At 36.2% G+C, this 144,179-nt stretch overlaps 5 protein-coding genes and 1 non-coding gene across 7 annotated transcripts in view; 3 read left to right on the top strand and 3 right to left on the bottom strand.

The window, feature by feature from the left end:
- The window catches only part of LOC121413466, a 16,996-nt gene extending 8,402 nt beyond the window's left edge, over positions 1-8,594 (bottom strand). Inside the window, exons 1-5 of the mRNA XM_041606285.1 lie at positions 8,465-8,594; positions 2,631-2,681; positions 1,362-1,454; positions 658-783; positions 1-100 (exon numbers count right to left, since the gene is read on the bottom strand). The exon at positions 1-100 is cut by the window's left edge and continues 91 nt beyond it. Of these exons, the coding sequence (XP_041462219.1) occupies positions 1-100; positions 658-783; positions 1,362-1,454; positions 2,631-2,681; positions 8,465-8,492 (398 nt within the window). The 5' untranslated portion in view covers positions 8,493-8,594. The remainder of the gene's footprint in view (positions 101-657; positions 784-1,361; positions 1,455-2,630; positions 2,682-8,464) is intronic.
- A 7,646-nt stretch (positions 8,595-16,240) lies between these two features.
- TRNAS-UGA lies at positions 16,241-16,322 on the bottom strand. The gene has a single exon. It is a non-coding gene; the product is annotated as a tRNA-Ser (tRNA).
- A 124-nt stretch (positions 16,323-16,446) lies between these two features.
- On the top strand, positions 16,447-53,039 carry LOC121413465 (DNA topoisomerase 2-alpha-like). 2 transcript variants are annotated; one of them, XM_041606284.1, is made up of 33 exons: positions 16,447-16,571; positions 21,562-21,744; positions 22,303-22,390; positions 23,260-23,323; positions 24,947-25,092; positions 25,514-25,611; positions 26,050-26,262; positions 27,478-27,651; positions 28,162-28,263; positions 29,055-29,192; positions 29,547-29,603; positions 30,359-30,598; positions 30,953-31,189; positions 31,782-31,887; positions 32,454-32,563; positions 33,116-33,208; positions 33,660-33,774; positions 34,428-34,549; positions 35,108-35,256; positions 36,863-37,094; positions 37,824-38,023; positions 38,625-38,763; positions 39,510-39,705; positions 41,637-41,875; positions 42,106-42,189; positions 42,795-42,998; positions 43,947-44,079; positions 46,805-46,957; positions 47,310-47,549; positions 48,622-48,711; positions 49,086-49,211; positions 50,115-50,197; positions 51,167-53,039. In XM_041606284.1, the coding sequence occupies exons 1-33, from the start codon at positions 16,548-16,550 to the stop codon at positions 51,347-51,349; spliced, it is 4,761 nt and encodes a 1,586-aa protein (XP_041462218.1). In that variant the 5' UTR covers positions 16,447-16,547; the 3' UTR covers positions 51,350-53,039. The 2 variants fall into 2 exon arrangements, with proteins under 2 accessions (XP_041462218.1, XP_041462217.1); XM_041606283.1 differs by having other exon boundaries at positions 50,112-50,197.
- An 8,311-nt stretch (positions 53,040-61,350) lies between these two features.
- LOC121413464 (SH3 domain-binding glutamic acid-rich-like protein 3) lies at positions 61,351-78,608 on the bottom strand. The gene is made up of 3 exons (XM_041606282.1): positions 78,466-78,608; positions 66,180-66,347; positions 61,351-61,761 (listed from the first exon to the last, which is right to left on the bottom strand). The coding sequence occupies exons 1-3, from the start codon at positions 78,511-78,513 to the stop codon at positions 61,696-61,698; spliced, it is 282 nt and encodes a 93-aa protein (XP_041462216.1). The 5' UTR covers positions 78,514-78,608; the 3' UTR covers positions 61,351-61,695.
- Positions 78,609-84,022: 5,414 nt separating this feature from the next.
- On the top strand, positions 84,023-91,659 carry LOC121412821 (DNA ligase 1-like). The gene is made up of 4 exons (XM_041605583.1): positions 84,023-84,137; positions 87,795-87,974; positions 89,711-89,879; positions 89,913-91,659. Exons 1-4 carry the CDS (start codon positions 84,087-84,089, stop codon positions 91,487-91,489), a joined length of 1,977 nt encoding a protein of 658 aa, XP_041461517.1. The 5' UTR covers positions 84,023-84,086; the 3' UTR covers positions 91,490-91,659.
- A 7,247-nt stretch (positions 91,660-98,906) lies between these two features.
- Positions 98,907-134,841, top strand: LOC121413463 (mitogen-activated protein kinase kinase kinase 4-like). Its single transcript, XM_041606281.1, has 24 exons — positions 98,907-98,971; positions 103,468-105,769; positions 106,428-106,570; positions 107,351-107,462; positions 107,977-108,135; positions 108,500-108,657; positions 109,379-109,486; positions 109,941-110,040; positions 110,567-110,650; positions 111,132-111,395; positions 112,447-112,596; positions 113,060-113,221; positions 115,741-115,862; positions 122,306-122,387; positions 122,899-122,965; positions 124,405-124,596; positions 125,424-125,753; positions 126,681-126,754; positions 127,722-127,838; positions 130,210-130,369; positions 130,820-130,939; positions 131,909-132,021; positions 133,034-133,213; positions 134,347-134,841. Exons 1-24 carry the CDS (start codon positions 98,928-98,930, stop codon positions 134,383-134,385), a joined length of 5,382 nt encoding a protein of 1,793 aa, XP_041462215.1. The 5' UTR covers positions 98,907-98,927; the 3' UTR covers positions 134,386-134,841.
- Positions 134,842-144,179: the final 9,338 nt, after the last annotated feature.

Here is a 144,179-nt window from a genome sequence, read left to right as displayed (position 1 = left end):
CTGACAACCCTCTTCTTGGAGACGACAGCATGGTTCAGGATATCTTGTTTCCATGTGCTAGCGAGTTCCACACTTTCCTGATCTGCGATATTAGCTACAACTGTGGGTTAAGACAATTGTGAGTTTGGTGAATCAAATTTGTCAAAAAATATTAGGCCTATCCTTTTCTTCTGCTCTACTTTCTTTCAATCAAAAGATCAAGTATAATATAAGGAACATCAGTCTTGTATCTATATTACCCATGAAATATGCTTCTGTATAACCTTACAATTCTGAGCAGAGGACAAATAGTCACTTTACCTCTAGAAAAAAAGGACTGGGGAAAGGTGAACCCAATGATGGATGAGTCAGACAATACAGCATTTGATTCGGGAACAAGGGAATTGCCATAGTTCAGTCGCAGTTTTGCCAGTTGCAGGCCTTTAATTTTGATATTTTTAGGGCAATCTTCATTTTCTGTAGAGCACAATCCTCATGCATACAGCCCAAAATAATATAGAATTTGACAGGGCACAAGAAACCTTTAACAAATGAGACAGGCATTGAACCTTGAGGCCTATCACATGAAATCTACAACCATGGCATTACTAGTAGTTTATTGCCTTGGATTCATTCAAGCCTTGTAGCTTATATCAAAATGCTGATGATCAGTCTTACCAATAGCAGCATCAACATCTTTGTAATAGCTTGTACGAAGGTCCATCTCTTCCCTGCCTGGTAGATCCCACATCGCCATGGAAACCACAGTATGCTCTGGAACATTCAACTTCTTCACTACATTCTCTGTCAAGAAAAGAAGGTGAGAGATCACATTAAAAAGGACAGGGTAATTTTGAGATACATTTTAAAGAATAACAAAATTATAATCCAGTGTATATCATGCACATGTTGTTCACTGAATAAGACAGCCTCAATCTGCCTAAACCTCAAATAGCTACATGCATATTTCCATACACTAGTACAGGTCAAACTTACATGTTTCACTTTGCTACGCAGGATATTAATATCTGTAATCTGCAAATACACTGTACTACTCTAAATGTATATCCGTCCTGACATACATGTAAAAGAATCAGCTTTGCCTGTTGCTATTTTTCTTTCCCTTTTTCCTTTAGGGCAATTCCATAAAATAATCAACCTTTTTGTACGTCCCACCCCCATTTTTCTCAAATTTTACTTCACTTCATAAATTGACCAAGTCAATGGCCCCTTGAGAACATTACAGACTGTCAAAAGTAAAAGAAATCAGAGACAGAAAATTTCATGAAGGCCCCACATATAGGGGGTTGGACGTACATATTTTATGGAATTGCTCTTTAATAATATGAAGGCAGGCATGCATGTTTGGGATATTTACTCACCTATATTGACTGTAGTTGTAGGCCGGTAGCTATAATCAAACTGATTTTTGAAGTAGCGCATGAAAACACTTGTCTTTCCACTTTCAGCATCACCTGTAAAATGATAAAATTTTCATTACAAAGGAGCAGCGAAAAATACAAGTATCCTGCCAAACAAACAAAATTAATCAGCTTTTTTTTATTCACATCATATAGGCCAATTCAATTTTCTGAAGATTTTTTAAATTTATTTGTTTATAGGGATAGGTATTCATTCCAATTTTGATCCACAATATTCACTGACAATAGCATTGTACATGTAAAATAAAAACATAATCAAAAGTAAATAGCTGCAACTGCATGTTGAATTTCCTGCCTCCTCATGAAGAAAGAAATAATAAATTAAAGAATAATGAAACGTATCTTTAAATGTCAATTACCAGCTGACTATCCAATTTCTTGGAAGAATAAATTTTTTTTCAACCTACATTGTATTTATTGCCTACACTGTTATCCATAATAGATACATGCAGTTTTGTTTATTTCTGTGAGCAAACAGAATCTCAAGGAAGGTAGACCTAAAAGTTAGAATGTGCCTCTAAATCTCTTAACATTTGGAGATGAAAAAAATATAGCTACATGTAACACTAAAGATCTACCAGTCCTCCATAAAAAATGTGGGTAATCATTATACGCATTACTTCTAGCAAATAGATTTCTGATAATTATAGGCCTTGACATTGAAGATCTTGCTTTGTTCCAACTTTTCATCATGAATTTTATACAACATAACAATTAAATTATTTGCATGTCTGCATTGACACTGTTTTCCCTACTTGGCAGGTCAATGCAATTATTTGTTTTTATCAATTTCATATATTTCAGGTCAATTCAATTTCAATGATACATTATAAAGTAAAAATAATTTCATGTTTCAAGCCATGTTATGTAGAATCATATTTATATTTACACATGTACACTGTGCACATACATGTTATAATTAAAAAAAATATATAAAAAGTATTGCAAAAAGGAACACATAAAGGAAATATCTGGGGAGCGTTTCATGAAAGGACTTGTCAGACAATTCATCCAACAAGTCCTGTTTGATCTGACAGTTGCCATAGTAACAATGCTTCTCAGCCAATCAAAAACCAAGAAAGTCGTCAGATCTGACAACTTGTCAGACAAAAATATTGATGAAACGCTCCCCAGACCACGCAATGTTTCCTCTTCTCCCCTTCCCTTGGGTGACAATGGCTTTTCTTGTTGCAAATCAGTAAAACTTACCAACTAGTACTATCTTGAAGCTTGGGATACTCCCAATGCCTGGATCCAGGGCTGGACAAATGAGAAAGGCAGAAAAAATTAAAATGACAAAAACTAAGTACTATTCATCATAGGTAATAAACACAAATGTAGATTTTTACTGTGTCTCAATGCTGCCATACCTAGATCTAGAGTCTAGACTCTAAAGGCCATGGCTGGGATCAACACCTGGTATTCAGAAAGAAATCACCGTTTTAAGGGGGAGGGGGCATTCCATTAAATGAATAGTCAGTAATTTTCACTTTTAAGTAAGGGGTCTTTGCCAGGCCAGGTCCAAAGACCAAACATAAAGGCCCGTATTCTGAAGTCGGGTTAAACTTAATTAAACTCAGGTTTAAAGTTGTGGTTCAAGTATGGGAAGCCAAAAGTATCCAAATTTTTATTAAGTTGTATGTTTCCTATGTTTACTGTGCTCTTTACTGATTCATCAATGGTGAAGACAATCATCTATTTATACTTCCTACACAATTATGAATGATTTGAGAGCCAAATGAGCTGAAGTATGATATCTCTACTGTTGGTGATTATGTAACAATTGGCTGTCCATACTTAAACCACAACATTAAACCTGAGTTTAAGTTAAACCCGACTTTAGAATACGGGCCAAAGGGTTACAATCAAATTAACAATTTGTACAAATTATCACACAAAATGAATGCCAAACAAATCTTTTCTATGGCTTTCAAGGGGGGGGGTGGCATGGGCCTGATGTGCTTCCCATCCTGGATAAATAAAAAGAAACTCAAATAAAAAAATTGGAACATATGTTCTGTTTTATCACTTGAGTTCTTTGCCCCTTTTCATTCTTTTATTTCACCCTTCACCCATATTAATCCACGGCAGTACAAAATAGGGGCTTACAAAAGTAATATGATGATGAAAATGAACATTCAACAACATTACAAAAAATAAATGAAAAACTAAACTCATACTAAATAGGCCTTACAATTGTTATGTATAAGAGGAATTGTAAGAGCAATTAAATTCATTTAGTTATTTTTTCTTTAAGAGTGTTCCATAATGTCCTGAATGGCTGACTTTGACTGTTAATCATCATCAACATCGTCTTCACAGACATTTCAACTCATTACAGTGACTCTGGTTATTCATCGTGCTTTAACATCAGTTTCATCATCACCATCTTTGTGAACTTTGATTTACGGAATCTTCGCCCGCCAACTTGGATCTTATCTGGATTATATATTGGACTATCCTAACTGTGAACTATAAACAGCACTTCAAGAGATTGATGTAAGACCGTTATCATTTATTTATTTTTGTTAATGTATGCTTAATAATTTCCTGAAATAAAAGAAAAGGAAATCAAAATAAAAATAGATATTTATTGTTATTTGTTGCAGTACAATGATAATACTCAACAAAAAGAGAGGGATTGAGAGAAGAAGCACCTTCCCCCCCCAAAAAAAAACATATTTCCTTTCACCATACAAGATACAGTTCATTATAGAATAAACTACGCTGATGGTGCCACAACAATTGTTATTATGTATAAAATATAGAAAAAAAATATTGAGTGTCAGGGGAGAAAGAGACTATCGCTGGAAATGACCGCAAATCATGCTGGCGCAAATATTCACTACTGAATGATAATGCATCGTATAAGCTAAAACAAAAACGGAGCTTCGAAATAGAAGCATCACCGGAAACAGGTATCTGTGGTGAGAAGCATTTTTATCCAGCTCTGTGGAGGTCAGTGGTGTGGTCGCTTCCGTTAGCTCTCTTTAATTGAGCACAAGAGGGCGGTATTTTGGGAGTGATTCTGGTGTCCAAGTCGCAAATAAACATCGGTAAAGTACCATTTTCATACCTTTTGATATATTTCTTTGACATTTATTCATTGATTATAAATTGATATTTTGTAGTTGAGAGTGTAAATTCGAAAAAAAAGCACATCAAAGTCTGGACAGTTAATCGACAAAAGGAAGGATGTGATAACACATGCAAGCTCACAGTCACACTAACACACTACCGTCGAATGGGGATGATAGTAAAATGTCAGAAATTGTTGAAATAAATCCCCCAAAACGACGGGTATTCCTGTCTAGTTACAAATAAGCTCGCACCCGGCCGAGGCCGCATTGTCACGGCTGCATCACCGTGTACCGTATGCCAATTGCCATTTTTGTAATATGAATCATACAAAATGGCCGATCGAGACTGGGATAGGAGAGAACTTTTCGTTTTTTTAAGGTTCCACTTCCAGTCTGTGCCTTGATGTCAGGACACTACCACTCGTTAGACCATCATCCATATAATCGTGGTATCAACGTTCTCGCTACCACGCGTCACGGTTGTCGGGCGCCGACAACCCTGAAAATTTTCAGGGGAAATCCGACAACCGTGAACTTCCCCGACAACCGTGGCCGACAACTGTAAAACAGGCCTAGATCTAAAAAAAAAAAACCTGAATATATTTAATAACACAATCTGCTTTTCAGATCCTTAAATAATCTTGACAATTATTTCGTCCAAGATTTCTTCCCGGGATTTCTTTGACTCACTCACTACGCTATACGATACGACCTCGACTCGAGGCCCAATCTCTTTTGTGGGAATTGAAGCGCGAAGATGTTTACCTCGCATTTGCGTATCGCATTGCTCACATTATTTACCGGTACGTCTTTAAAATGGTAGTAAATACGCTCAAAAATAAAGTGAGTTGAGAGGGGTACCGTAGGTTACTGGGTTGGGCAATGTAATTATTAGATTATTACGAATTTCATTTGATATTATCCCCGGATATTATCACTTATTTTGTCAAAAATAAAGTGTCAAAATAATATCAAAATTCGATCGGATTTTAATTTCATCTCGTCCCAGCCTTTGCTACATCGACTACATGAATTCATTGAATGCTTTTCTGATGACACTCCCGTAGATCGAGCGAATTGAGAAAATTATTCAAAGATCACGTTGATAATGACAAAGCCAAAGGAATGGATTGACATAATGTCCAACTCATTTACTTACAGCATAATGATTTATTCACATTCATATTCCGATTTTACTCCATAATTTCCAAAGCCTTGATCTCTACATCGATCTTTTCAAAGTGTTGATTAATTTCGCGACGGTGTGTCTACCAAGTTCTGTATCACTGCACTAGCGCTCGCAATGACCACATTCAGGAAAAAAAATCGCACATGGCATCAAAATCCTTGATCTGGGGATCCGAGTCTTCCAGAATTAGATGGGACCCAAAACTAATTCAGTTTGAATGTTTTTTTTTTCAGATATTCATTGAATCTGTTACAATTTTCATAAGTAATGTTCTTTATTAATATCATTCACATCATTACAACTCATCTTTTTAATGTGACTTATACGTACATACAGTGTATTTTTATTTGTATTCTTTATTGCTCATGGCCTGCCAATTGAATAATGAGCGCACCTGTCACGGTCCTGAGAAATTTTTTAATCATCACAGTGAATGCTTTATGAATTCGTTGTACAATTGATAACAACTACGTTTTAAAATAAAATATTATTAGAAATTGATTTGTGTGAAGGAGAAAGAAAGAATAAAGGAGGGGGTGGTCGTGGGCTAATGATGGGATGTTTGTGACTTTATGGAGGAGGGGATTGGCGAAAAGAAGTCAATGTTCGGAGAGAATGAAATTAGTATTCATTTATGGATGTACTGTGATTGATCATTGTGGCTGCATAATCTTTATGGCGATTGAAAAATCCACCTTGGGTCGGGAGGGGTACGTGATTCAATAGATTTCGATAGAAGTACACATTCAACAAAGTGGATTGACAATTCATTCACGAATTGTGTGAACGTTTTAGAGGATATGTATTTCGTTGTTTACGCCCACAATGAGTTGCTAGTATAATTTGAATATCGTTGGATGAATTTTTCATTTCCACTGATGTTATATTTTCTATCGGAATTGTGCTTTTATACAGTTAGCTTTACAATGTCGTTAGCCTGATTACTGCGGGTGGATGATATTCATGAAATGAGTTGGAATGTAAACGAGACGCCCCAAAGCCGATGGCACGTGATCTCATTAGTATTCATTATCTTGGGCTTGAGCCAATCATTGTGCTTGAACGGACTTTCCTGATTTCCCACCCTGGAATGTGTGCCACGTGTGTGACCTTTTAACCTGTTTGAGTGCGAATCAGCTGATTTCGTGACCTCAAATATTCTTCAAATACGCTGGATGAATGCTATACTACAATAAAGAAAATCTTTTTACTTTTAATAAACTGTTAAAACGTGAATTTCTGTAAATTTAAAACTACTCACCTAGAGTGATATTGTGATGCAATTTATTGAATCACGTACCTCAATCTTCCCACTCATGATGCAAGAAATTTTTTTAGAATTTAAAATCACCAAAATATACATGTAAAGATAGATTATTCAGCCATCATCATCAGTAGAATTCTAAAAAAATATATTCGCTTCGAATATAGACTTCTTCACCAATCCCACACACACGATCTCCATATCCCCTTGTCATTGTCCACGCCACGACCCCTCCCGTATCGCTCTTTCCCGTCTACCCCCCCCCCTTCCTCTCTTTTTTATTTGTACGCTGTATTTGTAGGCCTACTAGTGTGTTACCTAAAAATATTTTTCCTATCAATTAACCTATACTTTCAAAACATTATAAATCGCAATTAATTACAAAATCGTAATAAAGTTTTATGAATGACTAAAAATAATTCTCACGCTCGTGATGAGCGCATTCATTATTTTATAGGTGAGTAACGAACAAACACAGCAATAATTGACAGTGATAAAAGAGTATGAGTGTAAACATCATCAACAGAAGTCTTATGAGAGTTAGTTTCAGTGAGTATCTGAATAAACAAAAATTCATGCAAATTATATAAGTTAATTGGGGACCCCGTCTCATGAATACCGATGTTCATTACTTAGAAGCCTCGGAAGAAATCTTCCGAGGCTTCCAACAAAGTCGGAACAATCCTTGGATTTCGTAAGGGCGTGACACGGCGCAAGCTCAAAGGGCTACGCATGCGGTCCGTAGATGTAGTCGGTCATTGACATAAGCAACACGCATTTACAAAATTAATCGCACTTTTACAAGGATGTAGCGGTCTAAACATTGAAAAAATGGACTTATTTATCGATGTCATCAATGTGAATAAATCAATGAACTATAAGTATAAAATGAGATTGACATTTCCTTTCACCTTTTTAAGTTATAGATCTAAGTAATTTTCTGCTTCAATCGCAATTCGCGCAACTGTTATGGCTGTGTGGCTGGAGAAGCATTGAACAGACATAAAATGTGGTGCATTTAGCAGCAATCTAAGGTCGTCGATATTGATATTTTCGATAGCTACCGCGCTTCGCGCAGGAGGGGGGACACCCCCCTCTCGACCCCTCCCCCCGTGCGTGCTTTGCACGCACCAAGGCCGCTGTGCGGCTTGCGTCGCTTCGCGCCGACAACCATCAGAGACTCAGTCAGAGTGAACCTGGCGAGAACGTTGCGTGGTATAAAGTGCATAATTTCTGTTTTCACAATTTATCTTGCTAGATATTGTGACCATAATCTACCCTTTTTGTCCGGTGAGTATGGGAAAATACACGGTGAGCTCCTGGGAGCCGGCCAGTGAAGCGGGCCGGGGCCCGGCTCCCGACCCTGCCCTGGCCCTGGGCCGGGTTAGCAATCAGCTTGCACTCAGCTGCACTGCAGCAGCAGAGCCAGAGGGGCAGAGCCAGTCTAGGGCTAGGCATTGGGTGTTTCCTCTAAATTTTCCAAGAAACAGTATCGAAACAGACCACTTACCATATCCACTGCTACATCCAGTACCCATATTGCTTCAAACAAAAGAAAATTAATAAATAAAATAAGTAAACATTTTTTTTTAATCGACGACCGACAAACTTTATAACTTCCGGTTTAAAAGGTAATTGTGTATTAGTACTAATCTAATTTAATCATTACATGTATAAAAACGTTGATCATAATTAATTTTTAAAAAATATTTTAATACTTAATTTAATTTATTTTGTTTCAGAAATTGATCTAAATTATTAGAAAATTATCAAATATTTGACCAAATTATAGAAAGCCCTGACCGTTGCTTGGCGATAGTAAAAAAGTTTACACTGTGACGTCATGCTTGTCGTATCAATCAAGCCGCCGCCCACTGAATTATTTTGAATAAACTACAATCTCATTACATGTATTTAATATAAGGGGAATGGGGTCGATTTTGAAGAGGTGGTCCACTTTGGACCATTCCGAGAAAAAAAAATCGTTTTTATTTCTCACTTATTGCAATATTCTTATGAGAAACTAAATTGTCATGGTGTACCCTTGCATGTGAACATGAAATTGGGTTTTTAAAAAAATCTATCTGTCTTCAATTTTTTTTTTAAAAAAAAAAAATCGTTGTGGACCTAACCCCTTTTGCAAGCAATCTGAAATGATTCAAATCTCTTTTGATTTAAAAAAGGTGATTTTTCTTTGACACTTTTATTCACGTTTTCATTTAAATTTAAGATTTTCTTTGGTATATCATCAGAGCGACTAAAAATTTAGAGGATTTGAGACAGAAAACAATAAAATTTATGAAAAATTGATCTAACCACTTTTGACAAATGAGCTCTTCAGAATAGTTTGGTTGCAAAAGGGGTTAGGTCCACTCCAAGAAAATAATTTTAAAATTCTCCATATTGCAATATTCTTATGCAAAACTAAATTTTCACGATATCCTGCCATAACCCCTTTTGCAACCAAACTCTTCATATCTTCAAGATAAAAACTTTGCTATAAAAGACGGTATTTTACAGATCAAAACACATTCAAATGAAAATAAGCACACATGATAAGCCTAATTTATTTAATTCTGCTTTTCCGACATAATATTCGACCAGTATATAGCGTAATGAGTAAAAAATTAAATAATGAGGGGGCAAAATATGATTTGTGTGACGAATTCCTACAAGTACGGTCCCGAGGAGCGAAGTAAGCGTGCAAAAACATTGACCTTTTAAAGCATGGAAATCTATTTTTGTGATAGAAAGTTTTGCATTATATCATTTCGATTTTTTTAATTTTCTTTCTCTTTTCTGTTTTTTTTAATGTAACTTTTTTGAGGGGCGGGGCCATGATCCTTACCCCCATCTATATGCCAGTGCATTAGACTGAGATCATTTAATTACCCCAGGGGAGCGTTACATTAATATTTTCATCCGACAAGTTGTCAGATCTGACATCTTTCCTTGATTCTGATTGGCTGAGAGGCACTGTTCATATGGTACTTGTCGGATAAAATGTCCGACAAGTCCTTTCATGAAACGCCTCCTAGATTTAGCTCAAACTTTCGCTTCGTCAGCAGCACTTGGCGCATAGAGATGAATATCGGGGAGCGTTTCATGAAAGGTCTTGCGGTCGGACGTTATATCTGACAAGTCCTGTTTTATCCGACAGTTGTCATAGTAACAGTGCTTCAGCCAATCAAAATCAAGGAAAGTTGTCTGATCATTTTCGGATGAACAAAATGTTGATGAAACGCTCCCCGGGTCGCCCATTTACCTCACATTGACTGAGTGCAGCACAATCTGGACCCGGAATCTGGATAATTTTTCTTATTGAAGGAATAGGCTGGGAATGACCAAGGAGATCTCATTGGAATGACTGGAGTAATACCTTGGTCACATTTGCTCTACGGCGGCCGTACGGCGAGTCGAAAACAGCCTTTGTAACATTTTTTTTTGGTCAAACTACACATAGGTGGTTTAAAGTAAAATTAACAAAACGGTTGTTTCGACTGGCCGTACGGCCGCCATAGAGCAAATGTGACCAAGGTATTAGATGTTCATAGTTAGGTACTCAAAATACAAGTTTCACTTTGAATTAAATCATTTTTTAAAAAATTATTCTCCCTCGTACATAACAAATAAACTTTTAAATGATTAACAATTTTTTTTTTTTGGGGGGCGGTGACTTTGACGTTAAAATCGAAATTCCTTGTATACAATTATACCTATATTATTATTCATTTTATTTCATTAAAACATTTATTCAAAATAAAAAAAGGATGATGCTCAATGCATGTACTAGAAATCACAATGCTACACTCGCTCGCATATAGACCAATTTCACAACGTGAGAGGGCAGCAGACTGGCCGCCATGCTGCGGTGGGCGAATCAACTTTTATAGTACACAAGTCAATAGGGTATTTGGTACATTCGTTCGATTTTTTTTTATTTTGGACCAATTGAGCAGATTTCTTGTAAGATTCACAATGAGCATTAATCGGAGAAGTTCAGGCCGCAGCTGTGCTGTGTTCAATTGCCACAACAATTGGAAACAGCTTCAGGATTGGAAGCAAAGTGAATGTGAAATTCAATCGCCTTGGACTCATGAAGCCTGTTTGTGTGTGAAGCCGTACTCCCTGCATAGGTTTCCAGGCCGCGCGTAGAAACAGGGCCCTGACCCTCTCTTCCCCTTCCTCCTTCCTCTGTTTTATTCTCTTGCCTTGCCCCCTCCTTTTGGATACTTATAGGCCTGCATAAAATGTTGTGGTGGTGGTTTTTTGTGGGGGGAGGGGGATTTATTTGATCATGCTTAGATGGAAATATCAGTCCCTCTCTCTCTCCCTCTCTATCTCACACTATCCGTCTCTCTCTCCCCCTCTCTCTCACTATCCCCTTCTCTGTATTACACTATCCCTCTCTCTATCGCTAGCCCCCCTCTCTCTCTCTCACTACCCCCCCCCCCTTTCTCACTATTCCCCTCTCCCCTCTCACTACCCCCCTCCTCTCACATATATACTCTCTCCCCCCTCTCCCTCATCCTCTCTCTCCCTCTCCCTCTCACTCTCTCTCTCGTTCACTCTCCCGCTACTCTAACACAATTTACTAGCAACAAGAAGTGAGCTCCCTGATGAAAACCAACAGCGATTCTTGGTCATCATCAACTCACTTTTACTGACAAAACTAAGGGGAAAAAGTAGCCAAAGTGCAAAAATTCATCATACCTTCATCGGTCAGATATGGCCATTGTCTTACATCGTCTACCCAGGTGTCCATGCTTTATTTTATTGATTTATGATGAAGTTAATAACACAATATCAGAGCTTATCTGTAATCTTTCATTAAATTTGTACACATGCCAATCGCGGTCAGCGCACTTGCCCACCGCAGCAATGGCGTCGCCGATAGAGGGCCAAATACATAAACCGGCCGTGAAATTGGTCTATAAGGGTTCATGACAATTTAAGTCAACTATCATGGTAACACGCGGGCTAATAGCAGCAGATCAGAATCAACATTTCCATACGATAATTATATGAATGGGGATGTTTTTTGTTTGTTTAATTTATGTGAATAATGGTAACCATAGATCTATATGAAATGGACTTGAGAATAGGATAACAACTAATTAAACTCATACCTATTGCCATTAAACTTGCCCCTTACCTCGGTCATTTAGATTTTTTCACGCTGACGAAATTTGTTACATTATAGATTTTTTTGTTTTACGAGTGCCAGGTCTGATTATTATGGGATAATATTCACAATAAACAGACAAAGTCCCATTAAAAAAATAACGATTTGTGATGTGCGTGTTGATAACGTTGATTGGTGTATATACATAATTATGCAGGACAATATTACATCAAACAGCATTACCTTTACATGTTCAGTCTCGAGGACATTGAATGCGCAGCCTCTAATAATTGCTTGTACCCGGGGCTTGTACTGAAGACCCCCCCCCCCCCCTCCCCTCTCGCCCTGAATAGACCATTTCGTGGTTAGTTTATGGGTAATTTTCGACCTAATCTCCTTTCATTTCTTTCATTATGATATGCAGATTCCAAAGCCAGATATTATGTAAGCATTCGCCTTATATAGCACAGGAGAACAGGTGACTAGAATACGGCTAGAATATAGCACACAATGAACACTCAACACTCGAAGTCGTTTGTTGTATTTCTACTTTGAATGATGCATTAGCATGGTGTTATAACAAGTACTTGACTAACTGTGAAATACCAGATGCTATAACGTATATATTGTTGTTTTTTGTGGATCTATTGTAAATCACAATTCAAAAGAATAGGCCTATCAGTACCAATGACCTTCTTCTGATCATGCGCAGAAAAATATACAAGTTGTTTTGCGCGAACTTGTTGCGAAGACCCACTTTTTGATCAAGGATTCAGTCAGATGGTCTGCGCCTGCAGACTATAGGTACACGTCACTGCGATGAATGGGAAAGAAAATAGCGCTGAGATCTTGGGAGCGTTTCATCAATATTTTCATCTGGCAAGTTGTCAGATATACATCTTTCCTTGATTCTGATTGGCTGGGAGCATTGGCGGCGGAAGCCAAAAAAAATAGGGCTGGGGTCTACCTGAAATTTTGTGATGGACACATGTTAAAAAAAATTGACAAGCAAAAAAAAAAAAAAAAAGTTACCAACTAAAAATTCTTCATATGTGCGGTTTCATAGGGGGGGGGGGACCGTCCCCCACCTCAAATTTCCACCCCCGCTTCCGCCGCCTATGGCTGAGAGGCACTGTTCCTATGGTAACTGTCGGATAAACTGGTACTTGTCGGATAAAATGTCCGACAAGTCCTTTCATGAAACGCCCCGAGGAGACTGGAGACTACTATTAATCCCCAATCCCCTTGGCCATCCTGGTACAGAATTTTTCCAGGCAACTCCCTGGTTTTTCAAAATAAACACATCCATTTACAATGTGACTGAATATCTGGAATCTGGAGCGTTATGGCGTATTTGGGATAGTCTGCATGCAGGCACATGCAGACCCAGATTGAGACTTTGATCAGCAAGTGTGTCTCCACGCAAAGACTAGCACATACAAAATTTGCTGTTTCAATTTTCTCACGCTCCAAATCTAGCCACACCTCCTTCTTTCAGAGTCACTTTCCATCTCCCTCTCACTAGTCTACAACTGTAGACCCACATCTGCAGTGTGTGTATCACAGCTGATTCAAGGAGTCTGCATAGCAGACTAGGTCTACTGGAGCTGCAGATGGCTCGCTTCGCTCGCCCTTTCAGGCTGGTTTGCTTCGCAAACCAGCTGCAGATCCCACTTCACGAGCCATTCAGAGTCTGCATAGCAGACTATCCTCTCACGTCCCTTCTTTCCATTGGCTAGTAAACATTGTCTATCAGCCTCCCACTGGAACTGCTACCAGTGGCCAGTGAGAAGATAAATAATTATTGATATTAAACTCAGATAAGATTTAGCAAAAGATCCTTGGATTCAGCCAGTAGATAATCCAACATTAACAATGCCCCATGCCCAGAAAACCCCACAGGGATCTTGGTCTATACACAAGCAAAAATTGTCATTGCATGGTCATTGCATGGAGCTATTAATAGCTCCATGGTCATACGTCAAGTTTGTTCCAATACTTTATCATGTTTATTACCTTTAGGCTTATATATTTCTGTTGTGCATTTTTTTCCATGTAGGAATCTCCTTCTGCCTCAGGTAATCCGCTACTCCGGAGTAGCTCCATGATTACATCAGTCCTTAATAGATTATAGATATTATTCAGGCAAGGACAGGTTTAATCTCAACAAAAAGTTGATTTGAATTATTATAAGACAAAAATCCAACAAGAATGACAAGGAAAGTTTTAAATAAAATAGTTTTAAAGTTTCCGAATCTCACCATGGACCTATTACATTAATAGGTCCATGATTTCACATCATAACTGCAGTTTATGCACATCCTGGTCGGTTTGCAAATGAGGAGACTGATGACATCATCCATTTGCAAAAAAATGTTATATGTTAATTTTCTCCGCATTGTCAAATAAAACAACGATCGATTCCTCCCTGAACATGTGGAATTAACAATGTTTCATTTGTTTGATACAATTCAGTTCAGTCAACATGGTCCTATAGAGAGTAAATTCTGTAAAAAAACAACAATTATTGCATAATTTAAACAATAAGACACAAAGGAAATAATGAGAGAGGGAAATCATCAACTGTATCTTTTGCATGACACCGAGTAACGGTGTGCATGCATATCACTGTTTTGTGAAAAATAAGCGACACTTTAAAATGCAATAACTTTTACGTCCAATTTGATGAAATTTTCAGCATTATGCTAGTTTGATTTTGATTTATTCAAATCAACATTTTTCTGAGGTGGACTTTACTTTGATAATTTGCACAAAGTCCTTTTCTCTATGTCTTTATGGCGCTTATTTGTCTAATTTTCTTCCCTATTCTCCACATTTCTTGGCGTTTAAGGTAAGAATGTTATGACATTAATTTTCACAAATCACCGAGTTCATGTTCATGCATTTGTACATATACTTTTATTTGTAAACAATATGTTTCTCATTTTACATTATAGTAATGTTTGATCATTAATGTAAAATAAGAAACATATTGTTTACATTATAATAATGTTCAAACATTATTATAATGTAAAATGATAATGTTTGATCATGTTATCATTCATTATGTTGCAAATACAATGCAATTCAGAAATGGCTGCGATATGTGGACATTTTGATGTCCACATACAATTCAGAAATGAATCCACATACAATTCAGAAATGGCTGCGATATGTGGACATTTTAATGTCCACCTTTAACCTAAACCTACTTCCTGATCATTATGCAAATGAGGGCATTACTCATGCTCACACACTATTTTAAATCTTATTTGATATGAAATGTTTCAATTCCTTCTGCTTGTATATGAAAAGTGATAATTTTGACTAAAATATGTAGAACCATATAAGGCATATTTTAGATAAAATAATGTAATTAAATTAAATGCTCGAGAGTATATCTTTCAAAGTACAAACAAATCACTTAAGTAAAATAAAAACAATGTTTAGTGTTAATTGATAATATTTTTTGCTGTTTTGCAATCAAAAGGGAATAGAACACATCCATATAGGCCTATATATACAAACTAAAATTTGATAAGTTTATATCAACAAAATTGATAATGCAGTTATGGCGAATATTTCCTTGCCTTCTAATAATATGTACAATAAAAATGTTAGCTTGGGTTGACAAAGTTTTGGGAGGTTCGACTAAAAATCTTTGCTGCCTTTGATTATAAATAAGTAATCTACCTATGTTATAAAAAAAATTGAGTGATACAATAGAAAATAAGATGCCAACATGGAAAAAAACCCTCTATCAAGCCAATATTGAAAAAGAAAGAAGGCAACATTTATTTTATCAGGATTCCCAGGAACCAAATTGAGGGAGATGTATGCGCACTACACTATTGCGTATATAGACTGGAATTTCAATCAGGAGTAGTAGAAGTGCAATGCAGCATGTCATTAAACAAACACTAGTTGATCTCCCTCTCAGCGGGTGACCGCCCAAATGACCATATAGGGGAGGTGTGTTCAGAGAGGGAATGACAAACTCACAATGATTGACACATTTCGTGCCCAACTTCGAAAGATGAAGCAGACTCTGAGCGAGAGGGCCTTCAGGTACACAAGGCATAAGTAGGTTGCAATTCAGACCCTTTTCTCGAGTGAAACTGAAAGGTTTGCAGGGATGTCATTAGCAAAAAAAAAAAATCTCGCTGCGAGCAGGGTTCGAACCTGCGCGGGAAGATCCCATTGGATTTCAAGTCCAACGCCTTAACCACTCGGCCATCACAGCTTGGTGCCGTGAGAGGACGCTCTTACATTTATATTGACAGTACCGTTTCAACATACAATCTACGTGCAAGAATTGTGACGTTTTCGAATAACAGTCTCTGATTGGTGGAATCAACCATGCGGCACAATTTTTAAATTGGGAAACGACAGACAGGAGGATCCGGACCCCTCATCATCGTCGACACATTTTATTCGCAGCTGTTCATGGAAACAATTTTTGTCAAAAATGGCATCTGACGGACCATTAAAGGTATGCTAATTCTTCAGTAATGTGTGATGAATCATGAATTGTGGAATTAAATAATGTAATTTGTAAGATAATGCGTGAAATTGAAAGTCTAAATGAACGGGGTTTTTTGCGTTGCCGTTGAGTGACCGAGAGCTGCCTTCAGCTTCACCTCGCCCTCGGTCCTCGCACTGCCGCCGCGCTGGTGCTGGCTAGCTGAGTAGTAAGTAGCTGCTACAAGTATGATGGTGGGCCCCAAGTCTGCGCACCTAACAATTTGAGTTCAGATTTAACATGATTTTTTTTCTTATTACACAAAATCTTTGAGTTTATAATGTTCCTTATATTATTAAGAGTAAGTGTACCAAATTTCTCATTAAAAAATAAAAGAAAATATAGGATTTTCTTGAAAAAACTGCGGGCAGTCATTTTCAGATTGAAAAAAACAATGGTACCCCATGTCTGCGCACTCATTCACTTTGCACACGTTTCGGGGATTTTGATGACAAAGGCTGCATTTATGAGGCTGTCACATGAAATGCCCTGAAATTCATTATTTTCCACCATTTTGAGTCGGATTTTTTAATGAATACCTGCCTATGTATTGCATTTGTAAAGTTCGTGCTCGTTGCGTATCTTCTTTAATTAGAATCGCGCAGATACGCGGGTGCGCAGACTTGGGAGACCGCGCAGACTTGGGGGAACTGACCATACGACTAGCTACCGGCTGCAGCGAGTACGTACGACAGCATGTCGCTACTGTAAATTTTTTTATGACAACAAATATCCTTAAGTTATAAAAAGTCAAAACAAAAGTAGATTTAGAGACGGTGAAATTCCGACAAGTCCACCCCAGCCCAACAAAAAGAAAAAGTTGATTTGAAAATGAAATGAATAAAAAAAGGATAAAATCCAACATTAACAGTAGTCAGAGTCTCAGTAGAGGCGCTGGTCAGAAAATTGGGATCGTCCCAGTTTACAGGGACTGTCTCAGTTTATAAGGATTTCTTCACACAAGAAATCTAGGAAAGTTCTTTCACCTGTCAAGTGCCGACAACAATCAAGTGTGCTAGTCAATGTACTTTTCATAACAAGATTATTGGAAGACGGTAAGTCATGAAAAATAGACTGTGAACTGGGGGGAATTGAGGTCACTGAATCTATTTTTAGCACTCTCAATTTTCGTAATTGCTGTCTTTGTCCCGGCGTAGTAGGGGGAAGTGAAAAAAAAACGTCCCCATAAACAAGGACAGTCTCAATTTATCAAGACATGATGAGGATATCCTTGTTTTCTGGGACAATCCCAATTTTTGGACCAGCGCCTCTACTGATTAACAACAAATTTATTACTGACTTACTGTTAGTGTTAGCATTGAAAATTTCATCAATATTGGATTTAAAATAAAGTTATGACATTTTAAAGTTTCTCTTGACTTAATTTCACAGTTGTCATGGTTGTCAGGTTGTAACTAACTTACTAAGTATGGTCAATTCCCCCATCATGTCTGCGCGGTCTCCCAAGTCTGCGCACCCGCGTATCTCACTTTCTGCACGATTCTGAGTATTAGTAAAAGAAGATACACAACGAGCACAAACTTTACACATGCAATACATAGACGGTATTCTTTGAAAAATCTGACTCAAAATGGTGGAAAAATAATGAATTCAGTGCATTTCATGTGACAGCCTCAAAATGCAGCCTTTGTCATCAAAATCCCTGAATTGTGTGCAACAGTGCAAAGTGAATGAGTGCGCAGACATGGGGTACCATTTTTTTTTCAATCTGAAAATGAATGCACTTTTTTCCAAGAAAATCATATATTATTATTTCTTTCAAATTTTTATGAGATATTTGGCACACTAACTCATATTGATGTAAGGAACATTATCAACTGAAAGATTTTGTGAAATACATGTAAGAATAAATTCATGTTAAATCTTAACTGAATTGGTTAGGTGCGCAGACTTGGGGCCCACCATTATGACTTATGAGGAAGACCGCAAGATTTTTCTATCTCATCAACCACTTCATTTAAACCGTCTGATTTTTTTCAGATCTTGATAAAAATAGCACAAAAATAGAAATCTACCAAATTTCATACTAATCCATGAGTCTGTTTTTGAGTAATAGTCAAATGAACTTTGAATGCTCCAGAAATTATGCACTCACGATTATAGTAGAGGTGCACACTGCACAGACAATATGGGAGACTCTAATACTAGGGGAGACAATCTCCCACATTGGAGACTTGCTTTGCAAAACTTTAAAAGGACAAAAGAAACAACACCAACCAAAGCATGATTTTTTCCTCACAAAGTTTTGTCTCACCGAGGTCAGAAGCCCATTTGTTTTGTGTGTGATTGACAACAAAAATCCTTATCAAAACAAAAGTAGATGGTGAATTTTTAAAGTAGACGGTGAAAAGGGGTGATTTTTCATAAGGAATCTGCTCATCACATTTTTATTTGCCGCCAAGGTAATCCTTTTGCAGCAAATATAAACAAAGGAATTTGGACTCCAAAACTGGAGACTGTCTCTGGAATTGGTACCCAAATTCTTTACAAAAGTCTCTGATAGGGTCGCATTTCATAAGTTGGGTATGCAAAAAGGGTGGCGTATGAACAATTTTCCACACGGTGCCATGGATGAATTGTTGCTACATCACAGCATCTTGACCAAATTTATTAAGTAATATCTCATTTTGAAGCTAGAACTATACACTAAATATATTACTATGAATTAGATCAATACAATATCAGGAACAAAAACTATAGCACATTAAGTTAGAAGTAACAGGGGTGGTGGAGCCGGTGGATGCGGAGCCGGTGGATGCGGTAAATGATAAAATATTAATTAAACCTAATTAACAACTTACTATAATATGTAATATGACTGATATCCTCATATTTCTGGGCATTTTAAAGCAGGGAACAACTAAATGTCATAAAAATTTGACAATTTTGAAAATATGCAGCAATGGAATACATGTGTATGTCAGCTCTGATCTGCAACCTTATCAATTAGTAAACCGGACAGATTTGGTTAATTATCTAATTTGTAATCTTAATTTTTAGTACAAATGTTGTGTATCATTGCAACAAACATTTCTACCCATGATGTTGTCATTTTGCCAAGCATACAAATACAGTGACAGGTATTTTGGGGGCAAAAATGTGAAATTAAATACTGTTAATTAGTATAATTAATATGCATAAAATAATAGATGATTATTCAATTTTTGGTACAGATTTAATCATTGATGTTTCAAGATTATAACTGCAAAATACTAGGGTGATCCAATGTTGCATTAACTTTTGACACCATTTTATGTGCAGCAGGTCCAATTTGAGAAAAACACATTTCAAAATTCACATTTACATTGACATCTGTGTAATAATTAGCTGTTAATTAGTCATTTGAAGGAAAAGTAACGGTATTCGAGACTTAAAACTTTTTCATTATTTAGAGAATGATAATAGCTATAACATATCAAAAAATAAGATTTTTGACCATTTTTACCCTGTTCGCGAAATTGGACCACCTTATGACATGTGACCATATGGGAGATAATCTCCCACAATTGGAGACATTCTCCACTCTCCAATATTGGCCATGCTCCTGTACTGATTATATGGATGAAGGTCTATTGTGTGGCAGTATCCTGACATCGAGGCACAGACTGGAACCCAAAAAAACGTAAAGTTCTGTCACGATACCTCTCCTAATTCTTTCTAAATTCATAACAAAATGGCCGATTGAGACTTGGATAGAAGGAGAGAACTTTGTTTTTTTTGAGGTTCCAGTCTGTGCCTCGATGTCAGGATACTGCCACACGATAGACCTTCATCAATATAATCATGGTAAAGTGCATAATTTGTCTTCACAATTTATTTTGCTAGATATTTTGACCATAATCTACCCTAGTCCTGTGAGTATCATGGGTAAATACACGGTGCTCCTGGGCTCCTGCCCACAAAGCGGGCGGGAGCTCCCTGGGTTAGGGGGACCTAAAAACTATGCACTTTGCTTTCAAAGTCAAACGATAAAAACTATGCCAATTTTAATATTTGAACAAATTGATCTTTCACTAACTTGTGGCAAACATTTTGATGATCATTAACCAAGAAGAAAATATCACAAAATTTGCGTAATACGAAAATCCTGCCATGTTTTCCGAACACCTCTTGATACATGACAGAAGGGGTCCTAAACTATGTACTCGATTTATCATGCAAAGAAATAGCATTTCATGTGCCTCAATTTCTAAAATATGTTCACATTATTATAGATAAAATGAAATTGAAGCAAATATAACTCAAAAATTCCAAAAACAGTTGTTGGGTTTTCTCTGCATTTAGAGATTTACTGCAGCCTCTGTAGAAAAAATATGAATAGGAAGTGTTCATCACTGCAGTCACAGAGTGCGAATTTGCTATAAAAACTTCATGCATGCGCGATGAGTGGTGCGTAGCTTTAGGACCCCCTACCATATGCACATCCTGATTGGTATGCAAATGACGGGACTGATCACTGATGGCAACATGACGTCACCCACTCACTATTTCTTTTGTATTTCATTGTATGAAATATGAAACATCTTAATTCTTTCCTCATTGTCATCATGTGAAACAAAGATTTGTTCCTCCCTTATTACCTTGTTTTGACATTTCATGGTTCAGTCAAGTCCATCATTGTCAAAACTGTAAAAATTGTACTATTGTATAATTCAGACAATAAAAAACAACAAAAGAAATACAAGTAGTGAGTGATAGACATCAACTCTCTAGTTTGCATCACTGAATTGTGCATATTGTTTTGTGAAAAATAAGCCCAACTTTAAAATGTCATTTATTTTACATCCGATTTTGATGAAATTTTCAGTGTGGTTCACGGACCACCACGTATTAGGATATACACAATCCTGTAGACAGTAGAGTTATAGTTAGGTATTTACCAAAATAGAATTTCAGTTTTGACTTTAATATTTGTATTTAATTTGGCTTCTTTCACCAGACCCTCTTTGACAATGCTCAGAAAAATGAAATTGCTGACCTCCCATCTCCCGGCCAACCTGGCAAGGGAGCAAAGAATAAAAAGCGTCTTTCTGTGGAGAGGATTTACCAAAAGAAGACTCAGCTGGAGCACATCTTGCTACGTCCAGACACTTACATTGGATCTACCGAGCCAGTCACACAGGTACTTGTACATCAGGAAATTCCTAATTAAAGGGATTATTTGTGAATCAGCAGGACTTAGATTAATGCGTCATATGCATGGCCTTGGAGTGGGATGCCCAGCTAATCGGCCTCAAAGTACATTTCACTCACCTTTGATAGTTTCTGTGCCCTTAATATAATTTTTGATATTTGTGCTCAATGTGCTATAATATCAGTAGAAACACTGTTTTGAAAAGTAGCTTTGTCCTGAAAATATTGAAATTTAAAGCCTGAATCAGTTATCTCAGTGTCAGAGAAATTGTCACAAATTTACATTATTATTCATTGCATGATTTGACCCACTCTTTTGAAGGGGTAACATAACCACATTATTGATAAGTAATTTCAGACACCAAGGTCCCAGACTAATCATCATGGGCACTTGCAAATGGCAAGACTCGAAACTTTGTATTCTCAGTCTGACTTGTAGTTGCAATCGAGTGCTGACTGTTATGCTCTTATTCTTAAAGATTCTTGCATTCTTAAATAAATCTGCATTATTTCCAATAATTTTTGTTTGCAAATGTTTCCTTCATAGGCCATGTGGGTGGTGGATGGTGAAACACTTGTGAACAGAGAGATCACATTTGTTCCAGGTCTCTACAAGATCTTTGATGAAATTCTTGGTAAGTACATGTATTTCTGTGTCTCTATAAAAAAAAGAGTTCAAGATTCCAAGAATTCACCATATGAGTGCAATCCCCCACCAACTTTCCTGTCTTTGATAATTGCATGCACAGTCGTTCAAAGTCAATGTTTTATGGAAATGGAAATTTGATAAGGAGTAGACCTAGGGCCCGTTGCAGAAAGAGTTGCAATCAATCGCAACTCCAAAAATCATGCGCAACTTGATTTTCAACCAATCAACAGCACGCGTTTTTGAACTTGCGTTTAAACGCAACTCTTTCTGCAACGGGCCCCTGGTGTGGTATTCTGAACACTATCTTTTCTCCATATTTTATCTTTTCTCAGAGATATGACCAAATCTTTGTCACATAAATTGTCATAAATTTTGTCCCAAAAATTATCATAAATTTTGTCTCTTCTCTTTTTATTCTCTTGTCTCCTCTGCAAAGGTCATTAACTTACATGATGGTAGTCAAAATTTTGTACATTTCAATTTGTGACATAGCAAATCACACCAACAATTTTCATTTTCACACCAAGTATTTTCATTGTGGAGCATTGTGGCCCAGATAAGCCTTCTGACTTTGAAACAGAGGGTTGTGGGTTCGAATCCCAGCCGTGGCATGATTTCCTTCAGCAAGAAATTTATCCACATTGTGTTGCACTCGACCCAGGTGAGGTGAATGGGTAACCTGGCAGGATTAATTCCTTGAATGCATGAGCGCTGAAAGGCAGCTCGAGCTAAGGCCGGGGTAATAATGATAAAAACGCTCTTCGGAATAGAGTATTTCTAGATAAATGGTGCTATATAATACCTATTATTATTATTTTAAGTTTGACTAACAATCTCTTCTATCTTTATTTTCAGTGAATGCGGCTGACAATAAGCAGAGAGATCCTAAAATGGACTGCATCAAGATTACCATTGATGCGTGAGTATCACCCAATGCCTGCAACTGCTATTCAAATTTAGGGCCCTGTAATACATCATGGTTAATAACCTGGTTATGCAATCAATTGCAATTTGAACAGTAGGCTAGTTTATACCCTCTCTTGTATAGCTACAAGATAACAGGCCCCAAGGATTATTAATTAAGGAAAATCATAATGTGCAAATCTCTTTTCTCTTGAGAAAAACCAACAGCTTACACAGATTTTTTTGTTTTGTTTTAATATCCTTTGAATATTTTTTTTCAATACTGGAGAATGGAGCAAGTATAACTTGTGATCAAAGGTCACTTGCGTAAATAGAAATATGCACTATTCCCCTTGATGAGCTTTATATTATAATTTATAAATAGGGTTTTTACTCTCATAAGAGCCAAAGAGCATATGATGTAAGATTCATTGAAGCACTGTAGGAGTATAGGCTGAGAAAACGTCGACCAATTGTGAAGACTTCTCAAACTCAGGAAGACAAAACAGTTTTCATTGGCTGATGGTATTATGAATGCATTCCATTACACACACAGAATAAAGTATGATTGTACTGATGTATGAGGCAGGTTAGTACTTAAAGTTTTTCAAAACTATTGAGAATTTGAAGAGTCCAGACTGATGCTGAAAGTCGGTGCAATCAATTAATTGCCACTTGGTTGACGCCAGTTTTTGTTCTGTATCATCCTACATGGTTAAATTCTAGTTCGTCTACATCCACTCAGTCTAATCTCCTTTTGGACTAATTATCATTTCGACCATTTTGTCTAATATCCTCTTCATCCAACACCAATTAGTCTAAATGGTTAAATGAACTGTGTGTGACCAATTTGACAAAATGTAAAATATAAGTACCGGTAGACAAAATCGAAATTTTACCAGCTGTGCATTTGGATTAATGGCAGTTAGACCAAGTGAGGTTTAATCCAAGTGATGGTTGGAACAAATGTTGATTAGACCAAACGAATTGGTAGTAGATCAAGCAGATTTGGCCATAAAGGTGTACATTTTATAGAAGATCTGATAAAGTGGCAGTTACCATGATGGTAAGGATGACTAAGAATTAGACCATATGCTAGTAGACCAAGTGGGTTTAGCCATGATGGTGTTAAGGACACGCACACCTTACGACTGTTCAGGATCCGATTTTTGAACGAATCGCATTTTGCTTATTTTCTGAAAATGTGAATGGAACATATCGTTTTATTTGAGGTTGAAATTAATTGGAAGAATACTGATATAACCATTTTGAAAGATTGCAAGCCTTTATTTTGGAGTAAAAGCCAAATTAGTTTCAAATCGCAGCCAATCGTACGACTGCCATGGTGTCATTACAACTAGATATTAAATTCGCTTTTATTCTAAGAAGGATGATAGCACAGTCACAGATTTGAGCATAGGTATTCGTACGATGATTTCGAACATTACACAGTAAGATATTCCAAGTCTCATTATTAGCATCAACTTCTACTACATTTTTTTCTTGAAATCGGGTCGCAGACCAATCGTAAGGTGTGCGGTCGCCTTTAGGGACTTGAGAATTACACTATCTGATTGTAGACCAATTTACACACCATGCTTTCATCTTTTCTGAACGCTTTCTAAACTTTCTTGTACAGTGAGAATAACACCATCGTTGTGTGGAACAATGGGAAAGGAATCCCTGTGGTTGAACACAAAGGAGAGAAAATGTACATACCAGAGATGATTTTCGGCCATCTGTTGACATCCAGTAACTATGACGACACTCAAAAGAAAGTCACAGGTTAGTATAGGTGTTATCTATCTCTGTTGTGCTTCCTCAACGATCACCATCATTTTTTTTTTGTGGTACAGGTTTACACGTACATACATGTATAAGAGAGCAAGTTATCATTTCTGAGTTCGGTCACAGTGAGGTTGAACAATACTTTTCAGTTAGGTTACATTCCTGGCAATGATATCAGAGTTTTACCATCAAATTTTCATGTTTTGAAATATATTAAACAGAGCAATGATCTAAAAATCTGATGTATCTGATTGAAAATTATATTTTGGGCCTAAGAACGCTGTTATTATCTTTTGTAATACAAGTTTTCATTGCAGATTTGAATTACCCTTGGAATGAAATCAATTTACATGATGTACAATGTGCATGATAGAAGGTTTTGCTTTATGTCTACTGCTTTGGTTTTGTTGGTATACAGGTGGCCGTAATGGTTATGGTGCAAAACTATGTAACATCTTCAGCAAGAAGTTCACTGTTTCCACTGCTAGCAAGGAAGACGGCAAGAAATTCAAGCAGGTTAGTTTTTAAAGGGAAAATTCACCCTGACATCAAGTTGGTTACCCTATCCAGGCCGGGGGGGGGGGGGCAAATATAACATGATCATTGGTAAAAGCCACAGCTAAACGTGGCTCAGACTATTGTGAAGGTACCTTACAACAAGGGACCTGTCAATAATGAACAATAAGAAAATATACTACCCTGAACCCCTCCCACCTTGCTCACACTATCTGCCCTATTAGTGGTTTATTTATATGTTTAGCAACAATCACAGACAAACTCATTGCAGGTTTATGCCATTCAGAATGTAATTTATGAGTCTGAAAAGGGACCATTCTGGAATAGTCTGTTGTGTACACCATGTATTACCCTGATCATCATGCAATGAAAATGCAAAGTAAATGTCTGACCTCATATTCTCTCTATTTTTCGTCCAATTCTATCACTCTTCGACAGAGTTGGTCAGACAACATGAACAAAAAGGGTACAAACAAGCTTTCTTCGTTTGATGGCTCTGACTACACCGAGATCTCCTTCAGTCCCGACCTTGAGAAATTCAAGATGAGCTGTCTGGATCGTGACACCATCGCCCTTCTAACCCGCCGTGCCTATGATATTGCAGGTTGTCTCAAGGGCGTCAAGGTCTTCCTCAATGGCAAGAAGTTGCCTGTAAGTTTTGGGAGTCTTATTATCCATTTAATGTCCCTCGGATAGGATGTTAATATGAAGGGAAAGTCATCCCCTTTTCATGTTAAAGAAGATATTGCTCTCTTTGCATAAGTGTAGGGGGAAACCTGGTGTAGTTGTCCATCTGTCTGTAGATTTTAGGCCTTTATAATCAATTTAATGTCCCTTGGATAGGATGTTAAATAGAGGAGGGTCACCACCTTTGCATGTTAAGAACACACTGCACTCTTTGTATTGTAGGGGGAGGGGGTATATAGTGGTCCACCTGCATACCCCCAACCAGCTTTGTTAGGAGGAAAGACCTGCAGGTTATATTGATTTCAGGTCACTTTGTCTCCCAGTCAGAGAGGAAGCCAAATGAATAATGATTAAGATAGATACCACCTGTTGAGTTATGCAATATCATCACTGCCTTTTGCCCCCAGAAATTGATTAAGTGGAAATTACTGGTGTTGGAGATGACTTTGCTGGAGTGACCATGATCAAATCCATATATTTACCCCTCCTAACTTTTAATATGTGTCCAGATACAGAGAGAAAAAGGTGAAATGGAGAATTGTGATGAGGAATTGCTCTCTGTAGAAATGTTTTAAGATATCTTTCATCCATATCATGATTTGTCTGTTGTGTCTTGGTGGGTCTTTCATAAAACTGTTCGTAAGTTAAGCACAACTGGAGATCCTTTATTGCGGTTAATGTTATCCACCAAAGTGTTCATTGGCGATGGTGAAGCGCATAATAAAGGTTCAACAGTCATTCTTAAAATCACTGTTAACTTACGAACAGTTTAATGTAACAGCCCCCGATCTATTCACATTCACCTTCCTGGGTTCCCCTCTGAAATCAGTTCATATCTCATCCTAAATGAAAGGAAATTATCCTAATCCTACTTTTCTATTGATCCATGTCCAAGACAATGTTATAAAGTATGTTTATCCAATCTCTCTAATGGGTCCTCCCTGAAGTGATTTGTCTGTTTTATGCTATCAAATTATCATGGCTAGAGCAGTTCATGAAGTGGTGTAAGAATAGAAAAGGGGATGATTACTTTTTGCAATTGCCATTCATACTCCACATGTATGTGCACTAAAAGCAATATTAAGCAAGTCTCCTATGAAATACTCACATAATATTAGACAAATAAAATCATCTTGTATCTGAATAACATCTTTTTATCTATATCCATTCATACTACAGGTGAATGGCTTCAAGTCATATGTGGATAGGTTTCTGAAGAGCTTTCAGAAGGAAGATAGCGAACCGTTGAAAGTTATTCACGAGGAGGTGAACTCACGATGGGAGGTGTGTCTGTGTATGAGTGAGAAAGGATTCCAGCAGGTCAGCTTCGTCAATAGCATTGCTACTACCAAGGTATGCAGACTTAGGAAATCACTTTATTTCAAATAATGAATTACAAATTAACGCAGATGCTTTGATGATTAAAAAAACACAAAACAACATCTTAAAACATCTCCAAGCAGTGTGCAATCAAAGGATTGTTATAGAATTCCTTCTATTTTGTTCAAAGACTTTGACGCACTGTGACATAAGCAGAAATATGGTATTTGCTGAGATATTTTCATTCCATGTAGAGTGGCTATTTGAATCCCGGGAATGTATCACCCATAGCCCCACCTATTTTTCCACTAACTGCCAGCTTCACACTTATATTACAAACCACGGACACCTGTCACCACTATGATGTGGTTCATTCCAGCACATTTATTTTGTGTTGTTAAAAAATGCACTGTTGGTGTAGATACTAAAATATACTCAACAGCAATCTTTGCATATTTTTAAGCCAGTCTTTGAAAATTAGCGCTATGTCGGTTCATGGAATTGATTACATCACAGAAATGAATCATGTAATTTCTTGTGTAGGGTGGTCGTCATGTGGACTATGTTGCTGATCAGGTGATTACTAAACTGATTGAAACAGTCAAGAGGAAGAACAAGGGAGGAGTCAATATCAAACCATTCCAGGTAATAAATCTCTTATATTATTGTTTTTTAAAAAAGAAAAATAATAGTAAAATTCTGCTTCTTATAACGCTTAATACATCAGGGGAGCGTTTCATGAAAGGACTTGTCGGACGTTTTAAACGTCAAGTCCCATTTTATCCGACAGTTACCATAGTAGTGGTGCTTCTCAGCCAATCAGATTCAAGGAAAGATGTCAGACCTGACAAATTGTCGGACAAAAATTTTGATGAAACGCTCCCCAGAATGACATCTGTAAGCACTTTACAGATATATATGATTACCTCATTCATCTGATATTGGCTTGCCAGTATACAATGTGTGTACTTTCCCTCTTCCTGAGGAACATTCCATTCCATCATGAACATGAAAGTTAGATTGACAAAATATTTGAGTCAGAAAGTTGACCAATATGGAAGATCATTGCTTTTCTCTGAAATTCTGTCTGCCTTTAAAGCAGCTTGCGGATGTGTTAAAGATTGCTAAAATACTAGCAAGAAGTGAATATTATGTTGGTATCACCCCAGGCAGGGTTTGATTTAAAAAAAAATGTTTGGCTTAGGCCTAACATTTCATTATTTTTGGCAAGGCAGCTTTTCCTATGTGGCCTTTCTATATTACAGCCAAATGGAAACATAACAGTCTCAACAATACTGCCAAGGCAAATGAGAGTGAGATTGAGGCCAAGATTGCAATGGCCTCAAATTAATTCAAACCCTCACTGCTGATGAAATTTTTAGTGAAACAGAACTTTATTGTTCCAACCACCATACATTTATGTATTCTTCCTACAGATCAAGAACCACCTTTGGGTATTTGTGAACTGCCTGATTGAAAACCCCACCTTTGACTCGCAGACCAAGGAGAACATGACCTTACAAGCCAAGAAGTTTGGCTCAGAATGTAAACTGAGTGAAAAGTTTATCAAAGGGGTAAGTGTGCTATGTTAGAATAAAAAATAAAGGAAGGTTGGTTAATAATAATGATAAATAGTTTGATAACTTGAAAGCTCGTAACCCCACTCCCTACTCCCCAAAAAGTTGCATTAGATCATTAATGTGATTTTGATTAATAACAAAGCGATTTCATCATAATGAATTCTGTTATTAGTATTTGCAATATTTTTAGCAATATTAGGAATCATAATATTAGACATGTATTGATTTTTTAATTGAAAGAGCATGAATAAAGTTGAATTATTGACAACTCTCAATGAGACTAAATGTTTAGCATTCATGTTTCAGATTTCTCTCCCGTAAATTACCTTTGTATCCATTCTCTTGCAGGCTCTGACTTGTGGTGTGGTAGAGAGTATCATGTCATGGATGAAGTTCAAGGCTCAGGTGGGTGAAATCAACAAAAAAATAATAATCTGCTTATATAAACATTTTAACGATCACAAGCAATTTGAATTATAGACAAAAAATTACGACAAATTGAAACAAGATAGAGGAAATGAAATAAGAAATTGATTTCTAATACAGTTACAGAAAGTTTTTTAAAAGTTTCATAGATTGGGATAGAGGATTAATTCTCAACAGAATTTGAATTTTGATATTACTTAAATTCAATTTACTGCTATAACTCTAAAAGTTATAGCAGCATATCCTGAGGTATTCAATTCATGGCAAGTTTTACAACATAGCTGGCAACAACCAGGGTCCTGTAATACAATGGTTTGCGATTGATTGTACGCTTGATTTTTTTAAACGATTGATGGTATGTTGTAGCCAATGCAATCAATCGTAAAGATATTTCTCCATGATGGATGCAAAGCTTTGTGTTATGGGCTCCAGATTATAATGAAGAAAATTCATTAAAACAGACCTTTCACCTGGCTTAAATTGCCATGATTATTTCTCTTATTTTCCATCAATTTTCCACCAAAAGGTGAAAAACATGTATCAGTAAGATCCTTCAAATTTTGCTTAGTCCAACAGATTTCTGTGGTGCCAAGAAATATGACTGAGACAGAGGTACCTGTACTTCTGATTTATTCCTTATACAAACACTTGGGTAGTCGTTTTAGCAGATAATGTTTGCAATTATTTATAACTCGTTACCACAAATGGCTTTTATGATTAATTCCCTAACACAGAGTCAGTTGGACAAGAAGTGCCACTCTTCCAAGCACTCCAAGTTGAAGGGCATCCCAAAGCTGGATGATGCCAATGATGCAGGAGGAAAGAACTCTTCTAAGTGTACCTTGATCCTCACCGAGGGAGATTCAGCCAAGACTCTGGCTGTTAGTGGTCTTGGTGTGGTTGGTAGAGATCACTACGGTGTGTTCCCTCTCAGGGGTAAGCTGCTCAATGTGAGGGAAGCCTCTCACAAGCAGGTGAGTGATTATCATTTTTCTGAACCTCTGGCCTTGATTGAATTTCTCAATTTGTTAGCAGGGAATGAGTTTACTCTCAAAAGTTTTTAGCGGTGGAAACATACTTTTTACTGTATAGTCCTTCGCAACCCCCCCCCCCACTGCCATATATAACTTCTTTTTTTTTTAAACTATCATATCAATAATGCAAAGCAAATTGTAATGTGTTACCAACAAAAAATTATGTTTTGTGTCCACAAAATATACTGCTTTTTATTCATTAGTGGTTAAGCCTTGCTGAAATGAACAGTCACAAATGGAACTTGTAAGAAAAGGTATGACTAAAATCATTCTAATATTGCTTGTTCTGTACAGATCATGGAGAATGCTGAGATCAACAACATCATCAAGATCCTGGGTCTCCAGTACAAGAACAAGTACGAGACACCAGAATCCTTGAAGACACTCCGATACGGCAAGCTGATGATCATGACTGATCAGGATCAGGACGGTTCCCACATCAAGGGTCTCCTTATCAACTTCATCCAGCATAACTGGCCCAAACTCCTCCATCACAACTTCCTGGAAGAGTTCATCACACCTATTGTCAAGGTAAGGCGTCAATAATCTGCTGGGGAGTAAGAAAGTCCGATCAGTATAAATTGAATTAGAAATGGATAGAATCTAGTAAAAATACCCTCTGTTGAGTATTGACCTGGGGGTTGTTTCACAAAGATTTAAGTATAACTTAAGTCGCACTTAAATACTGACGCGTACATTAAATGCAACGCATGATCTTATTTATAGATATGCAGTAGTGCACGTCCTCATGGCACGATCTGACTAATGCGGTCAAGCCTTTTATACCATACGCAACTCGGCTTTTAAGTGCGACTCTAAGTCATACTTAAATCTTTGTGAAACACCCCCTTGTACTTTACATGTAATGAAAGTTGTATGCCACTCCTCAACTAAAACTTGTAACAATCGTTATGTTGCAAATTTCCTTTCCAGTCAGGCTGAATATAATTTGTTATCGAACTATGCATTCACATGAATGTAATTCAAAATTTATAATGGGTGAATTTTACTTGAAAATCATCAATCAGAACTGATAGACAGGGGCATACTTTGGAATACATGTGATATATATGCAGCACTAAGGCTTGTATATCTAATGATAATATATGCATTTGTTATATAGGTTAGCAAGGGGAAAGAAACCCACCCTTTCTACTCTCTACCCGAGTTTGAGGAGTGGAAGGAAGAAACTCAAGGATCTAAATCATGGAAGGTCAAGTACTACAAAGGTATTTTTTTTACATTTCTTTTTTTCTTTTTATTGTTATTAAACCATTAGGGACCGAGCCCACGTTTGTTAGCTGGAGTCTATGGAAAACGTGTTATAGCAAATCATCCAGTCTCCAATGGGTTAAAAGATTTCAACCTTACAAAGAAATATTTAGATACATCATTTTTATTTGGTTGTGTCTCATATCTCTGTCACCCTAATACCTTGGTCACATTTGCTCTACGCCGGCCGTACGGCGAGTCGAAAACGGCCGTTTTAACATTTTTGGTCCAACTACATATAGGTGGTTTGAATTAAAATGAATAAAACGGCTGTTTTCGACTCGCCGTACGGCCGCCGTAGAACAAATGTGACCAAGGTATTACTCTCAATCTTGTGACCTTTGACTTTGTATAAATAGTACAAACATGAGTTACATTGACTTGACGTTTTGCTATGTGGTCAAAACACATTCCATACTAACTGCAAGAAAACAATATCATGATGCATTTTACAGTTACAATAGAGTGAACATTTATTGTATTAAGAGTTAATCATTTTGACCTTTGAACTATGACCTTGTAGGTTTGGGTACGAGTACCATGAAAGAAGCCAAGGAATACTTTAGTGACATGGTCCGTCATCGCATCCCATTCAAGTACAAGGGCCCTGAGGATGATGAAGCTATCGTCTTGGTAAAAAATGTTATTTCTAAAATTCAAATCCCAAACTGTTTATCTCAGTTCATGTTCTTGTCTCTTAAAGTTTAGTTCAGCAATTGATTGTAAGACATGTATCAATTGCAATGACCATCGTGTAATTAACTGACTTTACAATCAATTGTTAATGTTTGTGTTATGAGGCCCATTTTCTTTTTTTAGTACTAGATGAGAAAGTTTCATTCATTATTCATCTGATGGTTTCATGTCTATATATTTGAATATGCCTTAAAGTTATCGCAAGACCTGGCTTGTGAAAAGTACCGCGAAAGTTCACTCGTATATCATCTTGATAATTTTAGATTTGGAAATCATGCATTATTGGGAGAAAACGGCAGAATTTGCATTTGATCAATACCTTTATCGGGGCTCTGTGTATTACAGATCACAGGCTTAGAAATGAATGATTGATAAATTACATTTTTGTAAAATGTATGTTGACTTGTTGATTAAAATCTTGTCTAATGTAATATTTGTCACCAAGTGGTGAGATACTATTATAGATATGTTATTTTCCAATTTTTGTAGGCTTTCAGCAAGAAAAGGTGTGAGGATCGTAAGACCTGGCTGACTGAATTCCTGAAGGAAAGGAAAGAGAGGAAAGAGGCTGGTCTTGGAGAGGTAACAATCCACCTGAAAATGTTATCTTTTGCAAAAAATATCACCCTAGCTCTCTTTTATTTCAGTTTCACTTTGAAATAATTTCTTTCTTCCAGTTGGTGAAAATATACTTGCTGATACATTATTCAAGTAATTTGATGGAAGGTTTGTATTTTTTTTCTTCAAATTTATAAGGAAGTGAATAATGGTGACCAGTGCCGTCTGCAGTGGCGTACCTAGGATTTTCCACAGGGGACATTACTGATGAACTTTGGCAAGAAATTGAAGAGATATAGACAGCTTCTTATAGAGCAGGCAACTCGGGCCTAGAAAGAATAGAAATGCCTAAAATGTTCACTTGAAATGAAATACATGTATTTGTGTACAACAGATGTCTTCAATTGAAGATAGATCTATTCTGATAGTTTTGAGCTCATTTTACCCTTTTCTTTTTGTCTTTTCAAACTATCAGATGTACCTTTACAACAAGGATACCCGGCGCATCACATACGAAGATTTCATCAACAAGGAACTTGTTCTCTTCTCTAACATGGACAATGAGAGATCTATCCCATCCATGCTCGATGGTAAGTAGTACTACCTCACAGACAATCACTGAATCTACAGGATTCCCACAGTCATGGAAAATCCTGGAAAAATATGTGGTCATGGAAAGTCAGGGAATTTTGAAAATTTGTGAAAAGTCATGGAATTGCATTCACCTCTTGGCTATGGTAGCTTTACAGTTTGTTGTTTCTCTCATACTCTGTGATCATACTCTGCTATTATAATTAGTGTTCATTATTTCCATTTTCCCCAGTTTTGGGACATCTCAAATTCATGGAAAGTAGCAATTTAGTCATGGAAAAGTCATCGAATTCTGTTTTCAAATTTCTATGGGAGCCCTGATCTAGACAATGGATGATTTCAAGTTCAATGCTGGCTTTTCAGTGTTGATCCAACATTTTATCAATACAATGACAAAATTAATATGGAGTTAGTTTAGGGATGAAGCTCACCAGGTTTCGAGCTTTCAATATTATGATTTTTATCATGTCGGTTAAACTCATTGTAGGGTTCGTTTGTATGTTAGCTTGTTTGTCTTTAGGAGAAGGGGTTATTAGGTATTTGAACTGTGGCTGTAAACGCACAATGTTAAGCTCTTCTAGTGGTTGTGGGGGGGGGGTTATTCAATGTTCTTATTTATGGATATCTCGTTTTCATGGTTTCATCCTGCTAGGTCTGAAGCCTGGACAGCGTAAGGTTGTTTTTACTTGCTTCAAGAAGTACGAGAAGAAAGAGATCAAGGTTGCCCAGATGGCTGGTGCTGTGGCTGAGCTTTCTGCTTACCATCACGGTGAAGTGAGTTATCATATAAAGTCACATGTAGTCATGACTTATTCAGCAGTTTGTGAACCGACCCTCATCCATTAAATAGTTCAGTGAAGCAGACATTATACACAAATAATGCAGTCTCAGTTGCTATTTCAGCCGATTTTGGCAATGGTACTGTTCCACAATTAACCTTTAGTACAAGCTTACCCTTATCTTTGGTCATCACTCACAAGAGAAGCCTCTTGCAAAAATTGCTTCTTACTGTCTACCCAATGTTTCCTATTATTTTAGTTCAAATTTTCAATTTTTAGAGAGGTATTTGTTGTAGATTTGAATGATGAAGGGATGGCATGAAAGTTTGATATCAAATGCAAATCCGTTTGTCACTTACAGCCACTTTTCACCATTTTGAATTGTGTTTAATTGCAAAGATGTATACATCTCTAGCAGTTCTTTCATTATTTAGATGAATCACTTTCCATCATCACAAAAATTATATTATTTCCTTCATCCTTTTTTTCCCAGGAAAATAGTTTATGACTTGTCATGGTACTGATTAACAAATGATTTTTTTTTCTTTTTCAGACATCCTTGATGAGCACCATCATCAACTTGGCACAGAACTTTGTTGGTAGCAACAACGTGAATCTCCTGCAGCCCATTGGTCAGTTTGGTACCCGTCTTCATGGAGGAAAGGACGCTGCTAGCCCCCGTTACATCTTCACTCAGCTCAGGTAACCATTCACTTCCACCGCACTTGACCTTCCGTGTCCACACCTATTCATAAACTAGCAATGTCATATTTCTTGCAAAGAATATTGTCGAGACACACATGTACATCGAGTCGCTCAAGACTGAAACTGTTCCAATATGTGTCTAATCTTTATTTTGAATATTGTATTTCCTGTTTCGGTCTTTTCATGAAAACTAGATGGAGATTGCATTGAATGATATTGAGCAATATGGATAGGATCTGAAATCAAAATAAGGGTATGGATCTAAAATCAACATTCCTACCATTTTGAAATCTTTAGTAAATGAGAAGGACATAGTCTGTATATTGTGCTTTGATTGGCATCATACCATACCCAAACTCTTTGGAGGCTTGGTCAATCTCAGCTTGAAAATTGTGAACCATGATCCATTATAGCAGATACCAAAGTCGAGCCACATACAACAGTCATCAGAGAAAGGGTATCTTTAAAAAAAAAGCCTAAAAATGTTTTTTTTTTCTTAGGTGAACAGTACCCATATATTATGGAACTTGGATGGAGATATCTGCAATTACGTGTCATGTACAGTCCGATAAATACTTGCCGATATTTTCTTTTCCAGTCTAGCATGTGGGGATATGAGAATGAAATTTCAATCTAAAATCGTAATTCCTAAGCAAACTCACTTTGATGACATACATTTTCCAATTCAGTCTACCTACAACCACATTTGTAGGTAGCTCCCGATTAGACAACGTATTGTTTTTAAGTTACTACTCCTTGTATACAAATCACTCTATAACCAAGCTCCAAAATACTTGTCTGATTGTTTAGAAATTTATGTCCCAGGTAGAAGAACTAGATCCTCTGAAGACCCACTTAAATTAACATATCCAACAAAAAGAAAACATTCACTGTTGCATCCTCTATGGAATGGAACAAGCTCCCTCTTGCAATAAGACAATCCCCAACAATCAAGTCTTTTAAGAAGTCACTTAAAACTCTTGTTCTAGGCAATTGCCTTCATTTAATATGTCATTCTGATTTTTGTTTGTATCTTTTATATGTTAATTGAAATTGTGAGCGCTTTGGGCCATTTGGGAAAAGCGCGTTATAAATATTGAGTATTATTATTATTATTATTTCTGATAAACATATCTTACTCAAATCACCAAAACAGGGCCATCTATCATGTTTGAGCCTACAGTCAGGATAACGATGGCTGACTTTGCGAAGCTGCGATGCCCGCAACGATGATCCAATTTCAAATTAAGTGTCATCGAATCATTCTCTTTCAATCAAAGTATGCTTGATGTATTCCTCAATCATTTGTACAGGTAAATTATCCAAGAGCTTTTGCCACCAATCCTTTTCAGTTCCGTAAAAAAAACGCCTATAATATCAACACTTCAGTGAATACTGTCTGTGTAAGCCCACAACAATATATTATGTGTAGCTACCTTTTGGGAGGCAGCTGCGTGTATTTGATATTGGAACTCCCAGATCCGGATAAATCCCTTATCCGGATTGGTGTTGGTCCAATGTGTCCGGATAAGAGAGGTCAGACTGTATTGCTGTGTCCTTCTTCTATGATAAACATTTCCTGTTGTCACCCCCTCTACCATAGCCCCCTGACCCGTCTCCTCTTCCCCGCTCACGATGACAACCTCCTCACCTACGAGTATGACGACAACCAGCGTATCGAGCCTGAGACCTACGTACCCATCATTCCAATGGTTCTAGTCAACGGTAGTGAGGGTATCGGTACCGGTTGGAGCACCAAGATCAGTAACTACGATGTCCGGGAGGTGACGGCTAACGTCCGCAGACTGGTCGCAGGAGAGGAACCTGTTCCTATGGTACAACCCTTTGTTATGCAGTCATACCTGCTTTAGCACCCTTTTATTTAGTTAGACCACCTGTCTGTAATGACCACACTTTTGTGTTTTGTGATATTTTTCTCCATTAAAAAGATGTATTACAGGAACATCAGGGAAGAATCTTGCTTTACAAATTTGAATAGAATTTTCAGTCATAAGAGAAAAAGTGCTCAACTAAGTAATGTACACTCCTATGTAAAATATGCTAAAAAAGACTTCATGCATAGCAGTCTTTCAAAAATGTGGAGCGAATTGCGAAGTGAGACCAGGAAAATCAATCCCTGAACATGTCCATAAAGACCAAGTGCTGATGCTAATCATCTATTGCATCAGCTAATGGGGAGGGTTGCATGACATTTGCTTTGACGACAATTGAAACTCTACATGTTAAGCCAAACATAAAACCTTACCTCCAAAACCAACCCTATTCCTAATCTTTACATTATTCTGAACCAAAAACTCTGTTACGATCCTATGCCCTCAGAGATATATGTCACTGGAGCATATGATGTGTCACCGAAGAGGAGACCCTAAGCTTCACATTAATAGGACATTTGTTTTATCATATCAATTTGTGATTTTGCTATGATAAAGCATCATGAATTTTTGTTTTCATTTGATCAGAGATACACTTTATACGAATCATGTTCAAATCAATTATTTATATGTCTACATGAACATGAGCTTTAATATCTTGTTTCATTTCAGATTCCATCATACAAGGGATTCAAAGGAACCATTGAAGAGCTCGAGGCCAACCGCTTTGTGGTCAGCGGAGAGGTATCGGTCATCGACAACAACACCATTGAGATTACCGAGCTTCCTGTAAGAACCTGGACCCAGGTCTACAAAGAACAGGTCCTAGAACCCATGCTGCATGGATCCGAGAAAGTCCAACCCATGATCACGTAAATCATTTTGTATTTCTTTCCTTTTCTCTTAAAAAAACTGGGACAGAATGTATCATCAATTGATTTAGGACTGCCTTTACATTGTTTGACCCTCCAAAATTTTGATCTTGATCAGGAACTGTGCATAGCACATTACAGATATGCAATCATGATATGCATGTGAATGATTGGGAATCAAGCATTGCGATTTCAGAGCTGCCAAGTAGTACTGATTTTCCGTATTTAGTACTGAAAATAGAGAAGAATACTGATGGTTTCATGCAAAATACTGATTTCTTAAGTTTCAGTTTATGTCTTGTCCTATGGTATTCCTGTGAAAATACGGATTTCCTCACCAAAATACTGATTTCCAGCCTTTGAAATACTGAATTGTTCTTGTTCAGGTTGGCAGCTCTGCGATTCCATGAATGTGCATGTCCGACTCCTTGTTTGTGGAATCTACCTGTACGAGTTGTCTCTACTTACTAGGTTTTGTTCAATGCTATTATCATGACATGAGCAGTTCTTGAGTGAAATAAGAAATAAGGAAAATGGGGATTTGCCCTTTAGAGTAAGGGTAACCACTTTTCTACTAACAGTACATAATTTCATACTTCAGGGACTACAAGGAGTATCATACCGATACCACTGTAAAGTTTGTGATCAAGATGAGCGAGGATAAGCTTCTGAAGGCTGAGGAACAAGGACTGCATAAGACCTTCAAACTCCAATCCACCATCTCTCAAGCAAATGTCATGGTAAGGATTTTTCTGAACACACTATTTTGAGGTGTTGGATGGTGTTTTTTTTTTGTTAATTGAAATTCCATGTAGTACATACTTCTCACCCGCTAAGAGAAGTACCTGCCTAAAATTATGTGCCTTTTATGAAAAGGTGTATTGCTTTATGAATTATCATGGCTTGACTAGTAAATTAGAAGAATTAATAATGGACAATAGTGAGTGTTCTACATACAAGAAAATGTTGATTGTCTTATGTTATTTCCCCATAAGAAAGTATGATAATTTTTTAAAGATCCTGAATGAGACCTACATTGCAATAATAATAATAATAGTCAGTTCTTGTATAGTGCATAACACATTATGAATAACGTCTCTATGTGCTTCCAAAGGACTTGGATATTATTACCCCGGCTGAAGCTCAAGCAGCTTTCCAGCTCTCGGCATTTCACTTTACCTTTAGTTGAGTGCAGCACAATGTGGATGAATTCCTTGCCAAAGGAAATTACGCTATGGCAGGAATTGGAACCCACTACCCTCTGTTTCAAAGTCCAGAGACTAATCCACTGGGCCACATCGCTCCACGTCATGATAGCAATGCAATGATTGATATGTAGATAAAGGCTTGGATTAATAGATGAAAGATATAATACTAGTACATTGATTATCTGGAGCTGTTAGTCTACATGTACGACAAACTGCATAAAATATGTCACACAAGTAATTGTAAACATCAATCGTATCTCTTTATGCTGCACCCCCAGGTCTTGTTTGACAGCCATGGTTGCATCCGTCGCTATGACAACGTAGTTGAAATCCTGCGAGAGTTCTTTGCGGTGCGTATGGAGCTGTACCACCGACGCAAGGCTTACCTACAAGGAATCCTTGAGGCCGAATCCGCCCGGCTCAACAACCAGGCAAGGTTCATCTTGGAGAAGATTGAAGGAAAGATCAAGATCGGTAAGCTCTATCCATTCACCCTCCACCTCATCCTCTCTACTGAAATTGGTGGTCATCGGCGGTCTGCTGTTTTGCCACCAAAGTAATGACATATTGATAATTATAATATTGATAATAATAATTATATAATATTGACTGGCCGTGAGGGAACATCATATATATTGCCCACAAAAGAATTATGTTGGCCCAGAGTCTTTAGACGAGGGCAATATGGTACTTTTAACCCTAAAAAGACTGGGGAGGGGGCTGATTCAGCCCCCCCCCCCCCTCGACATTTTTCGCGATAAATCCGCCGCTTGAAATTTTTCTACCGCGTCGCTCGCTGAATTTTACTTTCAAGTCTCGCGCAACTTTTGAGACCAAAATTGTGACCCCCTGGTTCGCTGTTTCAAAATTACGCAACATTTCGTAAGTGCATGCAGAACCAAAATTACTCAAAAACGTGAATTTGTGTACAAATCCAATGCAAATAATGTTTTTAGCCAAAATTCATAAATGTATCATTATTTTTCCTTTTACTGCATCAAATCGATTTATTTTATCTTTTTTTATGGTCAAAATAAAGTCCCCAATAATTTCCTTTGAAAAAACAATAAAAAACAAAAAGTCGAAAAACAAAGAAATACGTAAGAAATTTAGAAAACAATAGAATACATAAGAAAATAAATGTGATGTTGACATTTTTTAAAATGAATTTGATCAGATGCCTATCTAGAGTATGTGAAACAAAAATTTGCATTTTAGGGGCATTATTTCATTAATTAGAGCAAAGTTATGATTTTATGCATAAATTAGCATAGTTAATGAGCAATGAGATTTTTTGCAGAATTTGATATTATAGTTTTGTAGATAATGCTATGGGAACACACGTGCCAATTTTCGTCGCGGTCGCGCGATCGATGGCCGAGATCATAAGGGGGGAGGGGGGGCTGAATCAGCCCCCCCCCCAGTCTTCTTAGGCGTCGAAACAGCCCAGTCTATTTAGGGTTAAGGGCAATATATTTGATGTTCTCGTAAAGAAGAGCCAGTCATTATTTTTATTATTATCCAAATCAGACATCTAGAGCAAAATCATGAAAATGAAGATATTTCTTTCAAGAATATGGCTCTTGTCATGTTTACATGTCTATCAGGGGTCTAGGCTCTGCACTTTCCTATTATGACGTTCTTGTAATTATAAGATCGCGTCCCTAGGGACACATATCCAGTGCCCCGATCCAGTCTTTATTATGACTTAAAATTGTTGCTGCGCGGATCATTATGAAGCGTATCTCTTTCTACTTATCCTTAAACACCCGGATGAGATACCAGGATAAATACGAAGGTATCTGCATAGAAAGTAAGTATGCACATAGAGACAGAGAAAAATATAAACAATGTACCAATCCCTTCCGAATATTCAGAAAATCTAAATTTTGTTAATTACCAGCTCAGATGTCTGATACGGTTGATAATACCAAGAGTAGCCACTTCAGCTCATTTTGCTGGTCTTCCTGCAGGCCATTTCATAACTTGATATATTATTACCCCTTTCCATTAAAACACACCAAGCGCCTGATTAAATGGCAGAAGGTCCAATTTAAAAAAAATTGGTATGACTTGGCCTGGGATTGAACCCATGACCTCGCTTTCATGAGGTGGAGGAGCAACCACTGAGCCTAACTGAATCCCTGGTAGATAGACCGAGTTCATTTCAAAATTATATTAGAACAAACATCCAGTCCAGATAATCTTATCAGTTTCCCCTTGTCTTGAGGCCTGTAACACAAAGTGGAAGCATAATTGATTTTTGTTAATGATAGAATCGATCTGTATATGAAATCAGTCTTAAAAATCAACCATACGATCGTTAGTTAAGTTTTTTGTTTCAGGGCACAGGAAGAACATCAGTCTCATTGCCTTTACGCTCTGTCGATTTCCTTTGATAACAGAGAACATGCCTAAGAAGGACATGATCCAGGTGCTCATCCAACGTGGCTATGACTCGGACCCAGTCAAGGCATGGAAGGAGAGCCAGGCTAAGCTGCAAGGTGGGGAGGATACAGAGGACGAGGGAGCCGAAGAGGCCACGCCCGCATCGGGACCGGACTACAATTACCTCCTTGGTATGGCCCTGTGGAGTCTGACGAAGGAGAAGAAGGACGAGCTTCTGAAGAACAGGGATGACAAGGTAAGGTATCTTTGTTGGTTCAGTGGAGCTGATCATTCTCATCCATGGTATTCAAGTGTGTAGTCCGAAGCGCAGTGAATTGAAAATTTAACAACGGATGTAATCACCAAGGTCTACATTCCCCTTGCATTACAATTAACATGATACACTGTTTCTTGTTTTGTGAAGTTCGCAGCTGTGCTTTTTTATAACCAGGATGTGTTTTTTTACTTTCTGTTTTTTTTCTGCAGGCACGTGAGCTGGAGATTTTGAAGGGCAAGACAGCTAGTATGCTGTGGACTGAGGATCTAGATTTGTTCTCCGCTGAGCTTGATGTAAGTCCATGTAACTGAGCGAAAATCAGAGCCCAGTTTTGTGATTGGAAAGTTACTGAAACCATTACAATTTTAATTGACTAGTTACAAAGTTGTAAGAATTCTATCATTTGTAATATTGTTAACAAGTTAGAATTTAACACTTCATGATTCAAATAATCACTAATGTCAAAACAAGTTTTAGACTAGATTATGCTATTTGTGTTTTACCTGAGGTTAATTTCTTTCCTCTGTAAAATAGAATTCTGATACCCCAAGAGATTTGACTTAGCAGTTGTGCACATGAAAATTGATGGAACTTCATGGATCGTGTAATATAAGGAAAGCAGTAACAACAGAAAATACTATACGTTGTTGAAAAACTGAACATGTTACTTATCTGCTTTTTCTTTATGTTTTCTTGATGTTCCTTTGATAAACTTGCATTTCTAAGTAAAAGCAATTTTTCAAATCAGATTCTGTAAAACATTTTATATGCATCTTCTGAGTCAAATTTCTCCTAAGCGAATAGATTTCTGTGGTCGCAACAGATTCAACTTCAGCAAAGTTATCTGTATCTTTCCAATCATTCCCATGAAACATGCGATTGTTTTGTTTGTTGACAGCGTGTTGAGGCCCAGGAGAAAGAGGATGAATCGACAGCGGTCATCTCGGCTGGCGCAAAGGGAGCCAAGGGCAAGGCCAAACCACGTAAGCAGAAGCTTCTAGCCAAAGAAGAGACGAAACCATCCCCAATGGGACGTCGTGTTGTTCCACGCATTGATCCAGCCCTCAGGAAGGCTGTTGAGGGAGAGAAGAAGAGAGCAAAGGTACACGCAATTTCATCCCTCTTATTTTGCTTCTGGAGAAAATTCACTTTGTTTGATCCATTTAAAGTCAGTTTGTAATGATAATAATTTGCAACATTTATATAGCACCTAATAGAACGTTTCTATGTGCTGCATAATGTTACACTGGCTTTAGCACGGCTACTATGGGGTTTATGCGATAAGCTTCTGAAAAAGCCTGTAATTATTTTGACTGTGTAGATTGTTATTGATACACAGTAGACACTCCATGTGGTGACTTTCCATTAGCAGGGCTGCCGGGTAGTACTTATTTTCCGTATTTAGTAGGGAAAAATGAGAAGAATACTAATGGACTTTCATGCAAGATACTGATTTCTAAAGTTTCAGTTTTATATCTTGTCCAATGGTATTTCATTTAAAAAATAGTGATTTCCTCACCAAAATGAATTTTCAGCTTCTGAAATGTTCAGGTTGGCAGCTCTGCTTTAGTTGCGTTAATAGTCTGATTCAGAGCTTTATTCTAGACCAGAATCTGTTAAACTCAATTTCTGCGGTAGTCCAACTGGGGCCCGTCTTACAAAGAGTTGCGATTGATCTGATTGATTGCAACTATGGAAAGCCAGCAGAGTCAACATATAAAATGCAAGTTTGTTCAAAAGATTTTCTAGATATGAATGTATATCCATAAATTCATTGATTACTTGACAATTTGGTGTGTTCTCCTTTGTTAATAACAGACGTTTTGCAAGTTTCCTTTTGGAAAAATTATGACACTGATGGAATTCCGTAGAGTTACGATTGATTGGAGCAACCGTAACTCTTTGTAAGACAGGGCCCAGGTTTCTATAGTCCCTTGAAATTTGACCAAGGGAGATTTACATGTGTAATGTTTTTTTAACTCTGATCCTTTGATGTTTCATAACACCATCATTATGAAGTGAATTGATTTTTTGTTTGTGATTGTAACAGAAGGTGAAGGCTGAACCGGGAGAAGGGAAGATCAAGAAAGAGATCAAGAAAGAAATCAAGACGGAACCAGAGATTCCTGAAGAAGATAGAGAACCGCTCTCATTGGCGGAGAGACTTGCCAAAGCTAAATCAGGTTAGTTTTTTTCAAATCCTGAATGTGATTTTTTGATGAATTTCAGCCCATATTTCCAAGGGTCATTGTCAGTCTGATTCTACAGTGTTCTGAAGCAAAGAACTAAATACACCATATCCAATTCTATTCTTTCTTTTCAGACATGTTTTTCATAAAACATCATAATAAAAATTAAGCCTGAGTCATATCGATTATTTTGAAAACCGGTGTTCGACAGCTCTAATTCGATCGAACATCGATGCATCGAATATTGAAGGCGGGGAAAATTTAGTCTTGTTTTTGCGTCGATGCGATGCGCTTTGCATATGCACTATGCACTGACGGTATGCGCTGGCGTTGGCCCGGTGAGCGTTGCACAAGCAGATGACAGCAAAGTTCGTTTGTATTTTCCATGATCACAAAGCACACCAAAAAAAGTCCGGGGACCAAAGCAGAATTCTTCCCAAAATATCTTCAACAATGATATTTGCAGATGACAACATATAAGTTTAAAATGAAACAATAATAAAGACATGAATCACGCAGAGTCGATCCGAATGATTTTCGGTCAACTAGCATTCGCAGTCCATTCACCAGCCCGTCCGCAGCTCCGTACACTCACTCTGCCGAAACGACAGGCGTGCTTGACGTCAGCGCCAGCAAACAAGTGCAATCAACGGAGAGCGCTGTAACTTGCCTGAGATTGTGTAGTTGGATCCAAAATGAGCTCCAAATAAATTTATGGGAATAAATACGTAATTTTCTCTGGATGGTCATTTGAATTGCTATTCAATGCTGATATAACGATTGTGAGGAAAGATTGTGGAATATGAGTTATGACGATGTTCGAGAATTAATCCTGATAATGACAATCCATTTTTTTAGACGCAATTGAGCATGCGATCAAAATAAATACGAATGTTTCGAATCGAGCCCTAAATTCGTCTAAATTATTAACAAGATTTCATGGTCATACTAAGAATATTGACGATGTCAGCAAAGTATGTTATGTTCATATGGAAGAATTAATACTGGCCGGATTATTTCTATTGTTATTCCATCTCTGGACGTCTCCTCCAAGCTCCGAGAAAATAAGCACAATGCGCATGCGTGTTCGATGACGTATGACATATTTTCCCATTCATGAAATCAGAGCCACAAACTAGCTTCAAATTGATGGGAAAAAAAATCAAACGCAATTTTCTCTGTTTTGCCATGTAAAATGTTATTATATGGTGATATTACGAACTTGAACAGAGTTTTTGCATGTAGACAATGTTCGAGAATCAATCCTGATGTGATGATTATTTTTTTTAGACAAGTGCACTAGCTCGAAGTCAAGTCGATCGTCATGAGATGTCCGCCATTGAAAATTGAAACGAAATACAAACGTTTCACATCAAGCTCTAAATTCATATTAATGATTATCATATGCAAATTATTGTTAAATATTACGATTAAATAATGTTCTATGGTCATGATATTAATATTGTTCATGAAAGCAAGATTTATTTTACGTTGATCGCGTCAATTTCCGGCCATTTTCTGGTTTGATTAAAGAACAGTACTGCGCATGCACGATCGATGGCCATGACTTCCATTCCATTCATGAATTCATCGTGCATAAATTATCTCGGCACGAGCAGACGAGTAAGACTCGAACTATGATCGAAATAAACTTCAAATTAATGGTGAATAGCATCATAATTACTCAATCGGTTTCATTTTGGGGGCAATAGAAATCAAGTAAGTAGTAGTAAAGTTGGACATTACTGATATTTTGATGATTGATTGTGTAAACCAAACGAATTGGCCGGCCGACATATTTTTTTTTTTCGATGCACCGATTTTGCAAAATCTGCACCGGTGTTCGATGACATTGATCGAACACCGATTTTAAAATCGATTCGACTCAGGCTTAATAAAAATTGTACATGGTTTTTTGTAAGCTTTCGCTTGTGAGGCTACAAGCTTCATCCGACCTTTGTTGTAGATGGGCAATTCCATAAAATGTGAATGTCAGAATCCATACATGAATATGTCAGTCTTCCTGAAATTATTTAATTCTGTAATGCTCTCAAATTATTATTTCTTTCGATAGCTGTGAAGTGAAGGAATGAACAGGGGTAAATTGGGTTGGAGGTACAATGAGGTGGATTAATTTGTGGAATTGCCCAGTTGGCGCAGTTGCTGATGCAATAATAAGAAGGAAACTCACCAAAACGGTGATTGTGAAAAAGAGGATGTATTCTCATGTCCTTGAAGGCCACCAAACACCTTACGACTGTTCGCGATCTGATTTTGGAACAAATCGCATTTTGCTCATTTTCTGAATATGTAAATGGAGCATATAATGAATATGTAAATTGAGGTTAAATTAATTGAAAGAATACTAATATAACCATTTTGAAAGATTGCTTGCCTTTAGTTTGGAGTAAAGGTCAAATTAGTTTCAAATCGTAGCCAATCGTACGACTGCTATAACGTCATTATGACTAGATATTAGATTCGCTTTTATTCTAAGAAGGATGACAGCATAGTCACAGATTTGAACATAGGTATTCGTACGATGATTTAGAACATTACACAGTAAGATATTCCAAGTCTCAATATTAGCATCGAATTCTGCATTTTATTCTGAAATCGGGTCGCAGACCAATCGTAAGGTGTGCGGTCGCCTTAAGTTAGTGGTATTTATAGATGCATGATCTATCCTTTTCCTTCTCACTCTGTTTGTACAACCCAGGTGGTGATGGAGCTACCAAGTCCAAGAAACAATCAACCTTGTCCCTCAAACCCATCAAGAAAATTACCAAGAAATTAGATTCGGAATCCGACGATGATGACTACTTTGGCTCCACCCTAGTCAAGAAAGAGAAGGCTCCAAAGCGATTGGCTTGTAAGGAAATTAAAGTTTATTTCACCAGAATTTATCCACTTACCTGTTGCCTATTAGACAAGAATGTGCAGTGTTTGGTATTCAAGGATGTTTATAAGAATAATTATGAATAGTTAGAAGCACTATAAACAAAAGTCACCATACCACATGCAATATATGAGTTCATTTGCAATTGGTCAAAGATGAAATGCTTCTCGAAGAAAAATTGAGATTACTGAGGATAAAAGTAACATTAATACCAGTATTGTTCATTTATATTCTTCACTCTAGGAAATCAATGATATTTTATGCACTTTGAAGTCATTTTCTTGGCAGAATTTTAAGATATTCCATTTGTTTTTGTGATCTCTAGCTGCCAAGATAGAATTTACTTTTAGCGATGAAGAGGAGGACGACATTGAGATGTCCATGCCACGCGAGATGTCGGACGACTCCATTAAGTTAGAGGACCTCGCTGATGAGGACGACGGTGATGCCGATGGGTCATTCATTGCTCCACCAGCCAAGAAGAAAAGCAAGAAGGCAATCATTGCTTCTGATGATGAGGATGATGATGCTATGGACACCCAAAGCACTGCCAGCTCCAAGAAAGGTGTGTTTCAGCTATGTAATGTTTATAATAATAAGTCTTTCTAATTCGCACTTTCTAATGAATCATTACTCAAGGTGCTACATATTAAATAAAAAAAAAACATTGGAAATTTTCAAAATCATAATCATCAAACATTCATAAAATAAGGACGTCTGTAATATGCTTGTGTAAATAGGTGATGTTTTAAATCAAATTCCTGAAAGTCCTTGGCAGTCTATCCCACATAACTGGAGCTACATGGCTAAAAGCCAGATTTCCATAATGCTTGAGCCGGCTAGACACGGAATCACCAGGGTGGTAGATGTGGAAGATCGTAAAGAAAGGTGGCCCTTATTCAAGGGGGGGTGTCACCTCCTTCAGGGAGGTGGGGAAAGGGCCCCTAAAGGCGTAATCCTTGTGCCTATTTCATAAAATGTTACGTATTTGGTAAATTTGTCTTTATGTTAATTACCATGGTTACAGGGACAAACAGCCAATCAAGATCAAGATTTCAATTGCAGTCACCATAATAACTAGTATAAAACAGACCCCTGTGCCCTGTCTTACAAAGAATTACAATTGATCCAATTAATCGTAACTATGAAAATCCATCAATATCATAATTTTTTCAACAGGAAATTTGCAAAATGTCCTTTGTTAACAAAGGAGAAGACACCAAATTGTCATGAAGTCATGAATTTATGAATATACATCATATCTAGCAAAAAATTTGGAACAAACATGCATTTAATTTGCTGGCTTTCCATAACAGTGATTGATTGGATCAATTGCAACTCTTTGTAAGATGGGGCACAAGCCAGATGGAAGTAATTAGAAAGTGGTGTGATTTTGACATTTTTGTCCTTCACGAATATGGTACTTACCCCTTCTGCTGTATTACCCCTAAGGAGTCTCTAGAATCTTTGTGTGGGGAACAGGGAAAAGAGCAACAGTATCATATGTGCATACATGAAATCTTTCACTATGTTGTAGAAGACTGGGTTTACTGTCTTGGTGCTGATAGCTGCATCAGTTATTTAAGATTTTACGCGCTTCATGTCTCTCTTTTTTTTGTCATTACCTCTTGTAATAGATGAGGACCTTTCCCCCAAACCAGCAGCCAAACCTGCCAAGAAACCCAGGGCCAAGGCGACAAAGAGCAAGGAATCTAAGAAGGAGAAGGGTAGGTTAAAAGAGATCATTGACAAGAGAATGAGAGAAAATAGACAAGAGAACATAGAGGAAGGGAGATATAGAGGCAGAGAGGTAATGGAGAATGGGAGAGAGAAGGGGGAGGTGGTGGGTTTCAGACAGAAAAATAATGAAAAGGGGAAATTAAGGAAGCATTGTATTTTTATTAATTTGTATTTCTGATTGACCAGCAGCACAGGTTGTAAGGGTTAATTTACAAACAGTTCTGGGAAGTATTAAATGCGCAGAGTAATTGCAAAACATAACAATCAACTCAATAAACAACATACTGGATAAAAGAAGTTACTTTTGTTTGTGTAGAGAGAACTGTAATGTTTATCGTTTTTGAATTGGTATATTTCCCAGATGAAAAGCAGCCTTCAATCACAGACATGTTTGGCAAGAAGGCAGCCCCTAAGAGAAAGATGGAATCATCAGAAGATGAATTGGTTCCTGTCAAGAAACCAGCAGCTTCAAAGTCAGCGAAGAAAAGTGAGTTTGTGATGAAGGAGAACAGCTTTTATGTTGGTGTTTACACAGCAGACTGGTGTCAAGAGAATTCGCAGAAAGGGGGGGGGTAGTTTTCAGAATATTTGTGTCATGAAGGAAGTTTAATGGGCAAAAGAGCTGATAAAAATTTTATTGAGTAAATCAAATTGCAATTGTTAAATATTCCTGTTGCATATCTAAAAAAAATTGGAAATGAATTGTAATTGTAACTAACTATTTGTATGGCAGGGCTCAGGAAATATTACCTACACTTGAAGGACAGCCTCATTCTGTTTGGAGAACCGGCGCTTTTTCTGTCTGTATAATGTCATGGAAATCTAAAATATGGAGTGCGTTAATGTCCTACATGAGAGTATGCTATTAGGATTACATTATCCCTTGAGCTACAGTCTTTGTTAGTACCTTGGTCAAAGATAAATGCCAGTTTTGGTAACAATCTCAAAATGACTTTTTACAGAATCCAATATAATGACCACCCAGGTGTCTGTTTGTATGAATAAAAAATATGTGCCAAAGGGTTCTGGAAGAAATTGTGTAATTGCTGAGAAATGAGCAAAATAAGCGCAGATTCGGGCACTTCTGTCGGGTCTTTATTCCAGCAATAATAATATACACTGTCCCACGTATGCCTATCTGTTTCAGTTTATGTAACTGTACCAGATCTAGATCCACAATGAGATAGTAATACTTAACCTTGGTTTTACAGACTTAGTCACGAAATCAGTGTTTTACTGATCATTCAACTACTTTCATTTAGCTTTAATGGTTATATTCCTACTGAAAAAGGGTATCGAGCTACTCAACTCTACGATGAATTGTGTATTTAGGTCTACAGGGATGTTTTGCTTGTAATGACCATTCATTTTACTGTCTCGTTTTTAGCTGTACAGTCTTCAACTACCTCAGACTCGGATGATGCCTTTAAGAAGCCTGCTACGAAGAAAGCTGCTGCAAAGAAACCAGCAAAGGTGAGACTGTTTCTATGAAGACATGCTACTTGTCAACATTAAATAATCATAATAGGCATGTATGTAGCACCATCTATCTAGAAATAATCTACTCCAAGGCGCATTGTTATTACAGAGCTGCCAAGTAGTACGGATTTTCCGTATTTAGTACTGAAAAATGAGAAGAATACTGATGGTTTGATGCAAAATACTGATTTCTCAAGTTTCAGTTTTATGTGTTGTCCTACGGTATTTCTTCGAAAATACTGATTTCCTCACCAAAATACTGATTTTCAGCTTTAAAAATACTGAAATGTTCTTGTTCAGGTTGGCAGCTCTGTTATTATTTTTATTATTACCCCGGTTTTAGCATGAGCTGCTTTCAGCGATTAGTGCATTCAAGGAATACTGCTGGGTATCCCATTTACCTAACCTGGGTTGAGTGCAGCACAATGTGGGTAAATTACTTGCTGAACGAAGACACGCATTGGCTAGGATTTGAATCCACGTCCCTCTGATTGAATGACGAGAGTCGTAACCACTAGACCACGGCGCCCCCTTGCATCAGTTCAAATTGGGACAGACATAAAGTTGTTTTGACTCTGAACAAATCACATTCCCCTTCTCTCTAATTTCAAGTGTGTTAATCTGTTGCCTACTGGAACAGGGTGGTCTATGCACAAGGCAATATGAGATTACAGAAGACAGTAGTCAATGAGTTAAATGGGAAAAGTAAAAAAAACACACCACAAAACCAATATTCAGTACCATGTGACAAAGGTATGCAATTGACCAAGGAGCTGATTGTGGAATGAATGCATAGATTGTGAATGATCAATTGTAAACTCAGCCCAGCAATCAATCATCAATCTTTATGTAACAGGGCCCAGATGTGCTTCATGCAAAAAAATTAGGTGTTTGGTAACTTAAGCAGACTAGATTGAGATTGCATTGATCTAATTAGATTATATTTCTTTTGTCTGTTTCCAGCCCAAAGCCAAGAAGGCTAAGAAGAAGGCTTTTGACTGGTCAGATGATGAAGATGATGACGAAGATGAAACTTCGTTTGCTATGGATGAAAACATTACTGTCCCAGCAAGAGAGAAGACTGGTCGTGCCAGAGCTACAGTCAAGTATAATTTCTCTGATGATGAAGACGATGATGATTATTAAACTAGAGATGCCTGCCATAGCACCTACACCTTGCTTTTGATGAACAGGAACAAGTTTCCATTCGTTTGTCATTCCATCTTATGTTGTGTATAATTGTAAATACTGTCAAATTTAATTTAGTTTTTCTGTCTGTCCTGTACATATTGTCTGTGTAAATATTGTACAGTTATGAGGTTTTCTGACAGAGGTCAGCGGACATGTTTCATTGCAGAATTAGCCCTTCCAATTTCAAGCAAGTAAGTACTTTTACTCGAGATATGCTTGGAAGAATAAATAAGAAAAATATTTGTCTTGCTGCTCTATTTTTCCTCCCAAATCATGTGAAATATACATAATGGCAGATACAGCATGGGTTGTAATTGTGCAAATTTGTATGAAATTTCAGAAGCGTAAAGTCTACTATAGATTGTGTCTCTGAAGAAATTGGTATCAAATAATATGAATCAAAGTCTTCTACTTGAAATGCTTTTCAAAATTTTCTTAACCCTTGTATTTTTCTTCACAACAATTGATACAATCTGCTCAAAATGAATTAATTGACAGATTACAGACAAGTTGGGTTACATTTCTCCAAGAAAATTGGAACTCTATTCCTATATTTATTTGTTCATTCATTCATTACCATATTACAAAAAGATTTTGTAGATTTCATTATTGTGATTGAGGATTCGATGAACCTCCTTGTATATGTTAGGGAAACTTTCACTTGTATGTCTCAAGTGTCTACTATTTTCCGGCTACTAAGTTATAAAGCTTTTCATTCTCTCACAGTTCCCATAGTAACAGTCAAGATAGCACTGTTTGCAGTCAATCGAAAGCATGAGTTTCGTTGAAATTGTCAAGAGTCAACAATTTGATCAATCCTGTTGTATTTCATGAACTGTTAGCATTTCTATATTATGTTAGACGTATTTATTCTGCACAATTTTGTGCATTTTTCTTTGAAATTGCATTATTATTATTTTTTTCAATATGTGTTTGGATTATTCTTATATTTTGTTCCCATTGCTTTTTCATTATTGCATGGTATGGTTTTAATTATTAAAGGTTGATTTTTCTTTCTTTCATTTTTATTGTTTATTTGAAAGGTAATCATAGATGAACTTACTTGAAAAGTGATTCATTTATTTAAATCTGCACATTCCTGTTTATTTCATTTTTGTTAGATATGATGAGCCGTTGGTTTGTCATCTAGAAACTTTATGCTCTCTTATTTTGTAAACAAAATGGAGGATGCTGATTGCTTAATAAGTTACATATGCACAACCATACATAAATACATGTATGTCAAGAGTACTATGCACCAACATATAACTTCTATTAATAATTATGATGTCACTGGCTTTCCATAGTCAAGGCAGATTTGAATCAGAAGCAGTCATCTTAGTTATGGAGAGCTTTATATCTAATATCCAAATGTCCACCCGATGGGTAGTTTCACATAAGTAACAAGTATGGTCAACCTTGCTGTACAAGGACTTTGGAAATATCTCAGACTTCAAAGAATAACCCAGCTTCTTACCTCATTAATCATGAAGCTTGATATAGGATATCTGAGATATGTACATGTAATGTATTTGTCAAGTTTTTTTCATAATATGTCATGTGGTACAATGATTGTACCGTGTTCTGTTTTACTGTTAGATGTCAACATGAGTTTGATGTCTTGTGTAGCATTAAAACAGACAATTTGAATATCAAACACCTCTTGCTTTATTTTATTGTGGTACTTCATTGGGAGGTATGGGGTTGAGCTTCATGGGGCATGTCCTGTGTGTTATGTGGAAGAATAGAGGAAAGAAGACTCGGGGATGCCAGTTTTCAGGCAAAAGCCTGGATTCAGGCTCTGGCAATTTATTTTCAGGCCATAGTTTCAGCATTTTTGTGTACAAAATATTGTATTCTAGGTGATTTTCAGGCCCTCTGATCAATTCCAACTGGCATCCCTAAAGACTATAGAGATAGGATTATGCGGGAGAAATTGTGGGATTTTTAAAATCGATCTTCGGATAATGAATGACTGGGACAAGGAGTGAGAGAGGGGATAGAGTGAGGGAAAGAGGATGGAGAAGAGTGAGGGGGGGGGGGGAGATAGACAGACAGTAGAGGTTAGGGGAAAGAGGGAGAGTCCAAGACAGAATATGTATAGGGGTGGGAGAGAGAAAGTGAGGGGGGATAGAGGGAGGGAATCCGAATAGGGGAAAAAGACACAGGAATAGGGGGGGAGAAAGTATTTAAATTCCTGGCATTCTCATTGTGATTTTGAGCGTTTCGCATAACAATAACAAATGCAGTAATGGTGATTTTGAATTGGCTAATGTTGTGATGGTAGTTGTCACTGATGGCAGCGTTAAAGGGGAAATTCACCCTGACAAAAAGTTTATTGTAAAAATGTTTATTGTAAAAAAATGAATATTGGTGAAGGTTTGATGAAAATGCATCAGAGATTTAAAAAGTTCTTTTTTATTTGCTACATGATGACATCATCGAGCAGCTTCACATTTATCGTGAATTAAAAATATCAATGAAATGTCATTTTCTACAAAGAAATGAAAACGTTTTTTTTTTGTACCTTTATTATATCAACAGAAAAAAATTATTTCACAACCACTCCTGAAAAAAGAGGAAATTTTTGGTAATCATGAACAATTATCAAAAAATGAAATTTTTGCATTTTATATCACATAACAAATGGGGCAGCCGCTTGTATATGATGTCACAAATCTTAAGAAAATTCTGATAACTCTCTTTACTGGATTCTTCTAACTCCTTCACCAATATTTTTCATTACCGGGGTATTATTTCTGCTATATAAAACAACATTTTTTGTCAGGGTGAATTTCCCCTTTAACATAAAGAGTTTTTAAGCAGGTGATGGTGGGAAAGAAATACCAACATCAAAATTATGATTATATAAAAATCATACACATTTCTACACAGCTAGTGTGTGTTTCAATAAAACTTACCATTAGAAATAATGAAAAGTTACATGCATGTATATACAGAGTCACAGGCCAATAAGAGGGATTTTGGGTGGCCCCCCCCCCCTGTCATGGTATTCCAAGTTGTTGAAATGTACTCTTTTTCTTTTATCCTTCATCCATTTCAATGTAATAGTTTGCACTAAATTTCATTGAATTTGGCTAAACTTGCTGTCTGCTGCTGAAAACCCTTTACATTCCCTATAAAAGACAAATGAAAATCAAATTATGTATAGCTGTATGAGTATCTACCAATTGGCAATTAAAATATGTGGACTATTAGCTCAATAACATGCACTGTATCTGCCTTACCAAAATACACATATTTTGCTTGTGACTCCAATGAACCAAATCTATTAAAAGTACAGTAGCACCATACAAGTTGTGCTTGATTGATCACAACGTTTACAAAAAATTAAGTTTCTTTCTTTTCCATTCACCTGTAACGATACATGTACATGTACCTGACCTTACAAAATAGTCTGGATTCATGAAAAAGATAATTTAGATTTTCCCTCGGGCTGTAAACAATATGACTTCCTTGTCATTCAATTGATCTAGACTCTGTCATGATGAATAGACTGTAAGGGAAGCAAGTGGCATATTAATAGAAACTCAAGTTTTTATTGTAATTACATTTAGCAAATGAAATTTCCTTTTCCAGGTCAATTTTCATAGAAAAGCACTGATCCTGCTACATTTATAAGATATGTCTGGTTAACCAAAGTTGCTTTATGTATTGAGGATTGGTGTCTATGTAAATTCCACATTTTCTCTTTTACAGGATATTACACTTATAATACTTACTTCCTCTCTCAAAGTAAGCAGATTATATTTGAAATTCATGGAGGAGAGGGGGGGGGGGGGGGGTGGGCATTTGTGAATTGTCTGGGTCTGGGTGATTCAATCAACCTGTTAGATGTACATGTAATTGAATTTTTCAATAGCAGAATATGAAATCACGTACATGATCCAGATCTAGGAATATCCAAAGGGGGGGGGGCACATTTTCGAGAGGAAAATTAGCCAAGCAAAACAACAAAAGAAGAAAAAAAAAGTTTCACCCAAACTTTAAGGTCATTTCATAGACGTAAAAATTTTACAAGCCAAAAAAAGAAGGGGGGGGGGCACACTTGTGTTTTAACGGCACATTACAAATTTTGATTGTGCCTCTCAAAGGGGGGGGGGCATGGGCCGGATGTGCCCCCCCCCCTGTTGGGAACTACATTATTTGCCTGACATAATATGTATTGTATCCATATTTGGTTTCCCAACAAAAGTACACTATGGGCCGTCTCACAAAGTGTTGCAATAGAATCAAATCAAATTCAAACAGCAATTGACCTAAGTTTGCCTAATCAAGAGAAAATAATTTAATTTCAGTCACAATTTGAGTTCGATTTGAATCAATCACAACTCCTTGTGAAAAGGGGCCCTGGAAAGAGTTTGAATACAATATGAATATTGTTTCTACATATGTGTAGAGAAAATGCTTGTATAACAAGAAGTAAGCATATGTGAATGTTTTTTGTGCAATGACTACAGGTTTGTGTTAAAAAGGTGGGCAAAATCACTTCAATTCTAGAAGTCCCTAAGACATGTTACATCCAATGATCAACCCACTCACCTCTCCAATTAATTCACTTATCAATCAATCGATCGATCGATCAATCAATCAAAATCAATCAGTTTCTCTATTATTCTACCATCCACATGTATCCATTAATTCATCCATCCATCAATTTCTTTGAATTTCCAGTCATCTCTCTATCAATCCACCCTTCCATCCTGTAAATAATCCATCCATTCCTCCATTTCTGTTCCAATTCATTAAACCCCGAATGAGGGGGGGGGGGTCCATGCATGTATTATCAACAATGTAATTTTGAGCCCTGGATAGGACCTACCAAAGTCATAGGAAGGTCAATTCTTTTCCCAATCCATCAACTTATACATTACCCTAGTTGTTTATAAATGCACCGACTGGCTTGCAACTGGGTGAGGGGAGATGAATCGCAAGGCAGTCATAAGCCTCGACACCGCACACCTTGCGCGTTGTTTATCATAATACGCGTTATGCAACTCTGCTGTCTGATTGGCTGGAGGTTGGATTGAGCTTGCGATCCAGTCATAAGGATTCGACATGTCAAATCCTTCCGATTTTCCTTGCGACTTGTCTCTGACCGGTCTGCAACGCTCAAGCTGACAAGAGCTGTGACGTCACATCTCCCCTCACCCAGTCGCAAGCCAGTCGGCGACCGGTCGGGTACATGTAGTAAGGTGTGCAGTGGACTTTAAAAGCAAGAGTGAAGAGAATTCGTTACATTATCAATGCAGGTCTGCTTAAAACCCTGGCTTAAAACTCAAGAAGACCTTCTACATGTATATGGAGACCGCACTATTAAAAGAAATATGAAAGTCTTCCTGAACCGAAACTTGAAAATAGTAAAAATTCAGATTCTTTTTTCCAAATTCAAAATGAATAATAGGTATGCATAGTTAGGATTAAAACTGATTTTGTAAAAATGAGCCGTTGGGTGAGTTAATGATCTTATTTTCATTCCTTTTACAGGTAATATTATACATCATACCTTGTCAAAGCATAATTGCATTTACTAACATATCACAAATACAACTCATAGAAGAAACTCTAGTCATTGTGCATTTGTGGTACAACAAAGATGTTTTCTTTTAATTCCATGATGAAACTTTTGATGATTGATAAAACAATTATGAAGGAATATTATTTCATTGATACAATCTGCTGTGAAATTCAAGTTGAGCAGTAACATACTACAAGTCATTATTGAAAAACAAGATTCGAAAACAAATCAGTTTATACATGTACAACAGTGCCTCACAAAATAAGGTACATACAGCATTGTACTAAGAGTCAAACAAGTGTACGTACCCATTTGTGAACATAGTAGATAAAACACATATAGAAACAGATTTCACTACAGAATTTTTTCTAATATATGGAATTTTGATATTTTTAAATCTCCAATTGAGCTGCACATCTTTCATATTGCTGCCAAAATCTGATAGTTCTGTATACTTCAAATTTACAATGCAAATAAACAATTATTGTAATATAAAGTACTTTTTGGTTATGCATTACTGTGACATTTGTTTTCTTTGGAGCTTGGCTCATTTCATGAGTGAAAAATATGACAAAATAAAATGCAAATAAGAATGAAGGAAAAACAAAACAAACAAAAATAAACCAGATAACTATATTTTTCAAAAAACAAACAAAAAATGTTTTAATTCTTGGCAAGTGGGATCAAGGGCCTGCCTTTAAGTGATCATCACACAGCAAAACATATGGAAATAAGGAAGAAATAGAATATAAAATACAGAGAAAATACTGGAATGTTACAAATAGAACAAAGATAACACACTGATATTGTAGTATAGGAAAAAAGGTTCACCAAATGATCACCTTGTTGCTACAGATCAAAATAAAAAATGCTTTTGAAAGAATAGTTAGTTTCTTCATTTGAACCTGCGTACATCAAGTACTTTTTGCTCAATGAGAGATATACAGCTATGTATCCTTTTCAAGAATGTATTATGACACTTCAGCATATATCCCCTTTTAGCGCTAACTGCAGGAAATTACCCCCACATTAATCAGGCATTTGAAAACAATAATTTTGTGCCCCTAAGATAGGGGGCAAAATGAAATTGTGTCAAAAGACGTAATTATAAAGAAAAGGAAAAAAAAACTAAATCAGAGTCCATTGAAAGAATAAGACTAATGATGCATGTTAATATAACATGTCTGCCATATTGGTCCTATCTCAACATCATTGTCGTAATTTGAGAATATACGTTAATCACTAGCTTTTGCTTGTGATTTCATTTTCCCGTCTTCACTTTGCTAATTGCAAATTTATTCCAACTGGAGTCAAAGTACTGGAATGTTGAGGTCATCAATGTATACTGACACACAGGGTAATGTATTAAAGCAGTCTATGACACACATCATGGACATGGGCTGTTTTGAAGCATGTTTACACTTGTGTACCAACAACGTTTTAACTTTTTTTCTTAGAAAATTAATACAACCCCATGTCCCATCATACAAAATAAACAGAAAATTAATTAGAATTAATCTATGCAGAATATAATAACATCAGTAAATGTATAATCCTATTCTTTATTACAGCAAAATTGGAAACCTATATGTATTTAGAGGAATATAACAATTTAACTTAAATCAATGATATTTTGCACTTCAAATTTGGGGATATTTACAGCAACCATACTCCACAACTACTATAAAACTATTCTAAACAGCAATGTTTTAAAGACTTGAGCAAAAATAAAATATAAGTATTATGTTTGGGCAAGGAGTAGTAAGCAAATATGGGTTTGTGTATAAAAGAAAGTGTGATATACACAAACATGTTTGTGTGTGGGGGGGGGGGGCTTCATGAAACTTGTGATCGATGACTAAATAGTCAGTTCTGTCACTTCCAGTGAAATCCTTGGTTTTGATTGGCTGTGAAGCACTGTAGATCTCTGACTGTTGGTATAACAACTGGCAGAGAATGAAACTAATATCACCCACAATAATTTCTTGAAATAGTGCCCTAATGAGAAATTAAATTGTTATACTTATGAGGAAGGTCAGAAAAAAGCAGAATCATGCAAAATATCAAACAGTTAGAAAGTATGGGATCAGCTGAATGATGTCTAGTGATACACTGAATACTACAAAGTTTCAGACAAAAAAACATCTTGCTCTCTTATTAGGGTTCTGTGAAACTATTCAATTTTGGAGTTACATGTATGGTCCTGAAATATATCATTTCAATTCTATTCATTTTAAGTTCTGTAGGCACAGAGTCAACATGCAAGTATACTGCTTTTATGCACTTGTTAATATGAAGGCTATATATAACTATCATATAACTTTTTAAGAGCCTGCCACACCTCTTTAACTTTTAGGCACGTATGCTGATGTACGAATGTGAAGCCGTTTTCTCATTTAATATTAATAATTTCTTGATACAAAGCCATCCATTCTTAATGTCAACATGTGATTTTTGTTAACAAATAAGAACATAGGAAATTCTTTGTGAAGAAAATGGTTACAGTTGTTCACAAAAAGTAAAATCTTGATATATATCACGAATATGTCTGCATACGCCGTGGAAGAGCCGTGGTTCTGACTCTCGCCTTGTAAACAGAGGGTCGTGTGTTCGAATCCCACCGCGGTCTAGCGTCCTTTGGCAAGGCGTTAATCCACACTTTGCCACTCTCGACCCAGGTGCTAAATGGGTACCCGGTAGGATGCGAAAGATATTGTATGTTTGATTTTGCCAGCGCCATAATGAGGCTGCGATGAATGCAAGGAATGCTCCCCAGGGAGTGGAAATTGTGCACTTTTCGTGCGGGATTGAAATGAATCCAATGACCGGGGTAATAATATGCTGTAACGCGCTTTGGGCCATTCTGGGAAAAGCGCTTTATAAAAATTGGGTATTATTATTATTACGCTGGCTAAAGAGCCCTGTAACATAAAACTTAGCAATTGATCAGAGGACTGATATCTATGGTTGATTGCATTGATTATTGTGTATGATCAGTTGCATATTAAGTCAGCACTATGATTAATTGCTAAGTTTTATGTTACGGGGGCCCAGGGATTATAGCCTAACATCTTGTTGATACACTTAAGGAGTGTAGTCTTGACAAAATAGAAAAAAGGAAGGGAACATACTGGCAATAATAATAATATAGGGTATTTATATTGCGCACGTATCCACCTTGTTAGGTGCTCAAGGCGCTCCTATATTACCCGGCTAAGCTAGGCGTTCATAGCGCACACAGCTTTTAAAGGAATTACTTCCTACCGGTACCCATTTACCTCACCTGGGTTGAGTGCAGCACATTGTGGATCAGTTTCTTGCTGAAGGAAATTACGCCATGGCTGGGATTCGAACCCACGACCCTCTGTTTCAAAGTCCGAAGACTAATCCACTGGGCCACAACGCTCCACATTAATACACATAATACACTGCAGACATGAACAAGCCAATATCAGAATATACAAACAGTAAAAGGCATATTTGATCATTAGCAGTAGACCTACTCACTCTGAAAGATATCATGGTAGGGGGTTTCTAATATAAAAAGCATTTACAAATAGCTTATTATTGACTTTGTTGCCTTGGTAGCTGGAATGAAAGTATCCTTAAATGTTCTCCTGTGATGACATCCCTTTAAGACTTTGCTCAGATTGCTTTTATAAGGGCCAACCACACCTAGATGATTTTAGCGAGCGTATGTCAACTTACTCTGCTTGTGTTTACCTGTTTTCTCCACATTTTCCAATATCAGGCATAACATTTTTGACATCAAGAATTGCATTTGATAAGCAAAGGACAAGTCCACCCCAACAAAAAGTTGATTTGCATAAAAGGAGAAAAATCCAACAAGCATAACACTGAAAATTACATCAAAATAGGATGTAAAGTGAGAAATTATATGTATGACACTTTAAAATTTCACTTAATTTCACAAAACAGTTATATGCACATCTTGGTCGGTATGCAGATGAACAGACTGATGACATCACTCACTACTTTGTTTGTATTTTATAATACAAAATATGAAATAATCTATTTTTCTCCTCATTGTCATATGAGACAAAATTTTTATTCCTCAATGAATATGTGGAATTACCATTATAAAAAGGTTAAGTCAAGTTGGTCTTTATGATTGTCAAATATGTAAGAATTGAAATATTGTATAATTCAAACAATAAAACACAAAAGAAATAGTGAGAGAGGGACACCATCGACTCTGTCATTCGCATATCATTGAGTTATGCATATAACTAAGTTATGTATACATCTGTTTTGTGAAAAATAAGCAAAACTTTAAAATGTAACTATCTTATTTTACATCTAATTTTGAAGAAAACGTCAGTGTTATGCTTGTTTGATTTTTATCTATCAATTCAAATAAAACAAATTCTGGGGTGGACTTGACCTTTGAAAATACAAATGTCACAAATTAAAATTCTTTACATGAATGCAGTTCTTTATATTTAGATATAGGTTAACAAAATACCTACCCATATCCTATGTAGGTTGCCATACGCTGGCTTTAATATAAACTTTCAGTTGTGGTTGCCCTTATATTTTGGATAATTCTATTTTTACTAGACCTTATTACTGTATATATCATCTAGTCTATTATATTCAAATACAGCTCAATTTAATCACTCATTCCTAACATAGCAAATATGAAATAAGATCTGAAGGAAATAACTTTGCACTAATAATATTTGCTGCTTCTTTCATGATCTAGTAAACTATATATGCAACCTGGAAGATGGTTTGGGATTCACTTCAGTTTTAGGAATTCTTCAATCTCTTCAGCTTCAACAGCTGCGTCAAAAGCACTGAAGTCCTGTAAAACAATCAGAAAAAGAGAAAGGAGATAGAAAGTATAAACTAATTATTATATTATAAACTGGGTTCCAAAAGAAAATGATCAAACTTTAAAAGGGCCCTGCACAGATTTCACGCAGTCAGATTGAGCAACAGTTTTACACAGACTAGCTCCAAAAGCACATGTCAATATTTAAAGGTCAAATCCACCTCAGAAAAATGTTGATTTGAATCAATAGAGAAAAATCAGACAAGCACAATGCTTAAAAAATTTCATCAAAATCGGATGAAAAATAAGAAAGTTATGACATTTCAAAGTTTTGCTTATTTTCAACAAAATAGTTATATGAACGAGCCAGTTAAATCCAAATGAGAGAGTCGATGATGTCACTCACTCACTATTTCTTTTTTTTTTATTGTTTGAATTATACAATATTTCAATTTTTATGAATATGACAATTAGGACCTCCTGCCTGAAGCACAAAATGTTAACATAATGGAATTCCATGTGTTTAGGGAGGAATGAAACTTTATTTTACATGACAATGATGAGAAAATAAAAATATTTCATATAATAAAATACAAAAGAAATAGTGAGTGAGTGATGTCATCAACTCTCTCATTTGGATGTAACTGGCTCGTTCATACAACTATTTTGTTGAAAATAAGCGAAACTTTAAAATGCCATAACTTCAATATTTTACATCCGATTTTGATGAAATTTTCAGTGTTGTGCTTTTTGAATATTTCTCTTTTTATTCAAATCAAGTTTTTGTTGGGGCGGACTTGTCCTTTAATAATGAAGATTGGTTCAATCACAGAGGGTCTATAGTATAGCCCCTATCAATCGGTTTTAGAATCATAGTCACAAAATGGCAGAAGAAAGACCAATGAAAACGAGATCAAACAAACTTCCCAGTTTTTCACAAATGTCTTTCACAGTGAGGAACTTGATCACAAATAAGCCATAAAACAGGAATTAACAGTTAATAAGTGATATGTTTACTTGTAGCTTTATTAACAGATTTATTGAACCCACAAAGCTCTCTTTTAAAGGTCAAGTCCACCCCAGAAAAATGTTGACTTGAATAAATAGAGAAAAATCAAACTAGCAAAACCCTGAAAATTTCATCAAAATCGGATGTCAAATTATAAAGTTATGACATTTTAAAGTTTTGCTCATTTTTCACAAAACAGTGATATGCACAACTCAGATGAGACAGTCAATGATGCCCCTCACTCACTATTTCTTTTGTTTCTTATTCTTTGAATTATACAATATTTCATTTTTTATAGATTTGACAACAAGGACCAACTTGATTGAATCATATAGTATTGAACAATGCTCATTCCACATGTCCAGGGAGGAATTTATCGTTGTTTCACTTGACAATGAACAGAAAATTAGAATATTTTCTATTTCGTACAATAAAATACAAAAGAAATAGTGACTGGATGACGTCATCAGTCTCATTCGCATACCCACCAGGATGTGCATATAACTGTTTTGTGAAAATAAGCAAAACTTAAAACTGTCATAACTTTCTTACATGTATTTTACATCCGATTTTGATAAAATTTTCAGTGTTATGTTTATTGAATTTTTCTCTTTTTATTCAAATTACCTTTTTTGGGGTGGACTTGTCCTTTAAAGACGTTTCATGATGAAAATGAAATCCATGTCATTTTCACATCATTTTGCACAGGGTTACTTTCGCCCCTTATTTTCCAATAGGTTTATGTGCTGATTTTTTGCTATCGAGCTTTGAAGTTCACCAATTTGAAAGGTCTCGAGGACTACGCAATAAAAATAATTTTGCAACTTTAGACCTGACGAGATCACAATGCTGACTATATACTTCTATTACTCTGTCATATCAAGGAGTTTTAACCCTAATTCTCCCGGGGGGGGGGGGCATAATGGCCCCCCCTCGACAATGTTCGCAATATATCTGCTGTGCAAAATTTTTTGACCTCGCCGCTTACTGACTTTTTACTTTCATGTCTCGTGCAAATTTTGAGACCAAATTTGTGATGCGCGGGTATGCGGTTAAAACATTACGCAATATTATGTAAGTGCATGTCAGACCCAAAATTGCTCATAAACGTGATTTCATGTACAAATCCAATGTAAATTGTGTATTTAGCCAAAATTCATATATGTATCATTATTTCTACTTTTACTGATTAAATTTAATTAATTTTGCCTTGTTTATGATAAGAATTAAGTTTGGAACGATTTCCACTGAAAAAACAATAAAAAAAGGAAAAAACAAAGAAATACATAAGAAATTCATAAAACAATAAAATACATAAGAAATTGATTTCCAAACCGAAGTTTTTTTAATTGCGATTGTTGAGAATGCTACAAAGAATATTTTTACCAAAAATTAGCATTCTAGGAGCTATATTTAGTGAATTAGAGCAAAAAGTATGATTTATGCATAAATTAGCATAATTAATTCATATAAAATAAAATCTCATTATTTTGGAAAATTGTACCATACAGCCTTGTACATGTAGATTACATCGCACACTACCAGCGTGCAAATTTTTGCGTCGCTTGCACAATCGGTGGTCGAGATCTTAAGGGGGGGGCATAATGCCCCCCGGAATGACAAGAATCAAAATACCCCGGGAGATTTAGGGTGAAGACATGAAGAATCATCAAACACTATCCATTTATAGCCAGTTTGATGCCACAATGATAAAATATGTTGTTTAATTGCACATTTCTTGCAGATTGACAGTTGACACTGTAGTGAATTATATTGGTGACATAAATTGAGGATATAGAATTGAAATTGATGAAGAAATGACATAAGAGCATTTTTTGTGATCTATGAATAAATTTCCTATGAATCAAGTATTAATTATTATCTAGTCAAAGTTTCTTAACTCTGTGTAGAACCTTGGTGAACCTAATGTAGCTCTCAGATGGAACAAAAATAACCAAAATCAATCAACAAATAAGTAAGCAATTTTTGTGAGTTTTGAAAATATATAAATAAATAGCAGATTCAATGAGTTTCAAAATTCTATGTTTAAATTTTGTATCACCACCTCGAGCTATCATATAAAGCAAACAAAACTGAAATTGATCAACAAATGAAGAAGAATAAACATTTTTTGTGATTTATGAATAAATTTTGCATAAATTAGAATAAATAATTTTCCAGACAAAATTTCAAAACTTTGTGTACAAGTTTGGTGAACCTCATGCAGCTCTTCCAGATGGAAGAAAAAAAATCAAAATCTGTCAACAAATATCGAAGAAGAGGAATTTTCTGTGATTTATGAATACATTTCACGTAAATTAGCATGAACCAGAAAATTTTCAAAATTATGTGTAGAAGTTTGGTGGGCTCATGAAGTTCTACCGGATGGAAGAAAAAATATCAAAATCTGTCAACAAATAAAAAAGAAGGGGCATATTCTGTGATTTCTGAATAAATTTTGCATAAATTAGCATAAGTAATTTTCTACTGAAAATTTCAAAAATCTGTGTAGAAGTTTGCTGAACCTCATAAAGTTCTACAAGATGGAAGAAGAAAAAAAGTAAAAATCGGTCAACAACTAAAGAAGAAAAAGCATTTTATGTGAAATTTTAAAAATATATTAGCATAAAAATTGTTCTAGTTAAAATTTCAAAATTCTGTGTACAAGATTGGTGAACCTCATGAAGCTCTACCAGATGGAAGAAAAAAAAATCAAAATCAAAATTGGTCAACAAATAAAGAAGAAGCATTTTATGTGAATTTTTAAAAATATTCATAAATTAATTTTGCATAAATTAGCATAAAAATTGTTCTGGTCAAAATTTCAGAATTCTGTGTAGAAAATTGGTGAACCTCATGAAGCTCTACCAGGTGGAAGCAAAAAATTCAAAATCCGTTAACACATAAAGAAGTAGCATTTTTTGTGAATTTTGAAAAATGCGCATAAATTAGCATATTTAATGAATTTCAAAATTCTGTGTAGAAGTTTTGAATGCCCCACCTAATGCTATCATATAAAGCAAACAGAATTGAAATGGCTAAGAAGTAGCATTTTGATATTGACAGACGACGGACGCCATGCCACGGCATAAGCCCATCTTGCCCTTCGGGCCAGATGAGCTAAAAAACTTCCCATTTTATCAAACTCGAGGTCATATTTGTCATACTTCGCAACACTGAAGTGTTTAAAATTTTGGTCCAGAGATTATTTTCAGCTAATAGCTTCGTAAAATATGACGCATCAAGATTTGCTGTTAGAGTGCCGATGATTGGGAAAATCAGTTGATACCTGTAGCTGATTACTCATCTGTTCACTAATTGTAATGTCAACACGTATGGTGTAAAATATGTGCAGATCTACAAGTATACATGTAGGGATGCGTACAAACTTAACTGAGGTATGTCCTGAAAAAATTGATGTCAATAAATTGATACTGACCCCTAAATAAGTATCTCCATTGCAGAGCTGTGGTGGAAGGGCCTTGGGATCGCCAGCTAATTCCCTCATCTTGTTTTTTGCTTCAGCATCTGTAGAAATGTCTACCTTATCAAAGTCAATCTTCTTAGATGATAAGATCATATCTATCTTCTGTTGATGCTTTTTTATCTTCAAATGCAACAAAAATAAATAGATAGATGAATCACTATACAGTGCGTATCAAAAAAAAGTTTACACTTAGAAAAAATCATGTAAAATCATACATCTGTAATATCCTGATGATTTTTCCGCATTTTACCATTGGTACGTATCCATTTAAGCAAGTGACCTTATAACTGTCGAAAAATATTTCCGCTTGAGTGAGCACCACTTACTTTTGAAAAGTTAGTGAAACATGATTTGCGCAGAACTTTGAAATAGTTATGCAAATGAAAGTAGACCTTAATCATGAAGAACACATGGAATTACTTAGTAAACTGATTAGAAGATATCTTTAACCCTTTTTAAACTTGTTTCCTTGCCTAAAACACTTCAAAGAGTGCATTGCGCCCCACCCCACTCCCCGACACACCGAGGCCATCGTGACGATGTTTGCTTTACACTGAGCCGTGATTTACATGAAATGGCTTGGGCTTGATTTTCATTTTGTTAATCATTGTCAAGCTTGGAAAAAGTGTTGAGAAACAAGTATTACACGAAAAATGAAATGTAAACCCACTTTGAATGATAAAAACTTAGTGAAAAAATGCTGGCGATGTCTGATATAAACTTTTGTTCAGATTCGATTATGTCCTCAGATCCAGCTGGCACAATAAGGGTAAAGGTTGTGCTTACTAAAAGTGCTGAAATTTAAATTTGGGTAGTAAACATTTCATAAAATGCTTGAATGTATCCGTTTTATTTCAACTGACTAAAAGTCCAAAAGTGCAAGGGAAATGTGTGAGAAATGTTTCGCAGGGTAAGTTTGATTTCACCCTTTCCCCTTGACCCTTGACACAGCGTACAAACGAGCATTTCTGCGCAAACAGATTTCTGTGAGCTTTACAAAAATGGACAGTGCTCACTCAAGTGCCACATTCTGTCAAAAATTTTACTTTCATTGGATAGATAAGACCCAAACCCATGATTATATGTGAAAAAATTACCCACATATTGTATATTTTTTAATTCCCAGGGCTTTTTCAGAGTGTAAACTTTTTTTTTGATATGCACTGTACAGGTAGTTGAAGATATTCAAAAGTTTTAAAGTAAATACCGGTAGATATGAAAGATATATAGAAAGATAGGTAGGTAGATAGATAGAAAGATAGTTAGAAAATAGATGGATGGGTAGATAGATAAAATATAGGTGGATATATTGATAGTTCAGATAGATAATCATAAAAGAGATAAATAGATATTAGATCGAAAGATAAATAGACAGACATATTTAAAGAACAAGTCCACCCAAACAAAAAGTTGATTTGATTAAAGAGAAAAATAAAAAAGGGATAACACTGAAAATTTCATCAAAATCGAATGCAAAATAAAAGTTATAACATTTAAAAGTTTCGCTAAATTTCATAAAACAGTTATATGCACATCCTGGTCGGTATGCAAATGAGGAGACTGATGACGTCATCCACTCACTATTTCTTTTGTATTTCATTATGTGAAATATGAAATATTCTAATTTTCTCCTCATTGTCAAGTGATACAACAACGATTAATTCCTCCCTGAACATGTGGAATTAGCATTGTTTAATACTATATGGTTCATTCAAGTTGGTCCTTATTGTCAAATCTATAAAAAATGAAATATTGTATAATTCAAACAATAAAAAACAAAAGAAATAGTGAGTGATGGACATCATCAACTGACTCACCTACATGTAGTTGTGCATATCACTGTTTTGTGAAAAATAAGTGAAACTTTAAAATGTCATAACTTTCTTATTTTACATCTGAATTTGATGAAATTTTCAGCACTATGCTAGTTTGATTTTTCTCTATTTATTTATTCAAGTCAGCATTTTAAAAACTACAAAGTATGAAAGAGATGAGTTTTTAATGACTTTTTGAAGATTGCTAATGATGGAGACTGTCTAATCATTAGTGGCAGGTTGTTCCAGGATTTTGAAGCCGACACCGTAAAAGTTCTGTCACCAGCTAATGTACGAGTTAATGAATATGTGAGGCGAAGGTGATCACTCGCAGATGTAAGAGCTCTAGTTGGTGTATACAGATTCGAGCAGTTACTTAAATACTGTGGAGCCTGTTCATTCAGTGTTTTGTAGACAATCAAGAGTAATTTGAAGGTAATTCTCTGTTTAAGGAAGACAGTGAAGAGAATTAAAGAGTGGTTGGGAAGGATGATCTCGGGATACCTGTAAAATTAATTGTGCTGCCCAATTTTGTAGTCGTTGAACACAGACTAATTGATTAAAGGGAATTGTAGAAAGGAGCCCATTGCAATAATCGATACAAGACAGAACCGATGAACGAACAGCATTGTGACAGGCAGACTGGTCAATAAACCTTCTAATTCTAGAAATGTTCCTTAAATATAAAGTGACTGTGCTACAGATATGAGAGATATGGAACGACATTGACATACGGGAATCAAATATGACACCAAGGTTTCATATTTTTTCTGATGGTCTCATGAGTGTACCATCAACATCAAGTTCAACATTTGGAAGATTGCGCAAGTTATAAGTAGAGGCCACAACAAAAAAAATCAGTTTTATTATCATTAAGTTTTAGTTTATTCACTATCATCCACTGTCTTCTATCTGATATACAATTCTGGAGTTTAACCAGTGTATTATTGAGAGCTCCAGGAGTCTTCGGATCAAAAGAAACATGTAATTGTATGTCATCAGCGTAAAAATGATAATTGATACAGTGATTTCGGATGATATCACCAACTGGAAGAGTATATATTGAGTAGCCTATGGGTCCGACTATTGACCCCTGAGGGAGTCCAAATTCAAGAGTGATGGGATTTAACAATGTGCCATCAATATCAACTTGCGAAGTCCATACAGACAGGTATGATTGGAACCAGGATAAGACTGTAGACCTAATGCCTATTCTATTGAATAACCAGGATATGAAAATGTTATGATCTACTGTGTCAAACGCGGCAGATAAATCTACAATGTATCTGTCACGTAAAACTAATAGAAAGTTGCGAGCGAGCGACTAAGGAGGGATGATGCTATAGACCAGTTCGTAGTTACTTCAGGGAAGATTTTGGTCAAATGACCTTTCATTTCTTTCATTATGATAGGCAGATTTCAAAGCAACATGTTACGTAAGCTTGCCTTACATAGCAGTATGGAGAAATTGAATAGACCAGGTGACTAGAATGGCACACCAATGAACACTTTATGAAGGTATTTGTTGCATTCCTTCTTTGAATGTATATCTTAGCATGTTGCACAATGTACTTGGCAAATCGTGAAATACCAGTCGTTCGTGGATGCATTGTTGTATTTTGTGGATGTAAATGAAAACCACTATTCAAAAGAATATACATGTATGAATAATCAAGACATCAAGTTGGTGCTTATCTCATTAGATTTTAAACCACCATGACACTTCAGTACAAATGACCTTCATCTGATCATGTGTAGATTATTTTGATCATGCGCAGTAAGGAACTACGAACTGGCTTATTGCTAGCTAGTTAGCTCGCGCCCGCTAAATTTACGAGTACGAGATCTTGCGGCGTGTTGACATGGTTAATGGTTGACGCTCTACATAAGTTTTATTTGAATATCGGCTTGGATATGAAAATTTGAGGTAGTTTAAAAAGGAGATCTCCTGTCGAAAGTGGGAGAGTTGGAGTTTCTGGGCATAGTCCTATGTACCTGTACTGTAGATTCCCCACAGGCAGGATGGTTGCAGTGGGTGCCAATTTATACTCTTATTCCAAAGACGCAAGTAAATGAATATTCATATTGGCTTCCACAACTGCAGTGGGAAAAATAATTTAGCGGCCTAATCGTCATCCAAGTCACTGGGGACAAACTTGAGACACACCTCAAATATCAGCAATCTTTCAATAGAATCCACGGTTGGAAGATTTTCATAATAGATTTTCATCTATTCGTGATGCGAAACGGTGCGAAGCTTCTCACTGAGCGGGGACTTCCTTCCACCACACGTTTTCCCATTGACACAATAACAACTGACTTTTTTCTTTTTCTTTCCTCTCCCGTGTTGGTATATTCTTCCAAGTTGATGAAACAATGATCAAAACACTAAATAAGACCAAATTAATCACACTAGAAACACTGTCTAAATACTCCTCGTGATCTCGTTATCCAAATCCCCTCCTATGGGAAATTGGACGAACTCAACACAGGAAGGGGACTCGGAACACGAGGAGTATTTAGACAGTTAAATAGTGTTTTTAATGTGATTTCATTGATTTTAATGATTCTTATTTTCGAAAATATTCATTAATCATGTCTATAAACTGTCTAAAAGTGGCAGAGTGGTTTTGAAGAGGGAAATGAGGGGTAGATGAATATCAACGGGTTAATTGCCGTTTTGTATTTTTAGGAGAGGGGACTTGGATGACGACTAATAGTACTCCTCGTTATCCAAGTCCACTCTTATAGGAAATTCCAGGACGAACTCAACACGGGAAGGGGACTCTCGGATCACGAGGAGTATTTGAATAGTGTTTTTAATGATTTTTTCATTGATTTTAATGATTCTTATTATCGAAAATATTCATTAATCATCTCTAGGAAACTGTCTAAAAGTGGCAGTTGTTTTGAAGAGGAGGGAAATGAGGGGTAGATGAATATCAACAGGTTAATTGCCGTTTTGTATTTTTAGGAGAGGGGACTTGGATCACGAGGAGTAGTATATACTGTTTTAATTCAATTCTATTGATCTTAATAATTCATCATCGAAAATAGGAAACAAGTGACACAGTGGTTTAATTCGGATGAAGGGGAACTTGAATCACGAGGAGTAATTATACAGACATTCTTTTTACCTAATGAAATAATTAAAGCAATGGAGACAGTTAAGAGGGAGATATGCAATTTGATTTATTTAGTAACAAGTGGAATGCCTCTGGCCGTCTCACCTGCATCACGCGGTTCAATATAGCAGCAGTGCTGACTTTGAACACTACTCTAACTCGCACAAGATGTTCAGTGATACATGGTTACTCTTATGTCCACTTTTTATGAACTAGACCAATAAACTTACAGAGATATGATGGTTATTCAACAAAAAAACCCAACATGGCCAAAGTTCATTGACCTTACATGACCTTTGACCTTGATCATGTGACCTGAAACTCGAACAGGATGTTCAGTGATACTTGATTACTCTTATGTACAAGTTTCATGAATCAGATCCATAAACTTTCAAAGTTATGATGGTAATTCAACAGATACACCCTATTCGGCCAAAGTTCATTGACCTTTGACCTTGGTCATGTGACCTGAAACGCGCACAGGATGTTCAGTGATACTTGATTACTCTAATGTCCAAGTTTAATGAACTAGACAAATAAACTTTCAAAGTTATGATGGTAATTCAACAGAAACCCCCGATTCGGCCAAAGTTCATTGACCCTAAATGACCTTTGACCTTAATCATGAGACCTGAAACTTGCACAAAATTTTCAGTGATGCATGATTACTATTATGTCCAAGTTTCATGAATCAGATCCATAAACTTTCAAAGTTATGATGGGAATTCAACAGATATCCCCAATTCGGCCAAAGTTCATTGACCCTAAATGACCTTTGACCTTGGTCATGTGACGTGAAACTCATGCAGGATGTTTAGTGATACTTGATTAAGCTTATGTCCAAGTTTCATGAACTAGGTCCATATATTTTCTAAGTTATGATGACATTTCAAAAACTTAACCTCAGGTTAAGATTTCGATGTTGATTCCTCCAACATGGTCTAAGTTCATTGACCCTAAATGACCTTTGACCTTGGTCATGTGACATGAAACTCTAATAGGATGTTCAGTAATACTTGATTAACCTTATGGCCAAGTTTTATTAACTAGGTCCATATACTTTCTAAGTTATGGCGTCATTTCAAAAACTTAACCTCAGGTTAAGATTTGATGTTGACGCCGCCGCTGCCGCCGTCGCCGTCGGAAAAGCGGCGCCTATAGTCTCACTTTGCTTCGCAGGTGAGACAAAAATGTGATAGATGAAATAAAGCATAATCATGACAAGCATATATGAGATTCATTTATAGCATAATTAAAAACTACGACGAAATAAAGCTATATACCGTACTGAAAAGAAGTAGATGCAATTCTGATTTATTTAGTAAATTAGGGATAAACGAAATAAAGCAATGTCTGAAGAGGGATATACTCGGGGCCGATTTAGTTAGTAAAAATGTAAACGAAATAAAGCAAATTTCAGTGTGGGAAACATAAAAAGATGAATATAATCTTGATTTATGTATATGAAAAGTACTAGTTTACGAAATAAAGCAATGGAGATTGAAAAGAAATAGATGCAATTCTGATTTATTTAGTAAATTATGAATAGACGAAATAAACCAATGGAGACTGAAGAGGGATATAGGGCCTATTTATTTATTTAGATAACAAGTGGAATGCCTCTGGCCGTCTCACCTGCATCACGCGATTCAATATAGCAGCAGTGCTCACTTTGAATACTACTCTAACTCGCACAAGATGTTCAGTGATACATGGTTACTCTTATTTCCCTTTTTTATGAACTAGACCAATAAACTTACAGAGATATGATGGTTATTCAACAAAAAACCCCAACATGGCCAAAGTTCATTGACCTTACATGACCTTTGACCTTGATCATGTGACCTGAAACTCGAACAGGATGTTCAGTGATACTTGATTACTCTTATGTACAAGTTTCATGAATCAGATCCATAAACTTTCAAAGTTATGATGGTAATTCAACAGATACACCAAATTCGGCCAAAGTTCATTGACCTTTGACGTTGGTCATGTGACCTGAAACGCGCACAGGATGTTCAGTGATACTTGATTACTCTAATGTCCAAGTTTAATGAACTAGACCAATAAACTTTCAAAGTTATGATGGTAATTCAACAGATACCCCCGATTCGGCCAAAGTTCATTGACCCTAAATGACCTTTGACCTTAATCATGAGACCTGAAACTTGGACAAAACTTTCAGTGATGCTTGATTACTATTATGTTCAAGTTTCATGAATCAGATCCATAAACTTTCAAAGTTATGATGGGAATTCAACAGATATCCCCAATTCGGCCAAAGTTCATTGACCCTAAATGACCTTTGACCTTGGTCATGTGACGTGAAACTCATGCAGGATGTTCAGTGATACTTGATTAACCTTATGTCCAAGTTTCATGAACTAGGTCCATATATTTTCTAAGTTATGATGACATTTCAAAAACTTAACCTCAGGTTAAGATTTTGATGTTGATTCCTCCAACATGGTCTAAGTTCATTGACCCTAAATGACCTTTGACCCTGGTCATGTGACATGAAACTCTAATAGGATGTTCAGTAATACTTGATTAACCTTATGGCCAAGTTTTATTAACTAGGTCCATATACTTTCTAAGTTATGACGTCATTTCAAAAACTTAACCTCGGGTTAAGATTTGATGTTGACGCCGCCGCCGCCGCCGTCGGAAAAGCGGCGCCTATAGTCTCACTTTGCTTCGCAGGTGAGACAAAAACACAGACGAAATAAAGCAAATTTTCTTGTGAGAGACATAAAAAAGGTGATATAATCCTGATTTATTTATATGAAAAGTGCTAGTTTACAAAATAAAGCAATAGAGATTGAAAAGAAGATTCAATTCTGATTTATTTAGTAAATTAGGAATCAACGAAATAAAGCAATTGAGACTGAAGAGGGGCAGATTTATTTAGTGCATGTAAAGATGTTAACGAAATAAAGCAAATTTCATAGTGTGGGAAACATAAAAAGATGAATATAATCATGAGTTATTTATATGAAAAGTACTAATTTACGAACTAAAGCAATAGAGATTGAAAAGAAGTAGATGCAATTCTGATTTATTACACCAATAAAATGAAGATAGACCAAAGATTGTACTAGCAAGTCTAGTAGAGCTAGAGCGCCGCATACGCGAATACGCGGCGCTCTACAATCTTTGGTGGAGACTGAAAAGAAACACACACAACTACAAGGTACATGTAGGTTAGAAACAGGTACCGGTAGGACATGTTTTACGTTGTGAAAAATTGTCCGTGGATCCGAGTCACCGGGGACTTAGATTAGTCTGCAGGCACAGACCCTGATTGGAACTTTGATAAACAAGTGTGGCATTATCGTGATCCAAGTCCCTGGTGACTCGGATCCACGGACAATTTTTCACAATGTAAAACATGTCCTACCTGTTTCTACCAACCTCCAATTGTAGGTGTGTGTGACTTGTCTCTTTTCAGTCTCCATCAAAGATTGTAGAGCGCCGCGTACGCGAGCTCTACAATCTTTGGTCTATCTTCACTTATTGGCGTTATAAATCAGATCGAATTGCATCTATATACTTCTTTTCGATCTCTATTGCTTTAGTTAGTAAATTAGTACTTTTCATATAAATCAATCATGATTATATTCATCTTTTTATGTTTCCCACACTATGAAATTTGCTTTATTTCGTTTACATTTTTACTAAATAAATCGTCCCCAAGTATACCCCTCGAACACGGTCTCAATTGCTTTATTTCGTTGATTCCTAATTTACTAAATAAATCAGGATTGAATCATCTTTTCAATCTCCATTGCTTTATTTCGTAAATTAGTACTTTTCATATACATAAATCAAGATTATATTCATCTTCTTATGTACGTTTCCCACACTATGAAATTTGCTTTATTTCGTTTACATTTTTACTAAATAAATCGGCCCCGAGTATATCCCTCGAACAGTCTCAATTGCTTTATTTCGTTGATTCCTAATTTACTAAATAAATCAGGATTGAATCATCTTTTCAATCTCCATTGCTTCATTTCGTAAATTAGTACTTTTCATATACATAAATCAAAATCATTCATCTTCTTATGTTTCCCACACTATGAAATTTGCTTTATTTCGTTTACATTTTTACTAAATAAATCGGCCCCGAGTATATCCCTCTTCTGCAGACATTGCTTTATTTCGTTTATCCCTAATTTACTAAATAAATCAAAATTGCATCTACTTCTTTTCAGTATATATAGGCTTTATTTCGTCGTACTTTTTAATTATGCTATGAATAAATCTCATTATATGTTTGTCATGATTATGCTTTATTTCGTCTATCACGTTTTTACTAAATAAATCAAAATGCATATCTCTCTCTTAACTGTCTCCATTGCTTTATTTCGTAAGGTACGTAAAAAGAATGTCAGTCTATAATTACTCCTCGTGATTCAAGTCCCCCTTCATCCGAATTAAACCACTGTGTTACTTGTTTCCTATTTTCGATGATGAATTATTAAGATCAATAGAATTGAATTAAAACAGTATATACTACTCCTCGTGATCCAAGTCCCCTCTCCTAAAAATACAAAACGGCAATTAACCCGTTGATATTCATCTACCCCTCATTTCCCTCCTCTTCAAAACCACTCTGCCACTTTTAGACAGTTTCCTAGAGATGATTAATAAATATTTTCGATAATAAGAATCATTAAAATCAATGAAAATCACATTAAAGACACTATTTAACTGTCTAAAGAACTTTGAATTAAAACAGTATATACTACATGTACTCCTCGTGATCCAAGTCCCCTCTCCTAAAAATACAAAACGGCAATTAACCCGTTGATATTCATCTACCCCTCATTTCCCTCCTCTTCAAAACCACTCTGCCACTTTTAGACAGTTTAATAGACATGATTAATGAATATTTTCGATAAGAATCATTAAAATCAATGAAAATCACATTAAAAACACTATTTAACTGTCTAAATACTCCTCGTGATCGGAGTCCCCTTCCCGTGTTCAGTTCGTCTAATTTCCCATAGGAGGGGACCAAACGCGTAGCCAGGATTTCATTTTGGAGGGGGCCGTGTTGGCACACGAAGCGTGCAAACACTTACAGAGCGCGCGAAGCGCGCTCCCTAGGGGGTGGGTGCAAGGAGGGGGAGTTTCCCCCTCCCGCGCGAAGCTTTTAGTATTTCATAAATTAAAATGAAAAGGAGCCATTTCTCTTGTCTCTAGTACCTCCAATTCGGTTGACTATATTGCGATTTTGAACCTTGTTTTCAAAAGTGATTGTGAACGCACAAAAGAGGTATACAATGGAATAAATTAAAATGATAACTCCGCGCGAAGTGCGGAAGCTAAAGTGTTATATCAATTTTTCTTGCCATAAAAAGGGTCCCGAGAAAAGGGTATTCTCAAAGATATATTGAAATTTTCTTTGGAAAGATCAGATTTGATTACAAACAATTTAGCATCAGTGCATATTTTTAACTCGCAAAACAGAGAAGATTGGTAGAGGAAGATATTCCTCCCCGCGCAGAGCAATGAAATTCTGAAATTTCAAAGGGCGGACGTTTCATCAAATGTAGATATCTCTAATACCCAATCGGCTCTAATTCAATTGATTTTCTTAGATTATTGAACTTCATTACAAGGAAAATAGTGCGCAAAAAGTTGAAACTTCTGTGATTTATTGAAATTATCTATCTATATAAAAAAAGGATGCCTAGTTTTTTTGACTTATCCTGAAGCGCTTCATTTTGAATATACAAAACTTCAGTGTCATTCAAAATTTCAAACTGAGGGCGCCAAACAGGACAGGAGATGAATGTATACAGGGAAATGACATGAAGTTTAATACAATTTGATAAAAAATATTGTACTTTTTTAATTTAATACGACACGAATTGCATACCTTCCTCTTTTTAAATTCGGAACCTGTTTACCTCCAAATTATGGTTGTTTAGTAATGAGCTGAAAAGCAGAAGTTGACTTTATGGAGGTGACGGCAGAAACTAATATAAAGATTTTACCCACTCGGAGCCGACCAGACCAGAAGTTGCGCGATCAATTGAAAAAAAAGATAACTTCATATATTTACTTCGGCCTAACCTTACTCAAATTCATGCCCTAGTGTATACAATTTTAACTTTAACTGGCAAGAAGCACATAGCTGAGGTGGAAAAACAGGGTTAGAGAAAAGGTGGGGAAACAATGGAGAACTTCAATATTGTCATTTAACCGCGCACAGCGCGGAAGCAAAATTCACATGTGAATTTAGAGCAAGAGTGAAGGAGTTTCTCTTTTGAGAAAAAAATAAAGAATAATAATTAAAAAAAAACACAAAGCTACCTTTCTTCCCTTTCCTTCCTTCCCTTTTCCTTTTCTCCTCTTTTTTTCCCTTCTTATTTTTCTTTTTGGGGACGTTTTTTTTGGGGGCGACTGCCCCCACCGCCCCCCTGGAGGGGACTTGGATAACGACTAATACTACTTCTCGTTATCCAAGTCCCCTCCCATGGGAGATTGGACGAACTTGACACGGGAAGGGGACTCGGATCACGAGGAGTATTTAGACAGTTCAATAGTGTTTTTAGTGTGATTAATTTTGTCTTATTAATTGTTTTGATCATTGTTTCATCAACTAGGAAGAATATACCGCCACAGGAGAGAAAAGAAAAAGACTATAGTATTTTTGTCGTTTGAAAAAGTGTCCGAGTCAGTTGTTTTTGTGTCAATGGGAAAACGTGTGGTGGAAGGAAGTCCCCGCTCAGTGAGAAGCTTCGCACAGTTTCGCATCGCGAACAATGAATTTCTTTTGAAAATCTTCCAACCGTGGATTCTATTGAAAGATTGCTGATATTTGAGGTGTGTCTCAAGTTTGTCCCCAGTGACTTGGATGACGATAAAGGCCACAAGTGTGCCTCCACGCGAAGACTAGCACATATTACAAAACTTGCTGTTAGAGAGCCTTCAGTACACAAGGCATGAGTAGGCTGCACATTCAGACCCTTATTTCGAGTGAAGGGTTTGCCCAGCAGACTAGACTTTATAGATCACGATAATGCCAATTTCGCTACCCGGAAGCGGACTGGAATTCATGCAGCGCATCCGGGCCGGCTCAGCTCGGAGCGGTGACAGTGCTAGCGCCCACGCCTGCCGGTATGGCGAGCTGGCAAGCCGATCCCCGCAAGAATTCAGACGCTGAAATGAGTGGCTGCTGAGGCTGCGCCGACCGCGCCCATTTCAATAAATATAAACATAATCCTCACCATGTTCTCCATGAAATCATCTAAATATGGTAAGTCTTATTCAAACAAATCTTACCTCCAAGTTAGAAGATACTGAGGTGTAGTAGTATGTGATTTTCGACATTTTAATTAATTATTTCAAGTCACCAAGCAAGGAAATTGCGGAGGATGAGTTATGTTGTTGTTTTTGACCTGCCGTACCGTATATACTGCACTGTGCGTGTTGCGTTGCGTTGCGTTGCATTCGATTCGATTCGGGTACCGGTTACGTTAGGTGGTTGGAATTGGTTGATTGTTGTTGAATATGATGGCGCTCTTCAATCTCTCCAGATTATACGCGCTTTACGCTTTCGTAAGTAGGACGTCGTCGGCAAAGGCGATCCATACGACGTTAAACCATTGGTGACGATTATATGAAGTATTAATATAGATTAATCACCCATCCACCTATTATATTAGTAGGTCCTACCAAATTAAACATCTTCGAGGAATAAACATATTAATAGAGAAATTAAATATCGCGCGTGCTGAATGATTGTTCGTGAAAACAACAGCTAAACCAATCGGCTACTAGCATGACTAGTTAATTATTTAGATAATTTCTTAAAATCTTAGTTAAATAACAATTCAATTGCGACATCACATACAATTTCACGTCCTTCTTATTCTTTTGTTTTGTCTTTTCTTATCAATGGGAAATATCAATCCTTCTTTCATGTCTAGTGTTTGAAGAAAATGACACACACCTAACTGTCAAAACGGTTAGAAGCATATACAAAACATATAGTTCCCGCGTACAATCGGGATTATGTATCTCATGTGGTCTTGAGCGCGAAGCTCGAGCTCAAATTCTTTGATATTTTATGTACTTAGACCGGAAGATTCTGAGGAAATTTTATAATTATGAACAATATAAGTATCCGACTAAACAATGCGAGCGCGAAGCGCGAGCCGAAATTTTATTATAGTAATGTGAAAAGGGATTCAATTAGGACTGTTCTTTGGTGATTAATGAAGAGGATAAAGTATCACCAATTAAATAATGAGAGTGCGAAGCGCGAGCTCAAAAATTTTTGATATTCCGACCGTGAGAACTGGACAGTCTAAGCGCGTTTTTATTTGAATAAAAAACAACCTGTGTGTTCACTGTTCACAAACAATTAAACAATGTGAGCGCGAAGCACGAGGTTGGTTTTTTTTTTATATACTGACATAATAAAGAAGCATTTTGACAAATTTTGCTAAGAATTTCCAAAGAGGATAGGTTACTCATAAATCAAAAAATGCGAGCGCGTAGCGTGAGCTGAAAATTTGATATATATAAACAATTTGTGTAAATCAAACAAAATAATGAAAGCTTGATGTGCGAGCTAAAATGTTGTGTGCAAATTGATTTCAGAACTGGATATATATAAGTGCCATTAATCCTCTTGAATGGAATTCATTACACAGGCAATGCGAAATTTTTTTTATCATAAAGCAAAGTCTATTTTCCAATTCTTCCCCTCACCTTTTTCTTGTTTCCTTTCGGGTTCGGGCCGGCCGTTACGAGGCTGTAAATTACACATCATGGATATGATACCTCTTTTTTTTTTTTACTTTTCTTTCTGTTTTTCATAGTTTCTATCAAGTTAAAGAGTACACTTTTTCTGTATTTTGTATAATAGTTTAATTTGCATTTACCTATTGTGATTTGATGAAGGAGCTTTCCTCTTTTCGAGAAAAACGTCTTTCTATGAAGCCTGCTTTTAAAGACATTATCATGAATAGCATATAAAAATCTACCATGTCTAGACGCATTCCAATCTGCTTGCCAGACACCTTTATAAAATGTCATACGTGAGCATGTAAGTTCATTTATAGTGTTTGGTAAAACGATGTCTATAAAATTTTTCGTGGCTCCTTTCTAGCTTGGCAGCTTTATCGACGATCTCATTGCCGTTAACATTACAATGTAAGGGAATCCATTCAAAATTAATACAGATATCTTTTAAACTAAGTTTATGAATTTTGAAAAAAAATCATTACGAATAGTGTATTTTATGAAATATGAATCGATCATATTCAGTGCTGACAAAGAGTCACAAAAAATTACAACGGAACATGGTTTATCAAAGGAGTCTAACCACTCAAGTGCCATTAAAATGGCCATGAGTTCAGCTCTCATGATACTTACATTAGATAACCTGAAATACTTTTTTATTTTATATTGAGGAACATAAAATGCTGCCCCCGTTCTAAAATTATCCTGTTTGGATCCATCAGTATGTAAATAACCATTCCACACAATTCCAATTCTTTCTAGAACGATAGATTTGATCTCGGCCGTTAGCATATCCTTTTTTTTCTAATTATACGATGTGCATAAAACGACACAGGAGGGCGGGCCCAACGCCATTCCGGGATTTTCGTTAATAAGTTGTCTTGCTTCTCTACAAGTACCTCATCACTACAGGCTCAAAGATTGAAAGGTTTTTCCCCTTCCTTCCATTCGTGTCTGGTCGTATGTTCAATGAGAATTTCTCTACTTGGATGACATGAAGTACTAAACAACAAATAATATCTAAATTTATCATTAAACAGTTTTCTCCAAAGATACAACGGTATAATTCACCGGTCAAAACTTGTAGACTCTAATGATACATTGTATATCGTTCCTGTAAAGATTTTCAAAGCTCTATATTGTATAGAGCCAAGCTTTTTCTTAAGAGATGTACAGGCAGAATCATACATTTCACTTCCATAGTCTAAAACAGATAAAATAAGACCTTCGTATATCATCATTAAAATTTCATGTCTATTACCCCAGGACGTACCCGAAACGCAACGTAATAAATTTAATCTTTTCTTACATTTATCAATAATCGCATTAATGAACTGCTCGCAGTGAGGCAAAACATGCTCATTTATTTTCAAAGTAATATATTTCTTTTGTTTATTGATAAAAACTAAAACTACAGACTTAGTGTGAGAAATATTTAATTTCCATCTCCAGCACCAGATTTCGATTTCATGGAGGGCTTCTTGCAGCTCATGGCGAACCAGATCTAAGTTTGAGCTAGTAAACTAAATCGCGATATCATCTGCATAACATGATAGTTTTACTCAACTTTCTTTAATCTTTAAGTCATTTAACATCAGTGTAAAAATGACAGGACTTAAAGGTCAAGTCCACCCCAGAAAAATGTTGATTTGAATCAATAGAGAAAAATCAGACTAGCACAATGCTGAAAATTTCATCAAAATCGGATGTAAAATAAGAAAGTTATGACATTTCAAAGTTTCGCTTATTTTCAACAAAAAAGTTACATGAACGAGCCAGTTACATCAAAATGAGAGAGTCGATGATGTCACTCACTCACTATTTCTTTTGTTTTTTATTGTTTGAATTATACAATATTTCAATTTTTACGAAATTGACGATTAGGACCTCCTTGCCTGAAGCACAAAATGTTAAAATAATGAAATTCCATGTGTACAGGGAGGAATGAAACTTCATTTCACATGACAATGACGAGAAAATAAAAATATTTCATATTTCATATAGTAAATTACAAAAGACAGGACTTAAACTCCCTTCAAATAAAAACTTGTTTTTATAAGAAAAAGAAAAATCAGACAAGTTGATAGGTGAAAGTTTGAACAATATTGGACAAATAACAAGAAAGTTATGATTTTTTAAAAGTTGTAAATATTGGTAATCACTATACCTATGGAGACTTCAAATTGGCCGCTTATGTGATGTCATAGTGATGTAAGGCAAGGACTACTCTTCCATGTACTTCAATACATATTATGGCTAAAATGTCATTTTCCCCAAAGGTTTTATTTCAAATTGTATTTTTCTTTCATGAGGACATTACTATACCTGGGTTATATTTAGATTACTGCCCCAGGGGAATGGGTACTTAGGAGAAAACCACAAATCCCTGATAATAAAGTACATGGCCTATGGGAAAGTCCTTGCCCCTTGTCATAAGTTACTTACCCAGTTGCCAATTTGATATCTACATGGTATTAGTGATCTCAATTTTAAAGCAGCTATAATTTTCTAACCATTCTGTTTAATTCATTTTTCTCCTTCCCAACACAACATTCTATGGCCAAGGCTGGATTCCCCTTTAATGCAGTAGAGTAGTCTTATACCCCTTTCATAAACCCCATTAAAATGAATTAGGCGGCTAATAGCAGCATAATTTGGTCGTAAAATTGGAGGACAAGAGTTATCCGCATTACTCTGATGCTGCTATTATCCGCATAATAGCAGCATCGGGACAAGATTTTGAGTTTATGAACGCATTTCCAAATTATGCGGATAATTGCCATGGTGCGGTCACTAGGTCACCCTTTTCCAACACAACCGCATTGGAGGGGGCGTGTCCAGTTGTCATGGCGATTATCCCCTTTTTCAGGACGGGCGCTCGTAAAAATAATGCGGCTTATTTTCGGAGTTTGAAAGCAATTTTTATTGAATTATCCGCATTACTCTTAGGCGGCTAATTGGAGGATAGGTTTATGAAAAGGGTATTAGAGTTAAATGCTCTGTTATTATACGGGGGCTTCTGTATGGATTCTCATTGCATTATGTTGAAGCATTATAGGAGATGGGGCTGAAGGAGGCAACGAAATATACGAAAGGAAAAGAGTGAAATATGTTATGTTATGTGCTGCATTATAATGCCTATAAATATGCCTAAATCTATTACATAGTTAGAATTTGATTTTCAAGAGAGCAGATTATGCTGTGCTCCCTCTTTTATTACACGACCATGCCGACTGCGTTAATGTAGTGTAAAACTTATACCCGTGATTTGATTTAAATAATGATCATCTTTAAAAGAGAAAATGAAAGAAAAGGAGAGAGATAACGATGAAATAGGATACTATTTCTGAATATCATGATTGGATTTTTGTAATATAAAATTCGCTCACATGCAATTTTGATTTTCAAATAAATTTTGCCCAATGCGCCACGTTTTGCCCCTCAAAATGTTTGGTTCGTTTCTACTGTAAAGGGGCCGGGTGATCTTTGAGTCAGCGACCCCTGAAATAAATATCTAATTTTGTGATAGAATTCTACAGAACTTCCAGTAAATATTATCTTCTTCCTTTCCATTCTGTCCGGGGGGGGGGGGGGCAGGTGCACCGCCCCAGACCCCATATCTACGCCAGTGATATACACTCTTAATTACAGGGACTTGAAATGAATTTAGATGGGCTGTAGTTGGGACCAAGTGAACTCTAGATTTAGTTTTAAGCATTATGATTCGTTTTCCCTCGAGATTCAAAAGTAATTTTTAGGATTAAAACTAAATTCCTTACTATTTTGATTGGTCCCTATAAAGTCCGAATTCCTGCTTGTGTAGCGACGGCAGTAGACTTAGTAGTATCAGTAATTAGAGTAATTAGAGTAAGTACAGTAATTATAGTAGTAATCAATAGTAGATAAAGAGGGAGCATGATGAGAGATAGTACATCCCATCGCCTAATTGTCTTAATAATTTCGTCATCATATCGAGAGTTCCGCCCTCTTTCCTCTCCTCGTCTGATAAACCCATTTGATCATTATTGAGGTCATCTCACATCTCGACCCATAATACAATACGTCTACATCGTACGGAGACAACCCACACACCATCTTTATCCAACACCGAGACTCAGAGTTTTTCTTCTCTCTCAGACGATTAATCCACCAAAATGTCGAACGAAATCACTGTTTACATCACGTCCTATACATCTACGTATCAGGTAAGAAAAGGGCATGCGTTTGTTTTTCGAATTAGTGAATCGAGAAAGATGATAATGAAAGTTGCCATCGGTTAAGAGATAAAGAGAGATGCGTATCGCATCTTCCACATAACTTCTTGGTTCGCTCGCCATCTCAGAGACTGGAGGCCATTTCTTAGAAAGTTGCAGAAAGTTATGCGATTAGATCTGCCAACGTCACTTTAAGCAAAAATCATGCAAAATACTGGATATCCGTTTATAGCCTCCTCTTCATTTTTGTTATCTAACGTGAATGAGTAAAATGCTTTGGTGACTATTTTCATAATTTTAAAAATATATTTTTATGAATGTTCCAGTTCAAGTAGTAGGCCTATATCCATTCCGAAATCACAGTCAGATAGCCTACGCATAAAAGTTGGCATAAAGGCTGTGATACTGGCGTTTGATAATAAGATTTCGAGTTAGATTTCAACTTATGTTTAAGAAAATTATCTATGAAATGTAACTTGTCAAGTTGTCATCAATATGCTTGAACAGCTGCCGTCTTCTGTCAAACTTGGTCTTTGTATACAGACATTTTAATCTGGTACCGGTCTTCAATTTTAAGAGATATTTTAGTTTAGCAATAATATAGGCCTAAGTATGAATAAGCCTTTGTGCGGATAAACAGTAGCCTATGCATTACAATAGATCAAGTCCCCGAAATGGCCTAGATGATCTATAATTTCAATATCCATAGAAGTAAAATTTTATCGGAGTCTGAAAACAAAAACTATCAGCATATGTGATGATGAGCGTACATCGTTGTGTACGAGGAATGCAATGTAAACCCATCGATACACCATCCGTGATGAGATGATACAGACATGATAGCTATCACGTGATCTCACATTCCACGGATGCCAAAGGGTCTATATCTACCTCCTGCTTATATGCGCGGTGTTTTCAAAATAAGTATCTGAGACCCAAAGAAATATTTTCATTCATTTACTTACACGAACTTTATGATTTATTGTAATTGTACATGTCTAATATTGTTTTTTTTTAAATCATAATTGAACTAAATTAGAAACTTAAATTTGTTGAACTTCTTGTTTAAACAGCTACGAAGCAAAAACTTGTTCAAACTGTTTACCGTTTCATGATTTATTCAATTGATGGACTAGTGTTTTAATGTTGCACTCATCATTCATATGCCATGAATATAAACAGTTTACAGAAGCGGATCTCGGGGGGGGGGGGTTGTAACCCCCCCAAAAAAAAATCCGGGGACCATTTTTTAAAATCTTATCTTTTTTTTTAACTTGTAATTTTATTTTATTATATTTTTATGACTTTATTTCATTTATTTGATGCAAGAAAACGCCATTTTAACACACAGATTTTCAAGATTTTTCCCTACTGTGGGAGGGGGGACACCCCCTCCCACACCCTCCCCCTTGCTCGCTCCGCTCGCTTGGACTCGGTCGCTACTCTCCCTCGCATACCACCCCAACCCCCCTTTTATAAAAAGCTGGATCCGCCCCTGGTTTAATTTGAGCCTCTCGCCATACACCAGTAAAGTTATACACAAATCTGCAAAATTTGATATAACGATTTGGGTCACAATCAATTTGACTCAAGCTCCCTATCATCATCATGATCATGATCGAATTTTGAAATGTTAATTATCTATGCAAAGCAATTATGATTGTTAGCAATGGAGAACATAAATGGAAACAAAATGGCAATTATCACAAGTCAATTTTGATGGATCTAGATAAAAAAATTGAAAATATTTTTTCAGTATAATAGTTTCTGTCCCGTAACGAAATATTGTATAACTTCATATTGCAAAACAATGAGATCAAAAAAAAAATAGTTTTTTTTATGTACGAGGGGTAATCTTTTTTCAGGCCCTGGCTTTCATTATTCAGGCACTTATATAGCTGCACTGTGGCGGTCGACATGTTTTTTTTTAAATTCTGAATGTAGACAAACAAGTAAATAGAATATATCCTTAGTGATTGTGGTTAGTGACCAGTCGAGCTCTAGATCTTGATTTAAATTTACGATTTTCTAAATAGTAAATGATTAGATATTCATTAGATGAATTGGAGATTGAAGTTCGAAACTCTAAGATTTTCATGTAAATCCAGAGTCTGAGAGAAGACTTCGAGGTAGGTGAGAATAAAGAGGAGGGGATGGGGGGGGGGGGGCTAGGCACTCTAAAGAATCGAATGTTAAATCAACATGTTGGGTAGAACCATTTAAAGTGGTGAATGCAACATTTAGAAAATGTTGTCACTCCTCCAACCTTTCAAATGTTTAGTTAACATTTCCTTTTTTAGACTATTTGCCTATATAGTCCTCATTTTCCACCACTTCTTTATAAGTGTTGGAAAATGAGGACTAGGCCTATAATTATATCTGGGTTAAATATACCCCATTTTATACGGAAAATAAATGATGTCCCTTTAAAAGTCAAGTCCACCTCAGAAAAATGCTCATTTGAATCAATAGAGAAAAATCAGACAAGCACAATGCTGAAAATTTCATCAAAATCGGATGTGAAATAAGAAAGTTATGACATTTCTAAGTTTCGCTTATTTTTAACAAAATATTTATATGAACGAGCCAGTTACATCCAAATGAGAGAGTCGTTAATGTCACTCACTATTTCTTTTTTATTGTTTGAACCCGGGGGGGGGGGCACTTACATTGAGGAGTGGATACCATGCGCGACCCAAAAAACACGTAAAAAGGATGTCTTTTTCACGATAGGGCACGTTACGTACGTAACGTGATAAGGGTGTAAAAAACGGCAAAAATACTGAAAAAAGGGTATCTATTTCGCTAGGAAAAGTACGTGTTTTGGGTCGAATTTTCGGGGATGATAAAACAAAATTAAAATGTTTTATAAAGGATGTCCTTTTTGCCTCAACACTTCGTGTTTAGAGTACGATTTGCGCGAGATGTAAAAGGTGGGTCGTACTAAACCAAATAAGATAAAGCCGACGACCGAAGGACCCGTAACAATAAAACATTCCTGTACTTGTTTAGGGGTTCATTTCAGGGAAGATTTGCCAAGAGTATCGTTTTGTTTCCAATACTCGTTAAGGGTACTGGTTTTACACGCCAATACTTGTTAAGGGGTGCATTTTCAGAATATGGAAATTACGTGTTTAGGGTGCTTTTCGCAACCCCATGGTCGCGCATGGTATCCACTCGTGAATGGAAGTGGCCCCCCGGGTGTTTGAATTATACAATATTTCAATTTTACGAATTTGATGATTAGGACCTCCTTGTCTGAAGCACAATATATTAAAATAATGGAATTCCACGTGTTCAGGGAGGAATGAAACTTCATTTCACATGACAATGACGAAAAAATCAAAATATTTGATATAATGAAATAAAAAAGAAATAATGAGTGAGTGATGTCATCACTTCCCTCATTTGCATACCGACCGAGATATATAACTGTTTTGTGAAATGAAGCGAAACTTTGAAATGTCATAACTTTCTTATTTTACATCCGATTTTGATAAAATTTTCAGTGTCAGGCTTGTTGAATTTTTCTCTTTTTATTCAAATCAAGTTTTTGTTGCGGTGGACTTGTCCTTTAACTTATAGGAAGGACAGGGTGATTTTTGTAACAAAATAGTCAATGAAATAAATATGTTTCTTTCTACACAGTTGATGAAACAGATACAGAAAGTGATGATGGTTCTGGACAGTCGTCGAAAGATGCTCGACTACGACATCAAGTACGTTGACATCGCTATGTTTCCTGCCGGGAGAGAGAAGATGAGAGAGATGTGCGGCGACCCTAAGGCCTTACCACCACGCATTGCCAACGGAGATGAATACTGCGGGGTAAGATCTATGAAAATTATAATGATACAAAGGGAGAAGATAGACGGGAAGATATATTAGGGTGCCATATATGCAGGTGCAGGATCCAGAGGGCACATGGTATATACCCCCATATGTCTGTGGCATAATACACTCTTTAACATGTTGGGCAACATACTGTCCACACAACAATTGGTTTAAAAAATATCCAACTCTGGGTAGTTTTGTGCAGTTTTCAGCCAAAGCACACATTATTGGTTTAAAACTACCCAGAATTTTGATAAAGTTTTAACCAATTGTTGTGTGGACAGTATGAGTACATGCTGTCCAACATTTTAAAGAGATTATGCCCCTTCCCTTCTCGAAAATGTGTTTATTTATTTTATAGATATTTTAAACTGATGACATTTCCTATTTAATTGCCATAGATTTCATTGATGAGCATTTTGTGTATTTTTGTAATTGTTTCACTTTCTTTCATTTATTTTGCTTGTGTCATAGTGTTATGGTATTTGGGGTATTGAGAGGGGACAAGGGATGATTAAAGATGAGTCTTGGGATCTTGTATAGACCGTGCCATATTATACAGGGGCCGCGGAAGCGGATGGGGGGAGGGGGGGGGGGCTTCAGCCCCTCCCCCACTTTTTCTTTTTTTACAAAACCGTGTACAAAAACGTAAACAAGACGATATTATTTGTGATTTTTTTCGCATGGTCAGACCCTACTCTTAACTCAGCCCCCCCACTTTAAAAAACTGTCCCGCGGCCCCTTATATAAAATAAGTTTATCCCCTAAAGAGCCCCAGAACATTTTAGGACAAGGGCGGAGTCGAAGAATTAATATGCCTATTATGTATGAAAAGGGTTATTTCGTTGCATATATACGACACTGTCGAATTCCAGAGTCGTCGAGGGAAACGTGATGGCCTATATAGGCCTCAGTGACCACCCATTCCAACTCACTGGCGGATCCGGGGGGAGGGCAGAGCCGGCCCGTGCCCCCCCTTGAGAAGAAAAATTAAAAATTGTAATGTAAAAATGCCGTTGAAACAGAAATGTGCACCCCCCTTTCAAAGTGAAGACCTTTATTTTTTCTGCTTGTCAAATATTTTCTGAGACGAAATATCCTTAATTTTGAGTTGAAAACCTTTTTTTTGCCTTGTCAATTGTTTCCTCGGAGAAATGTGCCCCCCCCTTGGAAAATCCTGGATCCGCCCCTGTCCCAACTTGACCACTTAATATAATCAGGGCGTCGCCAGGTGCTTGTGTGTGAGTGTGTTATAGTGTGGCGTGATCCCCCAAACTCAACAAATATGGTCGCCAAAATAAACTTCAGAACGAAAAAAGGGGGAGGGGTGGATGACGGTGAAATAAGGAAATATAGCGCTTGCTCCCTCTCATTGTTTCTTAACAAATATCGATTGTGAAAAACTATAAATTATAAGTTTTCTTCTACGAAAATTAGTTCACATTACGTCTTTTAAACCTCTGTTAATTAAGTATAACTTTCTACTCATACAATTATGTTCATAACATTAGCACCGACAAGACTTTCTCTTTTAAACCAAGGAACTTCAAACTGAAGCGCCCTGAGAACTAATTTGCTTGTTATAATACGACTTATGCAAAATTTCAAAATTATAAAGCCCCATTATAAAATTTACTCAGCAATTCCTGTGAATATGGGATTATAATAAAAAGTCTTGTTTTATTTTGACGGTGAAGAAAACAAATATTACATCTGTTTTTCTTTTACAGGGCTTTGAAGCTTTTGAAGCAGCCGTGGAGTTGGAATATCTCAAAAAATTCTTGAAGCTTCCAGGATGGGCTGAGGATGAAAAGAAGAAGGAAGAAAAAGAAAAGGAGGAAGAAAAGAAAGATAAAGAAAAGGAAGAAGATGAGGAAGAGGAAGGAGAGAAGATAGAAGGTGATGAAGAAAAGAAAGAGAAGAAGGAAGGGGAGGAGGGAGAAGAAGAAGAATCCAAACAGGAAAAGGAAGACAAAGAAAAGGATGAAAAGGAGGAAACGGGAGATAAAGAAAAAGAAGAAGGTAAAGAAGAAGAGAAAAAAGACAAAGGAAAGCCTAAATTAAAAGCTAAAGTTGACTCAGATAAAAAGGACAAAGCACCGGATAAGGAGAAGGACAAGGAGAAAGATAAGGAGAAAGACAAAGATTCAAAGAAAGAAGAAAAAGAAAAAGAGAAGAAAGATAAAGAGGAAGAAAAGAAAGATGAGAAAAAAGAAGAAGTCAAGCTTATCAAGAAACCAAAACTTAAAACAAAGGTAGATGTTGATAAAGAGGATGACAAAAAAGAAGATAAATCAAAGAAGGAAAAGGACACGAAGGAGAAAAAAGAGGAAAAGAAGGATGACAAGAAGAAAGAAGGTATGGAAGAAGATAAATCTAAGAAAGAAAAGGACAAGGAGGAGAAAGAAGAGAAAAAGAAGGAAGACAAGAAGAAGGAAGATAAAGAAGAAGAAAAGGAAACCAAAGAAGAAAAGGTCATCAAGAAGCCTAAATTAAAAGCAAAAGTTGATACTGACAAAGACAAAAAAGCTGAAAAGGAAACAAAAGACAAAAAGGAAGAGTCAAAGAAGAAGGATGAAAAAGAAGAAAAGGGTGACAAGAAAGACGAAGGAGATGAGGAAAAAGACAAAACGAAAGAAGAAAAGAAAGAAGTGAAAAGACCAAAACTGAAAACAAAAATTGATGTTGATGAGGAGGAAAGAAAGGAAGAAAAGAAAGAGGATGAAAAGAAGGAGAAAGATAAAAAAGAGGAAGAAAAGAAAGAAGAGACAGTCGTCAAGAGACCAAAACCAAAAGCAAAGGTTGACGTCGATGAAAAAGATGATAAAGAGGGAAAAGATAAGAAAGAAGAAGAAAAAGAAGAAAAGGCCAATGTGATAAAAAGACCGAGACCGAAGGCAAAAGTAGATGTTGAAGAAGAGACTGAAAAGAAGGATGAAAATAAAAAGGAGGAAGACAAGAAAGAGGAAAAGAAGGAGGAGACAACTGTAAGAAGGCCAAGGTTAAAACCAAAGGTCGATGATGAAAAGTCGGAAGATAAAGTGGAAAAGAAAGAAAAAGAGGACGAGAAAAAAAAGGAGAAAGAAGAAACTGTAGTGAGGAGACCTAGACCTAAAGCCAAAGTCGATGTTGATACTGAAGATAAAAAAGAAGACGAGAAGAAGGATGACAAGAAGGAAGAAACAGTTGTGAAAAGACCAAGGCCAAAAGCCAAAGTGGACGTTGAAACAGACGAAAAGAAAGAAGAGAAGAAAGAGGAAGAGAAGAAGGATGAGAAAGAAGAAGAAAAGAAAGAGGAAACGGTAGTGAAAAGACCGAGACCGAAAGCGAAGGTCAACGTCGAAACGGACGACGATAAGAAAGAGGAAGAGAAGAAAGAGGAGACCGTTGTCCGTAGACCACGACCAAAAGTGAATGTTGATGTCGACGATGAGGAAAAGAAGGAAGAGAAGAAAGAAGAGAAAGTTATTCGAAGACCCAGGCTAAAAGCTAAAGTTGATGTAGACTAGTTTATTTAATCATGTTCATGTTGCCTCACTGATATTACGGAAAACATTGAACCAAACTTTGTAAATTAGTAATTTATAGTAAAATATTATACCGAATGTATTTTCCTTCGTTTAACACACTATGAGAACGGAAAGTATCAAGGAGCACAGACGATGGGGAGCCGAGGAGGTGGCGGTGATATATATCAATTACCAAATATTCTAATGGAGGGTGGTGTGCAAGGAAGGGGGGGGGTCGAAATGAATTTATTTTGCCAATTGCTAAGTCCTGGATTCACCATTTATTGCATGTGATCACTCTTATGTGCCTTATTTCTTTACCTCTTGTGTTCAAAACGTAATGACACAAGCACAGTGCAAGGTAACGTAATGTGAAAAGAAGAAAAAGATCAAGCTTTGTTACTTTAAGAGATCTACCATCGAACATTTTATAACTGAACAAAGAGTCCACTTCCTGCAATTTACAAAGTTTCCATACTGGAAAGAACGCAATGTTCCACAATGTGTTCACAGGAACATGACTGTGTGAATAATATTTTCACATAGTCCACTATGTAAACACAATGGCCCGTATTTTGAACTCAGGTTTAAATTAAACCCTGGTTTAAAGTTGTGATTTATCTATATATGGAGAGCCAATTGGGCACAATTAAAAGTACATATTCAAATTACATGTATTAACTCATATGACACCCAAATTGTTTATAATTGTCTGGGAATGATAACTAAAATATTTTTTCTTCATTATGAAAGCAAAAGGAAACAAATTAGTAAACATAAGAAATACACAAAATAAACAGAATTTTTGAACTTTTGGCTCCTCATAAATTTTAGCACAGAGTTAGACCGTGGTCTAAATTAAACCTGACTTCAGAATATGGGCCACTGCATGGGTGACACTGTTCTTTCCAGCATGGGTTTCAGGGTTTTTTTTTCGCTTTGGTGAAATAAAATTGCTTCAGTATTATTGTAGCTATGAATACTGTAAATAATGATACCGTTGATTGACGAGCCTAATATTTGTAACACATGAAGGGGCTCGTATTGTATAAATTTATGCTACTGCTTTTGTCTATTTTCTTTGAACGCACGAATAGATTGTATAATTATCATGAAAATAGGCCTCTCCAATAAACTTAGTTATAAGACATATATTGAGTTTTCTTCTTTTGTGCCAATTTGAAGCACAATTTAGTTTTAGGCTTAGAATGAGTGAAGATGAGAAATAATGAGAGAGAGATGGGAACGAGAGAGGAGGGTGGGAGGGGGGGGGGGTAAGCACGGAAAATGAAATACCATTAGGGATTAAAGAAACTATGAAACGCGCGTGAGAGATCTAGGGGAATTTTGCGAGGAACTTAATGAGGGGAGAAGGATAATGTCTTGAATGGAGAGACAGGAGAGGGGAGAAGAAAGAAAGAGAGGGGTGGGGATAGAGGAAGGGAGAGAGAGATGGAAAGAGGGAGAAAAAGACAGAGAGTATACGAGTAAGGGGTAAATGGAGTAGGTCTGGAAAAAAAGCAAAGACCAATAAAAATATGCCGACAGATAATGAGATAATCCACATCTTAGCAAGCAATTCCAGCCTAATTAACGAGTTGATTTTAATTGAATAGAGAAACATTAATATACAAGTCCACCCCAACCAAAAGTTGATTTATTGAGTTGATTATTTTTTAGTCAGGCTAACACTTTTTTATGAGGGCTAGGCCTATGCCCGGGGGGGGGGGGCAGTCAAATGTATTACTGTACACACGTACGCGTGGCCAAATTATTTCCAAACACCTAAACGAGTTTTTCTCTTTGTGCAAAATAACCCCCTAAACAAGATTTTCGCGAGTTCCATTAACATTGGCTCCCTGACAAGTTATCGCCAGAATATGACCCCTAAACAAGGTTTTTCTTCTTGCTAACAATATATTTAAAGGTCAAGTCCACCTCAGAAAAATTGAATCAACAGAGAAAAATCAGACAAGCATAATGCTGAAAAATTCACGGCAAATTCGGGTGCCAGTAAAATAAGAAACTTATTACATTTTGAAATTTTGCTTATATTTGCACAAAATAGTTATATGCACAATTTAATCACATGCATATGAGAGAATCGATGATGTCCCTCACTATTTCTTTTGTTTTTATTGCTTGAAATTATAAAATATTCAAATTTTTACAGATTTGAAAATAAGGACCACCTTGACTAATCCACATAATGTAAAGCAATGGTAACTCCATTTGTTCAGTGAAAAATAAAACTTTGTTTCACAGGACATGAGGAGAAAATTATAATTTTTCATATTTAAAATAATAAAATACAAAAGAAAAAGACAAGTGAGTGATGTCATCAGCATTGGCGGCGGAAGCCAAAAAAATTATGGGGGTCCACCTAAAATTTTGTGATGGACACTTTAAAAAAATATGACAAGCAAAAAAAAAATGGTTATCAACCTAAATTTAGGGGGGGGACCAGAAACATTTTTAGGGGGACGCAGGAAACAAAATTGACAAGCAAAAAAAAAAAGAAAAAAAAAAGGTTATCAAATGAAATCCCCCCACCTCAAATTTAGGGGGAGGGACCTGTCCCCCCCGCCCACCCCCCCGCTTCCGCCGCCTATGGTCATCAGTTCCCTCATTTGCATACCGACTGCAGGATTTACATATAACTTACATATAATTTTTCTCTTTTTATTCAAATCAACTTTTGGTTGGGATGGTCTTGTCATTAAAATATAGGCAAAAGTATATTCATGGATATTGCATACCCTCCCCCCCCCAGTGCAATACGTTAGGGTTGAAATACCTCAATCAGGAAGAATCTGAACACTATTCAGAAAAGAGGAGAAAAAGCCCCGGGGGAAAAGCTTCGGGAAAACATGCCCTCAACACGTACGTTTGGCTTGTCCTAGAAAAAAAAGCTTTGAAAAAAAAACCCATACCGGAACCCTAAATATATACGTTTGACCCCGCGATTGACCATTGACCAGTCTATCAAAACCACCCTTATTTGTGAAAATCTGTGTTTTTGATGCCATTATATAAGACTTCACGCGCGGCCGGCCGCGTCCAAAACTGAAATAAAACCCCACCCCTTTAAACCCCCATTCCACAGAGAACAAGACTGCTGAAAGACCTTTGAAAGACCATGAATTTTGGTTGATCTTTCAGAGGTCTCTCAATGAACCTACAATGGTCTTTGAGGTCTCACGAGTCCTGACCAATCTTTCAGTGGTCTTCATGGGCTCCAAAACTTTTTGAAACGGTTCAAAACAGTCTTACAACGGTCTTACAGGAAAATGGTCTTTCAGCGGTCTTTCGATGAACTATCAAAGGTCTTCATAGTCTTTCAATGATCTTTCGGCAGTCTCTCAAGATTTTTGCGGAGATCACTGTAGGACTCATGAGAGATCATTGAAAGATCATTGAAAGACCAGGCAAAGACCATGGAAAGGAAAGAAGGGGGGGGGGGGGGTTTCGAGCTGATTTCTTTTAAATCTCCCGCCCAGTCTCTAAAAAGTGATGAGCGGGGGGGGGGGGGGAGGTGATGATTTTTTTCTTTTTTTTCAGCGCTGCAAATAAGACAATAACATTTAAGTGGGGATGGGTATGTAACAGTGCGGTCATGACCCGCGAGCGAGCAGAAATGTTCTCGTTTTTGCGTTGAAAACATAACCTTTTTGTCAATAGTTTGTTGGTATCATAGTCGATGCTACATGTCCTTCGGATCGTAGCACTCATGATATGGCCAACCGCGTAGCCAGGATTTCATTTTGGAGGGGGCGGTAAATGCACGCGAAGCGTGCCAACACTTACAGAGCGCGCGAAGCGCGCTCCCTAGGGGGTGGGTACAGGGAGGGGGAGTTTCCCCCTCCCGCGTGAAGCGCGAAGCTTTTAGTGTTTCATAAATTAAAATGAAAAGGAGCCGTTTCTCTTGTCTCTAGTACCTCCAATTCGGTTGACTATATTGCGATTTTGAACCTTGTTTTCAAAAGTGATTGTAAACGCACAAAAGAGGTATACAATGGAGGAAATTAAAATGATAATAACTCCGCGCGAAGCGCGGAAGCTAAAGTGATTTATCAATTTTTCTTGCCATAAAAAGGGTCCCGAGAAAAGGGTATTCTCAAAGATATATTGAAACTTTCTTTGGAAAGATCAGATTTGATTACAAACAATTTAGCATCAGTGCATATTTCTAACTCGCAAAACAGAGGAGAAGATTGGTAGAGGAAGATATTCCTCCCCGCGATGAGCAATGAAACTCTGAAATTTCAAAGGGCGGACGTTTCATCAATTGTAGATATCTCTAATACCCAATCGTCTCTAATTCAATTGATTTTCTAAGATTATTGAACTTCATTACAAGGAAAATAGTGCGCATAAAGTTGAAACTTCTGTGATTTATTGAAATTATCTATCTATATAATAAAGGATGATTAATTTTTTTGAGTTATCCTGAAGCGCTTCATTTTGAATATAAAGAAACTTAAGTGTCATTCAAAATTTCAATCTGAGGGCGCAAAACAGGACAGGAGATGAATGTATACAGGGAAATGACATGAAGTTTAATACAATTTGATAAAAAAATATTGTACTTTTTTATTTAATACGACACGAATTCCATACCTTCCTCTTTTTAAATTAGGAACCTGTTTGCCCCCAAATTATGGTTGTTTATAGTAATGAGCTGAAAAGCGGGAGAAGCTGACTTTATGGAGGTGACGGCAGAAACTGATATAAAGATTTTACCCGCTCGGAGCCGACCAGACCAGAAGTTGCGCGATCAATTGAAAAAAAAGATAACTTCATACATTTACTTCGGCCTAACCTTACTCAAATTCATGCCCTAATGTATAACTTTAACTGGCAAGAAGCACATAGCTGAGGTGGAAAAACAGGGTTAGAGAAAAGGTGGGGGAACAATGGAGAACTTCAATATTGTCATTTAACCGCGCGCAGCGCGGAAGCAAAATTCATATATGAATTTAAAGCAAGAAGAGTGAAGGAGTTTCTCTTTTGAGAAAAAAATAAAGAATAAATAGAAAAAACACAAAGCTACCTTTCTTCCCTTTCCTTCCTTCCCTTTTCCTTTTCTCCTCTCCTTTTTTCCCTTCCTTTTTTTTCTTTTTGGGGACGTTTTTGGGGGGCGACCGCCCCCCTGGCTACGCGCCTGGATATGGCCTTGATCAGAACACTAGAAACTTGAGAAATGTCATGAATAATTACGAGCGAGCGGAGCAAGCGAGCCGAAATGTTTGCGTTTTTCCGTCAAAACATACAATTCTTCTCAATAGCTTGTTGGTAATGATTACATATTAGTTGATGATACATGTCCTTCTGCTCGTAAGTCTCATGATATGGCCTTGATCAAGAGACTAGAAACTTAAGAAAATTTCATAAATGATTACGAGCGAGCCGAAATTTTCGCGTTTTCCCGTCAAAACATACATTTCTTGTCAATAGTTTGTTAGTAAATCAAGTATTAGTCGATGCTACATGTCCTTCTATTCGTAACACTCATAATACGGCCTTGAACAGGAGACTAGATACTTATGGAATTTCATAAATTATTACGAGCGAGCGGAGCGAGCTAACCGACATTTTAGCGTTTTCCGTCATTTTGGTTTTCATATTGGTAAAACATATTTTGTAAGAAAACGTATGTCTTTGTCTTGGTTCACTTGTATTCATAAGTATACATCATGATAATCATGTATGGCCTTGTTAATGGCGATACCGTGATCATGTCGGCGACATGCGGAAATAAAAGATATAATAAAATGGAGCGAGCGAAAATTTTTTCTGTGTTTTTCGTCGGAAACATGAGATTCTGTTCATTATTGCTGTCATATACATTATTGGGTAGGGGAACTGTCCGTAACCAGACCAAGGAGTTATCAGGCTCTTGCCCGATAACTCCTTGACCAGACCGACCTCTGGGGAGACAAGCAAAAAAAAAAAAAAAAAAAAAAAAAAAAAAAAAAAAAAGGAAACGAGAAGGGGGGGGGGGGGTTGAACCCCCGAAACCCCCCCTTGCGTATGCGCCTGAAGACAAAAAATATACATTAGTCTTTCAGAGTTTTGAGGGGTTTTTCTGAGCCATTCCACAAAGATGACAAATTTCAGTGAGCTTGAAGACCGCTGTAAGACCTCACCAATTTCAAGTCTTTCAGTGGTCTTTCAATGGTCTCCGTTCTGTGGAATGGGGCCCTATTCGGGGGCGCATTTGTACAGCAATATAATTTGACTGCCCCCGGGCTAGCGATAGGCCCATATATGGCGCCAACCGAACCGAGTGCAGAGGGTGCACTTGCTTCCTCCAAGATTTTCCATATGACAAAAATGCCCGTTTTCAAAATGACTGTGCTTTTTTTTTCTCAAAATAAAATAATTTTCTGAAGTAACACATTTTAATAAATGGGGGGGGGGGGGGGGTAACGAGAGTTCATTGATAAAGTTTTATTTAAGTTATTTCACAGGTATGACCAGGAGGTACAGTATAGTGCCAGATTTGTGTCAGGTGTATTGCTCTGGGCCTACCAGAGGTCATAAGAAAAACAAATGTAGGTCTACATCATTCCGAGGTCAGTCACTGAGAAACGAAAGAAATAAGAATGAGGAAACCTTGGAATAGTCCCGGAATAGTCCAAGGAATGAATTAGTTAATGCACCCAGTGTCCACAGCTTCGAAAATGGATTGGATAAGTATTGGAGATGTGAACCAGTATTAAATTCAAGTTTGACCCATGCACCAGGACATGATCCGGCCAACTCAGAGACTTCGTTATCAGTATAAGTACTTCTTCTTCTTCCTATATAAGTACATACCACCTGTGGTGTATTGTCGTACTGTATAGTGGATTTGAATGCTGAGTACTGAAAATCCACCGTTGAAGTTGTGGTAAAAAAAAGCAAACATATATACAATATTTACATACAAATGCAGACTAACACATGTTGCACCTCACTCTTGAATATATTTGCTGAGGTGCTGTCTACGACGTAGTCATGGGAGTAGCTGTTATTTTGAATAGGCAAAACTACCGTAGTTAGTTTTGACTATTGTTTCCTTTCAGAGTTGGGCGTTGTGGCGTGCGCCTGTAATCCAAGCTGTGGGGAAGTTATAAATTGATGCAGAGGTTCGAGGTTCGAGCCCTGATCACGTCTAGCTTTCGGATGGTGTCGTTAAAGGTCGGTCCCAGACGTAAATAATCATACCTGATTGATACACGTCTGACAAAACTCAAATACACACACACACACTTGTTAATTTGCTTTCCTTTTTTTTTCAAAACAGAATAATTTCTTTGTTGAATCTATATCAGTTAGCATCCACCTAGGAAATTAAAAAAAGTAGGTATCTATAGGTATGGTAAGCTACATGTTCGAATCCCAATTTCGCTACATTTGGCTTTCGATATACATCACGCTAAAAATCGGAAAAATGGCAGAGAGCTCTTCCGGAGTATTTTCTTTTGACGGCGAAATGTAAGGGTGATTTTTGTCTGTTATGTTTTGTTTGAAACACTTTGAAAGAATTTATCATGTCATTTTACTTTTAAGATTTTTATTCTATACGTTAGAGTGAGGTTTTACAGTGTAAATGGGGCTCAATTTGACCATTTTTCACGACGGTCCCGACCAGTGTAGATCTAATTGAGATGAGAATGTACCGTACTACTATGAGTGCGGACTTGGCGCAGTACAATGCCGGTACCATTGGCAGTGCAGTGGCAATGGCGCTTCAGCCTTCACAGCCGGCAGCCACAGCTCAGGCTAGCCCCCCGCGCGTGGTAACTCAGAGTCAGAGCTGCTTTTGCTAGCTTATATACTAAAAGCTTCGGTCTCTGTCATATTGGTTGTACTGCTGAACTTGCCTGGGGGAGTGTCACTCACACAACATGCGAGGTTAGTATTATTAATACTAACCTCGCACAACGCATGTGGTTTCTACTAGTCTTGAGGACGCAATGATGATGATTTTTTTAGATATGTCTTACATTTCTTCATCATTGACGTCTTGACACTCTCTCCATAGTGCCTTCAGCGAACGACCAAAACAAAGATGGATTTCCCCCCAAAATCCATCTTTTTAAACCGAACTCACTAGAATTTTGTTAATTTTATTAATTCTTACACCTTCCTACGCCTAATGCGTAGGAAGGTTTTAAATATTACTTTAAAAAATGTAAAAAAATGAAGATTTCTTACCTAACTGATGCCGCGTAGACCTCTCGTTCCACATGTAAACAACGGAAATACAATAGCGTCGACCCTTGAACCGCTTATGTATGACGTACTTCCGGAAAGCAATGCCGTCTTAACGAACAATTTAGAGATAAAAAATCTTATTTAACAAATATTAAAATTTATTTTGTGATCATAAATAATTCATATCAATATATATAAATTATTTATGATCACGAAATAATTTTAATATTTGTTAAATAAGATTTTTTATCTCTAAATTGTTCGTTAAGACGGCATTGCTTTCCGGAAGTACGTCATACATAAGCGGTTCAAGGGTCGACGCTATTGTATTTCCGTTGTTTACATGTGGAACGAGAGGTCTACGCGGCATCAGTTAGGTAAGAAATCTTCATTTTTTTAAAGTAATATTTAAAACCTTCCTACGCATTAGGCGTAGGAAGGTGTAAGAATTAATAAAATTAACAAAATTCTAGTGAGTTCGGTTTAAAAAGATGGATTTTGGGGGGAAATCCATCTTTGTTTTGGTCGTTCGCTGAAGGCACTATGGAGAGAGTGTCAAGACGTCAATGATGAAGAAATGTAAGACATATCTAAAAAAATCATCATCATTGCGTCCTCAAGACTATGTGGTTTCATAGTAAACTTTGACGTTTTCATTCATCACACGAATGTGAGGGAATAAAAAACGCTTAACGTTTCAGTATTTCTCCACTAATGATTTCTTTTTAATAGTTTTAGTTTAAAAAAAAAAATAAATCGGAAATTATTTATAAAACTGTTTTTATCGCTTACCTCCAAGTCTCAACCAGAATACTCCGTTCGATCCATCCTTAATACTGCGGTGGAAAGTACGCAAACAACAATCGAAAAGCAATTTTTCGTATCGAACATTCTCAATTCAAGCCGTCAGCGCGTAATAGGAAATTGTACCAAAAATCAACAGGTTGCATCTCATGTATATACTTATTGGTAAAGTACGCCATCTTTTGACAAGATGATGATGAAAGTGGATTGAACGAGCAAGAAAATAATGCTGATCGCCTAGAATGCAGCTAGCTTGCAACACCGTAAACAAAGGTACGGTAGGCACTTAAGAACCAAGTTTGAAAGGACACTCGTAAAATTATGTCACTCTCGCGATGAATATTCATTAGATCCTGGTCGTGCGTGTTCAATACAAACTCTCTGCATGCATGCACTCGGTGTGTATTGAACACGCACGACCACGATCTAATGAATATTCATCGGCGAGAGTGACATAATTTTACGAGTATCCTTTCAAAATTGGTTCTTAAGTGCCTACCGGCTTGGTGAATAATATCGCGCGCCCTCTTTAGGCAAAAGTTGATATCAACGCTGATCAAGAGGCATCTACGTGAAGATCACGAAAAATGCTCTTATTTTATTAAAACAAACAACAAAAAGAATTAAACAAACGATCCATATGGTTCGGTAAGTGTTATAGAAAAATTATAAGTCATAGCTATGATGTAAAGTCATAGTTATTTTAGTGAAAATGGTGTGAAAGATTCGCGTGCACCAGGTGCATATGAATCCTTCACACACGAGACGATTTGAAACCATGAGTGGGGGAGTGTTAGCTCCACTCACCAATTACAGAGACCATGAGAATGTCTGAAGTTATAACTCGATCTGTACAGGGAGTCAAATCTCAATGGCAAAAATCGACAAGTCTTTTGACTTAAAAACCCAGATGAAACCATTGTCCATTATCTAATCATTACCAACGTACATAACCTAGACATAATTTTTTTTTAAAACAAAATCACAATTTATTGAGAAAAATCATATATGTCTCTATTTCATAAAACTTAGACAAAGATGGTTATTATTAGATCAATGTAATTTTAGGTAACTTGTTTTTTTTCTCAATCATTTTGTTAAAACCAGGGTGAGATATACCGGTACACATGTTTAAATGTTTTTTTTTCATCTGCATGAGCAGTGCGCATTTTAGCTAGCATGCAACTTGAGCGCCGCGATGAGCGAGTGCGCCACACATTTTATTATGAAATACACTTTTTTTGGGAAAAATACACTTTTTTTATCACAGAATATACTTTTCCATTCCCAGAGGTTGGCAGGTCTTGGTCATGATGATATTTAGACTATTTTCTTACCCTAAATTCCCGCATTGAAATTGGTTATAATCAATATCTTCATGAGATTCCAATCATTTGTTGGACTATGTAAGCTGCCATCTTGTTTCTGAAAGTGATGACAGACTCCACGCACAGAAAGACAAAAAGTTTACTTTGTCCGTTTTGGTGCATTTAAGGCCAAAAGGGAATAATAACCTTTATTTTGGTCCAGTTCTTCTTATATATTTTTATGAAATAAAGACAAAAATCGAAGAGCCCGTCAGTTTTTTTGTTGTATTATTAACTCCCTAATGGCGACTGCACGATCGCTAACCCAGGTAGCTCCATTGTTTAATTTCTGTTATTTATAAATATAATCAGCTTTGTACATACTTTTTTTAATATGCCTTAATTCTTAAACTTTTCTTTGATTGGTTGAATTTTATTTTTTTCATTCCAAAGTCAAACATATTAAAGTATGTACATGTATAAAGCGGATTATAAGTAACAGTTCTGAATTAAAAAATGGAGTATAGAATTCCATCAACTAAAGACTAACACAAACAGTATTTGACATGAATCTACTTCAAATTTTACTGCTGATGTTCAAATGCATAAATAACATGCTTCCACCTTCATTCCACAATTTTTATACAATGAACACATACATGTATATTCATTCATACTCTACATATAACTCTTCAAATTTTCACTAAATGAACCCAAAATTACTTATTGCACAGAGATCCATACGACACCACGGTCCCAATATCTACAACTCTCTACCAGAGTCTATCAAAAAATGCTCATCTGTTTACTCTTTTAATGCAAATGTTAAATCTGCGATATCAGAATATTTGAAATAAGTTTTCTCTGTCAATATTTCAGTTAACCATTAAATCACTCTTCCTTTGATTCAATCATCACAAAATACTCTCCCATGACCACCACCATCATCATCTCCATGGCCTTCATTTTCACCATTTTCCTCATAATCTCCATCTTCATCATTGTAAAATTATGAACAAAATGATTTTACCAATCTGCTTTATAAATGTATTAATTATTTCAATGAGTTTTATTCCGAGGTTGTCATTTTTTCAAGCAATCTGCTTATAATAAAAATCCTCATGCAAACTGTTAGTGTTATAATGAATTTGGTAGTACACGTAGATCATGTACATACTTTTATTTTTTTCTTTTTATGATTCATGCCAAAAATTAAAGCTATTGGGTGGTTAATGCAATGATGAAAGAGGTAATAGCAAAAAGGTGTGTAATAGGCAGAACAAGAGAAAGTAGTAATCCACACCGGGCAAATAATTTGTTTATTATTGGGGGAAACTTTTCACAACCTACTGCATAAATATGCAACATTGAAGAAGCTTTAACATTGGAGTGAATGGGAATTTTCCAGGGCTCTTTTTGAGTAATTTGGTGGCAAAATCGCCCATGAGTCTGGCGTAATTTCCCCCCCCCCTGATCCACACCACTCTTAATCGTTTCTCTATTCCATTCATAGATTGTGTTCTAAATGGCAGTTCCTTCACCATATATAGCATTATGCATGTGCAGTCAGTAATTGTGCTATCACAAGTTCATTGTATTACATTGTCAATGATTTGATTTTCAACACAATAGGTATGATTTTTTTTGGATGTCACTGTACAGGTCAGAGGAAGGTCAAGCTGATAGCCAGGCTAATTTCATCAACAACTCAAGCTCGGCCAAAGCTGACGGGAATGCTTGGTCACAGGAATTTCTTGATCCAAATGGCGACACAAACTTCCCATCTCAAGATGGTGATGGAAGCTTTGAAGCAGATGACAATCCAGGATCATATGATTATCTGTATGGGAGTACCCCACCCCGTCAGATGCGAAGTGCAAGGAAGCAGACTAGCAAGGGCAACAGTGGCAAAGGTGGCAAGCCGCCTCGACTGGTGCTGCAGGGAACTCCTAAAAAAGAGCCAAAGAAGGACAAATCCCAGAATCAAGCCAAAAGATCTCTTGCCAAAAAGATGGACTCTGCGGACTATGGACCGTCTGCACAGAATACCAAGCAAAAGCTCCACCAGCGGAAGATGAGAAGCATACACCTTGATAGGACAAGTGAACGTGAGTTTAAACAGAAAGCCATCACGTATGATGGATCTGAGTTACATGTGCCACTCACTCCTACATATGTCTTTCGTCCCTTTGACTCGCTGCCATCCCCAAACCTTAAGATCGACTCCTCAACATGTTTCCGTAGTGTCAAGTCACAGCAGGTGAGTCCCCCACATTCCCCAAGGAGCAGGCACAAGAAGACATCCACATCATCAAAGCTACAGTATGCACCGGAGAGGGTTGACTTCCACCGTACCTTCTCTGCTCTTATACGCATGGGGAGTGCCAAAAAGGAGAGTAGTCAGGAGATCCCACAAAGGATCCGTAGACAGGATGGAATGGCACAGGACATTTTCCAGATGCAGTGGAATGAGATATTATGGCTTGAACTCACTGCCTACCATAATGAACTCAGCATCAATGACCAGGATTTGTACCTCATTGATGCCCGCAAGAAAGGGACTGAAGTCTTTAGTGAAATCATGAAATTCAAGTATCAAAGTGTGATGGACAGCAAGAGTATCCAATCAACTTGTTCACTTGATAAGAAACGATCGTCTTTCAAAAATGTGCAAAGAACTCTTGCCAAGTTTGCAGGTGGAAGGTCGAGCAGCTCTTCTGGGTCAAGCTCTCATGGCGATTCTGTTGAAACTTCACAAGTGAATGGGAATGCATGTGATACTTGTTGCAACACCAACCCTGTTCATCGGAGACTTCCAAGTCTCTCGGACAATGGAATCTGTATGCCCCTCAGTGCTGCCCTGAATGCGTACATCACTGACACTCGTGAGGCATGGTACAAGATACATGCCCTGCTTGAGAATGTAGAGCAGGTGCAACTGCTCTACCCAAACAGCAAAGCACTGCAGAATGACTGCCAAGAGCTCATTACACCACAATTCACCAAGAGGCTAGAGACATTGTGTTTATGGATGAACATTACAAATGACATCAGTCATAAATTTGAACTGACTTCTCAGATTCTAGGTGTTGTAGACCTGGAAGGTTTGTGGTGGCCATACCTGGATCTCCCAGGGTATTGTGTTGAAAATCCTGTCCAGGCTGAACCCTGCATTGAAGATGAAATGGAAGATGAAGTGAAACCGATGGTCAGGCCTACTGCTAGGAGACCTATGCTGGGAGCCTTAGGTCACTGGGAATGTGTGCAGTCCAACTCACAAGATATGGTTCAGGGGACATCTTGTGATACCCAGTCAACATCTTTGTCACGTGATATATCTCATGATCTCTTGGATTCAAGAGATATGTCTCATGACCACATGGATTCACGAGAGATGTCTCATGATCGCAAAGACTCTACCTGCCCCCAGTTGCCAAACTCCATTCCCGAAGGCCATGCTGAAGATGACGAAACCAAGGTTCCTCCCAAAGGTAGCCAAGATGATGAATATTACCCCAATCGCCGTGATGATGACGATTACTGCTCCGAAGTGTCATTTGGATCAAGATCAACCAGTCTTTCATCTACACAATCCTCAAATCCTTTGTTCCCAAGAAATCGTTCAGTGACCTTTGACATCTCGCATAGTGAATATGATGAATCAGCTGCCAACCTTGAAGGATCTGAACAACCAGCATTGACAAGCGCGCCCCATTACAAGAGCCCTCGTACGGATGAGTCTCCACGAACAAACAGAATTTTCAGTGAGTGCCACTTTAGCTTTGACTATGATTCTTCAACGTCCATCTACCGGCCGTTTGTTGATCGCAGCCTCAAGCACCAGGGGTTGAGGAAGATGACCAAGAGATTGGATAAGATGCTCGGTCATACAATGAAGAAGATACGTAATGCCCAGGAAAAGTCAGCAGATAGTTCTCCGGATAGTAGGAGAATATCAACAGGGGTGAGTTTAGCAACTGATAATCATATTTTGATTATTTCCCTCCTTGTGTGAGTACATGTAGGTTAGATGATAAGGCAACCAAATTTGTCTTCCTGTAGAATCCTTAATTAAAAATATTAATTTCAGTTCTGTAATTAAGTAGCAAGTTTATATTCCCCATGGAGTTTGCTCTTGTCAGTTGAAACTCGATTACACCTCTCAAATAGAAAATATTTTGTTTTTGTTTTGTTTTTTGATTTGGTTTGATATTCTCATAGATGATAAACTTTCAAAATAATTTGATGTCACTCCTCTCATTATATAGAATTGAAAGAATACAAGCTTCATGTAGTAAATGAAATGTCTCATGAATTGTTTTGATAGTGGGCATGATTTATGAGTACCAAAGTTGTTATGGAGTCTTCCGTTTTGTAAAATTCCATGAAGTATTTACTTCTGACCCCCTGCTGGTACATGTAAGACCTTACTGAAGTTATTTCCTCTACTTTCTCTTTTGTGAAAGGGTATGATTCTCACAAATTGTAATGGCTCGAGTACATGTATTTCATGAAATTAACTAACAACAAAAGAATTTGGGGTTTGGATGTACAAAAGGGTTCATTATTTTATGAATTGCGTTTAGGTAAATCAATTTTTTTGGTCACTCCTATCTTTGCAGAGTGACATTGACCTGGCTTTGAAGCCTCCTCAGTTCTTTGAATCACCTAGCCCTTCTACTACTGAACAGACCCACAGCACACTGCTACAGAGCCATGGTGCTTGGAGTAAAGAGTTTCAAGATATGAATCTCCCATCTTTCATGTGAGTTTATTTCAATTTCATTTTTTGCTCCTAGTATAGTCTCCAGCGCATCTCCCCTCTTTCCTCCTTTATTCATTTCTCCCAGATTCCTCAGTATGAATATACACAATTTTAAAGGTAAACAAAATATGAATCACAATTTGCAATTACTCACAATACCAAGAACATCTTTTACAACTAACAGATCTGCTTTACATTTAATTTATTATAGAAATGATTTTCTACTCTCATATCCGATCATGTGGATCGTGTGGGTAGGCAGCAACGGATTTGCAAACTCAGACTGCAGTTATTGCTTTGATTCAGTCAGTTATGTTGACCTACTTATGTGTAAAAGACCAATGTATATGTTCAACAATATTGTAATTATCTGCTCTTATATGACAGGACCTGGTATTAAGTATTTTGTGTAATAATTTGAGAGCAATCATGAATGTGATGATCACAGTAATTTGGAGGAGAGTAGCAAGGACACTGATGATAACGATAGTGGTGGTGGTGATGATGATGGTGATGATAGTGGCCATGATTTTAGGGATGGTGACAAGGATGTCGATCTTGATGGTTGCGGATATAGTGATGGTAGTTGTGATGTACTGATATCATGTACTGATATTGATAATTGGTGATAATGTTGATGATGAAGATTAATGATATGATGATACCAGTTGTCAAATACGTGAGCTAATGAAAAATGTAAGCAAACCAAAAATGAACTACATGTACATTGACTGTTATTCCATGTGTAATAAGAATGTTTTCTTCTACTTGTATCAACAGGCCAGCATATTTGTTCCTAGTACGTATTCCTCTAGATGTCATGCACGAGTGCCTAAGGTTTAGACTAGAGCACAAACCAGAAGCAGACCCTTCAAGACATAGCATACAGCAGGTATCTAACAAAGTCTTTATATTCTTCATGCTTTTTTCACTGTATAGTTTGTCAGTTTGTGAGCAGATTTTCAAATGCATCCATGCATATATTTGAAGAAGAAATTCTTTACAGCTACATTTAGTAGTTCCCATTGGATTATATATGCAAATAAAAAAAATATAAAAATTAAGGTTTGTTGTTTACCCTCAGTGAGCTTTGCACACAATTCACTTTGTTTTCATAAAAATACCTTATAGCAAAAAATGCTGAATTGGGCATGGTTACATTTATAAGCATGAACTTAATTACATTACATCACATTGCCTTTAATGTTACTGAACATTACTTATGCAAACTCACTTTACATGACCATGTACAAGTGAATAGAGGGAATACTTGCTGTTTGTAGTAGAGTATGTGCAGTCTCTGCCCAATTCATTGTAAGTTTATAATTTTGAAGAGAAATTGAAAAATCTTAGATTTTTTCTATTGTTTGTTGTAAATTGTTTACTTTCACCTTTGAACTCTACAGCTGATCCGAGAATACAAGGAAGTGATTGGAGCCTGCACTCATGTCAAGCAGTATTACCATGACATGGTCAGCGCTGTCACTGTGGGAGATGTCAGAGCACAGGAACATGTCGACAATGACATCGATGACTACGAGAACGATCTCCAAGAAATGCTCCAGGTAGGAAGGAATTTCTTGAATGCTTGAGCACCTAATCATGGTAGCCATGCTAAAGCCGGGGTAATAGTATGCAGCACTTGGAAATATTGTATTAAGCACTATAGACTTGTTGCACACTACTGTTATTATCATCAAAACACATAAAAACAGTATGGGCCTACTATCAATGTTATTAGGATTTTTTTAATAAAATCTTATAAAGCTTGGGCATGCAATCTGAATGCTTCCAAACCCCAACACTAACACTTGGAACAGAACATGAAATTGCCCAACGACTCCATCAAAATTCAACAGTTGACTACATGATATTGAGTTTCCTCAAAGTTTTGTTAATGTTAGCTTCACTATCCTTTGTATATCTTAGGTCTATTTTGAGTATGTTCACAGTCGTATGCTGATGCTTCAGAAGCTACCTCAGGCATCTGTAAGCCTCAAGAATGTCCTGGAGGAAGAATGGGCCTTTGCCAAGGAGATGTGTCCTTACATAAGGGGAGGTGAAGCCCAAGCAGGCAAGAGATTCTGGTAAGATTGATACTTTAACTGGTTGTCTGAAGAATTTTGTAATTCTTGTTGGCTTTGTACAGGGATTAAAAGGGTTAAAAACTGCCTCAGAGGATGTTGCAAGTAACTCATTGTTACACAAACAGCAATGAATTGTAAGTTTGAATGACTTTTATAAATTGGTGGAAATTGGATATGATGAACAGCACGTTCAGGCACAACATTGTCTTGATTTGGCCATCAAAATTTTGGTGATGACTGGTGATCCTTTCTTACGCACTAAACCATCGCAAATTCAATATATTTACCACAAGAAAGGATCACCAGTTGTTCTTAAAGTCACTCTTAACTTATGAACAGCTTTATGAAACACCCACCTGGAACATTTATTTCTAGATTAGAGCTTCCTAGCTTGAGAATTTTTTTTTATTTTTGAGAATTGTATTTTACACATCTTCATGTTTCAAGATGACATTTTAAGATACTGCACCGCTCATCAATACAAATCAACTTGTATTTGGGATGCTTTGACAATACAGCAGTCTTTAAAAAACCTCTTTCATTCTTTGGGTAATTCACTTTAATACAAGCATACACATGCTTTTACCAAGCTGGCAAAATAACCACAATATTTGACTCACATCCAAGTCTAGTCATTGGCAGTTACTTTATTCTCATTTACTAATAAAATACAAAATTTAATATCAATTTTTAATTATATTTCCTTTCCTAACCTTGACAGTATCATGGCGAGTAACCTGCTACATTCTACCGCAGAGTACCTTGAGCAGAGAGTCGATGATGAATGTGTTCATCTACAGGATAGCCATTCAGCTGGTGGAGCAATCAAGTGAGTCTAACAAACGTGAATATCAATAGCTGGGACCAAAGTAATACTTATGCAGCTTTCCTTCTCATTGATAGGAACCATGAGTGTAATTTTTTAACTGCCATATTTGTCTCCCTTTGAGAGTCAAAACTCCACTTTTACATGGTATAATTGTATTTATGTGACTCTGCAGTAGGCTACATATTCAGTATTTTTTTTTCTGCTAATATAATGTTAAATTATATTGAAATTAGCATACATGTAAGTAATCAGAATGTAACAAACTACATGATCATTTTCATAAGAGTGAAAAAATGAATAAATGACTTGCTAGAATCACAACAATGATAAACCTGAATGAAAATAAAACAAATAAAAAATGAATTTCAAATGATTTGAAATTGCTTAACTGCTCTTATTCCTGCACATTTTTTCTTTAACTAATATTCATTACTTGACATCTTTTCTGTTTCAGACGTATAATTACTGGGTCTTGTAGAAAGTTCAGAGAGCTGTTTCATGAGGTTCGTGACAGGGCTGCCAAGGCCTTGGGTTTCGCTAAAATGCTATCCAAGGTAAGTGATTATTAACCCTAATTAAAAGAAATTGGGGATGGGGGCCTAAAAGACACTTTTTGTGATAAATCTGTAACAAAAAAAGCTCTCCCCAGCAGTGCTTAATGACTTTTTTTCTTTCTAGTCTGAAGCATCTTTTGAAATGAAATTTACGATGCTGGGGTAAAGGTTCTGAAAATTACGCAACATTTTGAAAGTCCATGTCAGATCCAAATTTGTTTAAAAATAGTATTATTCTGTAATGAGAATTCAGGTATGCCAAAGTATCAACTTTATTTAAAACACATTTTTTTTACTAGAAAAGGCTATGGACAAGGAATAAAGAATACATGTAGTACCAGCAGTAAGCCAATAATTCAGTTGTGGTGAAAATGATAAGAATACTATTATTTCTGAGGTGATTTAGATGTAGCTTTCTTTCCAGAGCAAAGAAGAGGAAAGAAAGCATCTGCATATATTGCTGAGCAGATGATAGTTTGTCTCATGATTATTTGCTTTATATCTATTTTATATTGTACGTGAATAGGATTTAGAGATAGCATCCGAGTTCACTCTAAACACATCAGTGGGAGATTTGATGAACAACCTCAAGCTGTCTGGTCACATAAAGGTAATATTGAAAGCTGCATTCATATTTCATATCAGGGTGTCAAATCAAAGTTAATATTCAAGGCATGGGCCCCGTTGCCTAAAAGTTACTGTTATGGCAACTTGACCATCCAATGGTAACTACCATGGCAACAATGCTCATCAGCCAATGAAAATCAAGGATTTCATGAAAGATACCTTTGGATGGCAAAGTTACTATCATGGTAACTTTTATGCAACGGGGGCCCTGACCGTGCATTCTACATCTCTTATAAAAACGAAAGTAAAATTTATGGACAAATTTTATTGATTGGATTATTAAAGGTGATGTAGAAAAAAATTGACAGATGATGTAAATACTTGTCATATAACTGAATTGGCATAAAACTATTGTATAAAAATCTTATTGAAGTAAACTATATAAAGTATGTTTAATGAATACATGTAGCTTCTTGGTGGTGGAATTAAGATGATATTTGAAAATATTTCATTTCATATTCCAGGTTCTCTTGACAAGTTTCCCTGGTTACCAAGTCTTTGTTCCTCAGCACCTCCACCAGAACACCCCACAGATTCTCCAACTCCTCAATGACCTCTGCGGACGAGAGGACTTCCTGTCAACCTCTGACCCCAGCTCTCCTGATGCCAGTGATGGCTATCTTCTCCTGGTCAAGGACGAGGAAAGGGAGATGGAATCAAAATGGGTCGGAGAAACGACGTCTGTCAATCCTAACATAGAGACGACCATTGCTACCTCAGATATACAGGTTAGGCTTTATATTTAGAATTGTTCATCCAGGGTCTTGTAACACAAATGCTAGCAATCGATCTTACATTTAATCATAGAATTCAGTCTAATCGGGCGTTCCAAGAAACTTGCGATCAATTGCAAGTCCATTTTCTGTCTCAAAAAAAATCATATCTCTTGTAATTTATTGTAAATTTTTTATTGATTGCTGGTTTGCACCTTGAAACAAGGAGTGTAATCTGATTTGCTACAGCTGAAATTAATTGTAAAATCACAACAGAATATTTGCAATCGATTACAAATATTTTTCTGCAACTCCCCCTGAGATTAAATTTCATGTTTTTTTTATGTAGATTCAGGGTCCTGTTCACAAACTAGATTGATTTTACAGTTGAAATTAGTTGATTGATCTCACATAATGATTATAATAACATGGAACTCGACCCTACGATCAAAGGTTAAGCGCTGTGTTGAACACAGGACTTAATTCTGGAATTTCTGATTATTCTCTATTGTTACTTAAAGGTAATTTTGAATGAAAAAAACAACTTACATCTTTGTGATGAAAATTAAAGAAAAGTGATCTACTGCATCAGTGATCTATGTTGAGAATTAAGTCTTGATTAATACTAGTAAATGTGTCACCTCGATGGAGAATTCCTATTTCAACATTTTGTGTCTTTATTAATATTTTATATAATACTGGACATTCTACTGTGAATATTAGCAATATTACATACCTCTTTATTTTTATAAAAGACAAAATTATGTTTTCATTATAATTCATTTGTTTTTTTCTAAATACAGTGATTTTGTTTTGTATCATTATTGTTTGAACGACTTCTACAGATAATTTTGCACCAGTCAACCTTACAATGTGGAACATTAGCCCAAGTCAAGGCAATGCTTTAGATGACATTATTAAACATATGTGCTATTTACTGTCTTTTAGTCTAACAGAATTCAGTGGTCCCAAAATATTGGACGCAGGCACAGTTACCTGTATGATGATTTCTCAATGAATGTAGCAACCTTGTTAACCCATGAGCACTGTATGTTGTTTACTGTAGGTTGAGAGTATCCTACTGGTTGTCAACCACTCATCACAGCTGACTATGCAACGTAAGGCATTCCAGAGAGCTATGGGAAGTACAGTGACTCTGATCAATGAACAGACGTCTAGTCATAACACCATAGCTGAAGCGTTAGAAGAACTCAAGGTATGTGATCCACTCTGTTATATGGAGCATGTTTAGTGTGAACAGTCCAAGATCTTTGGCAAAGACCATGTTTGATGTACAGTCGCCTTAAATCTATTTCAGCATTAATTAAACTTCTCTTGTAACATATTGCAGTCTGCATACTGCATATATTGCAGTCAAATTACCACTGTGATCATCAGTACTGTGATAAAGAAAGCAAATAACTTATTTACTTCCCCCATCAGATTTTCCCAAGGTGGCCATGTTCATAAACTTTGTATCCAAAATCACACCATAGATATAATTCTTGCAATAAGAACAAAGACATTGCCCTCATTTACCCACATGCATGTATTACCTTGTTCTATTCATGTTATATACTAATGATAATGATAATGGTGATGATTGTGATTATAATAACAACATTAGAATGTAAGAGCTGCATTCACATTATAATTCTTTATCTCTTGCCCATCATCAGGATAATGCTCTTACATTGTGTCATAAGTTGGTTGAAGCCATCTGCCAGGTTGAAGAGAATCTCATCTTAGATTCTATGGTCGATGTAGAAGAGATGGAGAGAATTAATATCCTCAAGTATTCCAGAGATGCCATGTGCCAATGCTTCTCAGTAGGATTTGAGGTAAGAACCCCCCTCAAATTTTGTTCTTTATTCTGTGCCTTGTTGGTTCATTCATTTTGTCATGTATTCTCTTTGTAGAATCCATCTGTTTAATATAAACTCCTTAAAAAAAATTTGGAGATCTGACTTTGATCGATAATTCCTCCTCGGTTTTAGTGAATATTAATGTGTGATTGATACCAATGACAGAGATGCCAACCCTCCCGATTTCATCGGGAGGCTCCCGAAAATTCATCCCAACTCCCGCCCTTACGATTACCATCCTTATCCTCCCGAAATTACGATTTTTTTGCATTGATCAAATTGGATTGGAAGGACATGTATCGTCTGCTAACTTTAGCATGTAGTAACTCCATTACGTTTGCTGCTACTAAATTCTGTGTGAAAAGTAGACAAATAAGGAGCAGCGAAAAGCTGGTGCATGTGATATGCCCAACGGGAATCCACTGTGCACCAGGCCGGTAGACCCGGCTAGCTTCGCGAGGCGTGTGCGCTCGCGGCCACTGGATTTGTCGAGTCGTGCGGTGGAATATCGGTGTGTGATTCCGGCGTATTGATGGGTTGATATTGACACGAAATGGCGGAAAATCAACAAAAGAAGACCAAGAAATGGTCTCAGAAGTATAAGACTGAATACAGTCTCCAGTACCTTTGTGTTCGGAAAGAGGAATTTACCATGCATTTTGCGCAATTTGCAGCGTGGACATTTCAGTTTAGCAGGGAGGTCGTGATGATAATTCGGAAGCACTTTCGTTCGGGAGCAAACGGCATAGGCCTACTACGGACATTGCGATGACAAGATCTTCGAGCTCCACTAGTACCCTGTTGTCTTTATTTTACCAAGCAAGGGACCAGCGCTGAGCTTTTCTTTACTGGATTTATAGTGGAACATAACCTGCTTATAGCCGATAGTGATATTTCATCCTTATTATTATTGTTGAACAGGTACTTCTTTTGTCCCCTCATTTTTTATTTACAATGTGAAAATGCATATTTGATATTTTTAATGTTAAAAAAGTGGGAACAATGTTTATTTCAGAACATGTGAAATGCCCCAAAATAAGGGTCAGATTGCACCAGAGAGCATCTAGAAACCCAGAGCTTCCAGGGCCCTAAGGCGGGCCCTGGACCCCGGCCGCAAGGGTCGAGCGCTCCGCGCTCGAGATGTGCGCTACGCGCACATAATTTGGTGGCAGTTGCAAATCCTCCCTAATTCTGATTTCCAAAAGTTGGCATCTCTGCAATGAATAGATCATCTAATTCTCTTTAAAATAATACCCTACATGATATGATTATGGTTCACATGGAGGTGCAATGCCTTGAAATGTGGTGCAAGGTCAAAATTCATAAGTTGCAAAGTGACACTATATTGAAAGTTAGTGTTTTTTTTTCCATGGTTTCTTTTGTTTTCATGCACCTTAACATCAACATTAACATTGAATCAAACACGCCTCTGCACAAACAAACACGCAAACTTGCATGGGTGTTTCAAACCACGACTCAAACCATGTTATCTCACAGAACCATCACTACATAAACCACAATAAAACATCAAAAATGAAGAAGCAGGGGCTTGATTTGAGTGGATTTACATTGACACAGACAAAAGTATCATGTTCTTTGTTGACCATTCATGACCATTTCTGCTCATTTTGCAGCATTTCAATTCAGACCTCATTCAACACTTTTGAATCCTGCTCTTTTCATGATGGCATGGCTATAACAAGTATGGTATCATTAGAAAGAGAATTAAATGATCTTTTGAATGATATCGAATTTGCATTGTGTAAAATTGGGAGTTGGGAGAAATTAATGGCCAAACTCAGATTTCCAAACTTTTTTTGAGGGGTTAATTTTCTTCTTACCTTGTGTTAGCATAATGATGATAATAATTAAGGGAACTTATTGTGCACTTCTCCACCTGCATCTCAGGTGCTCCTCTGTTACCTCTTCTCAGCTAGCCTACCAATTTGGTTGCTCACAATTTTTTTGGGGAGGAATTCCATCTTGCTGGTACTCATTTACCTCACCTGGGTAGAGTGCAACACAGTGTGGATGAATTTCTGGTTGATAGGAATTAACTCAGTGGCTGGGATTCAAACCCATGACTCCCTGATGGCAAGGCTAGAGTCAGAATCAAAAGACTGCGATGTTCTCACATTATGCTGTCCGAATGTTAATCCGTTTCTTATCTTTCCTCTTTGTCACTCTATTTCTTCTAATGCTTCAAAGTTTTCCTCTTTCATGGATATCCCACTTCCTATTGTTACTTCTCATTGGCTCTACCCCAATTTTTTTTTTCTAATTTGGCAATGTAAAGAAACAAATGAAATAGCTTGAAAAGATGTGATTCGGCAACTTTTTAATGAAATCTTATAATTTTTGTTCATTTTGAAAATTTAAGTAGTGAATGCAGATTTATTTGAATCATTGCAAAGCTGTACTAAGTTTTAGTGAAAGTAATTTTTTCTTCTAAATTTGTGGATACATTAATTGAAATGATCATTCATAACTTACAGTATCACAAGGAGGTTAGCCGTCTTTTATCCAACAAACAAGGAGAGTCTATTCTCAAGTTAGCTCAACAATGGATGAACTTTGCTCTTAACAAGTGGGAACGAGGAAAGGGACGCCGACCAAGGTTAGTTTCTCAAACTTGCTTTAGTGACTACATGCATGGAAGGACCACCTCACTTTAAAGATCATGTAATTGATTTCCCTTGAATAGTAATTGCATGAATTACAAGAATCGGTTTGGAAAGGACCATATGTTTATAAAGACAGCAAGTTTGGTTTACTTCAATGAGTTTCCCGCATTGAAACATTTAAAGTCAAACTTGCTTTTATAGTGACCATCTGTATAGCAGGACCACTTGTCTATTAGGACCACAGATTTGGATTCCCTTGAAGATGATTCCCCATTTGAACATGTATAACAAGTAGGGGAAGGCGGGGTAAGTTGAGCATAGGGGCAAGTTGAGCCACCACCCCCAGGCTAATAATGAATGAGTCAGACATTGTGGTGGTGTCATGTATTGATGACCCATTGCATAACCCTTAACCCAACCACTTTGTTTTCAACTGTGAAAAAAAAGTACTTTTTAGAGGGAAAAATACAAATTTCAGCCAAAAAAGCAAAAATGGGTGTAAAATAGATAAGGGCTTTTTACCCACACACTTCTTTTAATATATTATAAAAATAACAACAATATTGTTAGTCCAGGTATAGATTCTCATTCTTGTCATACAAAAATATTGCAATAAGTTTGGACAAGGGTAATTTAAGCCAAATCAACATGGGGCAAGTTGAGCCATGGTAATTCTCATGGTGATGTATAATAAAAAATAAAAAAATGTAAAAAGCCATTGATATGCAGGCAGAAATGAGCAAATTCACATGACAGTTCTTTTACTTTTCAAAGATGTTAGAATTTATAGAGAATTAGCAAGTGAAAAGACTTTAAATGAAAAATTGACATCCTTGTTCTTCCCGCATACATTTTGTATATGGGTCATTCCACGGGGTTGGGGCAACAGCACTTTTTTGTGTTCCTTATGAATTGTTAGCTTTATCCTGAAAATGTGTTTGGTGTTTTGATGTTGCAATGTGGTTTTGTTGGAAGGCAGTTATGTAAGCAATTACTTGATGCAGAAAGAAAAATGTTGAACTGCAAGTATTATTGATGGTGAGACTTTAAATGATGATGTCCAGACTCTTTTTTGGGGTACCAAGTGTGACATCCAAAATGGTCATTTTCAGTTGAAGATATCTAATCAAAAGATAAACTTAGTCAAATTCAAATGGCCATAATTGATAAAGCAACATTTGTTTAATAACAAAACAGTAATGGGATAGCAAATGAAAAGAGACTTCATATCATAAATCATTCCTACAACTCGGCATACCACCGTTACATGCGATGTCCACGTTTGTTTTTTTCTGTAACGGCGGTAATGTGGTAAATATCTAAAAATCAGAAATCATTCTTTCCAAAGTTATGTGTCAGAAATAAAGGCCAGGCAGTAAGCAAATTTTCATCAAAAGATTAGCTTTGAAAACCTACGGTAATGTCATGTAAATTAATTGAGGGTCGCCGATGTTTTGGGCGATGTCCGGGTCAAATTTGTAACGGTGGATCACATTTCATCGCGTATGTAAGAAGGAGACTCCGGAGAAGAGACCGTCGTTGTATCAGACGGACGGGATGTTAGCCGCAATCCACATGCACATGAACAGCTATGATAGCGGGTGTTTTGAAGCATCGCAGTTGGGAATCTTCCTGCAATGTCCGTGAAACGGTGGATTGGATCTCCACGATGTTTTCCCTTTCAAAGCGACGTAAGTACGGAGATTTATCCCGATACTCGTATTTTGAAATGAGTTAAACCTTATCTTTAAAATGTGGAACTATATTACCATGCAGAAAGTGTTTTTAAGTTTGAAAAATCTCGCTAATTTTCCATTATCTTTCACTTCGGTCCCACATGTAGCTTCTTGTGTAAGTAAAATATGTAAATTAAGACATCGCCGTGTTTGTTTCCAGATTTGCTGAATGGTTCCAAAGAAAATGTTTTTATTACTGTGATTCCGTGCAAACATGTTTTGAATGGTAGCTGACATGATTCAATCGTGATTTAGTTGATTTTTTTACACCGAAATATGTTGATTCAATAGGCCAGTGGATACTCAGAAACAGCTCTTTCAGTTTCACTGATGATCATGACGATCACGATGACATCTCAATTTGGTACAAAATTTCTCCTTGTTTAAATTGGCTCCTACTGATTCTAGGAAATATGGGTATCAAAGACCTGAGGATCAAATTTGAATTTGCAAAAAAATGAGAATTTAGAACCAGTGGCAGCGCCACGGGGGAGGCAGACCCCCCCCCCAAAAAAAAAAAAAAAAAAAAAAAAATGATTTTTTTTTCTGCTCGTCAGCTTATCCCAGCCCGAAAGGGGGGGGGGGGGGGCAAAATAATTTTTCTGTTACTACCCCCCTACACATAGTAGATGTGCTTTGTGTATGATGAAGCATGGGAATAATTCAATTACTAGTAATTCGTAGCTGTAGGCCTAACCTTCCCAAAACTTTTCATCTTGTTGAATGTTGGTATACTTTTCAGCACTTATTCTTTTTCCCTCATTTCTTTCTCCGTTTTTTCAATTGTATTTTTTTTATTTCTATATATTCAATTGTTAGGGACTTTTTCAATCGTATTTTAATTTCTATTTATTCAATTGTTAGAGAGGGGGTGGGTATTTGTTTTATCAGAAAGCAAAAGCCTGTGTGATTGTTTTCAATGTGATTTTTTTTTATTGCAATATAACGACATTTTAAAAACATGTACAAGTGAACAAAAGAAAATGTGACACAATCAAGTTTGTTTCACAAGAGTTTATTTGCTGTATCAAAAGGTAAATTGCAGATTTGAATTCCATTAGTTCATTTAATTCCAATAAAACATGAATATATTATGTAATTGCTTGAACAATTAAACTTCAGAGATGAAAATTAAATAGGATGGTCATACAGAACTAAATGGAATTGTCAAGAACCACCCTTGATTATAATGCAGAATAAAATTAGATTAAATTCATCCATTGAGAAACGAAATTGTAGTAAAGATAATTTATGAAAAGGTACAGGTAATGGGCAAGTAATTGTATTGTCAAAACAAAGTAGAACACAAAAACAAATACAAAAATCCTTGTATAAACATAACTTTATATTTAATTTATGAACTATGAAATGATGAATTCTATTTGCTATGAAAAATACAAAGTGAGGGTTCTTGTGTATTTTGCAAGAACAGATCAGATTCCTTGTCATTGCCCTAGTAATCCACCCCCCCTTACTTTAATGAGAAAATGTCAAGACATGTACATGAGTAAATGATTTCATATAATATAAAATATCGTGGAAACAATCCAGCAAGTTTTGTTGATTAAAATGTAATAATTTGAATTGTGTAAAAAAAATACCGGGGTAGTCAAACTTCCAAATACTATTTTTCTCAAATAACTACAGGTAGCCTCTGTTGAAGGTTGAAATGTATATCTTCAGTACATGAAGTGTCAATCTGGTGACCTGTACTCCTGGCCTGATGGCGAGGCACAATTCTACCTCTTTCCATTTTGTGACATTGACAGAATCCTCTTCCAAACTGACACAGTTGTCATTGGGTCACCGATCTTCTTGAAGTTCATAAACTTGTAACCTGAATGCAGAGAGAAATATTGCATGTTATTTCTAATAGTCAGGTTTAGTGTACAGTGTAATACATTTTTTACATTTGCCAGTAAGAAGTTTACCATATAGTTTTTAACTAAAGGAAAAGATTGTACTTTGCAGTTTTATACTTGAACATTTATTAGAATAGCTTTGTAGAAATAGTACATTTTACTTTCTCATTCACAATTCTATGTTAAAACAACAGGTGTATTTTTTTTTATTCAATTTGTCCACTAAGTACTTTACAATTGTCCTTTTGGCATGCTGGAACATAATGTTTTATCCAATGCATCTATTCCAGTGATGACATGATTATATTTTAATTAAAGTCACTTAGAACTACATTTACCATGTAACTGAGGTAAAACAAATTAGAGTAAACAAATTGAACAAGTTATATGTGTAAGGTATTAATGCAGTGTCCATGAATTGCATGCCAACTTTGTCTTGTTTTCTCTTGAAAAACCATAGCTTAGAAGAACTAAACTAGTACCTTTCCCCTACATCTTTTATACCCGAGTATTGTATCAAAGGTATCAAAATTATAATCGTGTACATGTATGAATAAAAAAAAATTTACCTGTTCATTGATATGCATTTCAGAAGCTTGCCTGTAGATGTTGTTTTTCTACACTTGAGTAAGATGAGTTAACTCGCATTTAGTGTGTTGATAAGTAGACTGTTAAGTCATACTATTCAATATGACCATTACAAGGACATGATGTCCATGTAACGGTGGTATGTACATTTGAAAGTGATATCTTGAAGGAGATATTTTAAAGTAATAAGAGATTTGGAGATCATAAGCTAGCACTCTTGTTTTTTTTCCCTTTAGACAGAAACATAATGTTTCCAGAGATAGACAGAAGTGGAACCTTGAGGATTGCCGTAGTATTATTTTAAATATAATTTATCAATAATTTTGTACATTTTTCCTTGTTTAAACTCTAATTTAAATTGCTTTTATTTGCAAAGAATTTGACATGAAAAATGTTTTTCTTTAGTATAATCAATTGATCTTGTGCAAATATTCTAAGGCATAAAGTGGAATTTGGTGTGTATTGGCCATTAATGGACCTTAACTTAACAATGCTTCAAAGTATACCTCTGTTACTGAGACATGATGTCCATGTAACGGTGGTATGTACATTTGAAAGTAATATCTTGAAGGAGTTTTTTTAAAGTAAAAAGATTTGGAGATCATAAGATAGCACTGTTTCGTTTTTTCCCCTTTAGACAGAAACATAAATGTTTCCACAGATAGACGGAAGTGGAAACTTGAGGATTACCATAGTATGATATTAAATATGATTTGTTAATAATTTTGTACATTTTTCCTTTTTTTAACTCTAATTTAATTTGCTTTTATTTGCAAAGAATTTGACATGAAAAATGTTTTTCTTTAGTATAATCAATTGATCTTGTGCAAATATTCTAAGGCACAAAGTGGAATTTGGTGTGTAATGGCCATTAATGGACCTTAACTTAACAATGCTTCAAAGTATACCTCTGTTACTGAGACATGATGTCCATGTAACGGTGGTAACACCAAAAATAGAAGGTTAGGCCAGAAAGAGTAATTGAGTTTTTCCAAAGAGAATATTCCATTCTGTTGAGGCATGACTTCTCTCAACTATTTAGTTCTACATACCATCATAAATTCAATTTTCTAGACTGGTGAGAAAAAAGAATGACACAGAACATGGCACTGGTATACACACAGAGCATCAAGTTCCATTTATTGATGCTAAATCTATCAAAATATATATGCCATGTTGGAAAGTGTGGAATAAAGTGACTAACAATGTAGTTAGCAACATATTTATCAAGAGAAATGGAGATCAACCCCTTTATTTTGACAGTGGGAGAGCATAGTCTTAGCAAGGATGATAAATGATGTCCATGTAACGGTGGTATTTTGTCAAATCTTGTTTCTCAGTTTACTCCAATATGCAGGGTGGTATCAAATGCCTGTAAGTGGATTTAGTTGAAGGATTGTCCCATCAAACATATGAGAAATAAAACATTTCATTTATTACATTTCTATTTTTTGACCCTGATGTCACAATTTTTGCCCCAACCCCATGGAATGACCCCTATTTTTGTTTTTTGTACATTTTGTTTTTGTGGCTCAACTTACCCACGACGGTGGCACAACTTACCCCATGGATGGGGCAAGTTGAGCCATTTGACATCGTTTTTTTCAAAAGGTCATGATGACTTTTAGTGTGGGGGTAGAAAGTTATATTGGTGAAAAAGATTTCCCAAGAATCAAATTTAAAGGCAAGGTACTTATTTCTACAATATTACTAGTCATATCAATTCTAACATGCAAAAATTGTCACAACTTACCCTGCCTTCCCCTACCTGTCTATGAATATCACCTACTCATAAAGACAGTTTTCTTGCCTTTGGTAGTCTTTAAGAAAGGTTTCAAAGAGCAAAGCCATAGGGTTACTATACTATTTAAAGCTGGTCGGAAAGTTGAGCATGAATTTTGAACAACTGAAATGTATCATTTGTGTCATTTTCAAAAGCAGGTAGATGTTCTTTACTAATCACTGATAATCCTATCTTAGGAACTGCACCAGCACCAATGAAAATCTGGTGTGTGTCATTTATAATAATACTACTACTAATAATAGGCATTTATATAGTGCCATCTATCTAGAAATATTCTATTCTGAGGCGCATTGTTATTATTATCACAAGAAAGGATCACCAGTCGTGCTTGAAGTCGCTCGTAACTTACCATCAGATCAGTTTATATATTACTTTTGTTGTGTATGGATTTTTGGTGTGATTAGTGTTGGGTTATATCTATTTTGTTTATTTTCAAACTAATGTAGATGGGCTAACCAAGGTCTGGAGTTTCTAATCCTGGCCTGTGAACCTCGAAATGTAGCTCATCTTGGAGAGGAAGAATTTCAGGTAAATAAGGATATAAATTTGTTTTTAATCTTGTGTGGTACCGCGGTGGAAAGCTGATGTGTCGTAGATTTAAATTTCCATTATATACATGTAACCACTCCAAAGTTATTTGAGATATTGCGAAAAAAAAGATGTGTTTTGGATTATTCTCAAGTCTACACATAAATAAATAAATTATATTAATAAATTGTGTGATGTTCCTTTTGTAAACATTAATTATATCTAATCTTATTGTTTCCATTCTAATGATTAAATTGAGTAGTGAAAAAGGGTCAGACCATTTTATTAGACAAATGTATTTTTATTATCTAAAGAAATCATTTTATTAAAAAAAAAATAATTCTGTTAAACAAAATAATTTCATCAAATAAAATCATTTTATTGGTTTTTTTAAACATAGAATTAAAGAAACTTATTATTTCTGTTTACTCTGGGAAATGGAAATAGATGGAAATGACATAAAATGATATCATTGATATTATGTATCTTTGTATATTGTATTTTTTAAAAGGATCTTCAACGTCTGATGAAGCAATGTATTGAGCATGTGATAGGGAAGACCACACCACAGAGCCCTGGTAAGCTTGATATCTATGATTGCTTGGGAACTAGGGAGCCCTGAACCTTGTCATCTGTAGTCGGGAAACTGATGGGAATGTATCATTATTATGATTACTTTGGCATTTTTAACAGTTTAGAATGATAACATTACAAAGTGTGACAGAGTAAAAAAACAGGCATACAGCTCAACTGGGATATCTGTGCATAGAGTTGACAGCAGAGAGACAGTGCTTGAAATGATTAAGAAAAGATAATGATGATCAGTGTTTACAAATCAAGCAATTAGTGCACAGGTTAGAACTGAAGACACAAAGTCTATATTTGATTGTATCCGTGGCGTTGGAGCAACACTTTGATGATAGAGACAGCAGCTTCCTGTGGCCCATTTTTGTCTCACATGCATAGCAGAGTGAGACTATAGGCGCCGCTTTTCCGACGGCGGCGGCGTCAACATCAAATCTTAACCCGAGGTTAAGTTTTTGAAATGACATCATAACTTAAAAAGTATATGGACCTAGTTCATGAATCTTGGCCATAAGGTTAATCAAGTATTACTGAACATCCTATTAGAGTTTCATGTCACATGACCAAGGTCAAAGGTCATTTAGGGTCAATGAACTTAGACCATGTTGGGGGAATCAACATCAAAATCTTAACCTGAGGTTAAGTTTTTGAAATGTCATCATAACTTAGGAAATATATGGACCTAGATCATTAAACTTGGACATAAGGTTAATCAAGTATCACCAAACATCCTGCATGAGTTTCACGTCACATGACCAAGGTCAAAGGTCACTTGGGGTCAATGAACTTTGGCCGATTTGGGGGTATCTGTTGAATTACAATCAAAACTTTGCAAGTTTATTGATCTGACTTTTGAAACTTGGACATAAGAGTAATCAAGTATCACTGAATATCCTGTGCAAGTTTCAGGTCACATCATCAAGGTCAAAGGTCATGTGAGGTCAATGAATTTTGGCAACATTGGGGGTATTTGTTGAATTGCCATCCTATCTCTGTAAGTGTATTGGTCTAGTTCATAAAACGTGGAAATAAGAGTAACCAAGTATCACTGAACTTCTTGTGCGAGTTATAGTAGTTTTCAAAGTCAGCACTGCTGCTACATTGAATCGCGTGATGCAGGTGAGACGGCCAGAGGCATTCCACTTGTATAAAGAGTTACAACTACTGTAACTCTGTCATTAAGGCAGCTACCATGGCTCAGCAGCCAGTCACAATCAAGGTTACCATGGTAGATACAATAATGGAAAGTTACAATAGTTTAAAGTCTTTATGAAACAGGCTTTAGGAAGATGGTCAATATGTACCTCACTTAAAATGTTGAATAATGCTTTAATTAAAGCTCAAATTTTGATCTATGACTTCCTCAGCTGTTTAAATATTGATCACTTATGAGCTTTTCCTTTCCTTCCACTTAAATTGAAAACGTTCTCAGATCGTATGGGATCTCCTGACTTCCTTGGTGGCAAGATGATGCGATCCCGGAGCAGCAAGTCCATCCGAAGCAGTTCATCATCAGAGCAATCCATCACCTCACCAACCAGTGTGGGAGACCTTAGACGTATCCCTAGTGTCGAGAGATTCCTATCCATCAATTCAAATACAAGCCCCACCGAAGATAGGCTAGGTGAGTGATCCTTACCCTTCTCTTTTGGAACGTCCTTTATTCTCGGTCAGTCAGTTATCCAGTAGTCCAAAGTTTTAAATCCGTTTTTGTCCCATTTAAGAAGGAATAACTGGATTTGCATGATTCAGTGCATCCGTCTTCAGCTCAATGCTCCTACTCTCATCCACTCATTTCAATTGAAACACATGGAATATGAACAGTGGTCATTGTTACCAGGGTCACGTTTCATGCTTCATTTTGTTCCCCAAAAAGAAATAAAAGCATTAGAATTAATTTTTTTTTTTATATTCATAGAATGAGTTGAAAGAAAATTGATCTGAGCTACTTAGCCACCAATCTGAATCTGTGACCCTATGGCCCGTATTCTGATAGCAGGTTAACTTAAACTCAGGTTTAAAGTTTTGGTTTATATAGATTAATCACTAACAGTAGAGATATCATATTTCAGTTCATTTGGCTCTCAAATCATTCATAATTGTCAAGGAAATATAAATAGATGATTGTCTTCACCATCGATGAATAAGGAAAGAGCACATGTAAACATAAGAAACATACAACTTGATAAAAATTTTGACACTTTTGGCTTCCCATAATATTAGCACAGAGTTAGACCATGGTCTAAGATAAACCTGACTTCAGAACACAGGCCTATGTGTTTACACAATCCTTCATATTTCTATGATTCTAAATGCTTGTGTAGCTTTAATAATCATCTCCCCTTTCATAATTAGGATGGGTAATACTTTAGAAGTATAATTGTTTCCTGTTGTGATGTAAATATCACTCTTTTAAATATCTAAGCTCTCAATTTTGACTCACATCTACAGATCCTGGTTTCCCTCGCTATGACAAGCGTTGCAGCCCCAACCCCACCTCCTCTCCCTTGCCGTCCAACCACGTATTCCGTGCCCTCTCCCGCGACCCTGAATACGCTCCCCGCACCGCCAACAACTGCGCACCTCCCGGTGCTGCGTGTCAGAAGAGGGACAGACGTTCCCGCAAGGTCCAGGCGTTGGAGCGGTTGGAGCAGGCTCGTAATGATAAGCTACAGAGGGTATCCATGATAGGAAGGATCAGTGATCAACATAATAATCATGAGGTGGTCAATATTAACTGTAAGAAGGTGACCTTCAGGTGGCAGAGGGGTTTCAAGATCGGTGAGTTATCTTGTTTCATAATAAGTGATCCAATTTGATGCCATTCGTGTAGAAATACTTTTTCATGAAATTTCTAATAGGTGATAATAAAGATAACTACAGTTCAGCTGCTTACATATCCATTCCAAAGAATGCTCAAGGCATGTGTCATTCATATAAATTATAAAAAGAAATAAGTATGGAAAGAAATGAAATTATATTTTAATAAAAAGTGAAATAATCATAGATTCAGTGATAAAACAGGTCAAAGTTTAAGAGAACTGTCAGAAATTGCTCTTCGAGAAACCATGAGGGTAAGATCATTTAGATGGTATGAAACAATTTGGAAAATGTGAGATTAATTTCAGGAACGTAATATAAAAGCTTAGCAATTGATCATGAAGCTGATTTTTATGATTGATAGAATTGGTCATTGCATGTGATCAATTTTAAAAATCAGTCGCATGATCAGTTACCAAAGCTTATGTTGTGGGGGTACTGGTCTATCTAACAGCAGGAATGCCAATAAAAAAAAAAAATGATATCTTGGTAGCTTAATTGTTCAGTCTTGTGGATTCAGACATTGAAATTTGAAATCTTTTTGGTTAGGCTTTCAAAATGGGCTTACGTGGAGCGTTATGGCCCAGTGGATTAGTCTTCGGACTTTGAAACAGAGGGTCGTGGGTTCGAATCCCAGCCATGGCGTAATTTCCTTCAGCAAGAAACTGATCCACAATGTGCTGCACTCAACCCAGGTGAGGTAAATGGGTACCGGTAGGAAATAATTCCTTAAAAAGCTGTGTGCGCTATGAACGCCTAGCTTAGCCGGGTAATATAGGAGCGCCTTGAGCACCTAACAAGGTGGATATGAGCGCAATATAAATACCCTATATTATTATTATTATTATTATAACTGAATTTTTTAATCTTTGTATTCCTTGTCTGAAGGTGAGGGTCAATTTGGAACAACGGTATACTCCTGCATCAATATGAATACTGGTGAAACACTCGCAGTCAAAGAGGTAAAGAACTGCTCATCAACACTACTGTCTCCTAAAACTTTATTACAAACATATTAGGACTTGCAGAGAGACATCTTTTAAACTGTTTCCCGCTACATGCAACCACCTTTCATCAATGATGCCTTCTTCTGTTCACTGTGGTTGACACTTAACATATTAGAAGCACTGCCTAATTGTATTATCCATACAATGTTCTAATGTTATACTGTGTCTTTGTAAACTTAGATTTTGTGTAACCTTAGATTTTGTGTAACCCTTTCCATGCGTATTGCGCACCAATGCTTTGGGCCATGCGAACTTTGCATTGTACGCTCTAACAAACAATCCATTGTTTCTCTCCCTGAGAACAATCCAGCACAGAGGGGTTCATGGCCCAGCACTCAAAGAATTAATTGATTTTGAATTTACATTGGATTTATTGAGTAAATTATCATTTGCGCTTGTGCTTATTGGAGGTGGTTGTGTAGACATTCCTTTCATTAAAATATAGGAGACTTGTCTCCAAGGAAATATCTTTCATATTGTCTTGCCCTCCCTCCCCCCCCTTATCAACCTACCCGGTTGCCACACCTAATCCAGATACATATAACGGGAAGTGATGTCAGTTGTTTATATATGATGAAATTTGATACTTTACTTTAAAAAGAAATCATTGGATTGTCCAGGATTATGAATGGGAATGGGAGAATCGATTCAAGAACCACAAAGTCACAAGTAATAAAAGACCTATAGGTCTAAGAAATATCTTTAGCACTCTTCCAATTTAAAGCTTTGCTCTAAAAATTACAATCAAACCTGCTTTAGCAACATAATATTACTCCGTCTACATCCATTCAATTGTTGAAATGTGTGTTAATAAAGGAACTTTTCCATGAAAAACATCTTGTATCGCTTGGGCAGTCTTAATTGACAGGTTTTACCATAAAATTAATAATTCACCTGCTATGTTTTGCTTTTTCCATTGCAGATGCGATTCCAGAGGAACGACCATCAGGTGATCCGGGATATTGCTGATGAGATAAAGAACCTTGAGGGGATCCGTCATGCCAACCTTGTCCGTTACTATGGTGTGGAGATACACAGGGTGAGATATGATAGTCCCATCTATTTAAAATGAAGGATGCAAATGAGTAATTCCATAAAATAATCAACGTTTTTGTACGTCCCAACCCAATTTTTTTCAATTTCCCCTTCACTTTACTAACTGCTCATGACATAATGATTTAATAGCATTACAACTTTTTGTATGAAATAGAAAACAGAAACAGATTCGTCTCAGGAAGGTCCCACATACATGTATTAGGCGTTGGCCTGTACTTTATGGAAATACCTAAATATAATAGCATGAGAGACGAATATGATATGTATGTTATTCTTTTCTTGTAACTGGGTGACTTCTACATGTGACATGTTTTAATTCCATTTCTTCATAGTGAAGACTGTTTTATATTGCTGTGATAGCTTTCCCTTGAATCTTTTGATCTCATGACTGTGTCTTGCACTAGAGTATATCAGACTTGGAGTATTGTTATGGATATGTTGGAAGATATTAATGAGGATTTTTGTAGTACATTTTTGAATGAGGACTTGCATTTTTTCTGATTTTAGAAAAAAAATTAAATAAAACTTAGATCTAATATTTCCTTGATGAGTTAGCTGGGTATTCTTACTGCTTGTAATTTCACCAGCAGCACTGCATTAACACTTTCATAGTGTCATTTCACTGCATAGCATCACCTCATCGGGAGAAAAAATGTAGAGATTAATTGTACCCCATCTATTCGTTTGGACTATCATAAAGAGCTTGTCTGAAATATCTGATGCTATTCCATATGTGGATTACAATTTTTTTTTTCTTCCATCAGGAGGTTGAATGAGAAACCAAATTAGATAAAGTAATTCCTTGTTCTTTGATTTATTATTTTGGATATTATTACCGATAACAATCCTATTAGTGAAGTTTGATAATGCCCCCATCTTTTGCAGTGTCCACCAAATCGCCAGGACTGGAGTCAATATGTAAGACGCTATCATAGGAAGTCATGTATATAAGACTCTTGTTGCATAACACTAATGAAATAATGATCTTGCATGCTGCTATAGAATGCCATTAGAGCTCTCTCTTCAGGATGTATAAAATGATATGAATTTATTATACCAAGAGTATATAGAATTTATTTTGAAATATTGCTTGTATGTTCCAAAATAAAATTTTTAACTTGACCTTTACTGTATAGTTATGTATAATTTTCCTTTCCCTTTTCCTTCCATAACTTTGTTTTCAATGGGCATCATTATGCTGCCATGATTAATGCAAGAAGTATTGATTATGATTACAAAATAATTCCTTTTTTCGATGAAAAAAGATTATAATGTTATGCCCTGCTTGAATGGAGTAATGCAGAAATCTTTGAATGTTTTGTAATTGTGAGTAAAATGCATTGCTTACTCAACTGACTAACATACTAATAAAGGCTAGAGCTATTTTCTCAAGTACTAAATAGTCGCTTTGTTTGAGCTCATCACTTACAACGGGCAGAGTCTAACCCTACAGTATATTTGCAACGTGTCACAGACTAACATGATATAGATAATTTCAATGACCTGATAGTGAATATTGCATTTGCATTGTTACAGGAATTAATACATGAAATAAGCATGAGTGCATGGAAATTTGCATAAAAGTACAGCAGGAAATGTAAATGTTATGTAATGTATGCATGTGTTATCTTAGAAATTCCAGCTCTACAATAAAATAGTGATTTAAATGAGATCAAAGCGTATATATGTAATTTATAGTCTGTATAAAATGACATTATTTACATCCATTTAAGTATTGTAATTAATTGGAATTACGTGTAGTGATAAGAGATGAGATTGTTATTCCGCATTTATAAATCAAGAAATAAACCTTTAACCTATTTTTCTATTCAATCAATTATTTGAATGTTATTCCATGTATTGCATCCTATGGTTAAATAAATATTTTATTGTATTAATAATTCAGCTATTATTTTTTTTCAGTTCACAAATTATTTGTGCATAATGTTTTTTTCTTCTATCTTGGTTTCTTTTTTTCCTGTTTCCATTTTGTTTTCTTGTTTTCTTTGTTATTATACTGTCTTACTTTTTATCCTGTTGCAATGTATTTTCCCTGTTTTTCCTCACTCCCCCATTCTACATGTTGTGCCTCCCTCCCTCTCTTCCCTATCTCTTTTCATGTCCTCTCCTTTCCTTTCTCTCCTTTTCTTTCACCCTTCCTCTCTATCCCTTACACTCTCTCTGCCTTCTTTCACTCCCTCCCTTAGTTCCTCTCCTCTCTGTCTATGTTTATCTCCATCACATCTCCTTTATTTCTTTGGTCCTTTAACGTTTTATATTCTTTTTCTCCTTCCACCTTTAATGTTTTATCATTATTTTTTTTCCCTTCCACTAATAACCCCCCCCCCCTGTAGGAGGAGCTGTTGATCTTCATGGAGTACTGCGACGGTGGGACCATAGCTGAGGTAGCCAAGACTGGTCTACCAGAAGAGATGATTAGACAGTACACCAGGGAGGTTACCATAGCGATCAGTGTCCTCCATGATCACAATATCATCCACAGAGATATAAAAGGTAGACTAGTAAGACATTTTCTTTTGATAAAAGATTAGAGCATAATAGATTATTCAAATTCGACTGTTTAGATTAAAGAGGAGAGCATGAGACAGGTTATATTCTTCAAACAATGATGGGAGAAGAGGTAAAATATGAAATTTCAATATGAAGACAAGATCGGTAAAGAGAAATGATGAGGTGAACTGAAATAATGGAGAACTATAACTTTTCAACGAGACAAACAAGTAGCAGAACTTTTACTAATTGTATCCATATGAAAAGTTAGAGCCAGTTGAAAAAAATAGAACCTAAAAGTAGCAAGCAAATTGTCATTTTATCCTAATCAAGAGATTGAAAAACACAAAATACAAAATTTAGGTTTGAGGATTGTTAAGTTTCTTCACTGTCAGGGCAAAAGAGAAATTCTTCAAAAACATTTTTTCCCTCTTTTATCTAATTGTGATATAGGAGCAAATATCTTCCTGCTCTCTGATGGTCATGTGAAGCTAGGAGACTTTGGTGCTGCTATTAAACTCAAGACACATAACACAATGCATGGTGAGGTTAATACCACCATGGGAACAGCCGGTAGGTATCTTATTCTCTATTGCTTTCATACTCTTTCTAATTATACTCATTCAATCAGAAATATCAATTTTTGTGGTTTGTTTTACCGCTGTGGATCACCACTCACATATTTATTATTATATTTATCACATATTTATTCATGGTGGCATTTTTTATCAACCAGGTCAGGACAAACGTGTATGAATACTCATTCTTTTCAGTAATACAACCATAGACTTATTATGCATTTAAAAAAAAGGAAACCTCAAAATCTTCACCAAATTTCTTTTTTGTTAAGATGAACATTTATTTCCTAACTTGTGGAATGGTTTCAGGTGTGGAATAAAAACTTACATTTTATCACCTCATGGTATCAGGTGATGAGACAAACTCAATTTCTTTTCTGCTTCACTTCCGAAAGATAACTACATCCAGCTTGCCTCTAAAGTAATAGTCTGCCCATCACCTTCACTAACAGAGATTATTTGCTTTTAATACACTAAGCTATGCACAAAATGCATGAACGGACACAGAAGTTAGATTATAAATGACGCATCATGTGCTATTAGCTACATTCTATTTCAAACCCATTTTATGAATTACATTATACATGTACCCCATGTTGTTCATTTCACACTCCCTCAACTGTGGAAGAAACTTCTCAATAATGTTAAAGAATGATCTTCTCATGATCTATTCAAGTGCATGTTAAAGTCTCACCTTTTCCAAAGATCAATTTAATCTTCCAAATTAGTGATGTAATGTAGGAGTTCCTAGTCACATATTTGTATGATAGATTTCAATATGTGATTGTTTCCTTTTTTCTTTCTTTCTCATTCTATCATTCAGAGCACTAAGAGACTTAAATGTAAATTGGTAAGGTATGGTATTAATTGAATCATGCATCGCAGTCACATATACTGCATTGTACATGGATAATTTGCTCCAGACAAAAATTGAACATTATAGATTTTGTTCTTCCTATCTCAGCTTATATGGCCCCAGAGGTGATCAACCAGACAGGGAAAGGAAAGCGTGGCTATGGCAGGCAAGCTGATATCTGGAGTCTGGGATGTGTAGTCATTGAGATGGTTACAGGCAAGGTAAATAGATGATTGTAATTTGGTTTGTTACTATTGCTACTGCTGCTACTGATACTACTAAACTGATGTTCATATAGTTCATACTCCATTGAAATTGTTCTATGCGCTTTACATACAGCTTTCCAGTATTACACTTCAACATAAATATTTATAAATACACCTTCATAGTGATCAAAGTGTGAAGGACTACACATTCTTCATATTTTCATCTGTGGCATTATAAGAAAACAAAAATATTTTTTGGTATATGAAGTCAACATTCATTTCATGTTGCCAGGGAATATGTTTTTGGGGTTTTGCATTGCAATTGTTCTACATTTTGTAAAGACTGCTACAGAAAAGTCTTTTGTAGCAGATTTTTACATAGGTCTGTACAGAATTTTAATAGTTGACAGCTTTCCTCTTACGACCAAAAAATGTTAATCAAATTCGGTCAGGCAAATTATTCCCTTGTTGCACTAAACCAGAAATGCTTTTATTTATTTATAATCTAGTAAATGTACATGTATTTTGTAGCAATGCTCTTCAAAAAGATGTTAAATGCATGCATAACGCAAATATGAGCTTTACTCAGTATGATGAAAGTTACTTATACGATTTAGGTCTCGTAGTTGGATTTGAATGTAGTGTATATGTAAATGATTTTTTTTAAAAATCAAAATCATGTACATTTTCAAACCACCTGTAAAATGATGGATTCTTTGGAGTCAAAAGTAGTACTATATTTTAGAGGCTATGGTTTGCAGAAAAAAATTGTAGAGTAATTTACCATTATCTCTTTAGAAGGTATATAATTTGAAATGTCTACAGTTCAGGTCCCATAATGGGTTCCTGTTCACATACTGTATACGTAATTGATTTGTTAAAAATATACATTGTATATCTACTCATGTGATTTTTAATCTAATAAATAGATTGAATTGAAATTAAAATCATGTGAAATAAGTTGAAATCTCACTAGAAGTTTTCTTCACTTTCTCCCATCTTTTCCTTTTCACTTTGACCATTACAGAGACCATGGCATGACTATGACCATGAGTTCACTATCATGTACAAGGTAGGCGAGGGTGCTGTTCCTCATATACCGGAAGCAATGAATCCTGAAGGGAAGGACTTCCTATCTCGGTGTCTGAAGCATGATTCGTCCAAACGTTGGACGGCAAACAAATTGCTGGATCACCCATTTCTTAAGGTAAGATATATGAGTTTATACTGTATTAGAGAATATTTTATCCACTTAAATGAAATTTATATAAGAGTGAGTAATAAATTGTAACTCGCAGTATAAAGCATATCTAAAAGCAAATCGTCTGGAACAGTCAATTTTCATCAGACCTTTTAACTTCTGTTTCTTTATTTCATGTGACAGTTGTGCCCAATAATAATCTTTAATTTGTGTTTGCCAGGTTGATCAATATTTCCTGCTCAAATTGAAATATTCATCTGTAATATTCTTTTTTTTTTGTGTGTGTAATTTTACGTGTATTTTGTCCTTAATTTCATTGTAAATTAATGCTTATTTTGATAGTAAATGACTTTCATTATGTTGACCATGGTAGTATCTCTGTTAATACATTTTTTATAGAATATTCAGTGTTGGGTCTTTATTCCAGTTTATTACTACTTTATATGAATGTGTATGTCCTAAAACTCTTATTGTATGGATGCTATGATATTAAAAAACATGCAATTTTACAGGAAATTTTATTTTGATTAGGATCTGACCAAATTGAAAAGAACTGCATATTTTTTAATTAACAGGGAAGAAACAATTCTTAATCTCGGAATGGAATAAAAATAGCAGGATGTAATGATTATTGGATATTGTGTCATATTTATGAGATAAGTGTTCAAAAGGCCCTTACATGTATATAGAAAAAGTTACCTTGGGAGGGTTCTGAATACCTCATAAATTTCGAGATTTTCAAAAGAAAATTCAAGGCATTAAAGAAAAATTGGTCATTCCCATTATTGAATCTTTATGAAAGCTTTAGACAGGCTTTAATTTTTAATTTGTGGAGCGTTGTGGCCCAGTCGATTAGTCTTCTGACTTTGAAAAAGAGGGCCGTTGGTTCAAACTTGCCATGGCGTAATTTCCTTCAGCAAGACATTTATCCACATTGTGCTGCACTCAACCCACGTGAGGTGAATGGGTACCGGGTAGGAAGAAATTCCTTGAATGCTTGAGCGCCTAGGCAGCCCAGCTAAAGCTGGGGTAATAAGAAAAGCAGGGCCCGCTTGGAGAACAGTTTTCAGAACTGAAGTGGCTTGCCTAGGTAATTATACCTATATTATTATTATTTAATTTCTTCACTCCCTTTTCAGGTTGCTGCTGGCCATATCGAAGAGGAAAATGAACATTAGTCACATTACCTTCTCTTGCTGGGACATCCCCATGGAGTGGAAAAAGTGCATACATTTTCTGTGGTCAAGTTAGAATCTTGTTCTTCTTTGGTCACTTCATAAGTCCAGTTCGGTGAAGGATAAAGGTCTGGCTTTGGTGTTGAAAGACTCCAGGGCCCGTAATACAAAGCTTTACGATGAATAGCAAATACGAAAGAATGCTTCTGATTGGTTACCGGTCAGTATTTTGAGTAAATGCGCGTGTAACAATGATCTTGATTGGCCATTTCATTTAGCGATTGATCGCTAATCTTTGTGTTACGCTCCCGACAATATGATTACTGGGGTAATAATATATCTGTATATCACATAGAGATATTGTTCTGTTGCGTGTAATACATGAGCAGAATGTCATCATTATCAGTATATCCTCATTCGATGTGTAAATCATTTAAATGCAAAGGATGCAAGCTTTGGTTTCAATTCTCACTTGATTTTGATGTTTTTTGAGAATTTGAATGAAGATAGAAAAGATGAGTCAAGACACAAAATCTTGAATTTTTGCTCAATTTGTGAGGAATTGATCTTTGAAAAATGGTCAATAATCTATCACAGTTTCTCACGGTTTTTAAAAAATATGGGGCCTGTTGCATAAAACTTTTTACTCTGGTAAAAATTGAAAACTAAGGTTTGTCTGATTTCTGCCATAATAAACACAGGGCAAAAACTCTGGTAAAAACAACCTGAGTTTTCTCAGATTAAAAGTTTTATGCAATGGGCCCATGGAATAATGAGAGAAGGCTATGCTGGTATCAAACCATTTTGAAATGAAATGGAATGTGAGTTATGCCATGATAAAAGAAATGTTGCCATTCTGCGTGTTGTTAATAAAGAGAAAGTGCAATATGTTAAATATGTTTTAGTCACTGATAATTCAAATATTGAGACTTTTGAATGGTAAGGCAATTGAATTACAAATTATATAAATACCATATTAAATAAATGCACCTCTGTTGATAGATTTTAAAAATCATTTGTTTAACAAGGCATGCTTTCATGTGACAAATATGGCTTAGTAGTGCCAAATTTATGTTCATCTGATAAAAGATGAAATTTGGTTATAAACTTTATGGAACATTGGTATCGGTTTTGCAAGCTGTTTTGTTATATATGAAGAATTAAACCAAACTTCTTTTTATTGTACATTGGAAAATTATTCAACATCATCTTGATCAAACTGTTGATTTTAAATTAGCAACTAGCATGCTTTGTACATTGCCATTCTATTTTTGAACACGTGAGAAACCTGTTTATCTCTGAGACCTTAATTATGAAAAAGTATACCTTCTAACATTTTCTTTCTTTGTTTGGACTAGACTTTTAAATGGTTTCTGTTAATCTTTAAAAGATATGAAAACTTCAATGATCCTTCCCTTATAGTCACAAGTTCTACTAATTGCAGATCAACAGAAAAAATAGATCAATTTTTCGCGTGTTGAATGAATGTGGGGTGTTAAAATTTTTAACTTGTAAAAAACATATTTTCATATTTTAATTGATGTACATGTATAAGCCCATGAATTATAATCATTAAAGGACAAGTCCACCCCAACAAAACTTGATTTGAATAAAAAGAGAAAAATTCAACAAGCATAACACTGAAAATTTCATCAAAATCGGATGTAAAATAAGAAAGTTATGGCATTTTAAAGTTTCGCTTCATTTAAAAAAAAAACAATTATATGCACATCTCGGTCGGTATGCAAATGAGGAACTGATGACATCACCCACTCACTATTTCTTTTGTATTTCATTATATGAAATATTTTTATTTTCTCATCATTTTTCATGTGAAATAAAGTTTCATTCCTCCCTGAACATGTGGAATTCCATTATTTTAATATTTTGTGCTTCAGGCAAGGAGGTCCTAATCGTCATATTCCTAAAAATTGAAAATATTGTATAATTCAAACAATAAAAAACAAAAGAAATAGTGAGTGACATCATCGACTCTCTCATTTAGATGTAACTGGCTCGTTCATATAACTATTTTGTAAAAACTAAGCGAAACTTTGAAATGTCATAACTTTCTAATTTTACATCCGATTTTGATGAAATTTTCAGCATTGTGCTTGTCTGATTTTTCTCTATTGATTCAAATGAACTTTTTTCTGAGGTGGACTTGACCTTTAAGAAAATAAATTGTGAAATTCAAATTTTTATAGGAAAAACCATAAAAAGAACCAACCCTGTAAAATTGTAAATAAATGTACCTGACATCACAATCATAAGGTATGTAACATACAATCAGTATTATAAGTACATTAGTGGCACTCAACAAGTATTTTACCTCTTTATACACTTTTTTCAGGTTAAGAATAATGAAGGTACAACGTTTAATTGAAGAAAACACATTTACCCCATAATATGCACCCCAAAACTAATATCTTATTGGATTGGAAGAGAATGAGAAAACTGATAACTTGTTATGTACATTGTATTCAAAATAAAAGGTGCATGTGAATATATAGTGTGCAATTACCTTCTAAATCATATTTTCACAAGAAGTTTTTAGTTTGTAAATACAGACTCCTATCTCTGTGCAAGGAATCACACATCTGATATTAACTTTTATGTGAGAAATTGCAAATACATGTGCCTGTCATTTCTTTTCAATACCTGATATATACAATTACACTGTCTGGTCCCTTTTATCATTTACAAATGGTTAAAAACAGAAATAATTAACTTATTGTGAAATACATTAGTGATTCTATACTAAATATATAGATTATCTCCTTAATATTAATACTTGCCTCATAATTATTATGCATACTTGCATGGACTGAAAGCAAACAACAAAAATAGCGAAACTGATTAAGAATTTTTGTTTTCATTCATTTTACTGAATATGTAGATTTATGATGGGAAATGAATGAGAGTTTTTTTAACACTATATATGTTTCAAATCTTATTCATTTCATTGTAATAATAAAATGGTACATGTGCCAAGGAGAGAGGGAAATGATGAAAAAATGTATTTCTCTTACCAGCTAAAATGTTCTGTATTAAAATTTATGGTTGAATTATCATCATTGCTAGAGATATACTCTATGAATTTATGACCATTACCAACACGTAAACATTTGCCACTCTGTGCCTCAAACTGCCCTTTTTAATGCTAGCTGAGACAAATTAGTCTAGATATTTTGTATTTTAAAACTTTGCCATTGAATTATCTGCCTTTGATAAATTTAGATTTATTTTGTACAAGTTAAAGACAGAGATGTTCTAAAAATGTACAGGTGAAGTTTGGTAGAATTGTCTAAGGTCTAAGTACGGGGGGGGGGGGGGGGGGTTAACATATAGTGAATTGTTACCAAAGTCATGCTTATGATATTTGACACGTAATCGCATTGATTGATATGCAGTAGGGTGCATCTCAATAGCGTAATTTGACTGATTTGGTGACATGTTTTATACTGGGCGCTACTTGGATTTTAAGTGCAACGTAAATCACACTTAGATCTTTGTGAAACACACCTCCTTCTGGAATTACATGTACATTTCTTCATCTTCTGCACATTAATGAAGGGCTACACATATACTTGTTACACAGGCTGCCTTATTTTGATTGAAATTTAGCTGCAGAAGGAAAGTGAACTTCATGAGCACAAAATGTATTTTGTACAGCATGCAAAGAAATAGGGAGAGATTTGTATTTGTTAGCATAGTTTGAGAGAATAGGACACTGAATTGAATTTACACACTGAATTGTTTGAAATCAATGTACAGTTGTTTATAAAAAAATACACCATACCACATGTACATGAATCACTCATACAAATAATCATGCATTGACCTTTGAAACAAGGATCACGTATGTTTACATTTTCATGTTTATCAACACTGTTCAAAGTGTGTATAATGTGCCATATGACCTATATATGAGCAATATGAGCACATCAAATAGAAAACTAAGGAACAGAGAACTTTGTTGGATATAACATTCTCAGAGCTGCCAAGTTGTACGGATTTTCGGTATTTAGTACTGAAAAAATGAGAAGAATACTGATGGTTTCATGCAAAATACTGAATTCTTAAGTTTCAGTTTAATGTGTTGTCCTATGATATTTCTTTCAAAATACTGATTTCCTCACCAAAATACTGATTTTCAGCTTTAGAAATACTGAAATGTTCTTGTTCAGGTTAGCAGCTCTGCATTCTATGAATCCTGTAATGAAATGATTCCTTGGACACCATTCATTTCATGAGAGTACAAACTGAATTATCAACTGTGACAATTTCAATTAAAACTAATAAAACCTTGCTTTTAATTTGTTGAGAAACACTGGTCTTACCTGAAACTGTCAGAGAATCACAAATTGTCAGCACTGGGGTCTGTTTCAGAAGCAGTTGCATATGAAAAATGAATTGCAAATCCAAAATACTCAATTCTGATTGGTTAAGAATCAAGATGAGTTTGATTTATGGAGTTGTGTTCGATTTCAACTCTTTGTGCAGCATGCCCTTGAACTGAGTTGCTGATGATCTTTATAATGCATGTTCTTGAAAGTAACATAGAGCACAATATGGTCTACACATTGTACATTGGATGATTAGTAGCTCTTTATTCATGCAGATTTAATTTAAGTGACATTCAAATTATGCAATGATATTGTCTTGACAGAATATAAGGGCACAATAGGTGATTTCAAGTTCAGTGTTGACCTTTTGGTGTTGGTGTTGGGACAATATGGTCCCGAAAAGTCACTCACTAGTTGTTGAGATGTCAATAATGTGATCTGGCTCAGTTTACAAACTCAGAATAGATTTTGGAGCTAGGGGAAGCAATCCAAATTTCAACACCAACACCTACCAAATCACCCATTGATGAGATGTAGAGCAAAAGAAGATGACAAAAATTATCAATTAATTGTACGATTGTGTAAAGGTTGAATCTGGCAGTTCTTGGGATGAATGTTTGTCATGGTCACAATGTGTAATAACTCTGAGACTAAATAGAACGTTTAGCTCACATTTCTATGGAATGCCTGTTTTCATCTTTTTCTATTATCATGACAACTCGAGGTATTGTCTTGCCCTCACTATACCGCTGCATTTATACCAACTGGTCCAGTAGTGTATACATCTAGATCCAGACATGAAAGATAATGTACTGTATCAACAAGTTCAATGAATTCCTCTTTATACATGTATGTTTCCCATTTAAAAAAATTGTTTAAAATGAATTTTTAAAACACTTTTACTGCAGGATCAAAATAATTTGTATTTAATGAATACCTGTAAGCCAGGGATGCCAGTTTTCAGGCAAAAGCCTGAATTCAGGCTCTGGCAATTTATTTTCAGGCCATAGTTATAGCATTTTTGTGTACAAAATATCGTATTCTAAGTGATTTTCAGGCCCTCTGATCAATTCCAAGTGGCATCCCTAGTAAGCTTGTAACATGGTGCTATTATAGCTCCATGCTTGTAATAAGCACGTCATAAGAATGTGGTATGAATTCACCTAAGATTGATTAAATCAATTTTAGGAGAATATCGCCTACATGTAATTGTACTTGGCTCACTCGGGGCCAGTGAAAGGAGACTGCAAGACTAGCTGAGGTTTATTCATAACCTATATGTAAAAAAGTATGCATTATGCACATGTAGTTATACAATATGCACTTTATTGATAACATCTGGCTTTATTTTCTGACCACCAGTCTTTTGACCGGTCAGATGTGTATGATGAACAGTATTAATACAAATAATATGATTTATTTGCAAAGGTCAATGATTTGTTAGTGCATGTTTTACACTAATTTTCATCTTCCCTGTGAATGAAAAGGTTAATAGTGTTAGGTATTATTTTTATCATCATTGCTTGAATCATTTCCCCTTTCATGCTTCCATGCTTAAAATCAGCTGATATTGTTATAGACCTTTATATGCATATGACATCACAATCTCATAGCGCCCTCCCTCAAAGAATGTGTAAATGGAGTTGTCAGAGATGGGCCAGCTAAAGATCATCAATGCATGCAAGGCAATGGCTTCAGCCACTAAGATGGCTGTGCAATGACATCAATGTGTAAGGTCTATTGGGAATTTATAAAACCGTTCAATTTTATCAGCTTATGTGAAAGTCAAATTGTTATTCTATTGAATTATTTTTCAGCATAAAAAAAACAAGAAAAAATGGCAAGAGCTGCTCATAGATATTAGAAGTCCATTTGAAATTAATGCTTCCAGACATAATAATAATGTGTTTAATGAAGATGAAATGCTGCATTGGTAATAGGAATTAGTTGGTTAAAACACTTCCTGATTTCTTTGAAATCATTATCCTATTCACTGTTTTGAAATCAACTAGCCTCCACTTTGTAAAGTAGTTGTGACTTCATTGTACTGTCTCCTTTTTATTATAAGTTAACATACTCTTAATTAATGCATATTTATGAAGTGATATTTTCCGAAAACTTGTGATTTTCTTGGAGCACAGTCAATATTCATATTATCCCACTTTCCATTATAGAAAAGACAGATTCTGAGTTGTAAAGAAAAAAAAATACATTCAACAATACAATGAAAGTCATTTTGTTATTGCTTAGTACTGCATGTGTATGCTCTTTGCTAGTGCTAGGTTTTGTATGTGATCAAATGTAAGATATTAGAATTATCATTGTATTCTAATACACTTGTCACCACTGATAAGCTTGGTATCAATACACATAAACCGAAAATGTCAACAAAGAGTGGGTTGAAACTGTAGTAGAAATGTATTACAGGTTTGGGTTAAGGACTAAAGAATCCAAGGAATAGGAAATTTGATTCTAATTTGTTCAGATTCCTATTCAGTGTAGGTTAATGATAGAAGTGATTGTTAACCTTGTCACCTACTGGGACCAGATTGTCCCTGTACAATGCCTATGCGTTTTACAGATGTTAGTATTGAATGGGTTAAGTACATTTGAATTTCAGACTCAAAGCATTATACTTCTTACTTTTGAGAGATAGTTTGATGTTCTACAAAAGAAATATGTATAGGTCGTTTTCTCATGCTTTTCAACTAGCTCACCTCATCCACCTGTTTCAGTCATTGGCCTTTTCTGTTCCTATACCACTGATTTCATCTACCATCCCACTTTAATACCAGTCCTACCAGACTGTACCAGATATTCAAAATTTATTTTCATGCTCAAAGTAAAAATAAATCAACATTGGCTTAAAAATCATATCATAAAAATCAGTCCTGCCATCCCTTCCCTTTTACCTGTACCACTCCATGCCTTTACAGCACTCCACATGTTTCCTGCCATCATCCACCCCACTCTATTTCCCTGATCCCACTCCATTTTGTCCACTTTTCTCATCTTTCAGCATTACTCTACCACATCCTCTCACCTTGTACCCCCCATTGCCCTGCAATATTACTACTACTGCTAATACAATTGATGTGATTTATAAACTGCCTTATCTTCTCTGTATGGTGCCCAAGACATGCATAGCATTAAGTTGCTATTAGGAATGTTAATTGTTTGTTCCACTTGCCTACCCCCTTTTTTCCCTGGTCACCCTTTTCTACCATCATTCCCAAAACCATGGCACGGTCCCCCTCCAAAACCTTAACGTAATATCTGTAACTCCCCATCATGAAATCTTTGCCTGAAGTATTAAACACATAAAGACCTCAAAAGTCAAGGATCTCACATCACGCCACACCAACCCTCTGGCATCACACCTCTAGTCGAGGGTCTAACGTCACGCCACATCAGTCTCTTGCCCTCTACCCGCCCTCATCACACCTCCTTTGACCTGTAATGATATCACAGGGCAGCAAACTTGAGGATAAGAACACTTCATATCAAGGACTAACAATGAAATAGATCACATCCACTTCAAGGCTCATGATAAATGGCAAATCCCTATCAAATTGGATATTTGCATTTCCATGATTGTAAACATCTGTTTTGATACCAAGTGTTGTAGAGGAGCAGTAAGAGGTACTCTCTGTTGCCTCTATCTGTTCTTGAATGCTATAAAATGACAATATGTTTTGGATCCGATTGTGTTTTGATTGGTAAATTCCAGTCTGGGACTGACAATATAGCCCTTTCGATAGAATTTGATTAACTTGACCAAAAACAATGCATATCAAAAACTAAACTAGTCCTTATGAAAATCTTAGATTTGACTGAAAAAAATGTTGACCTGTGTATGATTCTCTTTTCATCATTTATTTGCATGTGAGCCAAGTGACTCCATTTTCCAGTCCAGTGGTAAACAATTTGGAAGTAAATAGTGTTCAACTAGTAATGTTTTGATAGAATAAAAATCAGAAGTAATTGACCCAGATCATTCTAACATAAACATGTATGTGTTGTATGATAAGAAGTCCTGAAGTTTGACTTTGTTCATATGGATGTTCATATGTGACTTTGTTCATATGGATGATATACATATACACGTAAAATAGCAACGTATTTGAACCTTTTTGTATATTTGACACTAAATTCTTGTGTATTTGTTCACTACATACCTCAGCCTGGGTCATAAAAATGTAGCCATCACGGCATGTCAGAGTTTACAATGAATTTAATCCATCTGATGAAATTGTAATATATGTATATATCACATCTGCATCTATAATGAAATATTGTTTGCTTTGTGACGGCATCACGATGAAGAGTTTTACTCCGTCGAATGCAGCCACTTCATAAAGTTATTTTTGTATATTTGACACAATATCTTTTATTTTTATCACAAATTACAAATTTGTCTCATATTCATATTTCTCTGTTTGATTTATAATTCATGGTCATAATTATTGGAGTGTGTACGTATTCATGTACATGTTTCTTGTGCTCGTTACCACATCCAAACTTATGATATCTATATACAACTACCTAGTGTTTAAATATATTTTCATGCACATGTAGTACATTGAATACATATTGTACTGTCAATGTCATGTTGAGAATGCTTTTGTTATGAAATGCAATGCTTGCTATTTTTGCATGTTAAAAATTCAATATTTTACTCAAATTGTAATTACACATGCAATATATCCCATATTTGTAATGAAATGCATGGTTTTGGAGGGGTAGTATGCACAAAATTAGTACTGGAAAATGGAAAAGGCTAAATTCAGTTTATGGAAGTAACATTATCATCTAAAGATACACTGTACATGCATTGTATTATAATCCCAAAAAAAGTCTACTGCCAAACTTTATTCAGGGTTATCATTGTCAGAAGTGCGACTATATAGAAGCTTTTGATTTCATGTAGGCACCAATGAATATTCAATTTTAAACTTTAACTAGATAATTTGGTTTATCTTGTATTCTTTTTTTTTCAAATGAAAGGTATGAGTGTAATTTTTAGAATATATTTTTTGCAGGAATCTGTACGATTGCATGAATTTTTATGAACATGTATATTGAAATGACCTGTTTCTTAATATTAATGTTGGGAAAAATGATAAAATAATGCTTCAACAAAATTTGAATGAATAAATTTGGAGTAAAAAAAGGAGAAGTTCATGATATGTAGTTATCCAAATTTCTGTAGATATTTGACTTTATAGTTGTACCCGTGCACTATCAACAGTTAATAGTCATTTCTTTATTATCTTCTATCTTATTCTTAAATGATATCTTTAATGAAATGTCCTTCAATTATTGATCCATGTTGCTTCAGAATTCATTCTTCTCTCAATGAAACAAAACCATATTTAGATTGCTTGTCAAATACAATATATATATTTTGCATGTAATGTGAAAACAGTAGCATTTAAGATCTCACAC

Source organism: Lytechinus variegatus, chromosome 4 (genome assembly GCF_018143015.1).
Source record: "Lytechinus variegatus isolate NC3 chromosome 4, Lvar_3.0, whole genome shotgun sequence".
Classification (NCBI taxonomy): Eukaryota; Metazoa; Echinodermata; class Echinoidea; order Temnopleuroida; family Toxopneustidae; genus Lytechinus; species Lytechinus variegatus.
The sequence above is the reverse complement of the archived record's forward strand: the minus strand, read 5'-3'. Positions and strand labels throughout refer to the sequence as shown.

Bases quoted from the DNA above. Each gene is read 5' to 3' on its own strand.
- LOC121413465 (XM_041606283.1), top strand. From the start codon at position 16,548: ATGGCATCTGACGGACCATTAAAG. The intron at 27,652-28,161 runs GTATGCAGACTT...TTTCTTGTGTAG, and splicing joins ATAGCATTGCTACTACCAAG to GGTGGTCGTCATGTGGACTA. The intron at 28,264-29,054 runs GTAATAAATCTC...TTCTTCCTACAG, and splicing joins TCAATATCAAACCATTCCAG to ATCAAGAACCACCTTTGGGT.
- LOC121413464 (XM_041606282.1), bottom strand. From the start codon at position 78,513: ATGTCGAAAATCACATACTACTACACCTCAGTATCTTCTAACTTGGAG. The intron at 66,348-78,465 runs GTAAGATTTGTT...TTGCATTTGAAG, and splicing joins CAGTATCTTCTAACTTGGAG to ATAAAAAAGCATCAACAGAA. The intron at 61,762-66,179 runs GTCAGTATCAAT...ATTGTTTTACAG, and splicing joins ATGGAGATACTTATTTAGGG to GACTTCAGTGCTTTTGACGC.
- LOC121412821 (XM_041605583.1), top strand. From the start codon at position 84,087: ATGTCGAACGAAATCACTGTTTACATCACGTCCTATACATCTACGTAT. The intron at 87,975-89,710 runs GTAAGATCTATG...TTTCTTTTACAG, and splicing joins ACGGAGATGAATACTGCGGG to GGCTTTGAAGCTTTTGAAGC. The intron at 89,880-89,912 runs GTGATGAAGAAA...AGAAGGAAGGGG, and splicing joins GGAAGGAGAGAAGATAGAAG to AGGAGGGAGAAGAAGAAGAA.
- LOC121413463 (XM_041606281.1), top strand. From the start codon at position 98,928: ATGGCAGAGAGCTCTTCCGGAGTATTTTCTTTTGACGGCGAAAT. The intron at 108,658-109,378 runs GTAAGATTGATA...TAACCTTGACAG, and splicing joins CAAGCAGGCAAGAGATTCTG to TATCATGGCGAGTAACCTGC. The intron at 126,755-127,721 runs GTAAAGAACTGC...TTTCCATTGCAG, and splicing joins AAACACTCGCAGTCAAAGAG to ATGCGATTCCAGAGGAACGA.